The sequence below is a fragment of the Chiloscyllium punctatum genome, chromosome 14, assembly GCF_047496795.1.
Source record: "Chiloscyllium punctatum isolate Juve2018m chromosome 14, sChiPun1.3, whole genome shotgun sequence".
NCBI lineage: Eukaryota > Metazoa > Chordata > Chondrichthyes > Orectolobiformes > Hemiscylliidae > Chiloscyllium > Chiloscyllium punctatum.
This window is the reverse complement of record NC_092752.1, coordinates 21540235-21664115: the sequence shown is the minus strand read 5'-3', so window position 1 is coordinate 21664115 and position 123881 is coordinate 21540235. Positions and strand designations below refer to the sequence as shown.

General features: G+C 42.5%; 1 protein-coding gene across 2 annotated transcripts; it reads right to left on the bottom strand.

The window, feature by feature from the left end:
• Positions 1-38623: 38623 nt before the first annotated feature.
• On the bottom strand, positions 38624-113318 carry LOC140485667 (TBC1 domain family member 14-like). Of its 2 annotated transcripts, XM_072584065.1 has the most exons (13): positions 112593-113318; positions 94910-95033; positions 73878-73996; positions 71094-71176; positions 70386-70503; positions 68414-68520; positions 65225-65305; positions 56406-56500; positions 53894-53965; positions 49502-49630; positions 47693-47802; positions 45674-45932; positions 38624-42552 (listed from the first exon to the last, which is right to left on the bottom strand). In XM_072584065.1, the coding sequence occupies exons 1-13, from the start codon at positions 113198-113200 to the stop codon at positions 42487-42489; spliced, it is 1971 nt and encodes a 656-aa protein (XP_072440166.1). In that variant the 5' UTR covers positions 113201-113318; the 3' UTR covers positions 38624-42486. The 2 variants fall into 2 exon arrangements, with proteins under 2 accessions (XP_072440166.1, XP_072440167.1); XM_072584066.1 differs by lacking the exons at positions 94910-95033; positions 112593-113318 and adding an exon at positions 79400-79615.
• Positions 113319-123881: the final 10563 nt, after the last annotated feature.

Sequence of the window (123881 nt, the reverse complement as noted above, 5' to 3'; positions counted from 1 at the left end):
CATGTTGTTTGGAGAGTAATTATGACGTCGGACAGTGAAGATCCACAAAAGAAACAGAAAAGACTGGAACTACTCACAATGTCTGGAAACTGAAATGTCCCCTTAGGCTAAAGGTTCTGGCACCACTACTGGGTCACCCCTTTACCTGCTACAAGCCAGGGGTCACACTCCCATAACATGAAGTGAACCATTCTGGACTGAGATGACTATTCTTTTCCCTCAAAGGCAATGGAATTCTCCACCAGAGAAGGCTATACAGACGGAGGTACCTAATATATTCAAGCAGGAGATAAATATTTTTATTTTCAAAGCATCAAGGGGAATAGCAGAAATATGGCATTGTGATAGAAGATCAGCCATGACCATATTGAATGTTAGAAGTGGCTCAAAGGGCCATATGGCCGATTCCTGCTCCTAGTTTCCATTATGCCAACATTCTACAGGCCCGTAAGGAGAGAGAGGACAGAATGGGACTAACGCTGTGTCGTGGACCTGGGAACGTTACTGGGTTTGAATGTCCCCTGATCAGCCTTCATGTTAATACAGGAGTGGCCCAGAATTTGACAGGCCACCTTGAACCCTTGTTTGAGAGACTAACTACAGTGTTACATCTACAGATGGAAAAAATAAATACAGAGCCCAGTGGGTTTGTCCGCGAGGCTTTCTGCCTCAAAGTTATCACATCATAAGGAGTCACAAAAAGAACTTTGTTTTTATTCCAAATAATAGTGCGAATGGAACACTTCTCAGTCAATAAGAAATGTTGAATAGAGGATACAGTGGGCCCACAGTCCGCTGGTCCATAACCAGAGAAAGAAACACGTCCATTCAGCTCAGTGTCACTTTGTCATTTCATCTTGCTGTTTGTGAGGCCCTTTTTGAGCTATTTCAGCATGTTCGGGACCAGCTCCCTCCTCAGGGGAGAACCCCCTACTCCTCTGTCTTATCCCTCAGTTCTGAAGAAGGGTCACTGGACCTGAAATGTTAACTCTGATTTCTCTCCACAAGTGCAGCCAGATCTGTCTTGAGATCTTCTAGTAATTTCTGTTTTTGTATCTTTTTAATCAAACTGTTCAGACTTTTTATGACACACCTCCATGTCAAGTGGGACCTGAACCTGGACCTTCTGTACCACAGATAGGGACACTACCACTGTGACTCAAGAACCCCGAGCCCGGATGATCAGCTAACACTGTAACAATTGAGGGCGGCTCAAGCTGAGCATCCCATCCACAGACTCCTCATCAATAGCGGCCTCTTCGGATGTCATGTGCCAGCTGGGAATGAAGGTAACTCAGGGGAAGACGTGCCAGGTGTCCTTGGACATGTTGACCATTATAGAACACAGAACATAGAACATTACAGTGCAGTACAGGCCCTTCAGCCCTCGATGTTGTGCCAAACTGTCATACCAATCTGAAACCCATCTAACCTATACTATTCCATGTACACCCATATGCTTGTCCAATGACGACTTAAATGTACTTAAAGTTGGCGAATCTACGACCGTTGCAGGCAAAGCATTCCATACCCTTACTACTCTCTGAGTAAAGAAACTACCTCTGACATCTGTCCTATATCTATCACTATTGAAGCTATGCCCCCTTGTGCTTGCCATCACCATACCTGGAAAAAGGCTCTCCCTATCCACTCTATCTAACCCTCTGATTACCTTATATGTCTCTATTAAGTCACCTCTCACCCTTCTTCTCTCCAACGAAAACAGCCTCAAGTCCCTCAGCCTTTCCTCATAAGACCTTCCCTCCATACCAGGCAACATCCCAGTAAATCTCCTCTGCCCCCTTTCCAAAGCTTCCACATCCTTCTTATAATGCGGTGACCAGAACTGTACACAATACTCCAAGTGCGGCCGCACCAGAGTTTTGTACAGCTGTAGCATAACCTCATGGTTCCAGAACTCGATCCCTCTATTAATAAAAGCTAAAACACTGTATGCCTTCTTATCAACTCTGTCAACCTGGGTGGCAACTTTCAAGGATCGGTGTACCTGAACACCGAGATCTCTCTGCTCATCTACACGACCAAGAATCTTTCCATTAGCCCAGTACTTTGCATTCCTATTACTCTGACCAAAGTGAATCACCTCATACTTGTCCGCATTAAACTCCATTTGCCACCTCTCAGCCCAGCTCTGCAGCTTATCTATGTCTTTCTGTGACCTACAACATCCTTTGTCACTATCCACAGCTCCACCGACCTTAGTGTCATCTGCAAATTTACTAACCCACCCTTCTACGCCCTCATCCTGATCATTTATAAATATGACGAACCGTAGTGGACCCAACACCGACCCTTGCGGTACACCACCAGTAACTGGATGAACATTTCCCATCAATCACCACCCTCTGTCTTCGTTCTGCAAGCCAATTACTGATCCAAACTGCTATATCTCCTACAACCCCATTCCTCCGCATTTTGTACAAAAGCCTACTGTGGGGAACCTTATCGAATGCCTTGCTGAAATCCATATACACCACATTAACCGGTTTACTCTCATCTACCTGTTTGGTCACCTTCTCAAAGAACTCAATAAGGTTTGTGAGGCACGACCTACCCTTCACAAAACTGTACTGACTATCCCTAATCAAATTATTCTTTTCTAGATGATTATAAATCCTATCTCTTATAACCCTTTCCAACACTTTACCAACAACTGAAGTAAGGCTCACTGGTCTATAATTACCAGGGTTGTCTCTACTCCCTTCTTGAACAGGGGAACCACATTTGCTATCGTCCAGTCTTCTGGCACTATCCCTGTAGACAATGACGATTTAAAGGCTCGTCAATCTCCTCCCTGGCTTCCCAGAGGATCCTAGGAAAAATCTCAGCCGGCCCAGGGGACATCTATTTTCACACTCTGCAGGATTTCTAATACCTCTTCCTTGTGAACCTCAATCCCACCGAGTCTAGTAGCCTGTATCTCAGTAATCTCCTCAACAACATTGTTGTTTTCTAGAGTAAATACTGTCGAAAAATATTCATTTAGTGCTTCCCCTATCTCCTCTGACTCTACACACAACTTCCCACTACTATCCTTAATTGGCCCTAATCTTACTCTCGTCATTCTTTTATTCCTTAAATACCTACCGGAAGCCTTAGGGTTTACCCTGATCCTATCCGCCAACAAATTCTCATGTCTCCTCCTGGCTCTTCTGAGCTCTCTCTCTTGGCCTTTGCTGGCTACCTTGTAACCCTCAAGCGCCCTAACTGAGCCTTCACATCTCATCCGAACATATCCACTTCCTTCGTAAACCACGGCTTCTGTGCTCTACAGCTTCTTCCCTGCCTGTCAGGTACATACTTATCCAGGACACTCAGGAGCTTTTCCTTGAATAAGCTCCACATTTCTAATGTGCCCATCCCCTGCAGTTTCCTTCCCCATCCTATGCTTCCTAAATCTTGCCTAATCGCATCATAATTGCCTTTCCCCCAGCTGTAACGCTTGCCTAGTGGTATACACCTATCCCTTTCTATCATTAAATTAAACATATTAGAATTGTGATCAATATCACCAAAGTGCTCACCTACCTCCAAGTCTAACACCTGGCCTGGTTCATTACCCAGTACCAAATCTAATGTGGCTTCGCCCCTTGTAGGCCTGTCTACATACTGTGTCAGGAAGCCCTCCTGCACACACTGGACAAAAACTGACCCATCTATAGTACTCGTACTGTAGTGTTCCCAGTCCATATTTGGAAAGGTGAAGTCCCCCATGACAACTACCCTGTATCTCTCACTCCTTTCGAGAATCATCTTTGCTATTCTTTCCTCTACATCTCTGGAACTATTTGGAGGTCTATAGAAAACTCCCAACAGGGTGACCTCTCCTTTCCTGTTTCTAACCTCAGCCCATACTACCTCAGTTGACAAGTCCCCAAACATCCTTTTTGCAATTGTAATACTGTCCTTGACCAACAATGCCACACCTCCCCCTCTTTTACCATCTTCTCTGTTCTTACTGAAACATCTAACTCCTGGAACCTGCAACAACCATTCCTGTCCCTGCTCTAACCATGTATCTGAAATGGCCACAACATCAAAGTCCCAGGTACCAACCCATGCTGCAAGTTCACTCATCTTATTCCGGATGCTCCTAGCGTTGAAGTAGACACACTTCAAACCAACTTCTTGCTTGCTGGTGCCATCTTGCGTCCCTGAAACTTGATTTTGGACCTCCCTACTCTCAACCTTTTCTATACTCGAACTACAATTTTGGATCCCATCCCCCTGCTGGATTAGTTTAAACCCACCCCAATAGCCTTTAGCGAATCTCCCCCCCAGGATATTGGTATCCCTCTGGTTCAGATGAAGACCATCCTGCTTGTAGAGGTCCCACCTACCCCAGAAAGAGCCCCAATTATCCAAGAATCCAAAACCCTCACACCTGCACCATCCCTGTAGCCACGTGTTCATCTGCTCTCTCTCCCTATTCCTCGCCTCACTAGCACGTGGCATGGGCAACAAACCATCCTTGAAGAAGTCAGTGTGCATGCGACTTTATATCAAAAGACCATAAAAATTAGGAACAGGAGTAGGCCATTTGGCCCCTCGAGCCTGCTCCACCATTCAATAGGATCATGGCTGACCTGACATTCTTCATGTCCACTTTCTTCCCTTTTCCCCACAACCCTTGATTCCCCAGCTAATCAAGAATCTATCTCAGCCTTAAGTATACACAAGGACTCTTCCCCCACAGCTCTCTGTGGCAAGGAGTTCCAAAGACTGATAACTCTCTGAGAGAAAAAAATTCCTTCTCATCTTAGTTTTACGTTAGTATCCCTTTATCCTGAGACTAAACCCCTCTGGTCTGATACTCTTCCATGAGGGGAAATTCTTTTCAGCATTTTCACTGTCACACCTCTTAAGAATTCTGTATACTTCAATGAGATCTCATTCTTTGAAACTTCAGTGAATAGAGTCCCCACCTGTTTAACCTTTGCCCGTAAGACAATCCCTCCATACCAGGCATCAGCCAAGTGAACTTTCTCTGCATTGTCTCCAATGAAATATTATCTTTCCTGAAATAAGGGGATCAAAACAGCACATATTACTGCAGATGTGGTCTCACCAGCACCTTGTACAGTTGATGTAGGGTGTCCCTACTCTTATACTCCAACCTCCTTGAAATAAGGGCCAACATTCCATTTCACTTCCAAATTACCTGCTCTACTGTGTGCTGGCTTTCGGTGTTTTCATTAGATTAGATTAGATTACTTACAGTGTGGAAACAGGCCCTTCGGCCCAACAAGTCCACACCGTCCCGCTGAAGCGTAACCCACCCATACCCCTACATGTACATCTACATCTTACCTAACACTACGGGCAATTTAGCATGGCCAATTCACCTGACCTGCACATCTTTAGACTGTGGGAGGAAACCGGAGCACCCGGAGGAAACCCACGCAGACACGGGGAGAACATGCAAACTCCACACAGTCAGTCACCTGAGGCGGGAATTGAACCCGGGTCTCCAGCGCTGTGAGGCAGCAGTGCTAACCACTGTGCCACCGTTACTTCCAGATTCCTTTGTGATGCAGCATTCTGCAGATCCCATTTCAACAATAGATTTTTTTTGTTCTCCCTTCCAAAATGAACTGCTTTAACCTTTCCCACATTATACATCATTTGCCAACTTGTTGCCCATCCTTAAGCATCTTTAAACATTGTTTAAAGCCTTAGCCCTGTACAAGACCAGATAGCAAGTACCTACCCTGAGGTCTAGGAAGAATTGATTCTAGCCAGATACATAATGGCTTTTCACTGCCAGATTTCTCACTTGGGTAGATGTTAATTGGGAAGATGAAATTAATTCCAGTGAGTAGTGGAAATAATGAGATGCAAATATATGCAGTCTGGCTTCTTGTCAGCTGTTGGTGAGGTAGGTGGCCTGCGACCAGACAGAGAAATCTTAAAGACTGAAGTTTTCTTCAATAGTCAGGGTCTGATTTGTGACTTCTCATCTGATTACGTTCACTTACTACTCTGCTCACTAATGTGGAGACTGTAACTCCCACCCAGTATTTCAGGTCAATGATCTTTCATCAGTTCTGACAAAGCCTCACTGATCTCAAACAGTGCAACGTATTGAAATTTACCATCCACTTGGAGTCGGGATTGGACACTGAGCACCGGGAGGGATTTGTGGGGCGACAAGGCGTGATGGTGGCAGTGGGGAAATTGGAACAGATCCCTAATCCATTCCCTTCTCCAGGGGCTATTTTTCCAGGGATCGGCTTGGAACTGGGTTGACTGCCCACTCCACCAAGGTGGTCAGTAAATTAGGACAACTGAGCTAACGTGGGAGCCATTTCCAATATCAGAGCAGTCAACTCCTGCCATACCTGAGGCTGCATGCTGAGAATAAAGCTATATAAGTTATGTAAGCAGTCAATTCCTCCCATGGTTTTTCTTCCTTGTTTAATGAACCACTTGTCTTCTGTGCATACGATCAGGGATGTTTTAATTGATTTCAGTGAAACTGTTACATCAGGCATCTTTTCTATTCTTAATGCCCTCTCAATGTTAGCATGAAGTAGACAAAGCTGAGACACTGTGCATTGACGTGAATGGTAGCATGGTTTCCTATTTACATCTCTGTCATCATTTAGTCTAGTTTAATAGAACAATCTCCAACTGTAAATGCAAAAAGTTGGACCCTGGACTAAAGCTTGTTTACTCAGGACTTTGTTTCTTTGAGAATAAAAATGTATTACTAAACTTTAACTGAATCGGTTCGCTTAACATTAATGACCTAATGACCTTTATACATGGAATAGCTTCAAAATCTGCAGATGGCATAAAGCTTGGAAGTGTTATCACTGTGAGAAAGATGGTGATAGATTTCAATGGGATGAACAGAGCTTGGCCTGCAGATTAAATTTAATGCAGAGAATTGTGCAAGAACAAATTTTGGAGGGCAGACCACATAAACTGCGGTATTCCCTGGGTTACAAACAGGTTCTATTCCTGAGTACACTCATAAGTTGATTTGTAGGCAAGCTGGAACACAATACAGCACAGTGTAAGATATCTGTTTGTAAGTATGATGAACATTGACTTTAAATCCTTAAAATTAATAGTAATATGGGATCTTGCCTATGAGTGCTCATAATTTGGACATTCCTAAGTTGGAAACCATCTGTAAATGAAACAATTCCAAAGACCCTGAGAGAGTTGGGGATATATGGTGAGACCAGGTGTGGAGTTCCATATATGTTAATGGTCTCCATGCCTGAGGAAGGATGTAAATACTTTGGAAGCAGTTCAGAGAAGGGTTACAGATAGATTGGACAGGCTATATCCACTGGAGTTTAGAAAATTAAGAGACAACTTTATTGAAACATATAAGATGTAAAGGGGTCTTGAATGACTATTTGTGGAAAAAGTTGTTTTCTCATGAGGGACAATCTAAGTCTCGAGGGACACTGTTTCAAAATAAGGCTCACTCGTTAATGACAGAGATAAGTGAACATTTCTTCATGCAGCCTCAGTTTTCAGAACTCATTTCCACAAAAGGCAGTGGAAACAGAGTCTTTATACATTTTTCAGACCGGGGTAGATAAATCTTTAATTAGCAAAGGGTGGAAGGTTATTGGGTTAGGTAGGAATGTGGAGTAATTAGATCAGCCATGATCATATTGAAAGTGGAGCAGGCCCAAAGGGCTGAGTGGCCTCCTGCTGTATGTTCATAGAAAGGCAGAGTTTCTTCTGTCAGCCTTACAAAATTGAAATTTGAAATCAGTGCATATAGGCTGTAAACAAATGGGGCATGACTGACTTAAAAGTGAAAATCAGATGCAACTAGTAACACCAAAATATTATCTGTGTTGTGCAGCATTGATCTAACTTTTCTTCAGCAACAATTCAAAGTAAATATGCCAGACTTAACATGACATGAAGTACCAATAGCTTTCCAGCCAGGATTGTGGTCAATTGTATTACATCCTAAGGCTTTACTCACCAGGGAAATCCATTTTTTTTGTATGTTCGTACACTGAGTAAAAGGCTACCATTGACTACAGGATTGGTGAACTCAAAGATAATCTAAAGTTATGGATGTCAACTGAAAATATGAAATGTAGGCAGAATTGTATACCAGACCATCAGAGGAGTGGTAGAAGAGAACGCTAATGGAGGTTTTAGAAAATGATTGAATTCATGTGAGTAAATGAGATCCAGAATCACAGTGGGAAACTCAGTGGGAAGGAGGGAAATGTAGAGGAGAATGTTTTCTCCTGTGCTATGTATTTAAAACATTTCAATGTTCCTAAGTTTCCTTAATGAATTCAAGATCCCTCTTTGTTTATCAATTCTTAACCCTGTATAGAATAGAATGAAACTATTGCGTTCATTGATCTCACTCAGTGCGGTGGATAATGGGAGTCCCTGACAAGACCAGCCTTTATTGACCAGCCATACTGATCCTCCAGAGAATTGCAGTGAACCACTTTCTTGAACAGTTGCAGTCTTTAGACTGTAGTTACACCCCCATTGCTCAGCCAGAGGACTTGAGGATTTTGGCTCAGCAATAATGAAGAGAAGATAATATATTGCAAAGCCAAGGATTGTGTGTGGCTTTGAGGGGATTTTAGGTGGTGCTGTTCATTGGTGTATGCTGTCCATGTCCTTCCGAGTGTTAGATATCACTGATTTGGAAATTGCTGCCTGGCGGGTTGCTGTGGTGTAACTTGTTGCTGGTATACATGAATAAATCTTTGAAGCGTTTAGAAGTATTGCCATTATAAGTGGACACAGTGCTGATGGGCTGGGAGGGGAGCTATCAGTCAGGGATTAGAAACCAGGGACTAGAAACTGAAACTGCATCTGCATAAAAATAATATGTCTACAAGAGCAGAAAAGAGGCTAGGAATACAGCTCCTGTATTTCCAAAGACTGTTAACCACATATAAGGCACAAGCCAGGAATCTGATAGGTTCACTTGCCTGCATGGGTGAAGCTTGACATCTTCCAGGTCAAAGCAAACCTGTTTGATTGGCACTGCATCCACCACCAACACTGTTCTCTCCCTTCATCACTGACAAAACAGTGGTAGCAGAGTGACCATCTTTTTGGCAAGCTGCACTAGCTCACCAAGACTCCTTCAACAGTACCTTCCAAATCCATGACCTCTACTTTCTCGAAAGATAAGAGCAGCAGATAAATGGAAACGCTACCACCTGCAAGATAAGTAATCCTGACTTGGAACTAAATCACTGTTCATTCAATGTCACTGGGTACACCCTTCCGAACAAAACTGCAAGTGCTCCTACACCCAAGGACTGCAATGGTTTGAAGGCAATTCTCCAACACTTTCTTTAGCGTAATGAGGGTTGGACATTGAAAGATGGAATAACCAGCGATGCCCACATCCCTTGAATGAATTTTAAGAAGATACATTTGTAATCTCGGGATGTTTACTGTAAGTCTTGCGTGTCAGCGGTAAATAGCAAAGTGGAAGGGAACTGACTGTGACACCCTAATTGTCAAATAACTTGTTGCCTTTCAATACCTGGGATCACAGGTTAAGTAACTGAGGATGGTTTATTCATGTGAAACCAAACTTCTTCATTAATTGGTGGTTGCAAAAATAAAGGAAGTGATTGAAAAGAAATCTTGTAGGGGATTGGTACAATGGATTTACTCATTCGCACAGAGTCAGGACAGCACAGGAGGCAGCTTTGTGTCTATGTGCTTCCTTGTTGAGGGGAATTTTCTTTGTTTGTTCTTGGCAGAGAAATAGTAATTGAGTTCCCTGTTCTTACATTTACAATAGCGTGCAGAAGATAATTCTCCCCACAACTGGGTTATTAAAGGATTTGACAAAAGTTCAATACTATGTTAATGCCATGAGAGGAATTCATTTGTTTTCTATTGGTAGAAACTGTCGCTCAGATCTGCAACTTCATGACAAGAGGCCCTTCTTCTTAATGGTAGGAATCACCAAGCAGAATGCTCTAAACTGTCCATACTCATCTTTTAAGACCAGGTTTATGGGTATTGTACCATATTTTAACAGAGTAGTAATGCAGAGGCCTCCACTAACAATCTAGGTTGCTGACTTCACCCCACCAGGGTTGTGGAGAAATTAAACTTAAATAATGAAATTTAACTGAATAAATGGCTTCTAATAATAGCTATGACTGTGAGACTACCAGACTGTCATAGAACCTCAACCAAGGCTGTATTCTGAAAACTGTGTACAATTCTGGTCACCCTGCTATAGGAAGAAAGTTTTTAAAGTGGAAAGCGTGCAAAAACAATTTACTGAAAGTGGAGGATTTGAATTAAAAGGACAGGTTAGAAAGGCTGGGATGTGTTGCCCTGGACCGTAGGAGATTGAGGGCGACCGTTGTAGAAGTTTGTAAAATCATGAGAGGCACAGATAAGGTAAATAGCCAAAGCATTTTTTTCCCCCCAGGGTAGGGGAGTCCAAAACTAGAGGGCATTGGTTTAAGGTGGGCGGGGAAAGATTTAAAAGGAATCTGAGGGGCAACAGAGGGTGGTGCATGTATGGAATGAGCTGCCAGAGGAAGTGGCGAAAGCGAGTATAATTACAACATTTGCAAGACATTTGGACAGGGACATGGATAGGAAAGGTTTAAAGTGATATGGGCCAAATACAGGCAAGTGGTACTAGATCAATTTAGGAAACCTGGTCAGCATGGACGAGTTGGGCCCAAGGTTCTGCTTCTGTGCTGTAAGACTCTCTGATTCACCATTGCTGTCTAAGGAAGGAAACCTGCTGTCCTTACCCGGTCTGGCCTTTGTTTGGCCCAGACCTACAGAAGTGTAATTTATTCTTAAATCTCCTTCCATTGACTCAGCAAGCCATTCAGCTTATATCAGAACTGCTGCAAAAACGATAATTCGCATGGACTTCAACAGTTTGAGAGGGTGACTCACCACGATCATGTCAAGGCAATAGATGTTGACCTACCATTGACCCCCACATCCTGTGCATGAATAATATATATTAAACAGAGCAGATTACTCTTTCAGCTACATTATAGGTGAAAATGCAGAAAACAACCAAACAAATACAGATAATGTTTGCTTTAGAGTTTGAAATAAAACGCCTATGGGCTCTATAAATCAGTAAACCCACAAGTAATTTTAAAATAGCTACTCAATACTCTGTTAGTGCCCTCAGGGGACTTCCTTTGTTTACTATTTGTGAAGAAACCATAAGCTGTAGCTGTATAATTCACCACAAGGTGGCACACCATTGAATTTTTTTTCTAATTTAGATGGTGGCTGCGGCTCACTCTGAGTAAAAATGGATTTAAAAACACATTCTGGATTAGTGGTGCTGGAAGAGCACAGCAGTTCAGGCAGCATCCAAGTAGCTTCGAAATCGACGTTTCGGGCAAAAGCCCTTCATCAGGAATAAAGGCAGTGAGCCTGAAGCGTGGAGGGATAAGCTAGAGGAGGGTGGGGGTGGGGAGAAAGTAGCATAGAGTACAATGGGTGAGTGGGGGAGGGGATGAAGGTGATAGGTCAAGGAGGAGAGGGTGGAGTGGATAGGTGGAAAAGAAGATAGGCAGGTCGGACAAGTCCGGACAAGTAATGGGGACAGTTACTGAGCTGGAAGTTTAGAACTAGGGTGAGGTGGGGGAAGGGGAAATGAGGAAACTGTTGAAGTCCACATTGATGCCCTGGGGTTGAAGTGTTCCGAGGCGGAAGATGAGGCGTTCTTCCTCCAGGCGTCTGGTGGTGAGGGAGTGGCGGTGAAGGAGGCCCAGGACCTCCATGTCCTCGGCAGAGTGGGAGGGGGAGTTGAAATGTTGGGCCACGGGGCGGTGTGGTTGATTGGTGCGGGTGTCCCGGAGATGTTCCCTAAAGCGCTCTGCTAGGAGGCGCCCAGTCTCCCCAATGTAGAGGAGACCGCATCGGGAGCAACGGATACAATAAATGATATTAGTGGATGTGCAGGTAAAACTTTGATGGATGTGGAAGGCTCCTTTAGGGCCTTGGATAGAGGTGAGGAAGGAGGTGTGGGCGCAGGTTTTACAGTTCCTGCGGTGGCAGGGGAAAGTGCCAGGATTGGAGGGTGGGTCGTAGGGGGGTGTGGAAACATATGCCAGGCATTATTACTGTACTCTCTAAATGGACCACTTCCTGTTTGTTAGAAACACTGACATTGCTTTCTTATATTTCAACAGTAACAGAGTCATCAAATACACAGAGTAGAGTTTCAGCTGGATTACCCCAGTATGTAAATGTTTAACAATGCTGCTTCTTTTCCGATCTGTCCCTAAGCCTGGTTGCAATTTTGCTGGTTTCAGTTTACTGAGAAACACAAGGCCATTCACCACCTCAAACTGGAAATACTTTTCCCTTAAAATAATATCTCGTGATTCCAAGATGGCAGCAGAACAGGACTACTCAACTGGAGCTGGTTCGCTCCGCCCATTTGTTTTCATTCTCTTTTTCTCTTTGCTTTCCCCTTTTGTGTGTTTCTTTCTTCTTGGCGATGTCCTGAACTCTGGGCCTCAGCGTGGACTCAGACTTCCGGCCTCAGTGTGGACTCAGATTAGATTAGATTGCTTACAGTGTGGAAACAGGCCCTTCGGCCCAACAAGTCCACACCGCCCCCGCCGAAGCGCAACCCACCCATACCCCTACATCTACCCCTTACCTAACACTACAGGCAATTTAGCATGGCCAATTCACCTGACCTGCACATCTTTGGACTGTGGGAGGAAACCAGAGCACCCGGAAGAAACCCACGAAGTCACGGGGAGAATGTGCAAACTCCACACAGTCAGTCGCCTGAGGTGGGAATTGAACCCGGATCTCTGGCACTGTGAGGCAGCAGTGCTAACCACTGTGCCACTGTGCCACCGTGATGCCCACAAGACTCCCGGCCTCAGCACAGACGCAGACACCCGGCCTCAGTGTGGACTCAGACTCCCGGCCTCAGTGTGGACTCAGACTCCCGGCCTCAGTTGGACACAGACCCCTGGCCTCAGTGTGGACTCAGACTCCCGGCCTCAGTGGAGACTCAGACTCCCGAACTCAGTATGGACTCAGACTCCCGGCCTTAGTGTGGACTGGAATCCCGGCCTCAGTGTGGACTCAGACTCCCAGCCTCAGCGTGAACTCAGTGTCCCGGACTCAGTGTGGACTCAGACACCCGGCCTCAGTGTGGACTCAGACCCCCGGGCTCAGTGTGGAATCTGACTCCCGGCCTCAGCACAGACTCAGACTCCAGGCCGCAGAGTGGATCAGTTACCCGGCCGCAGTGTGGACTCAGACTTCCGTTCTCAGTGTGAACACCGACTCCCCACCTCAGTGTGCACTCAGACACCCAGCCTCAACACAGGCTCAGACTCCCGGCCTCAGTGTGGACTCAGAATCTCAGCCGCAGTGTGGACTCAGACTCCCGGCCTCAGTATGGACTCAGACTCTAGGCCTCAGTGAGGACACAGACTCCTGACCTCAGTGTGGACTCAGACTCCCGGCCTCAGTGTGGACTCAGACTCCCGGCCTCAGTATGGACTCAGACTCCGAGCCTCAGTACGGACACAGACTCCCGGCCTCAGTGTGGAGTCAGAGTCCCGTTCTCAGTGTGAACACAGACTCCTGGCCTCAGTATGGACTCAGACTCCTAGCCTCAGTGTGGATCAGACTCTGGGCCTCAGTGTGGACTCAGACACCCGTGCTCAGTGTGGAGTCAGAGTCCCGTTCTCAGTGTGAACACAGGCTCATGGCCTCAGTGTGGACTCAGATCCCCAGCCGCTCGGCACAGAATGAGACTACCAGCCCCAGTGTGGATCACACTCCCGGCCTCAGTGTGGACTCAGATCCCCGTTCTCAGTGTGAACACCGACTTCCCACCTCAATGTGGACTCAGACACCTAGCCTCAGCACAGACTCAAACTCCCTGCCTCAGTGTGGACTCAAACTCCCTGCCTCAGTGTGGACTCAGACTCCCGGCCTCAGCACAGACACAGACTCCCGGCCTCAATGTGGACTCAGATTCTCGGCTGCAGTGTGGACTCAGACTCCCGGCCTCAGCACAGACACAGCCTCCCGGCCTCAGTGTGGACTCAGACTCCTGACTTCAGTGTGGTCACAGATTCCTGGCTTCAGTGTGGAATCTGAATCCCAGCCTCAGCACAGACTCAGACTCCCAGCCGCAGTGTGGACTCAGACTTCCGTTCTCAGTGTGAACACAGACTCCCTGCCTCAGTGTGGACTCAGACACCCAGCCTCAGCACAAACTCAGACACCCAGCCTCAGCACAAACTCAGACTCCCGGCCTCAGTGTGGACTCAGATTCTCGGCCGCAGTGTGGACTCAGACTTCCTGGCCTCGGTGTGGACTCAGACTCCAAGCCTCAGTGAGGACACAGACTCCTGACCGCATTGTGGACTCAGACTCCCAGCCTCAGTGTGGACTCAGACTCCCAGCCTCAGTATGGACTCAGACTCCTAGCCTCAGTGTGGATCAGACTCTGGGCCTCAGTGTGGACTCAGACACCCGTGCTCAGTGTGGAGTCAGAGTCCCGTTCTCAGTGTGAACACAGGCTCATGGCCTCAGTGTGGACTCAGATCCCCAGCCGCTCGGCACAGAATGAGACTACCAGCCCCAGTGTGGATCACACTCCCGGCCTCAGTGTGGACTCAGATCCCCGTTCTCAGTGTGAACACCGACTTCCCACCTCAATGTGGACTCAGACACCTAGCCTCAGCACAGACTCAAACTCCCTGCCTCAGTGTGGACTCAAACTCCCTGCCTCAGTGTGGACTCAGACTCCCGGCCTCAGCACAGACACAGACTCCCGGCCTCAATGTGGACTCAGATTCTCGGCTGCAGTGTGGACTCAGACTCCCGGCCTCAGCACAGACACAGCCTCCCGGCCTCAGTGTGGACTCAGACTCCTGACTTCAGTGTGGTCACAGATTCCTGGCTTCAGTGTGGAATCTGAATCCCAGCCTCAGCACAGACTCAGACTCCCAGCCGCAGTGTGGACTCAGACTTCCGTTCTCAGTGTGAACACAGACTCCCTGCCTCAGTGTGGACTCAGACACCCAGCCTCAGCACAAACTCAGACACCCAGCCTCAGCACAAACTCAGACTCCCGGCCTCAGTGTGGACTCAGATTCTCGGCCGCAGTGTGGACTCAGACTTCCTGGCCTCGGTGTGGACTCAGACTCCAAGCCTCAGTGAGGACACAGACTCCTGACCGCATTGTGGACTCAGACTCCCAGCCTCAGTGTGGACTCAGACTCCCAGCCTCAGTATGGACTCAGACTCCTGGCCTCAGTGCGGACACAGACTCCCGGCCTCAGTGTGGAGTCAGAGTCCCGTTCTCAGTGTGAACACAGGCGCCTGGCCTCAGTGTGGACTCAGACTACCGGCCTCGGTATGGACTCAGACCCCAGCCTCAGCACAGCCTCAGACTCTCGGCCACAGTGTGGATCAGACTCCCGGCCTCAATATGGACACAGACTCCCAGCCTCAGTGTGGACTCAGACCCCCGTTCTCAGTGTGAACACCGACTCCCCGCCTCAGTGTGGTCTCAGACACCCAGCCTCAGCACAGACCCAGACTCCCGGCCTCAGTGTGGACTCAGATTCTTGGCCGCAGTGTGGACTCAGACTCCTGACCTCAGCACAGACTCAGACTACCGGCCTGAGTGTGGACACAGACTCCCGGCCTGAGTGTGGACTCAGACGCCCAGCCTCAGTGTGAACTCAGACTCCTGGCCTCAGTGTGGACTCAGACTCCCGGCCTCAGTGTGGACACAAACTCCCGGCCTCAGTTTTGACAGATACTCCTGGCCTCAGTGTGGAGTCAGAGTCCCGTTCTCAGTGCGGACTCAGATCCCCAGCCGCTCAGCATAGACTGAGACTACCAGCCCCAGTGTGGATCACACTCCAGGCCTCAGTATGGACACAGACTCCCGGCCTCAGTGTGGACACAGATTCCCGGCCTCAGTGTGGACTCAGACTCCCGGCCTCAGTGTGGACACAAACTCCCGGCCTCAGTGTTATCAGATACTCCTGGCCTCAGTGTGGACTCAGAGTCCCGTTCTCAGTGTGAACACCGACTCCCCGCCACAGTGTGGACACAAACACCCAGCCTGAGCACAGACTCAGACTCCCTGCCTCAGTGTGGACTCAGACTCCCGGCCTCAGTGTGGATTCAGACACCCAGCCTCAGCACAGACTGAGACTCCCGGCCTCAGTGTGGATCAGACTCCCGGCCTCAGTATGAACTCAGACTCCCGGCCACAGTGTGGATTCAGACTCCTGGCCTCAGTGTGGACTCAGACCCCCGTTCTCAGTGTGAACACCAACTCCCCGCCTCAGTGTGGACACAAACACCCAGCCTGAGCACAGACTCAGACTCCCGGCCTCAGTGTGGACACAAACTCCCGGCCTCAGTGTTGACAGATACTCCCAGCCTCAGTGTGGACTCAGATTCCTGGCTGAAGTGTGGATTCAGACTCCTGGCCTCAGTGTGGACTCAAACTCCCGTTCTCAGGGTGAACACTGACTCCCCGCCTCAGTGTGGACTCAGACTCCCGGCCTCAGCACAGACCACGACTCCCGGCCTCAGTGTGAACTCAGATTCCCGGCCGCAGTGTGGACTCAGACTCCCAGCCTCAGTGTGGACTCAGAATGCCAGCCTCAGTGTGGCGTCAGCATCCCGGCCTCAGTGTGGACTCAGACTCCCGGCTTTAGTGTGGACTCAGACTCCTGGCCTCAGTGTGGACTCAGACTCCTGGCCTCAGAACAGACTCAGACTCACGGCCTCAGTGTGGATCAGATTCCAATCTCTGCGTGGACTCAGACTCGCCGCCTCAGTGTGGATCAGATTCCTGGCACAGTGTGGACTCAGACTCCTAGCCTCAGTCTGGACTCAGACACCCGTTCTCATGTGAACACCGACTCCCCCCGTCAGTGTGGATCAGATTCCCAGCCTCAGTGTGGATCAGATTCCCGGCATCAGTGTGGACTCAGACTCCCGGCACCAGTGAGGACACAGACCCCTGGCCTCAGTGTGAACACAGTCTCCCGGCCTCAGTGTGGATCAGTTACCTGGCCTCTGTGTGGACTCAGAACCCCGTTCTCAATGTGAACACTGACTCCCCTCCTCAATGTGGACCGAGACACCTGGCCTCAGTGTGGACTCAGACCCCCGTTCACAGTGTGAACACCGACTCCCCACCTCAGTGTGGACTCAGACACTCAGCCTCAGCATAGACTCAGATTCCCGGCCTCAGTGTGGACTCAGGTTCTCGGCAGCAGTGTGGACTCAGACTCCCGGCCTCAGCACAGACACAGACTCCTGACCTCAGTGTGGACTCAGACTCCCGGCCTCAGTATGGACTCAGACTCCTGGCCTCAGTGTGAACACAGACTCATGGCCTCAGTGTGAACACAGACTCATGGCCTCAGTGTGGACTCAGACTCATGGCCTCAGTGTGAACACAGACTCATGGCCTCAGTGTGAACACAGACTCATGGCCTCAGTGTGGACTCAGACTCATGGCCTCAGTGTGGACTCAGACTCATGGCCTCAGTGTGGACTCAGACTCATGGCCTCAGCACAGACTCAGACTCCCGTTCTCAGTGTGAACACTGACTCCCCGCCTCAGTGTGCATCAGATTCCCGGCCGCAGTGTGGACTCAGACTCCTGGCCTCAGGTTGGCTCAGACCCCCAGCCTCAGCACAGACTCAAACTCCTGGCCTCACTATGGATTCATTTCCTGGCCACAGTGTGGACTCAGACTCCTGGCCTCAGGTTGGCTCAGACCCCCAGCATCAGCACAGACTCAAACTCCCGGCCTCACTGTGGATTAGTTTCCTGGTCTCAGTGTGGACTCAGACCCCCGTTCTCAGTGTGAAAACTGACTCCCCGCCTCAATGTGGACTCAGACCCACAGCCTCAGCACAGAGACAGACTCCCTGCCCCAGTGTGGACTCAGATTCACGGCTGCAGTGTGGACTTAGACTCACAGCCTCAGTGTGGACTCAGATTCCCAGCCTCAGCACAGACACAGACTTCTGACCTCAGTGTAGACTCAGACTCCCAGCCTTAGTGTGGACTCAGACTACTGGCCTCAGTGTGGACTCAGACTCATGGCCTCAGCACAGACTGAGATTCACGGCCTCAGTGTGGACTCAGACTCATGGCCTCAGTGTGGACTCAGACTCATGGCCTCACCACAGACTTAGATTCACGGCCTCAGTGTGGACATAGACTCCCGGCCTCAGCTTGGACTCAGACTCCCGGCCTCAATGTGAACTCAGACTCCCTGCCTCCATATGGACTCAGATTCCCAGCACAGTGTGGACTCAGACTCCCAGCCTCAGCCTGGACTCAGACCCCCAGCCTCAGCCTGGACTCAGACTCCCGTTCTCAGTGTGAACACCAACTCCCCGCCTCAGAGTGGATCAGATTCCCGGCACAGTGTGTACTCAGACTCCTGGCCTCAGCGTGGACTCAGACACCACGCCTCAGTGTGGACCTAGATTCCTAGCCTCAGTGTGGACTCAGACCCTCGTTCTCAGTGTGAACACCGACTCCCCGCCTCAATGTGGACTCAGACCCCCAGCCTCAGCACAGAGACAGAGTCCCTGCCCCAGTGTGGACTCAGATTCTCGGCCGCAGTGTGGACTCAGACTCCCGGCCTCAGCACAGACTCAGACTCCCAGCCTCAGTGTGGACTCAGATTCTCGGCCGCAGTGTGGACTCAGACTCCCAGCCTCAGCGTGAACTCAGTGTCCCAGACTCAGTGTGGACTCAGACACCCGGCCTCATTGTGGACTCAGACCCCCGGGCTCAGTGTGGAATCTGACTCCCCGCCTCAGCACAGACTCAGACTCCAGGCCGCAGTGTGGATCAGTTACCCGGCCGCAGTGTGGACTCAGACCCCCGTTCTCAGTGTGATACCGACTCCCCGCCTCAATGTGGACTCAGACCCCCAGACTCAGCACAGAGACAGACTCCCTGCCCCAGTGTGGACTCAGATTCTCGGCCGCAGTGTGGACTCAGTCTCATGCCCTCAGTGTGGACTCAGACTCCTGGCCTCAGTGTGGACTCAGATTCCCACCTGCAGTGTGGACTCAGAACCCCGGCCTCAGTGTGGAGTCAGCATCCGGCCTCAGCACAGACTCAGACTCCCGGCCGCAGAGTGGATCAGTTACCTGGTCGCAGTGTGGACTCAGACGTCCGTTCTCAGTGTGAACACCGACTCCCCGCAGACAATGAGGCCGGGAGTCTGAATCTACACTGAGGCTGGGAGTCTGAGTCCACACTGAGGTCAGGAGTCTGAGTCCACACTGAGGCCGGTAGTCTGAGTCCACACTGAGGTCAGGAGTCTGAGTCCACACTGAGGCCGGGAGTCTAAGTCTGTGCTGAGGCCAGGAGTCTGAGTTCATAATGAGGCTGGGAGTCTGAGACTATGCTGAAGCCGAGTGTCTGAGTCCACACTGCGGCCGGGAATCTGATCTACACCGAGGCGGGGAGTCTGAGTCCACAATGCGGCCGAGAATTTGAGTCCACACTGAGGCCGGGAGTCTGAGTCCACACTGAGGCCAGGAGTCTGAGTTCATACTGAGGCTGGGAGTTTGAGACGTGCTGAGGCCGGGGGTCTGAGTCCACGCTGAGGCCAGGAGTCTCGGTCTACACTGAGGCGGGGAGTCGATGTTCACACTGAGAACGGGGGTCTGAGTCCACACTGCGGCCAGGTAACTGATCCACACTACGGCCGGGAGTCTGAGTCTGTGCTGAAGCCGGGATGCTCACTCCCCACTGAGGCCGTGGTTCTGAGTCTGTGCTGAGGCTGTAGGTCTGAGTCAACACTGAGGCCGAGAGTCTGAGTCCACGCTGAGGCCGGGAGTTAGAGTGTACAATAAGGCCTGGAGTCTGAGTTCACACTGAAGCTGGGAGTCTGAGTCCACACTGAGGCCAGGAGTCTGTGTCTGCGCTGAGGCCGGGAGATGAGTTCATACTGAGGTCAGGAGTCTGTGTCTGCGCTGAGGCCGGGAGTCTGAGTCCACACTGAGGCCAGGAGTCTGTGTCTGCGCTGAGGCCGGGAGTCTGAGTCCACACTGCGGCCGGGAGTCTGAGTCTATGCTGAGGCCGGGAGTCTGAGTCCATACTGAGGTCAGGAGTCTGTGTCTGCGCTGAGGCCGAGAGTCTGAGTCCACACTGCGGCCGGGAGTCTGAGTCTATGCTGAGGCTGGGTGTTTGAGTCCACACGGAGGTGGGGTGTCGGTGTTCACACTGAGAACGGGGGTCTGAGTCCACACAGAGGCCAGGAGTCTCGGTCCACACTGAGGTGGGAAGTCGGTGTTAACACTGAGAACGGGGGTCTGAGTCCACACAGAGGCCAGGAGTCTCGGTCCACACTGAGGCGGGGAGTCGGTGTTAACACTGAGAACGGACGTCTGAGTCCACACTGCGGCCGGGAGTCTGAGTCTGTGCTGAGGCCGGATGCTGACTCCACACTGAGGCCGGGATCTGAGTCCACACTACAGACAGGAATCTGAGTCCACACTGAGGCCGGGAATCTGAGTCCACACTGAGGCCGGAAGTCTGAGTCCACACTGAAGCCGGGAGTCAGGGTCCACACTGAGGCCGGGAATCTGAGTCCATACGGAGGCAGAGAGTCTGAGTTCACATTGAGGCCGGGAGTCTGAGTCCACGCTGAGGCCGTGAGTCTAAGTCTGTGCTGAGGCCATGAGTCTGAGTCCACACTGAGGCCAGGAGTCTGAGTCTGTGCTGAGTCCACGCTGAGGCCGGGAGTCAGAGTCTGTGCTGAGGCTGGGTGTCAGATTCCACACTGAGCCCGGGGGTCTGAGTCCACACTGAGGCAGAGAGTCTGAGTTCACATTGAGGCCGGGAGTCTGAGTCCACGCTGAGGCCGTGAGTCTAAGTCTGTGCTGAGGCCATGAGTCTGAGTCCACACTGAGGCCAGGAGTCTGAGTCTGTGCTGAGTCCACGCTGAGGCCGGGAGTCAGAGTCTGTGCTGAGGCTGGGTGTCAGATTCCACACTGAGCCCGGGGGTCTGAGTCCACACTGAGGCGGGGAGTCGGTGTTCACACTGAGAACGGGGGTCTGAGTCCACACTGTGGCCGGGTAACTGATCCACACTGCGGTCTGGAGTCAGAGTCTGAGTCTGTGCTGAGGCGGGGAGTCAGATTCCACACTGAGCCCGGGGGTCTGAGTCCACATTGAGCCCGGGGGTCTGAGTCCACACTGAGTCTGGGACACTGAGTCCACACTGAGGCGGGGAGTCGGTGTCCACACTGAGAACGGGAGTCTAAGTCTGTGCTGAGGCTGAGCCTCAGATTCCTGGTGTCAGCACAGTCTCAGACTCCCGGCCTCAGTGTGGACACAGACACCCGGCCTAAGTGTGGACTCACGCTCCCGGCCTCAGTGTTGGCTCAGATTCCTGTCTGCAGTGTGGACTCAGAACCCTGGCCTCAGTGTGGAGTGAGCATCCTGGCCTCAGCACAGACTCAGTCCCTCGGCCATAGTGTGGATCAGTTACCCGGCCGCAGTGTGGACTCAGACCCCCTTTCTCAGTGTGAACACCGACTCCCCGCCTCAGTGTAGACCGAGACTCCTGGCCTCAGTGTGGACTCAGACTCCCGTTCTCAGTGTGACCCATGACTCCCTGCCTCAGTGTGGACTCAGACTCCCGTTCTCAGTGTGACCCCTGTTCCCTGCCTCAGTGTGGACTCAGACACCCAGCCTCAGCACAGACTCAGACTCCCGGCCTCAGCGTGGACTCAGATTCTCAGCCGCATTGTGGACTCAGACTCCCGGCCTCAGCACAGACTCAGACTCCCGGCCTTAGTGTGGACTCAGACTCATGGCCTCAGCACAGACTCAGACTCACGACCTCAGTGTGGACTCAGACTCCTGGCCTCAGTGTGGACTCAGACTCCTTGCCTCAGTGTGGACTCAGACTCCCTGCCTCAGTGTGGACTCAGATTCCCGGTCTCAGCGTGGACTCAGACCCCCAGCCTCAGCACAGTCTCAAACTTCCAGCCTCAGTATGCACTCAGACTCCCGGCCTCAGTGTGGACTCAAATTCTCGGTCGCATTGTGGACTCAGACTCATGGCCTCAGCACAGACTCAGACTCACGGCCTGTGTGTGGACTCAGACTCCTGGCCTCAGTGTGGACTCAGACTCCTGGCTTCAGCGTGGACTCAGATTCCCTGCCTCAGTGTGGACTCAGACTCCCGGCTTCAGTGTGGCCTCAGATTTCCAGTCTCAGCGTGGACTCAGACTCCCGGTTCAGCACAGACTTAGACTCCTGGCCTCAGTGTGGACAACGACTCCCGACCTCAGTGTGGACTCAGACTCCCATCCTCAGTGTGGACTCAGACTCCCAGCCTCAGTGTGGATTCAGACTCCCGGCCTCATTGTGGACACAGACACTTGGCCTCATTGTGGACACAGACACTTGGCCTCAGTGTGGACTCACGCTCCCGGCTTCAGTGTTGGCTCAGATTCCTGTCTGCAGTGTGGACTCAGAACCCCGTCCTCAGTATGGAGTGAGCATCCTGGCCTCAGCACAGACTCAGACCCCCGGCCGTAGTGTGGATCAGTTACCTGGCCGCAGTGTGGACTCAGACCCCCGTTCTCAGTGTGAACACCGACTCCCCGCCTCAGTGTAGACCGAGACTCCTGGCCTCAGTGTGGACTCAGACTCCTGTTCTCAGTGTGACCCCTGACTCCCTGCCTCAGTGTGGACTCAGACTCCCTGCCTCAGTGTGGACTCAGATTCCCGGTCTCAGCGTGGACTCAGACCCCCAGCCTCAGCACAGTCTCAAACTTCCAGCCTCAGTATGCACTCAGACTCCCGGCCTCAGTGTGGACTCAAATTCTCGGTCGCATTGTGGACTCAGACACCCGGCCTCAGCCCAGACTCAGACTCCTGGCCTCAGTGTGGACTCAGACTCCTGGCCTCAGCACAGACTCAGACTCACGGCCTCAGTGTGGACTCAGACTCCCGGCTTCAGCGTGGACTCAGATTCCCGGTCTCAGCGTGGACTCAGACTCCCAGCCTCAGTATGAACTCAGACTCCCGGCCTCAGTGTGGACTCAGACTCCTGACCTCAGTGTAGACTTAGACTCCTGACCTCAGTGTGGACTCAGACTCCCAGCCTCAGTGTGGATTCAGATTCCCGACCTCATTGTGGACACAGACACCCGGCCTCAGTGATGGCTCAGATTCCTGTCTGCAGTGTGGACTCAGAACCCCGTCCTCAGTATGGAGTGAGCATCCTGGCCTCAGCACAGACTCAGACCCACGGCCGTAGTGTGGATCAGTTACCCAGCCGCAGTGTGGACTCAGACCCCCGTTCTCAGTGTGAACACCGACTCCCCGCCTCAGTGTAGACCGAGACTCCTGGCCTCAGTGTGGACTCAGCCACCCAGCCTCAGCACAGACTCAGACTCCCGGCCTCAGTGTGGACTCAGATTCTCGGCCGCATTGTGGACTCAGACTCCCGGCCTCAGCACAGACTCAGACTCCCGGCCTGTGTGTGGACTCAGACTCATGGCCTCAGCACAGACTCAGACTCACGGCCTCAGTGTAGACTCAGATTCCCGGCCGCAGTGTGGACTCAGACCCCCAGCCTCAGTGTGGACTCAGATTCCCGGTCTCAGCGTGGACTCAGACACCCGGGCCTCAGCACAGTCTCAGACTTCCAGCCTCAGTATGAACTCAGACTCCTGGCCTCAGTGTGGACTCAGACCCCCAGCCTCAGCACAGTCTCAGACTTCCAGCCTCAGTGTGGACTCAGATCGCTGGCCTCAGTGTGGACTCAGACGCCCAGCCTCAGTGTGGACTCAGACTCCCGGCCTCAGTGTGGACTAGACACAGACTCCCGGCCTCAGTGTGGACCTGACATGGTGCACTCTCAAACCATTGTGGCGGCCTCCTGGTCCATCATGGTGGTCTCTCGGCACCGTGTGGCCTCAGTGTTGATGTCTGGCCCTAAGATGATTCCGGAACAGTCTCCTGATTGCAAGACCCACAAGGTGAAGATCAGCACAGTCTGAAGTCAAGTTTCAGTGCTGACTTGAGGGTAGATGCTTGGTTGGATTGAGTTGGAAGGACAGTTATTCTGAACTTTTTATTTCTTTATTCTTCTAATTATATTTTTTCCCTACAATTTGTACTGAAGATTTTGTACTTAATTACCTTTGTACCTGAGATTGTGCCATAAATAGCGATTTGTAATCTTTTCATTGTACTCATTTGAATACATGTGACAATAAAGCCATTTCTAATTTTAATATTGAAGCCTTGGTTGCCAATGGCAACATTTGCAGTCAAGAAAAATTATATTTTATTACAATTCTAACAATAACAACAAATTATATTTGTATAGCACATTTAAATAATGAAACCTCCCAAGATGCTTCACAGGAGTATGACTGAACAAAATACCCAGCATGTTGGATCTTCTGAATACTGGTGGCTTATGGTTGAAGTAGTTTGTTGCTCCCAATGTTCCTTTCCATAATGAGTCTAAATCTCTGTCTATTATCAGTGACAGAGGATGGACCACTATAGAGTCTTAACAAGAAGAGGCACTTATCGAACAATATATATATACTTCAGGAATGCAATAGGAATAATTAATTAGTTTGGCAATAATTATAACTATCAGGAGCCACGTGTTTCACATCTCTCTCTATCGGGAATTTGCGCAAGGCTAACTCCTTCTTCAGCCAAAGTTGTGTGACCTCATCAGGCTGGATGGAATTAATGCATTCTCAGTGTTCACGCTTCCCGAACCATTACCTCATATAACGACACTGAAGCAGGAGATATTAAGTCAGTTTTACAGACTGGTCGCAGGCATGTTTTAAGAAGTGCGTTAAAGGAGAATAGTGTGGTGGAGGGTGAGAAAAGTGTGGGGAAGGAATTCCAGAGCTTGAGTCGAAGCAACTGAAGTCACAGCCACCAATTCGGAACAATGATAACAGAGAGTGCGCAAGAGGCTAGTTCAAAAATCTGCAAGTTTACTTTGTTGTCAGAGTTAAACTGCAGCTCCCATTTAAAATTAAGGACTTCACTTATGGAGTCAAGGTTCAGGCAGATATTCCTCCCATTAACTATAAACTTCATGATTTTTGACAACACAGCTCAACATTCTAGGGCACAGAGGTTTCAGGCATGGCAGAGGAGGATGTATGTGGGGGCATTGGATTGTTGGTAAAGGAAACCATTACTTCAGTAATGAGGGAAAATGTCCGAGAAGGATCTTCATATGAGATCACCTGAGTAGAGCTTGGAAGTAAAAAAGGGGAAGTTATTTTGCTAGAATTATACGACAAGCCTCTCAACACCCAGCGGGAGAAAGAGGAGCACATATGTAAGCAATCCACAGAAAAGTGTGAGAGAAATTGGGTTATAGTTTTGGGGAATTGACTTTGCAAAAGTTCACTAAAATCACCTTAGTGTGAAACGATTGGGGCGGGGGTGTGTGTTTGTGTGTGTGTGTGGGGGGGGAGGTGGGGGTGTACGAGTAGTGGTGGAAGTTTTACAGTCCATCCAGGAGACCTTTTCATGTCAATATATAGTTAGTCCTCCAAGAGATGTGGTAGTATTGGACATATTGCACGGAATGAAGCAGGTCAAGTGACTGAAGTTTCAGTGGGCGAACACTTTAGGGATTGTGACCATAACTCTCTAAATTTCAAAGTCATTATGGAAAGGGATAAGGATAGTGCACAAGTCATGTCAAAATTAGGGGACAGTCAATTTCAATAGCATGAGACAGCATCTGGCATACATAAACTGGGAGCAGCTTGAAGGTAAGTCTGGAAAGTGGGAGTCTTTTAAAACTAATATAGTGAGAATTCAGGGCCAGTGTGTTCCTCGCAGGGCAAGACAGCAAGTCCAGGAAACTTTGGATGTCAAGAGATATCAACAGTTTCATAAATAAAAAGGAAGCATATGTCAGGTACAGCACTTTAAAAACATGGGGGAAGCTCTTCAAACGTATAGAGAATGTAGGAGATAATTTTTAAAAAATAGGAGGGCAAAGAGGGGGCACAAAATATCTTTGGCAGAGAGAGACACCAAGGAAAGCCCCAAACCTTTTGATGAGTATATTAAGAATAAGAGGAATACCAGGGAAATAGTGGGATTGATTAGAGACCAATGAGGCGACCTGGGCAGGGAGCCAGAGAATGTGGGTGATGTATCTGTATTAACAGAGGAGAAAGACATTGTAGCTGGAGATATCAGTTGGGAAGATCAGGTTCTAGAACACATTAAAATTAATAAGGACAAGATATAGGATTTGTTAGAAGGGAATAAAGGTGTATAATTCCTGATTGAGATGTATACCAGGCTGCTATGGGAGACAAGGAAGAATATTGCTGGGGCCCCAGTGGAGATATTTAATACCTCACTAGCCTAGGAGAAGTGCTAGATGACTGGATGCTAGCTAATGTGATTCCATTATTCAAGAAGGCCAATGGGTAAGGCCAAGTAATTGTAGAGCAATTCTGGTAGGAAAAATATTGGAAAAAATTCTGAGGGACAGAATTAATCAACACTTGGAATTTGTCAGGGATTTGTCAGAGGGAGGTCCTGTCTGATTAATTTAAGTGAGTCTTTTTTTAAAAAGGTGACTAAATATATTGATCAGGGCAGTACAGCTAATGTAATTTATATGGAGTCCAGAGAGTGGGGCTGGAAAAGTACAGCAGGTCAGACAGCATCCAAGGAGCAGCACTCTCCCTGATGAAGGGCTTATGCCTGAAATGTCGATTCTCCTGCACCTCAGATGCTGCCTGACCTGCTGTGCTTTTCCAGCACCACACTCTCGACTCTGATCTCTAGCATCTGCAGTCCTCTTTCTCCAAGTGGACTTCAGTAAGTCCTTTGACAAGGGTCCTACTTGGAAGGCTGGTCCAAAAGGTAAGAACCCATGGAAGTCAAGGCAAGTTGGCAAACTGGATCCAAAATCGGAGGCAAACAGTGATAATGAAAGGGTGTTTTTGTGACTGGAAGCCTGTGACCACAGGGATCGGTGCTGGGATCCTTACTGGTTTGTTATGTACATTAACAACCTGGCTGTCAATGTAGATGATGGAATCAGTAGATTTGCAGATGACTTGAATAGTGGGAGTGTTGTTGATAATGAGAAGGATTATCGCAGGCTACAGTCTGATATTGATCAGCTGGTAAATTGGGCTGAGCAATGGTTTATCGAATTTAATTCTGACAGGTGTAAATTGATGCATTTTGGGAGGTTTAATGAGAGAAGGATATACACAATGAATAGCAGGTTCCTAAGGGAGTACTGAGGAACAAAGGTACCTTGATGTACAAGTCTCTGGACCCCTGAAGGTGTCAGCTCCGAAAGCTAGTGTGCTTCCAATTAAACCTGTTGGACTATAACCTGATGTTGTGTGATTTTTAACTCAGCACAGTTTGACAGAGTAGTGAAGAAGGCATATTAAATGTTTGTCTTCATTTGACAGGCATAGAATATAGGAGCAGGGAAGTCTTGTTACAACTTTATGCAACATTGGTTAGGACATAGATGAAATACTGTGTTTAATTCTGGTCACCACACTATTGGAAGGACATGATTGCACTAGAGAGGTTGCAGACAAGATTCACCAGGAAGTTGCCTGGGATGAAACGTCTCAGTTATGAGGAGTGACCGGATAGGGTTGGGTTTGTTTTCCTTGGTGCTGAGGGGTGATCTGACTGAGGTATAAAAAATTATGTGAGGCAAAGACAGGGCAGATTCTAAGAATCTCTTCCCCATGGCAGATAGGCTTAAGATCAGAGGACACAAACTTAAGGTGAGGAGTGAGTGGTTTAGAAGAGACCTGAAGAGGAAAGAAACTTTTACCTAGAGGGTGGTAGCAATATAGAAGGTGCTACCTGAGAGGCTGATGGAGGCAGGTAATTTTACAACATTTAAGAACCAACTGGGTGAGCCCTTAAAAAGAGCATAGGAGGCTATGGACCAAGTGCAACTTAATGGGATTAATATAGTTTGGTATTTGTCGGCATAGACATGGTGGGCCGAACAGCCTGTTTCTATGCATTATGACGCTATGAAATCCACTCTACTTACAGTTAGTGCGGTTTCTCTGGAACAATTCAGGAAAGTGACAGAAAAGCAGCTGGCTACCTCAAATGCACTATGTATTTTTCTTTGGTTTATCTGAACAGGAATATCAGTTTGATCCGCGTTGACTTTGTTTGCGACCTGGCAGCTTGTGTGAGTGTTCTCAGAGGTCATAATGAGGCTCACAGACTTATGGATCAAAGTTTCAGTGCAGCTTGGATGTAGAGTGGAAAAAATAAATTAAAAAGTTGCTCAATTTCTAACCTCTGACTCACCAGTGAAAGATGGAAGAAGGAAGGAGGGCTGACCATGCATTTATACAGTGCTAACACATTCTGAATGCATCCCAAAGCACTTCACAACTACTTGCTCATTTTGAAATGTTGTCACTCTTATTCTATTAGTTAACATTGCAGCCAACTTACAAACAGCAAGGTGCCACAAAAGTAATGAGTTAAAGGGTCAATGAACCTAATATGTTGGTGCTGAAATAACATTTTCTGCTGATGTTGGAACAATGTGAAAGGGATCGTTAGCAAGCAAATGAAGAATTGTAAAAGTTTGATGGGCCCTATATATTAATTACCACATCAAAAGACAATACTTTCAATAATGTAGTTTTCCCTCAGTATCACACTGGAGTGACAGCGTCAATTATGTGTATATGGAATGAGGCTTGAGCCCACAGGCTTCTGTTATGACATGGGATAAACCCCTCTGCTAATTTAAACTAGCAACACAGAAAAGATTCATCTCCTGCTGCAATCTGTTAAGATTCGAGAGGCATAGAACTATCCCAAAAGTCACTAAGTAAGAACTAACAACTTTATTTTTTAAAATCTAACAGAGAATCATTAAGTGACAACTATTTACAACTCCTTTCTTGAAACCTATCTTTTATCTTCCCCTCTACAATACTGGTCCAATAAAACCCCCGACTAAGATTTACAAAAAAAACTCAAATTTCAAAACCAGCCAGCTGTCGAAACTTTTCTTTGTATCTTCCTCTGTAGGTTTTCTCTCCAGGTCAGCGTTGATGCTATTTCTGTGCAAACTCCTTCGGGCTTTTGCCCGAAACATTGATTTTCCTGCTCCTCGGATGCTGCCTGACCGGCTGTGCTTTTCCAGCCCCACATTCTTGGCTCTAATCTCCACGATATGCAGTTACGCCACAGAAGCAGAAATAGACCATTTGGTGAATCGATTGCGCTCTACCATTCATGAGATCATGGCTGATCTGATCAACCTCAATGCCACTTTCCTCCCTTATCCATGAACCTTGATTCCCTTACTGATTAAAAATCTATCCACCTCACCCTTGAACCCTGCCTCGACAGTTTTCCATGGTAAACAACTCCAGCAATTCACTATTCTCTATTCCTCAACATCTGTTTTAAATGAGCAACCGTTTAATCTGAGATTATGTCCTCTGGTCCTAGACTCTCCCACAAAGGCAAACAAACTCTCTACATCGACCATGTCAAGCCACTAAGAATCCTGTATGTTTCAATATGTCACCGCTCATTCTTACAAACTCCAGTGAATAAAAGATCAAGCTGTTCAACCTCTCCTCATTTAAAGAAAAATCCCTTTGTACCAGGATGAACCTTGTGAAACGTCTCTGGTCAAATGCTTATGTATCTCTCCTTAGATAAACGGATTAAAACTGTTCATACTAGTACAGGTGTGGCGTAAATAATACCTTATATAGTTTTAGCAAGATTTTCCAACTTTTATTCACTATTGTTTGAGAGCCTGTGTGGGAGAGTTCACAGCATTTGTGCAGATAAGTCTTAAAGTATAACCTTGCTGGCTTTTTTCAATAATGAGTTGAGTGGGTTCTTTTTGGTTATATGTTTTATTGAGACCTGTTTCTTAATTAAAATTTTAAAATTAAAACATAGGTACTAAGTTAGGATGGAGCAGTGATTTTTACAGCAATAAGACTGTGCTATCTTCTGTAGATTGTTAAAGTGCGAAAGTGACTTTTAGTAGAATTATGTGCTTTTCCTGTTGGATATGGGAGATTAAGGAGAATCTCCACGTTGCTGATGATTATGTCTGCAATATGTTTGGTTACAAATCCTCTCAGATCACATGGATCGGTTGGAGCAGCAGTTAGAAGCAATCAGAGATTTACAAGAGCTAGAGGGTGTGATAGATGGCAGTTATGGGAAGGGTGAAAAACTGCAGATACAGTCAGGTAGATGGGTTACCACCAGGAAAGGTAAGTGAGGGAGGCAGGTAGTGCAGGAGTCTCCTGTAACTATCCCCTTCTCAAACAAATGTGCAGTTTTGGAAAAGGTAGGGGGTGATAGACTCTCAGGGGAATGTCGTACAAACAGCCAAGTTTCCAGTACCAAGACTGGCTCTAATGTAACAAGGTCAGGTTCCAAGCGATTGATTGTGATAGGGTACACTCTATGATTTATCCACCTTTATGTGTTTTAAGTCATCCAGCACAACCTTCTCTGGAATATGGACATTTTTCAAGATGTCACATTTTATTTCCCCACATTCTATATCTTCCATACCCTGTTCCCTGATGCAAAATATTCATTTAGTATCGCTCCCTCCCCCGCCCACCTCAGTATATTAATCCCCTTCCAATTCAGGTGCTATCTATCCCAGGAGTAATTCCAACGACCCAAAAATGTGAACCCTTCGCCCCTGCACCAGCTCCTCTGTTCTATCCTCCTATTCCTACCCTCACTAACTTGTACCACTGGGAGCAATCCAGATATTACTACCCTTGAGGACTTTCTTTTTAAATTCCTGCCTAACATCCTATATTCTCCCTTCAGAATCTCATCCTTTTTCCTTCCTATGTTGCTAATGCGTACAATGACCGCCTGCTGGTCCCACTCCCTTTGAGAATTTTCTGCACTGTCTCCAAGATAGTCTTGATTCTGGCACCAGTGAGGTCACACCATTGGGAGGTTATGTTGTGGCTGTGCAGGACATTGGTTAGGTCACTTTTGGAATATTGTGTGCAATTCTGGTCTCCCTTCTACAGGAAGGGTGTTATGAAACTTGGAAGGGTTCAGAAAAGATTTACAAGAATATTGCCAGCATTGGAGGGTTTGGACTATATGGAGAGACTAAATAGACTAGGGCTGCTTTTCCCTGGGGCATTGGAGACTGAGGGGTGATCTTGTAGAGGTTTATAAAATCATGAGGGGCATGGATAAAGTAAACAGACAAGGTCTTTTCCCTGAGTTGGGTGGATCTATAACTAGAGGGCATAGGCTTACAGTGAAAGGGGAAAGATTTAAAGGAGACCTGAGGGGCAACTTTTTCGTGCAAAGGGTGGTGCATGTATGGTATGAGCTGCTGGGGAAAGTGGAGGAGGCTGGTAGAATTACAGCATTTAAAAGGCATCTGGATAGGTATACAATAGGAAGGGTTTAGAGGTATATGAGCCAAATGCTGGCAAATTGGACCACATTAATTTAGGATATTTGTGGGCGGCACGGTGGCACAGTGGTTAGCACTGCTGCCTCACAGCGCCAGAGACCTGGGTTCAATTCCTGCCTCAGGCGACTGACTGTGTGGAGTTTGCATGTTCTCCCCGTGTCTGCGTGGGTTTCCTCCGGGTGCTCCGGTTTCCTCCCACAGTCCAAAGATGTGCAGGTCAGGTGAATTGGTCATGCTAAATTGCTCGTAGTGTTAGGTTAGGGGTATGGGTGGGTTACGCATTGGCGGGGCGGTGTGGACTTGTTGGGCCGAAGGGCCTGTTTCCACACTGTAAGTAATCTAATAACTTCTCTCTGTGTCTGGTCAGCATGCACCAGTTGGACCGAAGAGTCTGTTTCTATGCTGTACATTTCTATTGCTGGGTTTGACATTCATCATCTATTATGGTAAAGCTTATTATTCCATTAACCTTTGTAAGTGCTTTATCCACCAGCTAGCTAGCTTTCATAACCTGTGTGCGTGGATCCCTACAGTACTTTGAAAGATCAGTTCATTCCTCTAAAACTCTTTAGAAATAATAGTTGTTTCCAAATTGGAATTATAAGTAATGAGCAAATGATCAACCATCAGTTTCAAGTGGACTTCAACTTCTGCTTCTATTGGATAACTTAAGTTGGCTGCATACAATGGATGCCAGGGAAATAAGATGAATCATGCATGCTGAGATTAGTACACTATAATCAGCTTATTAGCGTTTGTCTTGGCTCAGTTGTCACACTTGCAGTTCTGAATTAAAAGGTCATAGGTTAAAGCTTCTGTACAGGGCTTCAAGCACCTTATAATGCACTACGAAGGGAGCACTGTTGTCAGAGCCAGTGGGTTGGTTGAAATGCTAAACCAATGCCCTCCTCCTTCTGACAATAGATGAGAAGGATCCTATAGTAGTGTATGAAGAATGGATTTTCCAAATCTCTTGGCAAGTATTTATCGATCACACCCACCACCAAAACAGATTAACTGGTCCTTCACTTCCTTACTGTTTGTGAGATCTTCTGTCCAAACTGGCTGCTGCAGTTGCCTGTTTGGCACAGACTGTACTCAATGGCACTTTTGAATGCCCTACAACATGAAGATGAACATATAAAGGCAAGTTTGTTTCCACTTTCCAGCAATTTTAATGTAAAGAAGGGTTTTGTTTGTGTCCTCATTTGAGGAATATATCTCAGAGGAAATCAAAATCAAAAGTTTATTCACGCTTCGACAAATAACTCAGTGCATTACACTTAAGGTTTACACTGCCTGGTTCAGTTGTACTAGTATCAATTCCCCGGTTATAGGTTCAATGCCTACTCACGAGTACAGAATCTAGACATTCATGTCAATGCAGTATCGTCCTTATTCATTTGTCCGAGGTTCTATAGCAACATTGATACAGGATTAGCTCCTAGCGTTTGTTCCACCAATTAAATTACCAAACTCTTATTTATCCTATTAGCCCACCAGAATTCTATTTGTCTTAGCCAGAGATCCTCAATTCCCTGATCTAACAACAACCTAGCCATCTCGGTCTTCAAATCTCCAAATGTCAGCTAGCACCCACAGACTTTTTGGGAAGAGAATCCCAGATTTCTACAATTTATGAAAAATGCTTCCTGATTTTCCTCCGCAAATCTAAATTCTACATCCATCCCAGTTTTAAGTTCCTCAGAGAAAATCTCTCAAACTACCCTGATCAATATTTACCATTGATCACGGGGGGACAAGTCAACTCTTGAAACTTGAAAACATCTTTCCACAGACTGTGGTGCTGTTGGGTGGGCAAAGTATAAAATGTGAACGATAAGTGTGGATACTGGAGGACCCATTTGTTCGATGCCCCACTTTGTCTGCTGTTTGTGTTTTAAAAGCCATATATCTTTTGGTAGCATGGCCTACGCAATCGCCTGCACTGACTTACAGGTGCATAGAATCCTTACAGTGTAACAAGCCCTTCAGCCCAACAAGTCCACACAGACCTTCCGCAGAGTAACCCACTCAAACCCATTCTCCTACCCTATTAGCCTGTTTTTACCCCAGACTAATGTACCTAACCTACATACCCCATGAACACTACAGGCAATTGCCCAGAGCCGATTCACCTAACCTGCATATCTTTGCAAACTCTAAATGTGTATATGAGCAGCAAAATGGAGCCCAAATGCAAAGCTTTTATCATACAATTATTCACTGAAAAGTGGAGAATAGTCAATTTATATGCTGCAGTCTATAATATCTATAGAAATGATTTAAATCTGAATAGTAAATCAGATTTCCCAATGAAAAGCCCCATGAAAATTTCAGCCCAACATTAATAGTCCTCTTTGTTTGAATTATTAATGTCTGATTGCAAGTGTGAAAATGCTTATCCTAAACGATGGGACACATTGATAGCAAGACTGATGTAAACCTACCAAGTAAATAGAACGTGATTTGAAGAGACAGAGTAAAATTAAAAGGGACAACATAAAGCAAAATTTGAACTGGTCAACAGTTCAGTTTACAGAATTAGAAAAAGAAACTAATGCAACTTGATCTGTAATAAAATGCAAATGATCGAGAATCAAATTCACCATGTAGAACAGAGTCTAAGAAATGGAAGTTTACAATATAGTATGTTTGGGACCATAGCAATTGCATGAGGAATCCAAAGGATGTGGATGAAGTTCTCCAATGAGCAGCCTCTACAGGTAACGTGGTAAAAACGATGACTGCAGATGCTGGAAACCAGATTCTGGATTAGTGGTGCTGGAAGAGCACAGCAGTTCAGGCAGCATCCAAGTAATTTCGAAGCTACTTCGATGCTGCCTGAACTGCTGTGCTCTTCCAGCACCACTAATCCAGAATCTACAGGTAACGTGTCAGAGTTTCCAATCCAACGGACAGGTACTGTGATGCATCTATAGAAGAATTGTGCCATCCATGTGTGTGGGGGAGGGCAGGGGCAGGGCAGGGAGTGGGCAAAGAGCAAAACTGCAACATTCTTCTTTGAGTATTACAATCACCTTGATACAAGGCCAAAGTTTTCAACTGTGTTCTCATGACAGGAAAACATGCTGTTACTATTCCCCTAGCTCGGCTCCACAACCTCCTTGTTTACCTGACAGTCAAGTGCCACATTGTGTTTACTGTTACACTGCAGCTAGTACTCTGGGGACAGATACCCAGAGAAAAATAAGAGAGATCAGCAATGATGCCTTAAATCAAGATTTCTGTAATAAATATGAAAGCTTTGATTCTGTCCAGTCAAAAGAGGGGAACTCCCACGTGCACTGGAATTAAATTAAATGCAAACTGTGGAAAAAACTCCAAATGCTGTTCCTTGCCCCTGCATGTGAAAGTTATGTGGGATGTGTTCCTCCAGAAATGGAATTCATTTTTGAGAAACATGCTGCATTTTTGCTGACTTATTTTTAGCCATTTAATGTAAAATATAAACAGAAGCTGTAAATGGTTGCTTTGCTTCACTACTTCATTCCTGGTTTAAACTCAGCTTGGCAAGGGAATTCTGAATATAACTGCGTCACAAAGAAATCTCATTAGCAGCACTGGGTGAGGTTTCACAATGAAACAACCAGATCAGGTATTGGCAAGAATGGGAGAAAAAAAATTCACAGTTTTAACCATTGGGGACACTGGCATAAACAAACTTGTGTTTCCATTCATCTCTCTTTTGGCCCTAAATTTTCTTCAATTTCCATTCAGGTCATCCCTGATCAGAGTTGACCTGACAATCAATACCTTTTGCTCATGCAATATAAACTTCCCTCGGAATTTGGCACTCTTGCATGTAGTCTGATGACAAAGACTAAACGTTTTGACAGCAAGCCTTCAATCAAAGATCACATCCTGACTATCAAGAAACTGTCTGCGCCTGAAATCTGCTCATCTAGCTTATTCCTCCACTGCAGTAGTTCTCCAGGTACACCACAGTTAGTCCTATCAGATGGTAAATTATACATGGACACAATACAAAGGATTTTGTGAAAGCTGTTCTGGCATGATCCCACTGTCATTCTTCACATCCATCGTCTGCTCGAGCAACGACTCTATATGTGGATTGTAATCATACAACTGATAGGCATTGGGGTGAAGGAGGGAGCATTGCAGATTGTTTTACAACTGCATCCATACCTTGATATCCATCACATGCTTCAGTACTGCCAGTACTGAAACGACTACCATCCAATGGTGGTCCACACTGTGGCAGTTGTATTATAAAAATGCAATTGTCCTCAAACAGTTGCCAGAGTGCATAGAAAAGTGATAGTGTTGGCAAGAAAGGGAATTTCTATCTGAACCAAGAATGAGGTAAGAGAAGGCATGTGTGATTAGAAACAAATTTGTAGTGTGTTTTCAGAGCTGCCAGGCTTCAACATGCCACTTCTATGCCTGTCCTTACACCAGTACAGGATAATGGAACTACTGATTGAACCATGGCCAATACCTTGAGGGTGCTCCGAAACTCAAAGTAAACATGATGGAATGGGTGGTTAAGGTTTGATAGAATTTGATGGCTTTCATTAACAATGAATGGTCAAGAGTGAAAAGCGACAAAACTTACAAAAAGACATCCTTGCATTTGAAATAGATTTTAGATCGACCAAATTCTCCAAATTGGATAGCATGTAACCTTCTGGTTCTACAAGGCTCGAAAGGTTGCCAAATGTCAAAGGGTCACAGATGTTAAATAGCTTAATCTGCACCTTGACTAGCAAAACTCATGTCATGTCTCAATCTGGTCCAGATGCTGGCAGATTCTTGCCACAGCTCGAACATGCACTGTACAATTCTTTGGTAGTGTAAAGTAGGTTGTCACATCATGTCATTTGGGTTGTCACGTCATTCAAACAGCCAACTTTTAGATAAAATACATCAGAAACAATTGTAGCCATGTTACCACAATGTACTCAGGTGACTGAATCGAGCATATGACCAGCACACAACTTGGCAACTGTATTCAAACTTTACAGGAGAACTGAGTTATTGTGCAATTTAAAAAAAAATCACATCACTTCTTAGTGTTACCTGAAATGAAAACAAAATGTACAAAACACATGACTTGGAATCATATTGAAAGCATTAAAAGGAATGTTCAGAAAGGGAATTTGAGATACGAGAAATAATTTGTTGGGTCATGAGGTAAGCGCAGGGTAGTTGGACAAACTGGATAGCTATTCAAAAAAGTCAGAAAACTGAATTGACCAAATAGCTTCTTTCTGTGGCTTAGGATTGTGCAAAATTATGTGACAACTGAACAAAATTTCCACTGAACTGAAGACCAATTAAGTTCTATTTTGTCCAGAAAAGAATGAGGTTAGTGACAAGTGAAAATAGTCACTGTGCTGGAATCTCACCCACTATACATCCTTTCTCCTCCTCTAAGCAAAAATATGAGCATAGGTACATGCATGTACCCAGAACTGCAGTGCTGCAAGGCCACTTAATATAGGGTGTAGGTTTGCTCGCTGAGCTGTCGGTTTGATATCCAGACGTTTCATTACCTGGCTAGGTAACATCATCAGTGACGACCTCCAAGTGAAGTGAAGCTGTTGTCTCCTGCTTTCTATTTATATGTTTGTCCTGGATGGGGTTCCTAGGGTTTGTGGTGATGTCATTTCCTGTTCGCTTCACTTGGAAGTCACCACTGATGATGTTACCTAGCAAGGTAATGAAACATCTGGATATCAAACCTACAGCTCAGGAGCAAACCTACACACTAAACCTCAACCTGAGCTACAAACCTTGCCACTTAATTACTAAATATAAATGACTATATCAAAGACAAGTAAACATAAAGTGGCTAATGTTGAGCAGCACCTTCCACACAGCAGTTAGACACACGACTAGATTATTCTGTTTCTCAGTGATGTTTGTTGAGGAATAAATGTTGGTTAAGGATAAAGTCGCCTTCACCTTTCATTCTTTAATCCATCAATGTTATAAATGGGCAGATAAAGCCTTGGTTTAGTGTCTCATGAAAATGAAAGTGCATCCAGGGAATGACACCACCTAGTATTGCACTGAAATATCAGTAAGTCACAGCAAAATGTACATCCTGGCTTGAAACACCGGGCTGACAATAATAGGCCAAAGGCAGAATTCTCATTTGTAATTTAACTACCATCTTTGAATCACAGTGACATTGGATCACTGAAGGTGGCTGGGGTTTGTCCTGCAAATAGAAACAATGAAGTGAAGCTCCCGGGTTGAGCTGATATAGGCAGAAATTAAATTAGCTTCTTGCAGCTTGATTTTAAAAAAGATACTTAAAATTGTAGTAAATTTTATACTGTTTTATTATAAATTAATATTGTTTTAATATTGTAGTAAAAGTGAAAACTTAAGAGGTATAGTTTAATTTGAGGTTTTCCCTAAAGTAATAAGGCAGACCAGCTGTCATATATTCACTCTGAAAATTCTCTTCTGAATAGTTAAGGTCAGATGCCAAATTCTATCCAGTTATCTACATTATGCTTTGAGAAGATGAGAGACTTAAAAGGTAAAGAAAAATCAAACGATGAATCTACAATCATTGTAACGTGCTGTGGAAAGACAGAAGAGAAAATGGGCAAATTGATTTTTCAATGACTTCCACTCGAATGCTTTTTGTAATGATTAATTTGCCCTCAGACCAAGGAAACTGAATTCCATTGTAGAATATGACAAGGAATTTTATCACCAGACAGGCATTTAATTAAAACTAAGCTTCAGACTTTTACACTGCAATTTTAACATTTACTTCAGTGCAGCAATATTTTAAACAGAAAAGGTAAAGTAATGCTATGAAAATTCAAGTAGACGATATAGCAGGAGACTGAAAAGAATGTTATGCTGCATTTGGCCAGTCATATGGTGATGTTTTAAGTTCAAGCTTCCAAAACCTTGCTGAAGGCAGTGTCATGATATTTGATTCGATATTTAAAAGTCAAGTTCTGCCCTGATGTTATGGATATGGGCATATTGATGAGCTCCTTTCTGAACAGTATCTCAACTTGATAATATGAAAATGTAGTCACAGTCATGGAGCTGCCAAATCAGATCAAAAACGTACAATGTCAAGCATTTCACTATGTCTTTATTTAGAGATCTTGTGGAAAACATCTTATTTACATTTGAAGGAAAACTTTATATTCTGTAATTACTTTAGCTTATTTCACAATTGGCTGAACAAACACTCTCCAGTCTCAATTTACAAACAAAGAATAATAGGGTATGTACCATTATTAAAAATGGCAGGTGTGCCTTTTTAAATATTAGTTCATAAAGTTGAAACAATGTCAATTACATTCCAGTGATTATACAATTAAAGCAGTTAAAATGTGTGAAAATCACTTCCAGTGTTAAAATTGCAGAAACGACAAAATCCAAAAATCAGGAGTGTCACCCATCCCAAACAAAAGTGTAAGAAATAAATCACACTGCTGGGAAAAAGAAAAAGTACTGTGCATGGTCATCCAAAACATATGAACAAACGTAGACTTTAAACATTTCAATCTGTACAACTTGAAACAATTAATTTGATTGAGATTTATAGATTTATATACACATCACAATTGCATTGTTTTGTCATTAAGTACCTCAAATCTAATCAAATTAAAGAAAATGTTATTCTCAATAGCACCCCAAATGAGGGATATTTCATGATAAATTCTCTCAAAAAGAAACTGTGCAAATATTTACTTATTGCAGCATTTAACTCTTCATACTACTACAATAAATCTTCATTTATGTGATGACTCACATCTATGCACAAAAACTGAAAAAATTAGCTTAACAAGTTAGACAAACTCTGTAACATACTACACAAGTGCAAATAAGTTACCTTCTGCTAACTGGCTTTCAATATCATTCCATTCAAATCTCTTACTGCAGTCAGTGGGAAAGTAGTGGCTAAGTTTATAGCTCACTGTTACCTTTTCTATGGGGATAACGGTACTGTTTGCAACACTGTATCTTCAATTTTTCAAATAACTTTTAATCCAGATAAATAATTAACTTTGACCTAGCTGATTTTGCACATTACTCAATAATACAGGAATATGATTTATTTTGGGTAATGTCACATACATTTTGTTTCAGTTACGTTTTAAATCTGCAAAACATATAATCTCTTGCTGTATTTGGTTACAAGCAGAGTTTTCAAGTATAGGATCAGTTTTGGATTTTCTTTTTTCAATTTGGGAATGATTTAGTGCTGCCTCATCTCTGCTGATTAAAGTTCTGATACACATGAATTCACTGAGTAGTTTGCATAATAATCACATAAAATGTAAAACAGTTGATAGTGACATCTACATTCCTCAAAAGGAAATCTTAGGTCACATGTACAACAACTAAAATGACATTGAGACTCCGAGGTCATCACATCTTTCTGTTCATAAACCAGAGTTTCCTTATCTTTAGAGATGCAAATAATGATGTTAAGTTTAAACACATACACATCCTTGATTGCATATTGACTATAAAGCATTTTTAAGGTGAAATATAAGCAGTGTTTGAGGTTAATTGAGAATGCAATAATTTGGAAGCATTTTAGCAGAAGTTGACCTGATAACTGCAAATATATTAACCTGACAGCATGGAACACAAGTCCAGTGATGCAACTAAATGTTGCCGTTTTAAACTTTTGGTGTTAGCTCACACTCAATGTTACTGGGCATTTTGTTGGTCAGCGACTGTCCTGATGAACAAGTTACACATTCCTGTTAATTCAGTAACTCATCCCAACATGTATCGTAACAAATCTCAATAACAAAAAAAAAAGCAATTAGATTTCACTTCAGAACTGGGCTGGTTAACTTCGCATGTCAAAACTATCAGAGGTACCTTGGTGTTTGTTTATGCTAAACAGACATTAAAGGTTGCAGGTTCTACTTTCATTCCTTTCTGCAAGTCAGCTGTTTGCAACTTACAGATGGTGGGCTACTACAATTCGATACAGAATTCATATCTCATAGCTGATGAGAGAAAACAATGGTCAATGGTCATTGTCAATATTAAATTATTTCTGCTGGAATGTACCTGTTGAGAGGGAGCAGGGTGAACAGCAATTATGATACGGTGTTCAAAATGCTTACCATCAGTCACTGTTTAAGCTCAAACTGCACTTGAGCCACATGGCTGTGCTACCATAAATCTACTCAAACAAGTTACCTTCAGAAGAACAGACAAAAGCCACGGACGGACTGATCACTTCATGCAGAAATGATCAGAAATACTAATGCGCATACATTTTGAAAATTATCGTATTCATGGCGTTTGCTACTTCAAATTATAATACATTTCCAACAGCTAACAATTACAAAGTGATAATTTAATTCAGTGATATAATGAACTGAATGAGTAGCTAAGTTAGGAACATGCTTGGAATGCCAAACTGCAGTCAGTGTTTTCCTCAAGGCTTTCAGCTCCTCATCTCTCGAAGGTGTCAACTAAATTGCATCACAGGTACTGTGTTGCCTTAGAGACCAACCATTTTATTTCTACCAGATGTTCATATATGTGGACCTTCAATGGAAATCATGTATAGCAATTAGGAACTGGGACTTGGTATGAATTTCTAATCCCAAATAGGAGGTAAGTTGCTATGGACAGTCTGAGGATCAGACCAGACTACTATTGGTCATTATGGGTTAGACAAATCTGTCTTTTTCATAAAGTCACTAGAACCAAGTGAATGATTTATGATGGGAACCAGAATCCAACTGTTTTTTTCCACATTCATACTTTCAATATATTAAAAGGATAATATCAAGCTACTGGTACAATTTAGTAATGATAAATGAGACTGTTTCTAACTGTTTTGAACAGCTGTTAAAAAACCCTGCTAATTAACTCCCCTTTTTAACATTGTGGTATACATCAAGACACTTATTGTTTGATCACAAAACCCAGCCTTGAGTTGGATATTGACAAGCAGTTCGCCACACATTTGATTGCACAAGCACCAAAGGCATCTCACTGTACCATGAAATAACATTAAACTCAATTACACGTGGAAGCTAATTTCTCTTTTACTAATTGCAATGGATACAGTAAGTGATTGTAGCAATGGTCACAAATGAATATGTAAGTTTTATAACAATGGCTGGTGGAGAAACTATTAGTGTGTGTAGCGTGCAAAAAGAAACACTGCTCCTGAAGTCACATTTTTGTACATTATTCAATATGTTTAACATTACGCTGATACTTATTTGTCTAAGCAGTGAAATGACAATTGCATTCCAACGAAAAGATTCAGTGGTATGATAAACAGCAATGATACAGCCACAGTTAGCCACCTTCTTGAACTCAAAGTGAGACAAGGTTTGTGTAAAATGATTAGGAATGCAGGTACCCATTTAAAAAACTAGTATTAAAAAAGTGGGAAGATGAAGTACCAACATCTTTGAAATGGAGCGGAAGTCTGATGCTTCCAACTACAAAACCCTATAAAATAATTGGAAACATGGATTTGTGGTCTAAGTTCAACATTACTAAGATGCTGTGTGAAATAAGAGCAGCTAAAATGAAAGGGAAACCATGCTATCAAATTTATGACTCCATTCCATTACATGTTATGAGAGATTGGACCCATGCATTTGTTAGATCACATCCTGATCAGATTTATGACTCACAGGCAGTGGTATGAAAATAAAATGCTTTATGCAAAAGTTGATCAAAAGCAACCAAATTTAGTACTTCTGTTGCACTATGAAATTTAAAATTGTTCAACTAAAAGTCATATGATACACTGGGTGCAGCTATTCAAAATTCTGAAAGTTACATCCATGATTTCAATTATACACATATATTCTTTTAAGGCTAACCTCCATGTATCAGGTAACTTGAGCATAATCATAAAGACAGTAAGAACCCCAATTCTGCAATTCACAAAATCTGATCTGCTTTGAATATAACACCAAACGCACCATGATGCCAATCATCGTTTCAGGGCTGGGCTTCCTTTATCCACTTCCTTTGTATCTTTCTGCAGTGCTGATAATACCTGAGTGTGAAAAATGTTTTGAAAATTAAAGAATCCTGAAACCACTGCAACATTTTAGATTATTACTTGGAGTTAAATCTTGATAAATGGGGTTGCTTCAGATAGAAAACTGAGCACACCATGTGGTGCAGACAGCCAATCAACTGGGAATAGTAAAACGGTATGCAGCTGTACTAAGGGATGGCAGAGATTTGGATACTTGCTATTCTCTACAACATGTAGCAAGTCCCAAAGGCTGTACTGCCTACCCAGTACAAGAATCCATGATCTCTCCTCTGGGCTGGAGGGGAAAGTAGAGGAGAAGAACATGGCAATGGAGGAGAAGAATCCAGTTGGCAAGGTTCACCAGAGTATTAACAACATAGGTAGGGCCAAGGAGGAGAGTCTCAAGGGAGTCTTAGCAACTAGGATCTGAAATAAATACCAGAATCACAAAAGGAAACATCTAACCTCTGGAATACTACCTGAGTTACACGCAAACTGGCCTTGGGAACATTAAGGTCAGAAGTTATAATACAAGACTCCAGGAATGATGTGGCTGGTGGAGAGAAATGTATTTTCATCCATGGGCTATTGGCACCAATATGGAGGAAACTGAGAGTATGGAATGGTCAGGTCAGATTTCAGCAAAACACCACTGCAACCAGTGTCTTGATCAATCATTACAAAGCTGTGGAGACGGTTTTAAACTGAATGGTGGACATGGAAGGCTCACATCATATGGGGAAATTTGGCAAATTAAAGACCAAGAACAAGCAAAGACCGCAGACATGGTGACCAGTGAGTGTCCATAAGACACAGGTGTACAGACATTAGTGCATCAATAAATAGGGCCAGGATAGAGGAATATTGTTTCAAACTAATGGATGGAGAGGAAGGCTCAGGTGATTAGAGATCTAGATATCCAAAGAAAAATGTTGATGCAATAGAAAAGTATATTGATATGAGCAAAGACAAGCTGAGTTGGATAGAAAGGGCAGAGTTTAAAAGTAACAGAGTAACGTTTATGCAGGGAATGATAGTATAAAAAAAGTCACTTCACGTGAACGTGCAGAGCATTTGAAATAAAGTTGATAAACTAATGGCACAAATAAAGAAGCCCAGCTTCACTGCCAAAAACATGGCAATAAGGTTACCAAGATACACAAGAAACGTTCCAGGGTACAGAACATTTTGAAAAGACAAGCAGAAATGGTAGTCCTGACAATAAGGGATGACGTAAGGACATAATGTGAAAGGACAATAATGATGAAGGATTTTTGCCACAAATATTTGGAAGAATAAAATAGCAAGCATCATCAACCAAATGCTTACAGTAGTTTATAAGTTACTTGATATTAATTATACCATTGGGCAAAACCTAAAAACAAGAAATTATTGAAGGTTATGACAAAGGCAATACAACAGTCCCATTGATGAGCTGAATCATCATGTAGACTATACTAAATAAATTGGCAAAGGTGAGTTGGAAGACGAATTTATAGAATAGTATTGGAATTGTGTCCGAGAGCAAGGTACTGTGGAACCAACTAGCATTACAACAATTTTCCATCTAATGGTATGTAATGAGGCAGGATTAATCAGTAATGTGTTAGTAAAAGATTTACAAGGAAATATGAATCACAAAACAACTGAATTTGTTGTTTGTAAACAACATACTTCATACAATATTAAAAATCTTCAACTTAATGCCAATAAGAGAGATAGGAAATTACAACTGCCTACAGCTGAATGGAAAATATAGGAATGTCAGTAATATATAGCAGGAAACATTTTTAAAAATTCAAAATGTTGAACCTAAGTATAGATTAGAAGGAGCAGCTTACAATGTTTCAAATTGTGGTAAGTTTGAGTACTGAGATGTGCTGAAATTCTGCAAAAGGTTATTAAAAATTTAATAGAAAGGAAGAAAGTAGAATGAAACTAAACTAGCCAAGAATATGATAATAAAACTGTTAAGGTAACGCTTTTACAAGCATCCAAAAAGGAAGAAAGTAGCTAATGTTGATCTTTTGGAATTAGAGGCAAGAATTAGCAGATACATGAATAAATATTTTCGGCCTGTATTCACAACGCCAACATTTATACAAGAAATAAAGTATAAAACAGGGATTGATAAGAGTGAGGAATTGGAAGTAACTAACACCAGGAAAGAAAAAGTACTGGAGAAAATCAAGGGACTAAAATCTGAAATCCCCAGGACACGATGGCCTACATCGTAGAGTTATAGAAGAGATGGCTACAGAAATAGTGGTTGTACTGACAATGATTTTCCAAAATTCCCTAGATTCTGGAATGATCACAGGTGTTTGGAAACTGGTAAATGTAACATCGGTATTCAAGAAAGGTTAAATATAGAAAACAAGAACTACAGGACAATTAGTCGGAAATCCATATTTAGAACAGCATGACATAATTGAAACAAATCAACATGATTCACATCAGGAGAAATGTCGTCTGATAAAATCATTAGAAATTATTGAATTATTGAGGATGCAACAAGGATGGTAGTAGAGGAACCAGATGAAATATATTTGGTTTCCAGAAGTGATTTGAAAGATACCTACCTGATGAAAGAGCATCACTCTAAAAACTGTTGGACTATAACCTGGTATTGTGTGATTTTTAACTTGGTCCACCTCAGTCCAACACCAGCTCCTCCACATCATAGCAACAAAATAACAGTGGTTCAAGAACACATTTTCTGCTGGAAGGATAAGTACTCGATGGGATACCTGTCTCAGGGACTTAACTGGTTGTAGTGTGTTACATTTTTTACAAGTGGGAAAATTCACATCACAGAACAGAGATCTCCATGGTTTACATTCACAGATTAATGAGATAAATACTGGAACAAGCTAGTGTCGGAAATATCTCTGATCGACAGTAGAAATTACAAGCAGGCTGGCCCGGGGATGGATCGACAAGCAAAATTGTCAAGTCAGCTGCATATGTTCCAAAAACCACAATAAAATTCAGCCCAGTTCTACAATTTAAATCATAAATTTGACTGATGGAAGTTAATCACAATTAGCTTTGATTTTTTGCAAAAATTTAAATATTGAACAAAATCAATACACTGCAGTACCTTTCTCCCATAAGAGATTTATGCCATTCTTACCTGAGCCCACTTTTTATTTCTACTCTGCAAATTAATGGCTCCAATGGCTCCAAAAAGGTCCTCCGATGACATGTCTTCAGGAAGTTTGGTCAGAAATTGTGCCATGTGGATAAAATCCAACTGGGTCAAAACATCCTCATATAATTTTAGGATTCCCAAAGCAGTTCTAAAGAGAAACTCCTCTCCATCACGGCAGAACACATCCCAGACACGGCATGCAAGGTCCAGAGGGAAAGATTTACTGTACAGAGTAAAGATCCTGAAGGGAATTAAACGCAACCATTGTGCCTTGAGTATAACTGAAGAATTACAATAGCAATGAAATATATTTACTTCAAAAATAACAAACACCTGACAACCAAGATCTATAGAAAATGACTTTACTATTAAAAACATATTGTTCAAGTCAATCCAGATGGGGATCTTGCTATTTAGAGTCAGGATTACAGAGCTTGGAAACAGACCTCTCGTTCCGGCTTGTCCATGCCAACCAGATATCCTAAACTGATTTGGTCCTCTTTGCCAGCAGTTGGCCTGTAGCCCTTGAAACCCTTCCTATCCATATGCCAATCCAAATGCCTTGTAAATGGTGTAACTGTATCCACCTCCACTACATCCTCTGGCAGCTCATTTCAGACACGCAGCATGTAGTAAATTCATGGTAGTTTAAAAATATTTCTTGTAAATACAAAACTCTAATGGGAGGAAGCCCTATTCCAACTGAAGGACCAAACTTGAACAGGGGGGAATTTCAGCTCCTTGTAAGTTTAATGGACCTATTTATACAAGTTATAAGCAAAGCCATATACTTTAAAGAAATACAGCTTTGTTTTATTTTAAAATCTGAAATACAAACATGCATCTTTCATTTTACCAGGACTCCCTAGCTAGGAAAGACTAGCATTTGCCCTGGGCAATACCTGACACTTCACCTTGTAATCTTTATAAATCTATGATAAATTAATAATAAGCATATTACCAATGTTTCATAACAGTACAGAATACAAATGTGTGAAGCAATCTGCTTGTGCTATTAGTGTTACATTTCTGTGTACCATACATTAATCTTTTCCGTAAAAACTGTTAACGTCCATATTTAGACCAGAAAGTGCCTGCAGAAAATGTCATACTGTAATTACATCCTTCCCTCCGTGAATTTGTAGTACAACTATCAGCCAAACAATATAATTATAGTATAGCAAATATAAATCTCCTTGCTCATTTATATCATGTATATTGGTGTTCATGGGGTTTGCTTGTAACACATGATGGATACTAGAAGTAATAAGAACTTCTGTTCCACAAAAAACAGAAAATTTCACTTAGAGTTGTAAGCATTTGTACCCAGAATATCATTAAAATATGAAGAGTTCATTGAAACTGTGTGAAGACCAGAGTTTGGATAAAATCAACACAGCCTATAGATTGTTACCTAAGGGGCAATCACTTCCTTGCTACAATTATTGCTACAAGTGGCAGCTTCAGAATGGACTTTTATGGGGCTAGAAAATGGTTAGCATCAGTTAGCTCTATAGACAACTTATTGTACAAGGCATTAACAGTGCATGTGATGCAGGTAGCTTCCATATTAATATAAACATTTATTAGAGAAATCTAAAAACAAAAACAGAACAACACAATACATATTGATGTATGTTAGTCTAGCTATTTGATATTCTTGAATGCCACTTTATCTTGACTTTGTAGTTATCAAGCAATTTCAACCATGATGGGAAACAAAATCAAAGTGTGCTAAATATTGAGCTAGAGTTTCCATTGATTTAAATAAACAAATGTTACAGAACATTTTTTTTTGGCTTATGAAAATGGAGGTTTCCCATTATCTTTTCCCACTCTCAGTGAGGAAATACACTAATGGGAAAGATGTTCAATTATACTTCGCCTTCCAACACTGTGCGAGAATATTAGTAATAACTGGCTCTCGGATTAATAAATTAGTTAAAAGTCAAAAACTTCATGACACCACGCAAATATAGACAACAGTAGAACATTGCTTACCAGTCAATTAAATAAATATCTGGGGTAAGGTTGTTTCTCTTGAAATGTGCAAATAACCTTGGTAGGTTTTCCTCAAAGAATACCTCAAAGGCTGCAAAATATTTCAACATCTATAGAGGGGGAGAAAGTGCGCATCAATATATAACACAATAACAAATAACCAAGTCCTTTTTTCTATTAGTTACAATAAAAAAAACTAACAATACTTAGCTTACAACGATTTTACTTCACAATTTCAGATTACGAAGCAGTGGTTATAAAACTTACGATAATTATTTAAAGTCTTTTAAGACCATAAGACATAAGAGTTGAATTAGACCATTCAGCCCAATGGGTCTGCTCTGCTATTTCACAATGGCTGATATATTTCTCAAACCCATTCTCGTACCTCCTCTTCGTACCTTTTAAAATGAACTTAACAATAAAATTCTTTTCATATAAACACTATATAGGAACAACAGTGCACTGGTACGAAACTCATTTGTCTGCCACATGCAAACACCATTATAACAAGCTGCAGACTTTCTAACCATTAATATTTTGATGCAAGTTCCCATGCGCATTTTATTAATTTAGGTTTTTTGAATATACTTGCTGTCATCTATAAAGTTTCAGCGAGACGTTTTGATCCAATAAACCATCCATGACTTTTTTGAAAAGCTTGGCAAATTCAGCTTTCAAGAGTATGTAGTGCTCATGTGGTCACCAGACTTTTGCTCATTTTACCCCATCTTTGACCCTCTGGAGGAGTAAAATAAGCAGAGCTAGATCTCTCTTCCTCCTCACACCCCTCTGACCCCATAAACTTAATATACTTTTGGAATAGTCTCTTTGAAATGAACCTCATTGCAAAAGGATAAAAACTGTTGCTTTTAGTTAAGTGCAAATGGCTGTCCAATTTAAACACAGGTGCTTCAAGTTGCAGTTCTTTAACAAACTTAATTGTGCAACATTAGCAAAAAGGCAAGATATTTCTGTTAGAATAGATTAAGATTCACAACAATCTGTGCCTTGATATTTAATATTTTTATGAAAAACAACAGCACAATGCACTTAGCTTCAAAATAATTGCTACAATCACTTGAATTTCAGCAAGTTTACCCAATGAAAAGTTTTATACACCAGAAGGAGCCTTGGTTTAATCCTGCAAACATGATAAATTAACTGACCTTCAGTCACTGCTGTTAGAGTAGGTACAAGGTTTACTTGAAGCAATTTAGTACATTAAGCAGAAACTTGACAATGGCGTAAAAAAGTGATGTTTTAATGCTTTACATTATTGAAACAAATTCTTTTATACCAAGCAATTCAGCAATTCAAGTGGTAAAATTATCGATGCAATATTCCCATTTCTATTTACAAGTGACTACTAAAATGTTTTCTTAATCTGTTGCATCATTTCTCTCTGATACAAACTAATATTACCAAAAATGCTTTCACTTTGCTAGTGTTTGCAGATCAGGTAGGACTTCTGCTCAACAGTACCAGTCTGCATTACAGACAAAGTCTCAACAGAACTAAATACAGAGGAAGTTATCCTTTCCTCTACTTTCCCACTCTTAGTTTTAAAAAGACTAGCTGAGAATGAGGAAAAAAAAATGTTTTTTGTTCATGGGTCGAGGATGTCAGGGGCAAAGCTAGCATTTCACGGCCATCAGAAAGTGGGGATGAGCTGCCTTCTCTGTGCAAAATATTACTTAAATTCTAGTTCTGTCATTTCATTAAACGATGGAAATTCATGAACATTTAATTTTTCCTCTACACCAAGGAATATTCATAATGACAAAACTAAGACATGAAAATACTCACAAGGCCATGGTCCACACGGAAAAATGCCATTTGACATGGTTTGTTCAATAAGTTAGCAAAGGCAATGAAGGCATCAGCAGTATCCAGATTTAGAATTAACACAGCTGCAATGAATGACATTCCCTGCACCTTTTGAGAGAGAAAATTCAGAGTGAATATAAAGTGGATAAAATTTAATCAACTGAATAGCTTTCATCCACAAACATTATAGATGTCAGCCAAATCAGATGATGATTTCAAAACTAAACACAAAGTTACAAAATGCACTCAAAACCCAAAGATAGAACTAACCTGAACTCGTTAGCACCCCGTTCAGAGAATAATTTTTGGGTCACTCTCACTGCAAATGTTTTTATTGTTACCTTACACTTGAATGCTAATAGTTCAAATGTATATATTTCAGAATACTGTCCTATATTTTAACTTCACACTAAAAGGCAACTATTAAAACAATACAGCATTAAAACATCATATTCTCCACCTATTACCAGCACCAGAAAATTACAGCTTGAGCCTTCCTTACACATATTGCAGAACTGCTGAAATTACAGAGCAGGTAAAGCACATTTTTGATCTAATTATTCAATATTTGGTGAGACTACGCTAATAAAGGAGTAAGACGAACTCTCACATAAGCCAACATTATGGCCCAGAAACCAATGTTAGTCAAGATGCAAAGGAGTGTAAGTGCAGCCTTCAGATGAGTTAATTCGAAGTTACACTGCAACATTATACAGTGAGATGGTACAGTTAAGTCACCATAGTTCCAGAGAGAATGGTAACTGGTGTTGTGTCTAACATCAGGGTCACCACACCTCAAGCAAGGGGCAAGGTTGAGAAGGAGACACCTTCATTGTAACTCCAGCTGGTGAGGAAATTGAACCGGAGCTGTTGCTATTACACTGCATCAAAAACCAGCTGTAAAGTCAACTGAGCTAACTGACCCCCAACAATGAGGTAAATACACGCAATGAGTACTCCAATTCACTCCATTCTGGAGTGCTTACAGTGCACAGGAAAGTCATGAAATATGCACTCAGATAGGTTTATGGCACAAATGGCAAGAAACATTTCAACATTTGAAGATAAGCATCACATCCCTGTACTAACCCATTGGTTACTACAGATGTGTGATGATAAACTTCAAATGTTGAAAGTTTAACCCATTGGTTAGTACAATTAAAGATGACAAGATTTAATCACAGCTATTTTGGTGTTTCTAATATACTTGGGGAATAAAACTTATAGCACAATTAAAAGCATTACTGCAGGACATAGGAAAATAGTGCATTACTGTACAATTTGACAAGAGAAACAAGATTTCTCATGCCAGTCTTGTCACTTCTGAAAAATTTTATAATCAAAATATTAATTGATGCTGTTGTGGTTCTGTTCAGAGAGTTGGGAATTTGTGTTGCAGACATTTCGTCCCCTGTCTAGGTGACATCCTCAGTGCTTGGGAGCCTCCCGTGAAACGCTTCTGTGATGTTTCCTCCGGCATTTAGATTAGATTACTTACAGTGTGGAAACAGGCCCTTCGGCCCAACAAGTCCACACCGCCCCGCCGAAGCGTAACCCACCCATACCCCTACATCTACATCTACCCCTTACCTAACATTTATAGTGGTTTGAATCTGCAGCTTCCGGTTGTCAGTTCCAGCTGTCCGCTGCAATGACTGGTATATTGGGTCCAGGTCAATGTGCTTATTGATTGAATCTGTGGATGAGTGCCATGCCTCTAGGAATTCCCTGGCTGTTCTCTGTTTGGCTTGACCTATAATAGTAGTGTTGTCCCAGTCAAATTCATGTTGTTTGTCATCTGAGTGTGTGGCTACTAAGGATAGCTGGTCATGTCGTTTCGTGGCTAGTTGGTGTTCATGGATGCGGATCGTTAGCGGTCTTCCTGTTTGTCCTATGTAGTGTTTTGTGTAGTCCTTGCATGGGATTTTGTACACTACATTGGTTTTGCTCATGCTGGGTATCGGATCCTTCGTCCTGGTGAGTTGTTGTCTGAGAGTGGCAGTTGGTTTGTGTGCTGTTATGAGTCCTAGTGGTCGCAGTAGTCTGGCTGTCAGTTCAGAAATGTTTTTGATGTATGGTAGTGTGGCTAGTCCTTTGGGTTGTGGCATGTCCTCATTCTGTTGTCTTTCCCTTAGGCATCTGTTGATGAAGTTGCACGGGTATCCGTTTTTGGCGATACATTGTATAGGTGTTCTTCTTCCTCTTTTTGCAGTTCTGGTGTACTGCAGTGTGTTGTGGCCCTTTTGAATAGTGTTTTGATGCAACTTCTTTTGTGTGTGTTGGTGTGGTTGCTTTCGTAGTTTAGGACTTGGTCTGTGTGTGTGGCTTTCCTGTATACCTTTGTGGTGAATTCTCCGTACGGTGTTCTCTGTACCATCACGTCTAGGAATGGGAGTTGGTTGTCCTTTTCTTCCTCTCTCGTGAATCGGATTCCTGCGAGTGTGGTGTTGATGATCCAGTGTGTGCTCTCTATTTCTGTGTTTTTAATGATTACAAAGGTATCATCTACATATCTGACCCAGAGTTTGGGTTGAATTTGCAGTAAGACTGTTTGCTCTAACCTTTGCATTACCACTTCTGCTAGGAGTCCAGAGATGGCTGAGCCCATGGGTGTGCCATTGATTTGTTCATATATATTTGGTTGTTGAATGTGAAGTGTGTTATGAGGCACAAATCCAGTAGTTTGAGTATGCAGTCTTTGTTGAAAGGTTCAACATCCTGTTGTCTGTTCTGCATGTCCAGCAGGTTGGCTATTGTTTCTTTGGCTAGGGTTTTGTCGATAGAGGTGAACAGTGCCGTTACATCGAATGAGACCATAGTTTCTTCCTTGTCTAGGTGTATATTTCTGATGATGTCCAAGAATTCCTGTGTTGATTGTATAGAACGTCTGGATCCGCTGATCAGGTGTTTCAGTTTCTGCTGTAGTTCTTTAGCCAGTTTGTGTGATGGTGTCCCTGGTAGTGGTAGCACACAAACGAACAGCTACTCTCAGACAACAACTCACAGGACGAAGGACCCGATACCCAGCATGAGCAAAACCAATGTAGTGTACAAAATACCATGCAAGGACTGCACAAAACACTATGTAAGACAAACAGGAAGACAGCTAACGATCCGTATCCACGAACACCAACTAGCCACGAAACGACACGCCCAGCTATCCTTAGTAGCCACACACTCAGATGACAAGCAACAGGAGTTCGACTGGGACAACACTAGGACAAGCCAAACAGAGAACAGCCAAGGAATTCCTAGAGGCATGGCACTCATCCACAGATCCAATCAATAAGCACATCGACCTGGACCCAATATACCAGTCATTGCAGCGAACAGCTGGAACTGACAACCGGAAGCTGCAGATTCAAACCACTATAAATGCCGGAGGAAACATCACAGAAGCGTTTCACGGGAGGCTCCCAAGCACTGAGGATGTCACCTAGACAGGGGATGGAATGTCTGCAACACAAATTTCCAGCTCGGCGAACAGAACCACAACAACGAGCACCCAAGCTACAAATCTTCTCCCAAACTTTGAATTAATTGATGCTTTGTCTCATCAACAAGTCTTTGTGAATTTTCAGCAGCTGTGGTTTACTTCAGTTTGAGCATTTGTAGTTTTTCTGATGTAAGCAACATGCTGTTACTCCATTCTCTCCACATTTTCCTAGCTGCTGATTTCTTTACCATGATCCTTCCAAATTAGAGAGATCAATTGGGTAACCCTACAGTCAGAGCACTGTCAATGTCACAAGGACAAATGAATGAATTACATTGATTGACTGGTTCTTTATTCAATTTCTCCTTGTCCTACAGTGTCTCTGATTCAACATGGAATTCAACGATGTTACCACGTGAAAGCACTCTCATCCTTCTTCCAGAGTTAATGCGTATATTTCTAAGTTCATTAAAATCATAAGGAGAAATCTCTTAATCATTGTAGTTCATTTACTTATAACTCAACTTCCAATTATATAGTTGTTGGCAAAACTATTCAAATGCACTTGACAGCTTGTTATCATCGAGGAGAAAGTGAGGACTGCAGATGCTGGAGATCAGAGCTGAAAATATGTTGCTGGAAAAGCGCAGGTCAGGCAGCATCCAAGGAACAGGAGGATCGACGTTTCGGGCATAAGCCCTTCTTCAGGAATGAAGAAGGGCTTATGCCCGAAATGTCGATCCTCCTGTTCCTTGGATGCTGCCTGACCTGCTGCGCTTTTCCAGCAACACATTTTCAGCTTGTTATCATCATCAAACAAAACTTAACGCTGAAGGGAGTTAAAATATTTGGTAAGAGGTAGGTTTTAAGTCATGTCTTAAAAATTGAAGGAAGTAGGAAAGAGCTGGAAACATGACAAATATGCAAAAACTTACATATCCTACATCAGGTCTGTAACAGGTATATGCACCTAGAATGCTGTGCAGTATATCATAATAAGGACCTCCCTGTGAAAATAAGGAATTATCAGTTTTACGCTAGTGCAAATTTTAAACTCAATACTCAGAAAATGATAATACAAATGTAACAGTGAATAAACCCTGCTGTGACAGGACTAACTTCAAACTGCTATGAAGTTTCCAAAATATACTATTTTAAAAACCAGAATCTGCTTTCAAGCAGCAATAGACTCTACAAAAGTATTCATCATGCTTCTAATTTGAATACAAAATGACAACCATTGAAATGACACAGAAAGAGTCAAGGAAAATTTGTTATTTTGTTAAAATGTCTGCAGAATCCTATTGTTTATAAGAATACCATATATACTTGAGTAAAAGCTAATCCTCTATTTGTGACCAAAAATCTGGAATTTTGCATATATCTCAAAAATCAGCCCTAGTTCTTCACAGATAATAGATCAACATTTGAGAGTCAAGGTGTTATCCTGTACATAAATGTTATGATAAGGAAATGAATTTTGTTTGGTCCTATTATATGTTTTGATGTACAATTCACACCAATGTTAGGCTACGGATTTCTCAAGTTCATTATCTAACAAGCACTACAATTAGTATAATCAGCATGATAGAAAGTTTACCACACCATTTCCAACACAAGATAGGCCTATATGCATTTATTTCACTATAATTACCATGTAACTGTTGACAATTTCTCACAGTTACAATGACTGGTGAAACTGTATGAGAGTCAAAACTTTGGTAACATTTTCCAATCTGAAATAAAAACTAAAAACTTTAGATTGAAAAACTAAAACAACAGTAGACAAGAGAAAACGGAGGGAAATGGAAGAATTTGGTGCAAATGTTTAAGATGCATCAGGTCAGAGTCAGGTGACAATCTCCCTTTGTCTGCAGCTCAGCTGAGCTCAGCTCCCCTGTAGCATTCATTGTATTACCGTAATTCGCTGTGCATGAATTTCAGACCCTCAATAGTAGTATCCATGTAATAGTCGACCCCATTAATTTAACCCTAACAAATGTCTACAAAATTTGACTTTTACACTAGTATATATGGTATTTGTAAATAAACTTTAACCATTTGAATCAATTGTAAAAGGATTAATAGTACTATCCTAGCATAATAAGAAATAAGTGCCCATTTCACTGAACAATCTATGACCTGGAAGCATCACTAACAGGAAGGAAATTAAGTGTCACCAGACTGTAAATGAGAGCTGCAAAGCAGATGAAGTTGAAAGTAATGACCCAGAGGCAGACACACAGAAAACATAGACAGAGAAACAAAAAGAAATATAATGAATTCTTGCACAAGTAGCAAATCACTCTCAGGAAGGGTCAGTTTTTTCTGTGTGGCAGAAAAGGAGATTGAAGCTCTTGAAGATACAATAAAAGCTGGTTAAAAGAGATCTAAAACCCAAAAAGCAGTGGGAATAACCTGGAGATGTAAAAGAGACATTTTCTCAGAAACAGTCATATCTTGAACAAGATGTTGTTGGTTGAAAAGGAATTCCAAAGCTACAAATTAGGAGTATTGTGATCAGACGGAGAATGGCTTCATTGAAGTCTGCCTCATTATTAATAATCAGGACCACAAAATTTAGGGATGAAAGCTGTAGTGGAAAACCTGACTTCCCCTGCATTAATTTAAAAATAAAAGGCATGTTGTATTACTGCCTAACTACATTATATGTGCTATAGGAGAGTTTTGCAGCTATCCAAGATCTTTATTGTATTAATCATTTCAGTGAAATTTACCTTTTTATTTAAAGTAACTAACTCGTGTGTTGATTTCAATTCATGCTGAAGTTATAAAAAAATGAAATCTTGTTGGTAAAAATTTTCTCGTGGTTGATGAGTAAATTTGTTTATATTAATTAATTAGTTTATATTAATTAATTAGTTCCCTTCAGGGATCATAGCAGATGACAATTATTGACTGGTCTTAAAGAACTGGACAACAGCATTGCAAATGTTAAAACTTCAGTTTATTAGAATTCAGTAGAATTGAAAGCCTCTTAAAGATATACGTTTTATTCAAGCTAACAATAACTGCCAGCACTTATTCAAGTCTAAGTTTTCTTTCCCACTTGGTAATTCTGTATTGATAGAAAACTAGCTTTATTAGATGAAAAGTTGCCATAGTGAATTTTGTTGATTGGAAATTGGGAACGTTTTTATTTCAATCCTGAAAATCATGATCTTCGTTATTTTAGGGGTAGGGAGGTTGAGGTGGAACTACTTGTGTGAAACACAAGTTGAAAATCAAGCTGACAAGTTCAGCTGCCAGTGTACTTTACAACTGGACAGTTATTTGGACATATCGTGATTCACTACAGATACTTTCAGAATCAATCCATTGCACAGACAAACTACTTTGCAGTACATTGTGTGTGCATATTTTCCATGAGACTTCTGACCAATTGTATACAAAAGTTTCACAGATCAAAAGGCTCAAAACATTTACCTGCTGAAATATACAAAGGTTAGGAAAGGTGCGAGATATGTCCAACTTTATAAGCTCCAGACTGGCTTCTCGGTCTGCAACAGATAATTCTAGATCTGGAATGTAACAAAATATGCAATCATTCTGAGTCTCATAACATATTGGTCACCAGCTTGTTTTATGGTGCTACAAAATGAGAATCTTCAATAAGCAGTCAAATATCAAACTTTTGAATTATCAAAATGGATAACCTTTTAATAACTCATTCATCAATAACATGATACTGAATATATATAAAGATGATCAAGCACAATTTTGGACTATATTTCCCTATTTGGAAAATAGGAGTATTTAAATATCAGAGTTTGATTTTTGAAGAGGAAATTGAGCAACTGCACTCCAGTTTTCAGGTTGTTAAGTCATAAAAATGGATCCATCGATTTTGAACTGACAGCAACTTTTCTTTTTATAAAACAGCTTTCCCTTTCATGGATTCAAATGATTTTAAAAACATAAACACACAAATTTACAATGGCTACAGCGAACACCTGATCATGCTAAGCCAGGTTAGTGAAACCACCAAACAAGTAACAATCTGAACTGAAATCAAAACTGTTGCAAGTCAGATTTGTCTCCCCTTTTCACACCCTTTTGGAAGTTTCATGTAATGGGGATGCAAGTTACCTGATTATCCAGCTTATCCATCATTGAGAAAACAATGATGCCAGACATGGGAATACATACAAGTTGTATGTAAGGCAAACAGCTTTTGGGCAGGAGAGAAGGAAATTGGATTGGAAACAGAACAGGAAGGTTCTCTCTCTCCCTGTTCCTTTCAGTCTCACAGAAACAACATCCATTGTAAAACCAATTTGGTAAATCAACCAGTGAGAACTCAAAGAGAAGGTGGCAGTCAGAAATTACAAAGGAGGATTCTGGGAGAAGTTGCTTCACTCACCACAAATGAGAAGGGAATTGCTGAGGACCCACTGTCAAAGAATGACATTGTCAGAAAAGTGGCTCAAGCCAGAACAGGACTGGATATTTAAAATTGCAGATAAGGTTTTAGTAAAAACAGGGTGGGCAAAAAGGAAGGTGATCATAGATTGGTCACAGCAGCCTTGGGGTAGAGTGTGTGGTGTTGGAAAAGCACAGGTCAGGGCAACACCCAAGGAACAGGAGAATCAATGTTTCGGGCATAAGCCCTTCATCATCCTGTTGAAGGGCTTATGCCCGAACCGTTGATTCTCCTGCTCCTCGGTCACTGCCTGACCCGCCATGCTTTTCCAGCACCACACTCTCAACTCTGATCCCCAGTACCTGCAGTCCTCATTTTCTACACAGCAGCCTTGGTTAAAGATTGATCACAGCTCTTGAATGAGATGTAGTTCCTAAATCAGAATCTACATGGTTGGAGGTGAGGAACAATATTGGGTATTTATTATAGACCTCCAAATAGTGGGGAGGAAGTAGAAGATAGCATTCATAGGCAGATTGTGGAAACCTACAGGACAAGCAGGGCTGTGGCAGTTGGTGATTTCAATTACTCTAGGGTAGATTGCAAAAAAGATACAATGTGCGAGGGAAGGGGGAGAAATGCCTGCAATGCATTTAGAAGACCTTTCTGGAACAGTACCTTTCCAGTCATACCAGGGAGGAAGCGGAGCTGGATCTGGTCCTAGGCCTTCTCCCAGGCCAAGTGGAGAATGTCAAAGGAGGGGAGCATTTGGGGAAGTGATTACGATATAAGGTTCAATACAAAGTTGGAAGGGGATAAAAATGAAGTCAAGGATTAAGATCTCTGATTGGAAAAGGACAGATTTTAAGGGTCTAAAAATTGAACTGGAGCAGGCTGAGTGGAAATGAATGTTGGTGGATATAGCGGTGGATGAAAAATGGGAGACTTTCAAAAAAAAAAGAGATGACAGGGCATGGTTAGGAACATGGGACTGGGATAATCATAGCAATTACAGAAACATGGCTCAAAGATGGGGAGGACTGGCAGCTTAATGTTCCAGGATACAAATGCTACAGGAAGGATAGAAAGGGAGGCAAGAGAGGAGGGGGAAATGGCGTTTTTGATAAGGGATTGCATTACAGCTGTGCTGAGGGAGGATATTCCTGGAAATACATTCCGGGAAGTTATTTCAGTGGAACTGAGAAAGAAGAAGGGGATGATCACCTTATTGGGATTGTATTATAGATCCCCTAATAGTCAGAGGAAAATTGAGAAACAAACTTGGAAGGAGATCTCAGCTATTTGCAAGAATAATAGTGTGGTTATGGTAGGGGTTTTAACTTTCCAAACATAGACTGGGACTGCCACAGTGTTACGGGTTTAGATGGAGAGGAATTTGTTAAGTGTGTACAAGAAAATTTTCTGATTCAGTTTGTGGATGTACCTACTAGACAAGGTGCAAAACTTGACCTACTCTTGGGGAATAAGGCAGGGCAGGTGACTGAAGTGTCAGTGGGGGAGGACTTTGGGGCCAGCGACCATAATTCTATTAGATTTAAAATAGTGTTGGGAAAGGATAGACCAGATCTAAAAGTTGAAGTTCTAAATTAGAGAAAGGCAAGAACTTTCAAAAGCTGATTGGGGGCAGATGTTCGCAGGTAAAGGGATAGCTGGAAAATGGGAAGCCTTCAGAAATGAAATAACGAGAATCCAGAGAAAGTATATTCCTGTCAGGGTGAAAGGGAAGGCTGGTAGGTATAGGTTATGCTGGATGACTAAAGAAATTGAGGGTTTTGTTAAGAAAAAGAAGTATATGTCAGGTATAGACAGGATAGATCGAGTGAATCCTAAGAGTATGAAGACAGTAGGAGTATATTTAAGAGGGAAATCAGGAAGACAAAAAGGGGACATGAGATAGCTTTGGCAAATAGAGTTAAGGAGAATCCAAAGGGTTTTTACAAATACATTAAGGACAAACGATAACTGGGGAGAGAACAGGGCCCCTCAAAGATCAGTAAGGCAGCTTTTGTGTGGAGCACAGGAGATGGGGGAGACACTAAACGAGTATTTTGCATCAGAATTTACTGTGGAAAAGATATAGACTAGGGAAATAGATGGCAGCACCTTGCAAAATGCCCATATTACAGAGGAGGAAGTGCTGGATATCTTGAAATGCATAAAGGTGAATAAATCCCCAGAACCTGATCAGGTGTACCCGAGAATTCTGTGGGAAGCTAGAGAAGTGATTGCTGGGCCCCTTGCTGAGATATTTGTATCATCGATAGTCACAGGTGAGGTGCCGGAAGACTGGAGATTGGCTAATGTGGTACCACTGTTTAAGAAGGGTAGTAAGGACAAGCTTGGGAATTATAGACCAGTGAACCTGACGTCAGTGTGGGCAAGTTGTTGGAGGGAATCCTGAGGGAAAGGCAAGGACTGATTAGGGATAGTCAACATGGTTTTGTGCGTGGGAAATCATGTTTCAAACTTGATTGAGTTTTTTGAAGTAGTAACAAAGAGGATTGATGAGGGCAGAACGGTCAATGTGATCTATAGGGACTCCAATAAGGTGTTCGACAAGGTTCCCCATGGGAGACTGGTCAGCAAGGTTAGATCTCACTGAATACAGGGAGAACTAGCCATTTGGATATAGAACTGGTTCGAAGGTAGAAGACAGAGGGTGGTAGTGGGAGGGTTGTTTTTCAGACTGGAGGCCTGTGACCAGTGGAGTGCCACAAGGATCAGTACTGGGCCCTCTACTTTGGTCATTTACATAAATGATTTGGATGTGAGCATAAGAGGTACAGTTAGTAAGTTTGCAGATGACACCGAAATTGGAGGTGTCGTGTACAGTGAACAAGGTTACCTCAGATTACAGCAGGATATTGACCAGATGGGCCGAGAAGTGGCAGATGGAGTTTAATTCAGATAAATGTGAGGTGCTGCATTTTGGGAAAGCAAATCTTAGCAGGACTTATACACTTTATGGGAAGGTCCTAAGGAGTGTTGCTGAACAAAGAGACCTTGGAGGGCAAGTTCATAGCTCCTTGAAAGTGGAGTCGCAGGTAAATAGGATAGTGAAGGAGTTTGTTATGCTTTCTTTTATTGGTCAGAGTATTGAGTACAGGAATTGGGACGTCATTTTGCAGTTGTACAGGACATTGGTTAGGCCACTGTTGGAATATTGCGTGCAATTCTGGTCTCCTTCCTATCGAAAAGATGTTGTGAAACTTGAAAGGGTTCAGAAAAGATTTACATGCATGTTGCCAGAGTTGGAGGATTTGAGCTATGGGGAGAGGCTGAACAGGCTGGGGTTGTTTTCCCTAGTGTGTCAGAGGCTGAGGTGTGACCTTATAGAGGTTTATAAAATCATGAGGGACACGGAGTGGATAAATAGGCAAAGTCTTTTCCCTGGGATTGGGGGCAAGTCCTGAACTAGAGGACATAGGTTTAGGGTGAGAGGGGAAAGATCTAAAAGAGACCTAAGGGGCAACTTTTTCAGGCAGAGGTTAGTATGTGGATGGAATGAGCTACCAGAGGAAATGGTGGCGGTTGGTACAATTGCAATATTTAAGAGGCATTTGGATGGGTATATGAATAGGAAGGGTTTGGAGGGATATGGGCCGGGTGCTGGCAGGTGGGACTAGATTGGGTTGGGATATCTGGTCGGCATGGACGGGTTGGACGGAAGGGTCTGTTTCCATGCTGTACATCTCTATGACTCTGACTGTAATAGGATGCAAGCTAGATAAATACTCATTAAAAATAAATTCATGATGTCTAAAAGCTAGAGTACCCTGGATAAACTAAAAGATATTGATGAGAAAATAAGGAAGGAAAAGAAGGCATATGATTTATACCAGAATAATAATAACAATAGAAATCAGGATGCAGAAGAGGAGCCAACACTAGAATAAAGACGACTAAGAGGAATCATTAGGATAGGATGACAGGCTGCACTAAAACAGTGAAATGTTCTTCAAACATACCAATCATGAAAGATAAGTGAAAGATAGAGTGCAGCCCATTAGGAACAAGCGGGGTAAGGTGCTCAAAGAAGCAAAGGGTACAGCAGAAGTACAAAATGAGTACTTTGCTAGTCTTTACCAAATTAGAAAATGCCGCCAAATGGCAAGATTAAAAACATGGGTGTTGAGCAATTGAACAGTATAGTGATAGATATAGTGGTGTTAAAAAGGTTTGCAGCACTTCAGGTCAACAAGTCATCAGGATGGTATACATCCTCGATTGCCGACAGAGATAAGGTAGCAAATTGCAGAGCCATTGACGGAATTTATCCAGGCCTCTATGTACACAGGATTCATCCTGGAGGACTGCAAATGTGACACCGCTCTTTAAGAAAGTGTACATAGGATAATATAGGCCTGTCATCTCGACAATAGAGGGAAAATTGATGAAGGCATAATATGTGATCAGGTAAATATACACTTACAGAAAAATAAGACAGTCAACATGCCTTTGTCAGGGGCAGGTCATGCCTGAAAACCTTAACTGACTTCTTTCACTATGAGGCAATGGATGATGATTGTGCTGATGTTGTATATTTGGACTTGCAGAAATTATTCAATACAGAGCCAAATGGCAGGTTGGTTAACAAATTAGTAATGCTTGGGATTGATAAAGCCTTGGTACCATGGATTAGATGTTGGCTAAAAGAAAAGAGAAGAGAGTAGGTATAGATGGGTATTTCTCAGACTGGAGACAAGTTGAAAGTGACGTTCACCAAGGATCAAAGTTGAGACCTTTGCCTTTTCTGAAGATTTGGAGATGGGTGCAGAGAGCAATATCTCAAATTTGCAGATGATACCTAGCTAAGGAGAATAGTGAATTGAGAGGATGTGGACACGTTGGCCAAATCATGATACGAAGATAGGTGGACAGGCAGGTAGTACTGAGGAAGTGAGGAGGCTGCAGAAGGATCTAGACAGTTTGGGAGAGTGGTCCAGAAAATGGCTGATGGAATTCAACGTGAACAAATGCGAGGTCTTGCACTTTGGCAAAAAGAATAAAAGCACAGACTACTTTCTAAACGGTGAGAAAATTCGTAAAGCCAAAGTACAAAGGGATCTGGGAGTGCTAGTCGAGGATTCTCTAAAAGGTCAACATGCAGGTTGAGTCTGTGATTAAGAAAGCGAATGCGATGTTGTCACTTATTTCAAGAGGGTTGGAATATAAAAACACCATTGTGCTACTGAGACTTTATAAAGCTCTGGTTAGGCCCCATTTGGAGTACTGTGTCCAGTTTTGGTCCCCACACCTCAGGAAGGACATACTGGCACTGGAACGTGTCCAGCGGAGATTCACACGGATGATCCCTGGAATGGTAGGCCTAACATATGAGGAACGGCTGAGGATCTTGGGATTTTATTCACTGGAGTTTAGAAGATTAAGGGGAGACTTAATAGAGACGTACAAGATAATACATGGCTTGGAAAGGGTGGATGCTAGGAAATTGTTTCCGTTAGGTGAGGAGACTAGGACCCGTGGACACAGCCTTAGAATTAGAGGGGGTAAATTCAGAACAGAAATGCGGAGACATTTCTTCAGCCAGAGAGTGTGGAATTCATTGCCGCAGAGTGCAGTGGAGGCCGGGACGCTAAATGTCTTCAAGGCAGAGATTGACAGATTCTTGTTGTCTCGGGGAATTAAGGGCTACGGGGAGAATGCGGGTAAGTGGAATTGAAGTGCCCAGAAGCCATGATCGAATGGCGGAGTGGACTCGATGGGCCGAATGGCCTTACTTCCACTCCTACGTCTTATGGTCTTAAATCGGCAGACACCTGAAGTTCAAATGTAGAGAAATGAGAGGCAATGCATTTTGGTAGAAGCAACACGGAGACAAAAACATAGGCTCAAATGGTGTAAATTTGACGGGAGTGCAGAAGCAGAGGGACTTTGGGGTTCAAGTGCCTAACTCTCTGAAGGTGACCAGGCAAATTGAAATAGCTATTAAGTTGGCTTATAGGATCCTTGGGTTTACAAGTAGAAGCATAGAATATAAGAGCAAAGAGGTGATATTATACCTCCGCAACTCATTGGTCAGACCATATTTGAACAATTGTGTTCAGTTCTAGGCACCTAATTTAAGAAAGGATGTTAAAGCCCTGGAAGCTGTGTAAGGGAAATTTATTAGCATAATGCCAGGAATGAGGGATTTTGAATACAAGAAAATATGAGAGAAATTTGGCTTATTCTTTAAGAGGTGACCTTATTGAGGTGTTCAAAGTGATTAACAATTTAAAAAAAAATTATTCACAGGGTGTGGTTGCCACTGGCTAGGCAAGCATTTGTTACCCATCCCTAAGTGAGAGTCAACCACATTGCTGTGGGCCTGGAATTATATTCCTGATGAAGGGCTTTTGCCCAAAACATCAATTTTCCTGCTCCTTGGATGCTGCCTGACCGGCTGTGCTTTTCCAGCACCACAGTCATGGATCTAATCTCCAGCATCTGCGGTCCTCACTTTCACCTAGAGTTTTATAAAGGCAGTTTCTTTCCCTAAAGGACACTCATGAGTCTGAAGGGTTTCTCGTGACAATCAATATTGGTTTCATGGTCATTAGAATTTTCATTCCAGATTTTGACCAAATTAAAATTCTACTATCTGCCATGACCTGGGTCCCCCAGTTTAAAATCTAGCTGTAATAGCCCTAGGTCATCACCTCCTTTTGTCAAGGCAAAGGAGTAAATTCACTGGTTTGTCAGTAACAAAGGGTTACAATATCAAGATTGTCTGCAAGAGAGCAAGGAGTGAGATAAAAAGAACTTATTTGAAATTGTAAGGATTTGGAATGCACAGAGTTGAGGTAGATTTCATGAGTTTTCAAAAGAGGGCTGGACATATATTTGCAAGTGATTGATTTACAGGGATATGGAGATCAAGCTGGAGAATGGGATTACCTGGGTAGCTCCTTTGGGAGCCAGTACAGATATGATGGGTTGAATGGCCTCCTTCTGCACTGGAAAGTTCTATGATTCTATCTATAACCTGTTGAGAATATCGGACATCAATTAAATCACCACGGTGTCAGGTAAAATCCTAATATCTCAAGGATTTGCAGGACTTTAACTCTTAAGTCCCCTTTTTTGGTACCAGATACACCCCATTTTAAACTTTACACCTGTGTTTGGTTTATTACTTTTCTTGGTGTTGGGAAATAATAAAATCTCTCTTTCACTCAAAAAAAAAACATGCAATTGGCTCCTTAATTTCAGCTAGTACCATGTTACAATTGAAATAAAATGCGTGCGTTAAAAAGAATAAAACGTCTTTGCTACAGGCATCTGGACAGCATTAAAAAGAGGGCAGTTTTCACACTACACTATGTTTAAAATACAGTTCAGCAATAAAAGTGGCAGGATACTAAATCCAATCAAACCAGAAAGCCAGAATTAGAGTTTATTGGGCGATCCTACCAGGCAGTTACAGATTTGTTACATAAAATTCTCAATTAAATCACCAAAGTATTTGAGGATAGGTAATCAGATTATCCTGGTTTCACAGCAAGATGTATATTGAAAAACTGTATGAAAAACAATGAGATTGTTAACTGACGAAGGCAAAAAAGAGCTTTGAGTGCATCACCAAGCTCTGATTATACATTGCATTCTGCCAACTAATGTCCAATTAATAATTTAAATCTACTCACTTCTCCCTCACCCATTATGAATAAAGACCTCCAATCACACATAAGAATTGATCCTTCCCTTAATATTGGCCACAAATGGAAAATGCTAAATTGACATGACTGTCAAGTGTTCGCAGAAATGCAATACTTCCAATGTTAACAAATGCAAAACTAAACCGTAAATTCTACTCAAACCCATCCACAAGCACCAGTTAAACTCTCAAAACAAGTACCTTCACTGTCAACATCAGTGTGCGCTGTACTGAGAGATCTACATTTGTCTTTAGCCCGAGTTAAGCAAATATCATAAAGTTCTGAAAGACAAAACAATTTGTAAAGTCAATGTATTATATATCTAAAGAAGAAATTCAAGTACAAAAGCTAATTCAATTCAAATTATAAAGAGTTTGTGAAGCTAATTTGTGTCAAGTAGATGAAAGTCACATCTGCTGCGAATTTCATGAACAGTGCCAAAAATTTATAATGTGCTTGATAATCAAACTGAATTGTTTTTAGTTGCTGCATCACTATACACCTCAGAGAAGCTGGCTGCCATAATGAATGGCTCTTAAAAGAACAGGAGAAATAGAAGTTACAGATGTTTCAAACATTTAAGAGTTCTAAAAGAGAAGAAACCAGTTTGATCTTTACAAGATGTACACACCAACAAAAGAAATGCCAAAGCCATGATGGTCAAGCAGCATCTTTGGTGAGAACAATAGGGTTAACATTAAAGGTCTGCTACAGACATGACATCTTAATTGTGTTTGTCTCTCCAAATACTGCTGACCCAAAATATTTACAGCCATCTATACTCGAATTTCATTCCACCAGCATTGAGTTTTCAGTTTTTTTTTGTCTTGTCCATGTCAATGCTTTTCACGATTCTAAGAATTAAACACAATTGTCATTTAAACAGCATAACTCTGTTTGCAAAGTAGACCGATGCTATAGATTGATAGAAAAAAAATTTCAGTGTTAAAAATACTGAATTCAGAACCCTGCTATAGCTAGTAGGCAGCTATCCCAATTAAAGGAGCAGTTCTGGCTTCAGTTTTTCAGAATGAAGACGGGCAGATGGTTATGATCATTATTTCAGTCAGATTTAGGTTAGATACAGAGAAGGACATGACAGACATGAAGAATTGAAAGAGGGCTCGTTTGTTAAGCTGAAATCTGATTTGACAAAAGCAGACTGGAATTCTGCTACGCATAAGCTAATTACCAGAGCAGTGAAACATTGCATATTTCCTTGAATGTTCAGAAAAAAGGAAGTGGATGGAATTCAAATCTTGAGCTCGGATTTGTCAAAGAGCTTATACAATAGGTTAAGGCAGACAAATGCACATATCATAATTTAGCACTGCTTGATCAGCTGTCCATTTATCAACATTAACCTTCAGCACCGATGCATAGTAGCAGCAGTATGTTTCTTGCACAAGATGCACTGCATCATCTCATCCTGGCTTTTAATATGGTGTGATCACTACCATCTAGATGGGCAGCAGATGCATGGCAATACCAGCATTGCAGGTTCCCCATCAAATCTCTCACTATCCAGACTTGGACCAATATCTCCATTTGTTCATTACTGTGAGGACAAAATCCAGAAACTCCCTACTGTAGAAATTCAAGACAGCAACTCAAATCAGCTTTCAGAGGATAGTTGAGAATGGACATTAAATGCTGGCCTTGGCATCATCCACAAATGAATAAAATCAAATTTACATGACATTAACAAGGATTTGACAAGATCCGACATAGCAGGTAGATCAGAAATTAAAGGAAAAGCAAGTTAGATCAAAAATTGGCTCAGCAGCAGAAAGCACAAGTGAGAGTCATCCAGTTGTTTTGAGACTGGCAGGTTGCTTCCAGTAGGGCTCTGCAGGATTCAGTTCTACTTCCCTGGCACATAAATAATTTGGACTTCAATGTAGGAAGATTATTAAGTTGGCATATAACAAAAACTAGCCTTACAGTTACAAGTGAAGTTGACAGCTGTGGACTTCAGAAGATACCAATAGACTGGCCAGGTGTAAAATGGCAAATTCAATCAAATTTCAATAAGGTAGAAGAATAACTGGTAAGATAACTGCAATATAAAAGAAGAGGGTCCAACAATTGAATGTCATCATACAGGTGGAAAAAGGTGCTTATACGGAAGTGTTCAGATAATTTCCTTTCATTTGCCAAGACCAAGAATTTAAAAGTAAGGAAGTTATAATAGAACAGCACAAGCCACCATGAAGTCAAAACTAGAAAACATTAAATCCTGGTCACTGCACTGCAGAAAATGTATAGAGATACAGAAATCACTTGAGAACATTTCCAGGAATAGAGAATTTTAGCTATTAGAATAGAATGCACAGACAAAGGATTTTTTATTGGAACAAACAGTGGAGATTTAACTGCGATACATAAAATTTAGGGACCAAGATAGAGTGGATAGCAAAGAGCTCAATAAACAGATGGTGCAGATTTAAATTAACTGGCAAATGGATCACTGGAAGTTGTGGAGAATCTTTCAGTCCATTTAAAGGCCAGAGCTTGCAACTTCACCTGAAAGCAGAGTAAAGGCAGAATCCTTCCTCAAATTTGAAAAAAAGTCACAAGCACATAGTTCAAGTTCCATAACCTCTATATACCCATAGGTCAAGAATTGGAAAGAGGGATTAAGGATAGCCCTTTGTCAGACAGCCTTCTCTCATTCTCTAAATTTGAACATAAGCCTAAAAACAAATCTTGTAACAGGATATGTAAGAAGAATAATAAACACACCACAGTTAGTAGGATTAAAAACAAAATCATAATTCTCATAAAACAATCAAAATCACATCATAGCTTATTAGTTTTGTGTATCTTGTACAACTATAATCTGATCTACAATGATGTAGTATTCCTCAGTAACTGATCTTAACTTTTAACCAATGTCAGGATTATCGCAGAACCTGCATATGCAAATGACAGATATAAAAATAGACAGCAGCTCCCTTGGACTCAACCAAGATTTGCATAATAGATCAAGTACATCACCTAAATTAACAATAAAATGCTGCGCATACTAGAAATCTGAAATAAAAACAAAGCATAAGAGAAACTCAACAGGTTAAGCAGCATTTGCAGAGTCAAACAGAGTGAATGTACTCTTTCTCTCCACTGATGCTTCCAGATCTATTGAGTTTCTTCAGCACTTTCTAGTTTTATTTAGATGCATCATCATCTTCCTCAGCCCTTCCAGCATTCTAGCACTTTTCACAAGGCTTGTCCTATCAGCAGCTATATGAAACGATGATAAAATATACATTTCTGGCTTCATTGAAGTCAAAGCAAAGAGACTACTTAATTTCTTTCACTGGAAGACAAGGAGGCACATTTAAACATTTACCAAGACAATTATAGTTCAAAGCTTATACAACACTCACCATGAGTAATGTTTAGTTCATTGCCAATTGCCAAGCTCCACACCTTCCCTCTTACGCTTGGAGGAATACCTTGCCACCAGAGATCACGAACTTTACGAGAATGATGCCTTCAGGGATTTAAAAAGTCTATTGCGATTATGGCTCATAAATCTGTTACCATAAACATACATACCTTGCCACCAGATATCACAAATTTTATAAGAATGACGCCTTCAGGAATTTTCAAGGAAAACTATTGCAATTACAGCTATAAATCTTTTTTCATAAATTTACTTACAAACTATAAAGTCTTTGATATTTTTCAAACATTCTCTCGAGCAACTTTGTTTTTAATAATCAAAGTCACTGTCATTTCGCAAAAAGAAATGCTGATATTAACCAGTTCAGGTTACCTATGGGAAACAATGGCTGAAAGAATTCCAAACTCAACAGATAAACCATTCCATTCAAGAAAATCTCGAGGTGACTGCTTTTCACTGTGTTTTTGCATCTTTCATGATTAGTTCCCACTACTTGGAGAGCAAAATTTTCTTATGAACTTTCACCTCTGTGACCAGATGAGATGGTGTTAAGACCAAATAATAGGAAAAGCAGAGACACTTTTGCACTAAGATTTTAAAAAAGCTCCAAGCCAAAGTAAGGGAAAAAAAAGAAAAGGATTGGATAAGAGGAAACTTTACATCTGCAGATTGAAACTCAAAGGATAGTCTTCAACAGTTACTAGCCTTCCACTGTACGCTATTTACTTCCACATGTTTCCATCTCAAATTAAAGGAACGAGACAAACTACAGCATTTACCTAAACCTCATATCATGGTACAATTAACAAATGTGATTAGAATGTAGAGTTTCAGTACTTTCTGTAAAGTGTATTGTACGACTCTATGGCCATTTGGCAGTGTTGAGATATGGCTCACTGTGATGCCCTCTCCCTCATTCAAATACTCAAAACATCATACAGTTTGAAGGCTTTCAATTGCAGAAGGGCCAAGTCGGGATGTTGAACCACATTAGGTTAGCACTTGAGGCAAAGTTGAGCAAGAAAATATCAGGAATGCAACACATATACTATTAAAATGGCAACTAAGACACCTAGAGAAAGCAACTGAGAGATTTCAAGTTCAGAACTATAACTCTCTCTCTCTCTCTCCCCCACCTATAATAATAATTGCAAGAGAACAAAGACTTGGAAAAATTATTTTGTCTGCCAGAACTTTGCTGGCAGACAGTCAGGATGTAGAGCCAGTGGAAGTGATTATACAAGGGAGATGCTGAGTGTAATTTCACTCTTACTACCTTTACTGAACCAGAGCAAAGTCATCTGATTTTTAAGACATGCTCTTATAAAAAAATAAGCAATTGAGGTTCAAGTTGGTGGCGGAGGAGCAGCACTGTCTTCGGTCTCCTGGTCCAGGACTTTTACGTTTCCATCTGCTTTTAAAATTTTTTTTTACTTTTGTTCATTTTCTTTTTCCACCAGTGTAAAAGCCTCTTTCGGTGTCTTCAACAAGGCGAGACTGGTCTCGATTCCTGAGTACGTAAGACAGCTACACAGGAGACTCCTCCCAGTGATTGGAGGCAGCAGTGGCTTGGTCCAGTGATTAGTAGCAGCAGCAGCAGCAGCAGCAGCAAAGGTGATTGATGGAATATGTTCCAAAAGGAGGCTGCTTGAAACTCCAGGCCAGGGCTAGGCCTGAGAGATAAAACTTTAAAATCCGGACTTTTTCTTTTGGATAAAGTCTTTAAGATCTGGACATTCTTCTTTTTCTTTTGGCTGTTTCTTTTATTTTTTTAAAATCTGGTTTTGTATTTTAAGATGGTGACTTTGTACACTTTTCACTGTACTCGAATTACATGTGACAATAAAATCTAATTCCAACTCCTATTACATGCAACAATATTAAGAATCTAGCAAATATTTGCAGAAATCATCCTAACACTGCAATGCATTTTCTTTGCTTCCCTTACTCACATAGCCTCCCAGTTGGGCAGGATTTCATGGTTCCAGGTAATGACAGCATTACCAATGCTTTCTTCAAGTTTACACCGATCTTCCAGTAGCTTCCTTCGCCTCTGAGCATCCTTTTGCTCTGGAAGGAACAATAAAAGCTTAATGTAACATTCTGTAATATGATGGCACTCTCTTACATAAACACATCAAGAACAATGACATTTAGATAAAAAATTCAGGTCTTTGTTTCAGAACAAATGTAGCAAAGAAAAATGTATCCCAACATTAATGGATGATCTGCACAAACCTGTGATCAACATGACACCCAAAACTGCCATCCATTTTTCATTCACAATCAACTGTGAATACATCTTTAACTGCACAAAATTAGCACACAACACAAGGTTTTAGGAGTAATATTAACTTAGCCCACCAAGTTGAAAATTGATAGGACTTCATCTGTTGATCATTTTGCACCCTCTTATTTAACTTTTCATTGGTCAATTGAAAGTAACATGGAGCAAGGTATAAAATGGATACAATCCCAGCATCTTCCTACAGTTCAGGTTGAAATGCAAGAGGAGTTGAATTGCAAATAAAAAAAGGTGCAAAAACCAAAACATATTGAAAAGAAACCTGAATTAAGAGTGCTGCCTCATATGATTTAATCAAAATTTTAAGCTTTCACAAAAATATACTCGTATAACTAATTAAAAACTTGCAGTTAACCTCGTTTTTTCACTTGAGCCACCATCTCCTCATACTGTTGCCTGTGCTTCTGAGCTTCTTCTGCAGGTTTTGCAGGGAGATTCCTAAGGAGGAATAACAGTCCTTAATCATTACTTGATTTTTCTCCCCCCCAACTATTGCAACAGCTCAGAATAGAAGAGAGATATAATGGGCGTCTAAGTTATAAAATGCATCTTCTGAAAAGGTACAACAAATTCAATCACTGGAGAGTATTTGCATATGATTATATGAAATTCCTCTTTACCAGACTTTCTATACGAATTAAACTTAAGTTTGAGTATTTGGAACATGCAACGTTGAACCAAAACCAGGAGGTGGTAAGAAAATTATAAAATAGCCAAAACTAAATTTCAGTTTAAGATCCTCAATAACTTAGCAAAGATACAAGACTTATATTCAACCAACAAAACAAAACATGAGGACGTGGCCTTATTGCCTGGGGTTGCGGCATGAAAACCAAATACTCACTCCCTCTTTATTGTTGTTGGTCAACTATTCAAGACCCCACACTTCCTTACTTAACTTGAAAGTAATACAGATGGATTTGAACAGCAAATGACATCTTCCTGGAATGTTCCAAGTACTTCACAGCCAGTGACAATTTTGAAGGGCAGCACTTGTGCAGGAAAATTTTCTACACAAAAGGCTCATGAATGATCACAAGATAAAACCTAATTTGGAGGCTGGTGCTAGCTGAAGAGACACGACTACAAGTCTGCTATTCTTGCAATAGTGTGATGGGATCTTTTAAATTCACTAATGGTGAATGAGCTTCATTTTATCATGTCATTCAATATGAATTCAGCAAAGCACCGCGCTCTCAGTAGACTAAAATAACAACCATGATTATCTGCTCAGCCTTTAGAGAAATGGCAAACATCTAAACAGATCAATATGGTGTGTGTCATTTGTAGTCCTGCAATCAGTTTTCCATCTAAACTACCATACTCTTTCCAAATTAAAACTGAAAGCTATAGTACTGCAGTAGTCAACAAGCAATCGTCTTGAAATGACTAGCATAAGAAACCATCTCCTTGACATATGATTCTGCAGAATTGCATCATCTGTTCATCAAGCCCCACATACATTGATAAAACTGAGAACTTTGGAATATTATTAGAGTGCTCTAATTTATTTAACACTTAGAAAGCTACGTATTTCTTTTGGTGCAATAATTGAACAAGAGGGAGGCAGGAAAGCTTCTCAATTCTACTAAACATTTGCGCTGTAAATACTTTCGATGGCATCCCTTGATTGCATTTAGAAGCTTCTGTTTCAAATTAATTCTGAATCAGTACAAAAGTATTCCACAAATGTTACTTTGTCCTAATAAGACTGAATGCAAGGAACTAATGATTTGCAAGTTACATTTGCATATCGGTCATCTTCCAGTTACCTACCTATCTTTTTTTTAAGATTAGCTTACTTACAGTGTGGAAACAGGCCCTTCGGCCCAACAAGTCCACACCGACCTGCCGAAGCGTATACCACCCAGACCCGTACTCCTACATTTACCACTTCACCCAACACTACAGACAATTTAGCATGGCCAATTCACCTGACCTGCACATTTTTGGATTGTGGGAGGAAACCGGAGCACCCGGAGGAAACCCACGCAGACACTGGGAGAATGTGCAAACTCCACACAGAGTTGCCTGAGGCGGGAATTGAACCCGGGTCTCTGGCGCTGTGAGGCAGCAGTGCTAACCACTGTGCCACCGTGCCGCCCTTCACAAAGGCATCAGTCACTGAGGCATATCGCCATAGAGAGTAGTAGCATCACAGGTACTACACCATGACACCCATTATATACTGGCATAAACAAAGCATATCAATAGGCTATTTGACCACTATAGCATCAAAGCAAGCCCAACTTCAGCCTTAAACTGCACCTATCAAAAAAAAAATGGAGTACCAAATGAGCAGCAGCAATTCTACATGTTTATTGCCTCCCACTTAAATTCAACTGCATTGAAATTATCCAGTGTCTGAACAGTGAATCAAAGTTTAGTGAACTTTGCATATAAGATGTGGTGAAATTCCATTATTCTACAGTATGGTTCTACACTATACTGACTAATGAATTACTGAGTTATTTAGAGTAACATGATAAGCACTTTGGTTTGCCATGGCTATTTCTTCTGCGTGCTTTTTTTCTTATTATTGTGTCTGGTGGTACTGACTCCTCCTGAGATATGGCTTCAAATGAAATCAATCTTAAACAAATGGCTTATCATCTGTCTGTTAGAATGACTAGATCTATATGATTAAATCAAGGGGGCATGATAGCCAATTCATTATGATTCCAAATCTATACAGTGTAATCTAAAAGCTTTGGATTATTATAATAACTGGTTTTTGCAAAGGGATTCTATCAACTCATTTTCAATAATCACTATGAACAATATAGCAAACTAGAACACTGCCACTAGTTTTGTTTATCTGTGGCAAATACTCTCTTCCATTTAATGGTTTAATAATCCAAGTTTCAACTTTGGAACTTACTGTACCTTCCTTTTCAAAAGAAGAGATCTAGAAATACTTTTGTGTCAACCCTATATTTTGCTTTTTGGCTCTTCACACATGAAAATATATAAATCGAAAGTGCACCAACCTGCCAATTTACCAATGTAGTCACGTACAAGCTCAATGTAATCATAGCTCTATCTAGCACGATTTCATAGTCACACCGCAGAAAAACAAAGTACCTTCAGATATAAAACCTTGTTACTACTGAAGTGAGATAAAAGGTTAGGGACTCACGCTGGCCTATCCTCAAGGATAAGTGCTGTTGTGGAGAGAGGTTCGAAGTCTAGGTTTTTCCTCAATCTCTGATTAGGAGAGGGGGACTTCTGGGCTCTCCTAGATCTTTCTTCATATTCCTGCACAAAGTAAGCAATTTATTTGCATCACCAAAAATAAGAATTAATATCAAAGTTTATCAGTCATAATCTAAACATGCTCTCCAGTTAACTTCTATCAATTAGTCTTCAACAGAGCCAAACAAAAGCAAAAATGCGCAGCAGACTTCAGAGTGAAACTTGCATCAGAATCACTGATGATGCCTAAAACACAAATTCTAACAATGTTTAGTAACCCATTAGGGCAAGCCAATCTTTTTTAATATATAAAAAGCATCTTCTTGGATACCAAACTTAAAATATCTGGTAGGTAGAACTTGTTGTAAGGAGATTTTCCACAGAGTGTGATTGGAAATGCCCAAATTCCTGGATGTTATAGTTCTCTATAGGTTCATCAACGTACTCACGCTCCACTGGTGTCAGCAATGGAGAAGTTTAAATGTTGCACGATTTGTTTGATTACTCAAATAATAACAGATGGGAGCAAGTGAAATGCAGATGTAGCTTGTCCAAAAATCTCGGTGGTGACCAGAATTAATGCAACATGAGAAACAAAACTAACAACTGAAAGTCATTGTGTGGTCAAGCAACTGAGATTTAGTCATTATAAAGACAATGGTATGAGAATTATCAGTACAAATTACAAAGATGATTGGTCTTAATACAGTGCCTAGATTAAATGAGAACAGTAAAACTCATAGATCAAGATCATAAGTGCAGATAGATCATATTTATAATCAAGTCAATTTACACTAAGAAACAGACTCTCCAGGAGCACGGCATTTTAGCATTTACTGCTATAAGATTAGAGTATAAAAGTAGGGTAGAGTTGCTGCAACTGTAACCAGCATTACGGAGACCACACCTGCAGTATTGCATACAATTTTGGTTTTATTATTTGAGGGATATAGTTGTACTGGAGGCAATTTGATTCTAGAGATGATGGGTTTGTCTTATGAGCAGTTCAGGCCTATACTTGCAGTGATAGATATAGGACAGATGTCAGAGGCAGATTCTTTACTTACAGTAGTAAGGGTATGGAATGCTTTGCCTGCAACGCTAGTAGATTCACCAACTTTAAGTACATTTAAGTCATCATTGGACAAGCATATGGACATACATGTAATAGTGTAGGTTAGATGGGCTTCAGATTGGTATGACAGGTCAGCGCAACATCGAGGGCCAAAGGGCCTGTACTGCACTGTAATGTTCGAAGTTTAGAAGAATGAGGGGAGATTTAATTAAGATTTGGAAGGTACTAGAAGGGATTGACAAAATAGACACAGAAAGGATATTCCCTCATTTGCAGCGATCTAGAATGAGAAGAAATTGTTTAAGGAAATTATTTCTCTAAATGGATCACAAATCTGTGGAATTCACTATGTCAAAATGCTGCAGATGCTGATATATTGAGTAAATTTGAGGATTTTAAAATTAGAAATGGGTTTAAGGGTTATGGAGCTGTGCAGGAAAAGAGTTGAAGCAGAGATGAGATCGACCATGATCAAATCAAATGGTGGAACAGGCTCGAAGGGCTGAGTTGCCTAATCCAGCTTCTAGTTATGCTTTTATATATCTCACACAGTTGAATAGACATGAAACCATTAGGTAGTGTAAAGGGACGAAGCAGAGTATGTTAGGATGAACTATTCACATCAGCTCTGAAACTTAAACTTTGAGCTTCAGTTGACAGCATGATCATTTTCATCCTTCTAAATAACTTCTAGCCCAGTTTTCTTGCATCCTCTTAAACTCAGACTTTGGTCTTCTCCTGTAATGCTATGTGACATCATGGCAAAGACTGCTTAAATCTGTATGCAACAAATCCAGTGCATTTAGCTCACGTACAATATCTGTAATTTTTCCATGAAATTCTATTAGCCAAGGAGGGTTGTTCTAGGTGTGTGATAGCTAAACTATTTTTCTTTTATCTAGGGTGGTACGGTGGCTCAGTGTTTAGCAGTGCAGCCTCACAACGCCAGTGACCTGCACTTGATTCCAGCCTCCGGCAACTGTCTGTTGAGTTTGCACATTCTCCCAGTGTCTGCCTGAGTGTGGTCGAGTTTCGTCCCAAATCCAAAGACGTACATGTTAGGTGAATTGGCCATGCTAAATTGTCCATAGTGTTCAGGATGTGTAGGTTAGGCGATAGAGTATTGGGTAGGGGAATGGGTCTGGGAGGATTACTCTTCAGAGGGTCAGTGTGGACTTGTATGGCCAAATGGCCTGTCTCCTTACTGTAGGGATTCTTCTTCTGATATGTGCTAAGTGCAGCCTTAAAGTCTCTAAAAGTGCTCTCAATATCAAGCCCGAAATTAGTTAGATTACTCCTAACTTCCTTTTAAAAACAGGTACTATTTTGTTTACTTGTCATTCAGATATCTAAACCCAACTGTATCTTGAAATACAATTTCTAAAAATTCATGCATGAACTGCTTCAAGATCCCACATCATCTTGTTCAGGTATTTTGTTATCCCTTACACAAACTAAGACAACTGAAATTTATCCTTAATGCTTCACAATATTAATCACCTCAGCAATAACTACTTCAAGGTCTTCTTTCTGATATCCCATTTTCCAGAAAAAGATGGATGCAAAGTATTAAATATCTCTGCTAATTATTAATTTTTCCATCTAGGTCCTACTGACAAATTGATTGTTTGATTTCAAAAAATTAATTAGAATTAATTGAGAAACAGTTAAATCCATTGTATCCACCTCACAATGAAATACAATATAAATAGGAGTGATGCCTACCTAAGCATGGTTGATCTGCCCTGGGCCTCAATACCATTTTTGGGCCAGCTTCTCCTATTTCTCTAACTCCTTGATAATTCAAAACTCTACCTAAATACTTTCAATGCTCTAGCCACCACAACTGTCTGGGGAGCAAACTCCAAACATGCACTACCATCAGAAAAAAATTCCTTTGCATCTCAATTTTAAATGAGTATCCTCTTACTTCTCTGGCTCAAGACTCATCCCCATAAGAAACACCTTCTCAACATCTACTTGTTAAGACCCCTCAGAAACTTGTATGTTTTACTAAGATCACCCCTCATTCTACTAACTTCCAATATATAAAGGCCTAAACAATTTCACCAGTCTTGATAGATCAACCTCTATCTCAGAAATCAGAACCAAACTTTATACAATACTCCCGATGTGGCCTCGCCAACAACCTCTCAATAAAGGCCAAAATTCCATTCATCCTATTTGCAATGCTTGCATGCTAATCTTGCTTAGGCTGAATATATCAACATATTTACAGTCAAATATGTATACAGAATTAGCAAAGTGGTCATTTTACCAGTAATTTAAATTATTCCCACCTAAAATAAGTGGTTGTATCTTCAGATTGCAGCTGATTACATATTTCATGAGAGATGAATAACTTTTGCTATGTAGATCTTAACGTTAGCAAATTTGAACAGAATTTAAATCATTTTTTAGATAATGATTCACAATTTACATCTAAATGTTTAAATTTAAATGTTAATTTTTTTAGCTAAAGCAGAAATGTGGACTTTAGCAAGGGACAGCAATTCATACTACACCAAAAGATTCCATGTGATAATGCTCGGTGCTTAACTGCTTATTAATAACATTTAAAAAAGGATGTAGCAAGGTGAACTCCAATACTGAAGCTGTTTCCAGTCTTACAAATTAGGAAAATTCCTATAACAGTACCAGTGGTCTGAACGTTGAGCAATTACGCGTTGAGAGCACAAAGCCGAAGCCCAAAAGACAAAAGTGCAATGGGCCAAATGCCTCCTACCTCGGTTACAATTCAGAGATTATAAGGAGCTGAAACCCAAATTGAATTTTACTTTTCTTTAACTCGGGTGATAATGAAGACAATTGTGCTGCCATCATTGCCTGGTCAAGGATATTCAAGTGAACACAAGAATCTAGAATTTTCTACGTCTCATTACACGATGAGCTGCTGACTGAACTGTATAGGCAGATAAACTGCCATTCTCCAGCCTTCCTGATACTTAAAGCAAAGAAACTCAAAACAGAAAATGCCTGTGTTGATCATGTTTCCTTCAAAACCTTCAAATGTTCACATTTCACTAGCGCTATCCAAGTAGTTTTGAAGTAGTCAGTAGATACAGCCAACTTTTATTCTCCTGTTCCTAATTTTAATACCTTTCTGGCATGGCTAATCAAATTAGGCACAGTCTTTTCATTTCTAAAATTGTTCCCAAGACACCAACTGAGTCATTAAAGCAAAACCTAACAATCACAGCCAATGTTTTAAAAGCTGAAATTATCCTAGACAGTTTGCAAAATAAGAAATTAATCCAATGTTGTCTACTCAGCATAACCAAAAGTACTAGTCCAAATAAAATCTGTGCTAATTAAATAATAATGCACTTGGATCAGAATTAGCTAAATTAAATATCAAGATTTCAATGTAACCTTGGCATTTTGCTTTACTCAATTACTTTTCTCGTCACAAACATTAAGTCTAATGTACACTTTCTTAATAGATGTATTGCGTTCAATAGTTTTAAAGTCGAACAGTTTTAAGACAAAGTGTACTTTCTTAATACATGCACTAGCTGCAAATGTAATTAAAATGCATTCAGTATTCACCTGCACAGTGCTCCATTATTTACAATGGCACCTAAGAAACAAATCTATTAATTCTGTAAATGTGATTCTGAGCCTTATTTAAGGTGTATTAATTTCCATAAATAACTGTATCCTATTGTATTATAACTCTTTACACTCACGTCTATGCAAGACTGCATACAGTTAGCAAACAGTGCATGTTAGCAGTACCAGTAGATTGATCAGATTTCCCTTTTAATTAGACTTCAAACTTTTCACATACTGAAGCATGGAAATATAAACAAATTATTAAACTATGGTCATTATACAGATTTGATATATACCTAGCACACAAACCAACTAATTTTAGAGCTTGTCCCTTTGCAGCTGTTCGAAGAAAAACGCAAATTTAATTTGAAAATACAGTACTAAATAAGTATTGAACAAGTGAACACATACTTCAAATCATTCGGCACCAAATCCATCTTAAAGAAAATACATCACGTACTCTGCTAATAAATTCAAACATTAATACTTAAGAAATTTGATGAAATAATTATCCAGCTCATGAATTTTTGTTACACATTCTAGCAGTGCCATTCTATCAGCATCACAAAGACTCCCGCCCCAAAGCAGGCAGGAAGAGGAGATCTTTATAAAATGAAGCTGAAAGCACAGCGCCAACTACAGAATGATTCATCAGCATTGTTCCGATATGTGCACAGCAGATCTGGAAGAAAACTAGTGTCAAAAAGAAGTTATTGCTAATCAATTTAACAACTACACAGATTGTAACTAAAGATAGTCTTTCATTTTTTTAAAAAAGGCACTCTAATGTCACAGCTTTAAAGGTGCGTACTTACCATGAAAGCTGGCCTCAAAACAATCCAGGGGAAAGCAACAATGAAAAGCCTTCATTATGTGCCTTCAAGCTCTAACTTCTTTTTTTGCAAAGGACTCTACAGCATATCAGGCTAGTTAACTCATCTGTTGTGACCTTCTCTCCCCAAGTTCATCTAACTGCAAACATAAAATCACTGAGGTCTGCAGTTAACCTCCGTCAGTGAGGAAAAAGGCTGCAGCCATATTAATCATCTGCAGAGAGGAAGCATCCAATCAGTTCTCTCAGATTTCTACTCTAATGCCTTAGTCTTGTATCAGTGATGTGAGTCAGAAAGCGTTCAGGTCTCCGATGCTTAACGGCATTTACTGATGTACCATTGCAGCATATCAGAAGATTAAACTAAAATCCTGACTGCAGAGTCATTACAGCCGATTTCAGACAGAAAATACTTAAACAATCAACGTAAATGTCTCCTTGAAAAACTAAAGACTAAACCATACGGTGTAGTTAACTAAATCAAAAAGAGGAGTCCCAAACTTGCTCATTAAATTTCAACCAAGCACCTATACACGTGCAATTTCTAATCAAATTTATGCCTTTAACGGACAACACAGAATTGTACAAGGTACTTTAAGATAAATCACAAAAAGCTGGAAAGCCCTGTACATGCTAACATTGGCTCAGATGGCAGTCATAGAGCTGCATAGACTGGAGTTACTTGCAAGGATCCTGCAGAATCTCAGATGTAATGCACTTTGTGGGAACAACCCAAGAAACTGAAGACTGATAGATCATATCCCTGGATCTGGACCCTTCTTATAAAAACCCTTAATGTCAGAGAATTTAGAGGGCCCTGCTTCCATTAGGTAAATAGTTACCCAGGAAAGGTTAGACAATTAAAAACTTAATTAATCTCCCAGCTAGCCATTAAGCTGAACCCACCAATCTGCCAACTCAAATCCATCAGATGCTGCACTTCGTTCCATCCTGTATATCTGATAACTTTACAACCCAGAATAATTCCAACATCACCTCTCTTCTCCACTCATACCCAACCGTGACTGAGCCCCAAGATCTGACTCTCCCCAACCCACCTGAATCAAAAGAACAACATCCTCCACTCCACTGGCCCTAGCTACCCTCAAACCTCCATCACCCACCTGGCATATTTAAGCAACTGGCATATTAACATTGTACTTACTCATTTATAGTTTCACAACAGCTGTCAAAGTTAGTGAGTTTTGAGAAGATCCGTAGCTCAGGTTGAGGTTCTGTTCGCCGAGCTGGGAATTTGTCTTGCAAACGTTTCGTCCCCTGTCTAGGTGACATCCTCAGTGCTTGGGAGCCTCCTGCGAAGCGCTTCTGTGCTGTTTCCTCTGGCATTTATAGTGGCCTGTCTCTGCCGCTTCTGGTTGTCAGTTCGAGCTGTCTGCTGTAGTGGCCGGTATATTGGGTCCAGGTCGATGTGTTTGTTCACAGTCTGTGGATGAGTGCCATGCCTCTAGGAATTCCCTGGCTGTTCTGTTTGGCTTGCCCTATAATGGTAGTGTTGTCCCAGTCGAATTCATGTTGCTTGTCGTCTGTGTGTGTGGCTACTAAGGATAGCTGGTCGTGTCGTTTCGTGGCTAGTTGGTGTTCGTGTATACGGATCATTAACTCTCTTCCTGTTTGTCCGATGTAGTGTTTTCTGCAGTCCTTGCATGGGATTTTGTACACTACATTAGTTTTGATCATGTTGGGTATCGGAAGACAGTTAACGATCCGTATACACGAACACCAACTAGCCACGAAACGACACGACCAGCTATCCTTAGTAGCCACACACACAGACGACAAGCAACATGAATTTGAGTGGGACAACACTACCGTTATAGGGCAAGCCAAACGGAGAACAGCCAGGGAATTCCGAGAGGCATGGCACTCATCCACAGATTCTATCAACAAACACATCGACCTGGACCCAATATACCGGCCACTGCAGTGGACAGCTTGAACTGACGACCGGAAGCGGCAGAGACAGGCCACTATAAATGCCAGAAGAAACAGCACAGAAGCGCTTCACAGGAGGCTCCCTAGCACTGAGGATGTCACCTAGACAGGGGACGAAACATTTGCAAGACAAATTCCCAGCTCGGCAAACAGAACCACAACAACGAGCACCCGAGCTACAAATCTTCTACCAAACTTTGTTCTGGATGTAGGTTTGCTCGCTGAACTGGAAAGTTTGTTTTCAGACGTTTCTTCACCATACTAGGTAACAAAGAGTGAGCCACTGGAGGAAGCACTGGTGTTATGGCCTGCTTTCTATTTCTGTGTTTAGGTTTCCGTGAGCTGGTGATTTCATTTGGTGTGATGATGTAATTTCCTGTTCTTTTTCTCAGGGGATGGTAAATGGGATCCAAGTCAATGTGTTTGTTGAGCGTGTTCCAGTTGAAGTGCCATGCTTTTAGGATTTCTCGTGCGTGTCTCTGTTTGGCTTCTCCTAGAATGGATGTGTTATCCCAGTCGAAGTGATGCCCTTTGTCATCTGTATATCAGGATACTAGTGAGAGTGGGTTATGTCTTTTTGTGGCTAATTGATGTTCATATATCCCAGTGGCTAGTTTTCTACCTTGCAAAAACTGTAACAAACACTACATTGGACAAACAGGCAGAAAACTAGCCACCAGGATAAATGAACATCAACTAGCCATAAAAAAAAGACATGACTCACTCTCACTAGTATCCTTACATACAGATGAGGTGGGACATCACTTCGACTGGGATAACACATCCATCCTAGGAGAAGCCAAACAGAGACACGCACGAGAAATCCTAAAAGCATGGCACTTCAACCGGAACACACTCAACAAATACATTGACTTGGATCCCATTTACCACCCCCTAAGAAAAAGAACAGGAAATTACATCATCACAGAAAATGACATCACCAGCCCACAGAAAGCTAAACACAAATAGAAAGCAGTCCATACCATCAGTGCTTCTCCAGTGGCTACTGTTTATGTTACCTAGTATGGTAAAGAAACATCTGAAAACAAACCTTCCAGCTCAGCGAGCAAACCTACAAGCAGAGCTGTCAAAGTGTATGGCTGTCCTGGGTACACTCTGCATTTCTGAAACTGGAATCACAATTGTCAGCTAGAAATGCTGAACTCAGCAGTTACATAAAATAGTAAGTGGTGCAGCCACTGACTGATTGTCAATCCTTAGAATACCTGGGCCAATGCAGATAAAGAAAGCTAAACTGATAGCAATGTTACTAATCTGCTGGAGACGAAATGTCATCTCATTTGTCAGAGACAGGGAGAAAGAATAGTTAGTGGATGGGGAAAGGGTATCATCTTGATTTATACAGTATATAGATGACTATAGTAATCCGAAACATTAAACTGAAATTATGAATAGATAAGACCAAAACTCCACCACTCAAGCCAACCATCAAGAAACCAGCTCAAGATGAAGCATCAGCAGACCATAAACCATGGACCAACTTTTGGGTAGAGCACAAGAACAACAAATATTTAACTCATCACATGAGAGAAATAGTTACTGCATTAAAATTAAAACTGAGCCCTGAACAGCAGCGTGATCATAAACTTGAATGCATGTTTGGTGTTCATGTTTGCATTTGCAATTATTTTGGATTCCTACTTGTACATTGAAATTATCCATAAGTTTTCTCAATGTATCTCATATTCAAGTGGATGTTTGTGACTGAATCCTGGATTTCAAAAATTTTCATTGGATTGAGAGGCATCGGCTCACTCACCAATGGTTGTAATGCATAAAAAAGTTAAATTTGCCAGAACTATATCAACTTTTTATCTCTATCCTAAAGTGCATTCAAACCAGCAGTTTCTTTAACTGATCATACAAATATCTGACCAAAAAGGCAATGAAACTAAAATTGTATTTTCATTTGCAGTTTCACCTTTGTATTATACCATGATTTCCTTTCAACAGAAAGGTGCCATGTGAAAGAGAAATGAAAGAAAAAAAAAGTGTTCCTTCAAGAAAAATTTAGCCACTTAAGGTAATTTCATTATTAATTGCACAAAATAGATGAAATTTCTTGTTAAATTTAATTGGGCACTTAGCAATTAGGCTCATGGAATATGGAACAAATTTAAAATTAATAAACAGATAGTAGACATGCATTTTTGGTTAGTAGGCTGTAACTAGCTGGGTATTGAAATGCTTCAGTTATTTATAATCTGTATCAATCACTCAAATGAGGGAACTAAGTGAATGTATCAAATTTTGTCTACAATCAAAAATTAGATGAAAAGAAAGCAGCAAGGAGGATGCAAAGAGATATAGTCAGATTTGGGGAGTGGGCAAGAACATGACAGGTGGATTATATAATGTGGAAGAATGTGAATTCATTCACTTTCATTGGAAAAGATAGAAAGTTAGATTTTTTTTAAATGGTAGGAGACTAAAAAATTATTGTTTAGGATTTCAGGGCACGTTGCATATAAATCTCAAAAGTTAACAAGCAGACAAATACAAGTAGTATTTTAGCCTTCATGACAAAGGAATTGGGGCACAATGAAGATATTTACTAAAATTACAGTATATAGGACCATGTTGAGACCACAAAAGAAATATTCTGTACAGTTCAGGTTTCCTTCCACAAGGAAGAGTCCACTAGTTTTCCTGGGTATACAATAAAAGACCACAACATTATCTTCTGGGCTTGGAAGATTGCCTTGTCTGGAGAGATTGAGTAGGTTGAGCCTATTTTTCCTAAGCTTAAGATACTGTGAAGTAATGCATTTAAAGCACAGCGTTCCTTAGAGGTTCAGCACATTAAAATAATAGAAGGTCTTTCAATGCCACAGAACTGGGTTCACAGTCTCAAAGTAGGTGCGAATGATCTAGGTCTGAAACAAAAATTTCTTCATTCAGAGGATTGTCTCTCTCGAATTTATTATTAGAGGTACGAATGCTTGATCATTAAGGCAGGCACCCCAAAGACACAGAATAAATATAATTTTGGATATTAAAAGAATTCAAGATCTGTGGATAAGGTGAAGGAAGGTGTAATTGACTTATAAAATCAACTGAGATCTTACTAAAATAGATTCAAAAGGCTAAACAGTCTGAACTTACTTCCATTCATGTTCTTATGCATAGTCAAAAAGTGTGGCGATGGAAAAGCACAGGTCAGGTGGCAGTAGAGGAGAAGAGTTGATGTATCAGGCATAAGCCCTTCATCAGGAATGCTTATGCCTGAAATGTCGACTCTCCTGCTCCTCAGCTGCTGCCTGACCTGCTGTGCTTTTCTCGTGCCACACTTTTCGACTCTTGACTCTCCAGCATCAGCAGTCATCACTTTCTCTCTTGTTCTTATGCATATTGATTTTTCCAGAAGAAGAGAATGTATCTTGAGATTTTCTGGGCCAGGGAAAGTACAGCAGGAAAAACTAATTGTCCAAAATGCGAAGATATATCTGCCACAGATTTAGAAGTCTACTGTGTAAAATTATGATTGATAGCTTATGATCCGCACCCGGTAATATAGCTTCTTTGGAATTAAGAGTCAAAATATAGTCCAGTTTGGCACGGTAATTTATTCCCGAGGGGAAGCTTCAGCCTTGTGCCTCATTCCAACAATTAACTTCTGAAAATGAATTTCAATAATGAAAAATTATGAAAAAGCTCTACATTTATCATTATAGATCTATTTCAGTGAAAAAGATGATAATGAAACTGATGGTACACTGTGCTTGTTCTACACTTTGCACAGGGCATGTACTGGAAGAAATGCACATAATGTTAATCATGGTTCACAATGTAATACATATGAATACACAGATTGGAAGGAGTAGACCAATAGAGCCCATGAGCCTTGTCCACCACTCAATAAGATCACGATTAATCTATTTGTGGCCTCAAACCCACCTCTTATTTTGAGCGTACTACTGAAACTTCAAGATAGGTTTAGTAAAATTCCAATAACACGCCATAATTGTATTCAGTATTTCAGTCATGACACAATCAATAACTTTCAGTAATTTGGCATCACCGCATTAAGCACCAAGTTAGCACTTTCTCGTTTCTAACCTCTCCTTATCGAGGTTTGCCTTTGAATTTTAGATCACTCTCACAGAAGTCACAAATCTCAAGCTTTAAGAGTGTACTTTCATTTTCAGCTTCTTAAAATTATCCTGAACCTTAAGCAGATTTCTCTCCAAATTTTAGAATAGCTTACCACTCCCTGGGCTTAAAGAAGTGTTGCTTTTTAAGTCTATCTTCATCTGTGACTTTTCCACATTCTTTTTATATACTCTTAACTTTGCACACTGTGCCCAGCACAAAAGTAAAACAGAAAATGTGATCTGACCACACTAACGAGGGAAAGTAGGGATTCTATTAGATCCATGAAGCGGGCAGACAAATTGGCCATGCAAAAAAAAAAGCAGACACAAGAACAAGAACCAGGAGGAAGAAAAAAGGAATAGTAAGGGAAAAACACAATGAGTGTAAGCTTGCAAAAACAAACTAAATGATAAAAACTTGTATAAGTGTGTGAAGAGAAAATGGATTAGTGAAATTGAACGCAGGTCTCTTTTAGTCAGAAATAAAGGAAGAAAGAAATGGCAGACTTATTTGTTCTATTTTCACAAATGAGGATACAAATAACATCCCAAAAATGTTGGGTAAACCAGGAAGTACAGACTGGTTAGCCTGATATCGGTAGTGGGGAAAATACTAAAAGATTTAATAGCACATTACATGGAAAACAGTGACACAGTTATCATGGATTTATGAAAGGGAAATTATGCTTGAACAAATCTGAAATTTTGATGATTCTAACGAAGCGAATTGAAGAAGGGGAGCCAGTGGATGCAGTCTATTTAGACGTTCAGAAAGCTTTTGATAACGTCCCACAAAAAATATTAGCATGAAAAATTAAAGTGCATGGGATTGGGGGTAGTGTACGGATATTGATAGAGAACAGGTTGGCAGACAGGAAACAGTATATAGAAGGTGGGTCTTTTTCTGACTGGCAGTTAATGTCTAGTGGGTTACCACAGGGATCATTGCTTGGATTTCATAGTCACAATTTATATTCATGATTTAAATGAGGGAACTAATTGTAATGCCTACAAGTTTGCAGATACCCTAAAGATAGGTGGGAGGGTGAGGAAGATGTGGAGAAACCTCAGTGATTTGAACAGGTTGAGTAAGTGGCAAATGGATATCAGTTCAAAGATAATGTGAATAAATGAGAGATTGCCCACACAAAGCAAAAACAGAAGTCAGAATACCTGAATGGCTATAGATTGGGAGAGGGGGAGGTGCAACAAGACCTGGGTGCCCTTGTACACCAGTCTTTGAAATTATATATCCAGGTGCAACAGGCAGTGAAGGACAGATTATGTTGGTCTTCATATTGAGTGGATTCATACAAGAGCAGGAATGTCTTGCTGCAATTATACAGGGTCTTCAGGAGACCATAACTGGTGTACTGTTTGCAGTTTCAGTCTCCTTATCGGAGGGTGAATGTTCTGGAGGTGGTGCGACAACGATTTATCAGAATGATTCATGGAAATGTAGGACTGATGCACGATCAATTAGAATCGTATTCACTGGAGTTTAGAAGAATGGGCTTGAGGGAATGTTGGGGAGACAGGTATTGTAGAAGCCTATAAAATTCCAACAGTAGCAAAGATGTTCCCAATGACCCGGGAATCCAGGCCCAGGGTCATAGTTTAAGGATATGGGGGATGGGGTGGGGCATTTAGGACCATGATGAGGAGAAATTTCTTCACCAGAGTCACGAGCCTGTACATTGCTTTGCCTGAAAGTGGTTGATAACAAAACATCAATTTTAAGGAATTAGATATAGTTCCCAGAGTTAATGAGATTGAAGGGTATGGGTAAAAAGCAAGGACAGGATACTGAAAAGGGTAATCAGCCATGATCTCACTGGCTCCAGGTGCTGAATCGTGTGGCCTGTTTTTGGTACTTCTACAGGTTTGTTACCCCTTACTTTCTGAGAAGGGGTTAACATATCAGTTTTTGAATGCTTGACTAAAAAGAAAGTATTTTCAGCCAACGAACGATTGCTGCACTTTCTAGAAAGCGCATTCTATATTTTTCAAGGATGGGAATTGGACAAAGAGAGAGAAGGGGGCCATCAAAACTTTCTGCCCTGCTTGGTACTTGGCATGATTTCTGCAGGAGTTAGAAGACATTACCAAACAGTTGAAATGCCAGAATCAACTTGCAGTGCATACAGCTAAGCAACTCCCACTCATCTCATTATTTCAGACACAACCATCGAAAGATCTTGGACAAGAGGAAGAGAAACAACAGCAGCAGGATCGAATGATTGTGAATCATTTCAAATATTACAGAAGCTCAATCAATCTACTAGAAATATTTTCAAATGTTCAGAAATGCTTTGAAATTTTTTTAAAACGTTCTGTAACAAACAAGCCCCACCGCAGGTAATGAAAAGACAAAGTTCACACGCATTCACCAATGCATTTCATTTGTACATTTTCAGAAATGGAAGCACATTTCTTCATTAAATAAAATTTTACAGGGACTAGCATTACTTTTCACTTTACCTAGTCTTGTTTCTCAGATTGTTTGAGCTTCCCATTTCTGTGAAGAGTATGGGCAACTGCATTTACCGAATTCGACTTCAGTAAAATACGAGGACCTTCTGCAAATTGCAATCAAGGCTGCATTATGCTGCTTCATTTCACTGATTTCTCTTTTTAGCTGGAGAATATGGAAACCGAAAAAAGGACAACTTTAACCTGCACCCTCCTACTTTTTGTATGCTAGGGTCAATGCCAGAACAAGTTCCCTATTGTAGACACTTAAAATTGGAGCCATTTAAACCCAATACAAAAAAAAGTTAAAATTATGATAATGAATTTATAGGTGTTTGACCTACATGATTAGATTCAAAGGCTGTCCAAATAGCTACAGAAGAAAAAAAAACTCTGCCATGCCATATAACCCAGACACACCACCATTTACTGATTACTGGCAAACTTTCTGATCAAGGAATGACTAAGAATGCATTAAGGCAATGCAAAAAGTATTTTAAAAGTGTGTTTTGGAACTATTGCATTTGTTGCATCCGTTAATGACAATTTAATTCTGTTTTTCACAATACAATATTATTTTTGTTTATTAAGGCATACCAATGACAAGTAAACTTTAAAATTGATTAATGGCTCATGGTTTGAAAGCATATGCATTAGCTTTCTGGAATAATGTTTCCTGAGATAAAGGGACAAGAAATTAAGAACAATACGCCGATTAACCAATCCTGGGAAAAAGGAGCTGAAGCAATATAAACAAAGGGTTATAACAAGTGCCTTGTGACAAATGGGCAATTAAGATTCTCTACATGAAAATTTCAAGAGTTAATGGTGTAACAGAGTACATTTCACACAAATAATGAACATTGAATGTAACAAGAAACAGAAGTTGCTCCTGATGAGAAAGCAAGCTACAGACTTGATGATTTCAGAAGTGTCATAAATCATGTCACACCACATGCTTAATCAATACAAAACCTTACAAGAATTAGTCTTCCAGACTCTTCAGCAGAACCTCAAAGTATCATGCTGCACGAGGATTGAACCCCAGACAACCAGAGACACATGCTATTGGTTGGAAGCGTAGCTAAAGTCCACCATTAATCAGGAAATAGCCAAGTTGACTTGTGAGGCTTTTTATTTGGTTGTTATGTGCAAACTTTAATTGTTTTAGTAATTGATTGTCTGTGAAATTTCTGAACAAGTGGCAAAATTAAAGGTAGCTTGGGGCAATTCACACACGACAACTGATATCCTTGTGTTGGCCTTCAGGAAGTGACCCTACATTCCTCTAAACAGAACCCACCAGACTTGTATTCAAAATATCAACCTTGAGCCTGATTAAGAAGACAGCTGCCCCACGTGTCAGCCAGGATTCAAGTGGATGGATGAAGATACAGGCAACAATTGGTCCTAATTCCAGGGATGCCAACATCTTTCAGATTTCATCAGAATTTTTGTAATCTTGAATTTGGCATTGAAACTTGGTTGTGAAGTCATGACAAACAAATCGACCTGAATGGGAGGTTAAGGAATATTTGAAAGAGAAATCTAAGTGGATAGAGTATTCTGAAGTTTGTGACATTATGTGTCCTCGTGCACCAAACTGTTGCTAGTGTCAATGAGCAAGCCCTTGGAAAAGCATGCAGCCAAAGAACACAGGCTGATGGAAATTTCATGTTCTTATGCAGAGATTTGGAATGTAAAAAATGTATATGTTATTCTACAAATAACCAAACCACGAGGGACTGGCAGCACTCTGAAACATTTGCACGCACAATTTCATACACTCTGCATACATTATGCAAGTCAAGACCATTTTTCCCTAACGATGTTCACAGAACTTCAGATCACTCAGAATTATATCGTAACAGACTGAAACCCCTAGAGAGAGTCATATAGGAAACAAAAGGACCCATAGATTGGATTGTGAAGTGAAGCACGGGTAAAATATTATATGAAGATATCCAACATTAATTGGTATCAGTAATGCTCAATCTCTCAGGTATTCAGTTTTCAATATGGCACCCAAAACATCTACCCAACAGTTAAAAGGAACTGGTCAAGGTGCTGTATAATCAAGATGGTTATAAAATTAAGAGAAAGAACAGGAGGCATTGAGGTTTAATAGGAGATGCTACAGGCATTTATGGTTCAGGAGTTTCTACACTTCATAGCCTAGACATCAATGCTGTAAGTGATCAATTATTTTCTCAAGTTGAAGGTATACTAGATGCAATAAATAATGACCTAAACTAAGTAGTCAGGCAGGAACTAAGTAAAATCAAGCTGATTAACAAAACCGTTGATTAGTGATATATGCAAGAGAGGGAGCAGAATAAATTCATGGGTTAAGGATACTGGCTATGTTCGAAGATAAAAAAATCGTTAAATGTTACAGTAGTTCAAAATATTGCAGTGATCCAAACACTACATGAATAAGAGTTAAGGAGGTTCTATTTTATGCAATAGAAAAGGGAGGGAAGATTTAAGGGTCAGAGTCGTAGAGACTTACAGCACAGAAATATACCCTTCGGTCCAACTCCTCCATGCTGACCAGATATCCTAACCTAATCTAGTCCCATTTGCCAGCACTTGGCCCATATCCCTCTAAACCCTTCCTATTCATATATCCATCCAGATGCCTTTTAAATGCTATAATTGTATCAGCCTCCACCACTTCCTCTGGCAGCTTATTCCAAACACGTACCACGATCTGTATGAAGTGGTCCCTTTTAAATTTTTCCGACTTGCAGGGACAACACTTAAGGAATGCAAATGATTGATAAAACTATTGTTCATCCTTACCCCATCTACACAACTGAACAAGCCACATGTGGTTTTGATTCCAGTGGTAATAAAACAGTGAACTGCACGCCTGAAATTTTAAGCACCACTCCGGAAAACATAATCAGTGTTGGATATGCACGTGGAGGAGAATATTGTATCACAAAGTCCCTGAAAGATCATAACCTGTCTTATCTCATCATTGATTCGACACATTGCATTGAAGCTCAAACGTTCATGCACGTAGGAACAATGGAATTGGTTACTATCTGCAAGAGAAAATCTATGACTCTTCATGTGTCAGAGAAATGGCTATGTCTTATTAGCAAAATATGAGATCCACTTTGCCTTGCAAAAGGAACATCTGGAAGAAATTAAAAAGGGATTTTGAGAAAGGCACACAGGTTTGATATTAAGGTCCAGCAAAATAATCAGAATAAAGACATTACAAACATTAAATAGCACACTTCAAGGGAGAATATCTAAATTGAGGGGTTATATATACACGGCTGATTGGGGGTTGCATTACTTCACACCTTGTTATTCTGATGTATTTGGATATATGTTACTTTTGTTACTATTATGATTTGCTATTGGTGTCAGCAACAAATGCAGCAGCTGAAAATAGACAATATGATTTCTTTATCTTCCAGTAATCAAATGTGTTATGCATTTTTTGACAATGCAAAGCTAGGCATGACTAGGTAAAAATGTAGTTTGTCCCTATAATGTCATCTGGCACTATGTTAATACAAGGCCAAAATCTTTTAAACAGACAACTTGCTTACAAAGTGTATTAGCATGGCAGAATTTTATTGTTAACTTTGAAATCCACATTTAAATCAAGTCAATCCTGAAAGAGTATATGCATGGTTTACTTCACGCCATAAAAAGACCGAATTGTTTATCAAAAGACGTTTGAATGCAATAGAAACAGTTCAGTCCAAAGGCGGTAAGGGAGAGTGACATCCATACAAATTAGTAAACGTAAAATCACAAAATTTTACCTTATCTTCTAGTAACACGATACAATAACAGAATGTAGACTAACAGCCATAGTTGATCAATCCACATTGGACCCAGACACAATGCCAGTTTGAGAAACAGCAAAAATTACCTACTCCTGCAAAAGCTTGCTACTCCTCATGTTTGACATGTCTGAAACAGCAAAATGTTTCTGAAATATTCTATTTAATTCATATTTGAATAAAACAGTACAACTGTTTCCAGTACCTTTCTGACAAGTCTATTCCATAGTTAAACTGTTAATTGTAATATTATTTCTGCAGATTAGCTTGAAATTCACCTACCCTTGAGGGCCTTACGTTAGGTGGTTTTACTGATCCAGACAAGATAAAATAGATTCTCACAAATTATATAACCAAATCCATTCAGAACTTAAAAAGGCCGTTCATACCAACTCCCAAGTATTTCTATACCCATTGAGAATATGCCAGTTTACATAAATGCTCTTTATAATCCAAAATCTACCCTTCAGCCTCCTGGTTACTATCTTCACTGGGTCAGATATTCTAAAGGAGGCAATTCCAACCCAGCCCTTAATTTTTACGAAACAAGGGAGCTCTACAATAAGTGAGAAGACTCTGCTCAGGATTTCCTCAGAAATGCAGGGCCGTTCTTCCATATTGACAGTTCTTTCATGGTCCAAAACTGTCAGGTCCAGGAGCTGTTGACTGAACTGTGATGAACTTTGTCTGAATTCTTAAAAATTGTGAATGACTTCTGACTTAAAATAGGTGTTGTGGTCAGGCAACATAAAACTTTTCACTATATTTTTCATGTATCAGTACACATGACAATAAATTTCTATGCTATTCTATTCAGCAGTCTTCTATTAACTGCAAAAATCCTGTGTGGCTTTGCACTGTCCCAGAATTTTTTGTCAAGTTCAAATCTCTAGCTACAAAAGTTGGTCCCTTACCAAGAACCATTCTGACCTCATTGCATAATTGCAAATCAAGGTTTTCATCCATTCGGGATAGTTTTGTTAAGAAAATATCCTGACTGCAGTACAAAGTCATTGAATTGATCAAAATATAGTTTGCATCTGACCATTAGGTTTAATATTGAAACGTGTTCCATTTTTCAGAACTGGTTCGAGTTGTTAGCAATGTATTCACTTTATTTTAAAAAGAAACTTGCATTTTACAAGAAAATTTTATTTTAAAGTTTGCCATCAACTACTTTATGATTTTCCCTTCCCTTGAAATGAAAACTACAACACAAAGCGAGAGAATGGAAATTTGATGCCTATCCTTGCATTATTTGCTTTGTTTAAACATATATATGCATATTATTCACATTTCAAATATTGCTGTTTAATTTACCTCCGTACCACAGGGTGCAATCAGTTGCTTTCAATTATGTAAACAACATTCCGTAAAAATAAATGTTAGCAGGTCAGTGGTTGGTAACCTCAATTTCTGCTTGTACTTTGTAGTAATTTACTTAATAATCCATCTCAAGAGTCCGAACATTTCATCATGAGGCACTAGCCAACAAATACCAAAGACAATTCTCTGGGTCAATCTAAAATTTGCACTCAAAGGCTGATCCTTCCCCTCCCCAACTAAAACATTTTACTTGTGTTTAAAGTCCATTTCTTCTTGCAAGAAGAAAAACTACCAACTCTAAACAGGGACACAAAACAAAAAGTACATCTTCATTTTTCCTCCTCTTCATTCCTTCATATCACTTCAGGCACACTGTACAAAATGTCTGAGCTCAAAACTGCTGTTGTCAATTTTAAAAATTCAAGTTTCTAAAATATAAAAATATATTGGTTTATTTTTTTTTAAATTGCTCTACTCTTCAACTTAGCAACATGTGCTCCTTGCAGGATGAGCAGACTTTAACCATTTTATGCCCAGTTCATAATTCTTACTTTCCAGGAAACAAACTCAAACTTTATTGTTTGAGTGAACGTTACGAGGAGAGAAATAAACTGCATTCCTAGAATTTTTTGTAATAATTATCCCATTTTAAAACTTATATTTTTAAACCTATGCACATAGAAGAGACAATCATGACCAAAAAATGGCTATTTTATGTTTAAAACTAAATACCAACAATTTTTAGTAATCTCTATGGTGAAAGTACTTATGAGAGCTTAAGTGTAGACTTAGCTCGGTTGAGCTCAAACTATTTTTTCCCCTTTTTCTTCTACACAGGAAGAGTAAATTACACATTTTCAGTGGAAACATATTGACATAACACTACAAAACTCATTTACGTTAGCAGACTTGATTTTAATTCCTTTTAATCATGTACAGTTTACCAAAGGAGCTCTCAAGGTCTGGAAAGGGACTACAAAATAAATAATGGGCATGATGACTGAAGAAAAGTAAAGTACTCTCAGTGGGTAACACCTCCATCAAAATCTTCAAATCTTCAAACATTTACGATAAGATTTCCAAGCTTAATGCATACTTACAACCTCCTTTGGAATCTGAGTTCTCTTTCAGCAAGTCAGAGTCAGATTATAAAACAGACTCAAAAATCTACAGTGCTTATACTGGTAGTATGGTTTCCAGAAAAAACTTATAAAGTCACTGTTTGAGCAATTTTGATTTGCCCCATTACACAGTATTATTATAAGCAGATTACAGATTAATTTATTTTAAGGCGCACATACAACAATAGGAAATTGGGCTTGAAATTTAAAACTGTCAATGAATATAATTTTGAAACAGTACTTAGTCCAGGTAGAATTAAAACTTCATTAAGTTTGTTAAAACTTAAAATAACTATTGGGTCAATTTCACTACAGAACTGGCTTCATACTCCAAAAACAAACTTCTGTGGTAGCTAGTTATGCTCTTATCAGTCTCTTATTTATGTTTGTTGACATTTACACTACTTAAGAGTTACAGAAGGCAGGCAAACTTTGCTGTCATTTCATTAGAATTTAAGATTCCTCCCTCCAGAACGAAAAGTTCTTTCCACCGCACCATAACGTAGATTACTCTTTGCTCTTGTAAGCAAGTTGGCGTATTACAATTAACACACATGACCAAAATTAGGATATGCTTTGTTTAGAACTGTCTTTCTAAAAGATGATCTTTCTTACTGATGACTAATAGCATTTTGAAGTACAATTTACTTTAAAAAAGGCAAGCAAGTTTAGTTTTGTGTATTACACTATCTACCTGTTGAACTTTCTTGGACTCTTTAAGAGGGCTTTCCTTGGCAGGCATCCTCCCAAATAATTTCCAACCTTGAACATTCTGCTCTAATGGTATGGAATCTTTAAGCTTCTTTGTAAACAAACTCCTGTAAAATGGGAGCAAACAGATATTAGTTAGAATTATCCAATTTGCAAATTGATGACTCTTTTCTGAACAGCAACATAAAATAAACAAATATTTATATTTGCATTACACTTAACTTCAACAGTGTAAGACGCAATAAAAACTTTGATGCATTTGAAAACCAATTCAAAAGACAGTTTCCCTGCTTGGTCTATGACACAAATGCTGCAAATACGTGTGAATAAGCATAACAGAATTCCTACAGTGCAGATAGAGGCCATTCAGCCCACTGAGTCTGGACCAACCCTCCCATAACCCCTAAACCCCATCTCTATAACCCTGCATTTTCCATGGCTAGTCCACGAAGCCTACACATCCCTGAACACTATGGGGTAATTCACAATGGCCAATCCGCTTAACCTTCACATCTCTGGACTGCAAATGATGAAAAGCTAAAAGCAATAGTCAGAATGTGTCAGTCATACACAACAGGTTCCCCAATTGGTAAAGAGGAGACAAATTAAACCATGATGTGAAGAGAAGCAGAACACCAATTTGGAAGATTCTAAGAGAAGAAACTTCAATTGCTGAAATTCTACTTGGCCTTTTCGGTGCTACTGACTGTTCTATTGCACAGGCTGTGGGTAGACAAGGCAGTCCAGTGTGCCTGTACTAACTCTATACATTTTCTAACCAGTGTAGACCTTTTTCTAAACATCAAGAAAGGTTCACAATCAGAACTAATACATTGAATTTACACACAAACAAACAAACAAACAAACTCTTCTGCTGTGCACGCTCTGGAACTAATCTCACTACAAAATAAATACTGTAGATTTGAAAGCAGTGTACTAACATGACAGAACAGGTCTGGCTTTACAATGAGGACTTTTGTACTTTTTATACAGGCTGACATCTTACATCCATCTCAAGTCACATCTGAACAAAGAACAGATCACTGATTACAATAACCTTTTCACAGCTCAGTGAAATTTTATGATTTATTGGAAACACCTTTGAGAACTGTTCCATAACTATTAGTGAAGACAAAGATAGTTAAATTGAAAGACTCAAATTATCATAACACACCAACATTTTTAAAGTGTTGAAATATTGACTGCAACTGTTTTTTACATTGAGAAATGTTACGATTGTAGTTGCAACATATTGTTAGTAAAAACAAGTTAATAAAAAAAGTAAATGCTCCATTGATCCAAGTAACAATTTGAGTCCAGTAAAGCAGTATTCAAATGAAGACGCATGGTTTTTATAAACCTCCACCTCTAATTCAAACTGCTACTGATAGCTATACTAATTAGAGATTGTTCAAAACAGTGAATTGTGACTGCATGACATCATCTTACACAAATTATATGAAGGGTAGGCCAATATATAAGTTATACAAATCCACAATCTACAATGCATTTTTACCTATAGATTGAAAAAATACTTACACACACACACCCACCCAAGCACAAAGTAAAACCATTACAGTCTAAAACATTTCAAGATTATATATAATGCAGGAACTATAATAGCCAACTCGGATCCCAGAACCAGCAATGTGAGAACTGGTAGGCAATATATCTAAGTCAGACTGAAATCATATAAGTGTTGACCTGAACACCAGCAAGAAAACCCTTCTCAATAGTTTCGTGGTACTTTTTCGATCCACTGAAGGGCAGATCAGTCCCCCGTTTCATACCTTATTCAAAAGAAAGCACTCTGATAGAGTTTCCAGTATAATATAGGAGCGTCAGCACAGAATTTGCACTCCAGTTTCCGGAATGGGATTTAAACCTAGACTCTTCTGAACCAGAAGGGATTTACAGCTAACTACCAAAAACTTGGTATTCAGCTGCCTTCTTAAGGTCCCACAAAAATTGGTCTTTTTGGTGTAATTTCATCAGTTTGGAGCATTCACATTAAATGTTGCACCCAATACCAATCCAGGTTAAAAAATATTCAAATTAAGTGTCAGTCTCAACACAAGTCTATGTTGGCCTCATGGCTTCTGGGCAAGATTCTCACCATTATCTGTGGTCTCCGCTGCAAGTAAATGCTTGGCTCTGCAAAGCAAGAAAAATTCTCACCATTCCATAATAGTAAAAACCGAGCTATATCATATGGCTGTTTGAGTGAAGCACTAGAAGACTTGTAGTCTGTGGAATTATGTCAATGTATATGTGTTGCATTACAAGCTATTCATAAGGGCATACATTTCAAGGCTGGACTATCAAGCTAGGAGATTTATAAGAGGAAAATAAATTTAAACTTGAAATAATGCAAACAAATGTTAGCTGACATTGCAAACTAACAATCTGATGTGTGGAATAGAGAAGCGACAGATTGTATGTTCCCATGACCTTTTTTTTGGAAGATGTGGTGATGGTGGTTGAGTCACAAGAGGATGGGTATAGACTCGTACAAAGTCAGAGATGAGAAACAGACCCTTTGGTCTGACTCATCCATGTCGACCAGACGTCCCAGTCTAATTTCGTGCCATTTGCCAGCACTTGGCCCATGTCCCTCTAAACCCTTCCTATTCATGTACCCGTCCAGGTACCTTTTAAATGTTGTAATTGTACCAGCTTCCAACACTTGCAGCTCATCCCATACACACACATCACCCTCTGTATGCAAAGGTTACCCCTTAGGTCCCTTTTAAATTTTCCCCCTCACCCTAAACCAGCCTATTCTGCCTCTCCCCCTAGCTAAAATCACCCAAGCTTGGCAACATCTTTGTAAATCTTTTCTGAACACTTTCAAGTTTCACAACATCCTTGTGATAGGACGGAGACCAGAATTATGTGCAATATTACAAAAAGTGGCCAATCGAATGTCTGTACAGCCACAACATGACTTCCCAACTCTAATACTCAATGCACTGACCAATAAAGGATAGCATACCAAACATCTCCTTCACTATTCTTTCTACCTGTGACTCCACTTTCAAGAAATGAACTTAGCACTCCAAGGTCCCTTAGTTCAGCAACACTCCCCAAAACCAGACCATTAGATGTATAGATTCTGCTCTAATTTGCGTCAAAAGCTTAGTCAACACTTGCAAAAACATTCAATCAATTTTGCCAGTGGGTCTGAAAATGGACACAGCAATCTAATTTCAACTTTGAACTGAGGTTCATACTGAATTTAAGTGATTTCCATTAACACTGTTAAGATCAGGTGAAGAGGAGTGAATCAGATCCTCTCTTCTATCTTTGGTTCGCCACAACATTTTGATTTTCCTCAACATACAGCTATATACCACTCCAACAAAAATGTGGTTTGTCAGTTGACCGGAATCAAATCAGGAGTCGAAAGGCTCGAGTGAAAGAAAGAGCAATTTTATTACTTGCTAACCCAGTGACAAATTATAAAGACACATCCAACACAGATGTAAAAGTTTTAAAAAAGTGCATGCCCAGAACAAAACGTAAGATAAAGGCAATGTACGGCTTAAATTTACCCTTTAGAGGGCTACTACTGAAGTAAAACTGATGTGCTAGTTTCTTTTTTATACGTCCCTATTCATTAAATCCAATTTTTTTATTGCTTTGACTATTTTACACAATTTGTTCTCAAATTTGAATTTTTGGATCTTAAAAACTGCTGAGTATTATACTAAGGTTATTGAAAAATTATAGATATCAAAGATAAGATTATTTCATTTTTCAAAGAAATTAAGCAACTCATGTTCAGGTTACAACTGAAATCTTACTACAAATTCTGTTGGATTTGGGTATTGCTAGAATTTTTGTTTTTATTATAATGATTCAAGTCATGCAAAGAATCCAAAACCAGTAATTGTTCAGTAATCCATTGGGCCCATTTATCCTACATGGTTAAGAGCTATAAATGTTTTTTTTTAAAAACTGAACTCAAATTCCAGCATTTGCTGTGGCAGGTTTTAGACCGGTGTCTCCAGGTAACAATAGCACTACGACACCACCTTAATTTTCATTGAAACTACCTATATTGAAATACTTATCTCCTATGCTAACATTTGTGCAATAATAAAAAAACAAAATTAGTTTGGAGAAACTCAACTCCAGAATTCGCAAACATTAATTTATATCGTTCGTTACTAGAACCATACCTACTGCGCTTGTATCAGATCCAATGACACAATTTAGGTCATGCATTAACAAACGGACTCAAACTCAAGAATGCATAGGGTATTATACATCCACGGAGACTTTGTACCTTTCAATTCGTAAGAGTAGAGAAAATGCAGCCAAGTTTTTGTTCGTAAAATCAATCCTGTTCATTGTTATCATTCTCCTAAATATTTTGTATGGAAAACTGTAGAATCTCAGCCCACTGGTGATCTAGTACATATTCATGAACTCCAATATAGAAAATAATATTAAGCTTAGTCAATACCTTCAAAGCAGCCAGCGCTGTCATTTAAGACAGGGCAAAATTGTATCATGCCTTTGGGTGTGGCTAATTGTAATACAATTCCACTGAAACTCATTTTCAAATGAAGCTGTTCACAGGTGTCAGATTACAATCAATGATTCTGCATTTATCCAGAAACCTTCAACACTTAGTCAGTTTCAAGAAGAATGGAGAGACAGCATTCTTGAACGACTGATTGTAGGGAAATTTAGATATACTGCAGACCAAAACATTTTCAAATCCTTGGGTATAAAGATGGGGGTGGCAGATACCTGCCAAAACAAGCCCTGAATGAGGAAGTTTTATATTAAACTATCTTCCTGATAATTCTGAACCATGATACTGCAATCATATAAAGAGTAAAATTTCCCTAAAGATCAGCTAAACAAAGGAAAGCAAGAGTAACTTGTAATGACCCAGTGAGCCTTCAGGGACAACATGTTGAGGAAGCCCTGAAGAAAAAAGCCTGAAAACAGTTCTCGTTGAGGCAACTGCCTGAGGTACAGAGATTCTAGCATTGTTTTTGTTTCAGATGTCAGCAGTTACAATATAATTACGTTTAACCAGTTTTGCATATTCTTCTTCTCATCTTTGAAAAGGCTACCTCTTCTTACCAATATCTGCTATGAGGAAATGCAAAATCTCAGATTGGGAGTCATGGGGAGAGGGGCTGTGGTGGGAATACAAGACTATAATATGTTTAACAGTTTAAACACTATTCAAGGATGTGACATTGTAGATATGTGGACAGATGCTTAGAATGTAATGTCACATCCATAAAGATTATACACAAAAGATTTAGGACAGAACAGTAGGGTTTTTTTCTGCCACCAAGAAAGACACTCTTGATCTTGAGAAATTAACTTCCAAGGTTGGGACTGTTACAAAAACTGTGCCAGCATTCATGATTAGAATACTTTGGTGAAAGGAAAAATGGAATAAAATAGTACAAGAATTATGTAGAAAAATAAAATCTGCTTGCTCAGGTAGATGGTAAACTAGAGGGAATGCACTGCTTCTATGTTTTAATTTCCAGAGTCTAACACAAATTTGGCAATCTTCAACCACAAAGTTCAATAACTCTAGATTTTGCCTTGGAGAACCGTCTTCCCTGAAAGTCCAAATGAAAACAGAATGAATTGGGAACTTGAACCATGTCCTCAGGATATTTCAGAATGCTGCACGCAAATAAATTACTTTTGAAGTTCAATCACAATTCTACATAACAAGAACCTGCAGACAAAATATTTGATCTGCTTATCATTATGTGGCAAGATGAATGTTGGCTAGAATACATAAAACTTCCTTCTTTATGGCAATTAAGTACTTTATGTAGCAAAGAACAAACTGCAATTTCTTCACTGGCTTTTAATGACAAGAAAAGTTTAAGTTTACTCACAGATCAGTTCAGGCATAACATTACTTTCTTGACAATCATTACCAAAGCAGTTAAACTAACTTTACAGTTAATATTTTGTGCCTTGTAAGTATTTGTACAGATCTGTCAGAGTAGCTTGAGCCAGGGATCTTCGAAATTTGTAATCTGTAACCAGAGATGACATGGAGCTGAATGTTAAACATGGAGGATGGGGAAAGGAAAGAGCTAACAGTTGTCTCGTTATAATATTTAATGTTGTTACATAAGTCTCATGTTATTGTTTCCTTATTAAAGATGGTCTAATAAAAAAACTTGCATTGAAATTAAAATAATGCAGCAGCGCATTGATAATTTACCAGGGACCCATGGTAACTTATTTATAGTGCAACAAACTGGCTATGGACCCCTTTTCCATTTGAAAAAATACAATGGAAAGAGTTGGGAAGACAACTTACTCAGTTGTAATTGTGCTTTTGATTTGCTAAGAAAATCTTGTTTTGGAGCACACTGCCAGACACATCTTTCAGCGTTACTTTCTTGCTAATGTTGTGATTAGAAATATAGATGGAGTATCCACAGTATGATGGACTCTTATGGTGCAGTGGTAGTATCCTCTGGTCCAGGATGCTTGTGTTCAAGTCCCATCTGCTCCTCAGATATTTAACAACATCACTGGACAGGTTGATTAAAAAATATCTGCAATGTGTGAAGACATTATAATCCCTTTTAATCAGATGCTGACATTTCCATTTAGTACCATGGTGGCACTGCAATTTAATGGAAAGTGAAAAAAAACCACACATGCCGTAAATCAGAGACAAAAGGATCAGTTGCTGAAAAAGCTCAGTAGGTCTGGCAGCATCTGTGAAGAGAAACTACAGTTAACCTTTCAGGTCCGGTGACCTTCCTCAAAACGGGTTCCAAGGAAGGGTCATGGGATCCAGAATGTGAACTTTGATTTCTCTGCACAGATGCTGCTGAGTTTTTCCAGCAACTTGTTTTTGTTTCTGCAGTTAATTGGATTTGGGACAGCTCAAAAGACTCAAGGGGAAAAAGTAGGTTCTGGTTTCACTGAAAATAAGTCTGTTAGACTTCCAAGTATACACGAATGCAGGAACAGGAGAAGGTCTTTTAGCCTATCAAATCAGTTCCACTACTTAATCATAGTCATAGAAATGTACATCACTGGTTGATCAAACCCTTTTACTTTCACTATCGCCTCAATCCTTTTTGCCATTGTAATAAGAAAACAACCTCTACTTTAAATAAACTAAACTTCCACAGCTCTCTGGCATAGAGAATTTCAAAGATCCACCGCCCTCTGATTCGAAAGGACTCATCTTGGTCCGCTTTGCTTTTACATAATGCCCACACGTGCAAGACTCCAAGACGGGGAAACGCGCTCTCTGCATTTTATCCTATCTCTCCCTAAAAGGTATTTTACAGCTTTGAATGAGATCACTTTCATTCATCATAACTTTAAAAATACAGGTCCAATTTGTCCAATCTTTCTTCATAGAACAGTCCTGCCATTCTGGAAACAATCTGATAAACACTCATTGTACTCCCTCCATGGCAAAAATATCTTTCTTGATGCATAATGACCAAACTGCACACAGTATTCTAAATGCATGCTAACTAAGCTCCAAACTTTAGCTAACTAAACTATACAATTGGAGTATGACTCACTACTCCTGTAGTCAAATTCTCTTGTGATATCGGTTAATATTCCATATGCCTAATAGCTTGCTATATCTGCATGTTAGCCTTCAGTGACTTATTGACTTAAGTACACCTTTGTACATCTATACTTTTCCAACCTCTCACCATTTAAAAATACTCTGCACATCTGTTCTTCATACCAAAGAGGAAAAACTCTTATTTTACATCATTTATCATATCCATGCCTAATCACTATGCCTACCCAAATTCTCTACAAAAAGTTTTACATCTTCCTCACAACATTAATTTCTGTTAATTAGATATATTACATTTGGTCCCTAATGTACATTGATCTATATTGTGAACAGCTGCGATAACCCAATAGTTACGGTTTGTCAATGTGACATTGACTCATTCGTTCCTGTTGTTTTCTATAGGGTAACCACTCCTTACTCCAATTACGTTATCACCTTGAGCATTTTTAAAAATTCTGATAATCAACCTCCAGTGGGGAACCTTAACAAAAGCCTTCTGAATATATTACATCTAATGCCCCCATCTTTGTCAATTTTGTTAGTAACATCCTAAAAACTCAAGTTTGTTACAACATGATTTTACAATTCACAAATCAAGCTATATCCAATTTTGTTCAAATGTCCATTTGCCATGTTCTTTTTAACAAATCTAGTATTTTCCCTCCTTTAGATCTACGGCTGTAGGGTCACATCACAGTTTTTTTCCTTTCTTGTTCTTAAATAAACAGGTGTCATTTGCACACATCCAACGTGCTGGAATCATTCCAGAATCTATGGAATTTTGGAATATGATTACCATTGCACTGATCATCTCCATTGCCACGTCCTTCAAGTGTCTGGGTTGTATATATTAGATCCTGAGGACTCATCAAGTTTCAGTTCTATTAGTTTCTCCAGTACAACTTTCTTCCTGATACCAACTTCCTTCAAATATTGGTTCTCCTGAGTCACTTAGATTTCTAATTCTGGGAGCTGTAGCTGGCTCAGTAAAAGCAAATAAGTCACCATTTAGGTTCTCTTATTTCTAATTCACTTCATAAATTCTCCTTGCTCTGTGCTTTTAATTGATCCTCATTCACCTTCAATTTTTTTCCCCTGCCTGTAAAGGCTTTTAAATTCCATGACCCCATTTGCTAGGTTGCATGTTCCTCCTTATCAGTTTCTTGGCCCTCTTTTGCTTATTATAACATCTTTACAACCCTTAGATTTATTATTAATCTGGTCATTTTGTAAGGTTTTACTTTTAATCTTATAAAATCCTTCACTTCCTCTGTCAGCAATGGTTGACGGACCTTTGGGCTTTTGCACATTGAAGGAAATGTGTAATTGCTGTAAGCCATGTAATAGTACTTTAAATGACTGTCCATTACTTATATGCAGTACCGTGATTTAATATAATTGCCCAATCCAGCTCAGCCAACTTGTGCTTCAGACTTTAATTATTTCCCTTATTCAAATTGAACGACCTCATTTTCAAATTCAATGTACAATTCCAACATGGTGGTTTCAAATAAACCTGTTGGTCTATAAGCAGTGTTTTGACTTTGCCCAGCCCAATCCAGCACCAGCACCTCCACTACATATTGTGGTCATACATCTCCAAAGGTGAAAAATGTAATGTGCATGATTAAATATAAATAATTCGCCCTTTTTTCATCACATAATACTGGATTCAAAAAAGCCTGCCCTCTAGAAAGCATTTCAACTTGCTGGTCTAGAAAACAGTAAGACAGCTCCTCAAACACATCCTTCACAGCTTTTCTGCTTAAATGATTTCCCCAGCCCAATACAGATTGCCGTCAGAATCATAGGGATGTACAGCACAGAAACAGACTGTTCAGTCCAATTTGTCCATGCCAATCAGATATCCTAACCTAATCTAGTCCCGTTTGCCAGCACTTGGCCCACAGCCCTCTAAACCCTTCCTGTTCATATACCCATCCAGATGCCTTCCACCACTTCCTCTGGCAGCTCATTCCATACCTGCACCACCCTCTGGAAAAGTTGCCCCTTTGGCACCTTGTAGATATCTTTCCCCCCCTCACCCTAAACCTACGCCCTCTAGTTCTGGACTCCCCCACCCCAGAGAAAAGATTGTCTATTTATCCTATCCATACCCCTCATGATTTTATAAACCACTATAACGTCACCCTTTCACCTTCGATGCTCCAGAGAAAACAGCCCCAGCCTATTCAGCATCTCCTTCTAGCTCAAATCCTTCAAACCTGGCAACATCCTTGTAAATCCTTTTGAATGCTTTCAAGTTTCATAACATCATTCCGATAGGAAGGAGACCAGAAGTACACGCAATATTCCAACACTGGCCTAACCAATGCACTGTACAGCTGCAACTTGGCCTGTTTCATGCTGTGGAGTTGAGACTAGAGCTGAAAATATGTTGCTGGAAAAGCACAGCAGGTCAGGCAGCATCCAAGGAACAGGAGAATCGACATTTCAGGCATGAGCCCTTCTTCAGGAATGAGGAAAGTGTGTCCAGCAGGCTAAGATAAAAGGTAGGGAGGAGGGACTTGGGGGAGGGGCGTTGGAAATGCGATAGGTGGAAGGAGGTCAAAGTGAGGGTGATAGGCTGGAGTGGGGATGGGGGCGGAGAGGTCAGGAAGAAGATTGCAGGTTAGGAAGGTGGTGCTGAGTTCTGATCTCCAGCATCTGCAGTCCTCACTTTCTCCTCAAAGAGTTGAGACTGGAGACATGGATGCATGGAATTCTGCAATAGGCAGGTCATCTCATCTATGCCTGCACATATTTCTTCTGTTATGCTCAAATATTTAATATTGAAAGCAGACAGGTCTGGCGTGTAATTTTTTTCTTTCTAAAATTACAAACAAGAGTTACTTGGCAGTCTGTTTCCGTGGTGTACATCTCTATGACTTTAAAATCCATTTGGAAGTTTTTTGTAAACATAAAGGTGGTTTTATTTCCATCACAATAGCCCAGGTTTGAGGCAGAAAGTGAAAAAAAGAACAAAGAATTGGAAGAAATACTATTTTCAATGATACTCAAGCATTTTTACTCAATGTCTTTACTGAGTTCCTGAACAAACATGTGCAGTCAAGGGAGGCTATACAGTTAGGAAAGAGGTCTTGAGGTACTTCTGCACCCTCTTCAGGATGGCTTGAGTGTTTATTCTAAGTGTAGATCACCTATTTTCATATACGGAGGGATTTAATTTCCAGTGCAGGTTAACACATCAGAAATATTCTTTACATTGCTGAACAGATGTTTAAAAGCAATTTAAACTGAACTTAACACTTTCTTAAAATAGTCTGTGATCATGCATAAATCTGTCGAAAATTAAACTCCTAATGTTGCAATCAATCCTGAGTTCCCACGAGAGACAAGCAATTGTAGATATTACTCAAATGTTGTTGATATTTTCCTCAGACAAAGATTTTTTCAAAAGCTGTATAAACATATCAGAAGTAAAAATCAAGATTTCTCATAACCTTGATGCACACTTCTGGACTCTGATGCATCAATGTGATTAAAGTACGTATTTTAATTCCTTCAACGAAGAGAAGGCTTTTGTCAAAGTTCCTAATGCATAAGAAACATGCAAAGCTATCTGACTGGTTGCCAGAAGTCATTAATTTTGCATATATTAAAAACTGGATGTGGCTTCCTGTTGCTAATGTCACATTTTCTTTTCACTTATTCATGGGACATAAAACAATGGTGGGCTTTCTTTTTGAACTGTTGCAGCAATTTTGATGGTACAATTTACATAATAATGCCAGGATTCTAACCCAGCAATGATGGAATGAACTTGCATGTTCAAGTTATGATGGAATAGAACTGATCATTTTCGCACACTACATTTTTGTAAAATTGATTCATTGCAATCTGAATACTGACAAGTCCAGCAAGTAAATTTGATGAGACAGGCAGACTTTTAGAAATGGGTTGAGTGTGGCCAGGAAAGGAGTTGAGGCCAAGAGGAGATCAGCCGTGATCATATCAAATGCGGAGAAGACTCAAGAGGCTGAACTGCACATACCTGGTCTTGGTCTTACGCTCTTAAATATTTTTGAGGTGGTGGGGAGCCATCTTGAAATGGTGCAGTCCATGCAGTGAAGGTACTCCTACTCTGTTGTTTGGGAGGGTATTTTATGATTGACACTGCAACAATGAAGGAATAATAGTACAATACAGAGATGTGCAAGTTAGGTGGACTGGCCATGCTAAACTGTCCCGTAGTGTCTAGAGATGTGCAGGTTACGTGGATCAGCCAGGCTAAATGCGGGATTACAGGGATAGGAAGGGAGAGATCTGAGTTAGGTGCTTTGGGGGGATTGGGGATCGGGGATCAGACTTAAATGGGCCGAATAGCCCCTATCTACACTGCAAGAATTTTATGATTATTTCCCAGTCACAATGTTGTGCGACTTGAAGGGGGACCTTGCAGGTGATTTTATGCCCATGCATCTGCTACCTTTCTCCTACCAGTGGTAAAGGCCCCAAGTTTGGGAGATGCTGTTCAGAATCCTTGGTGAATTGTTACAGTGCATCAGATGGTACAGTGCAGGCAGGGGGCACCAATGGTAGACAGGGTGAATCTTTAAAGATAGATGGGATCTCAATCAATTTCTGGATGATGAGCAGCTTGAGTATTGTTGGAATGGAAGAGAATATTTCCCTGACTTGAACCTCAGATATTGCAACAGTTTTGAAAGGCAGACGGATGACTTGTTTGTGATGGTAGATTGTTGAAGTAACCCTAGCATATTGTTACAATGCCATTGGTCCCATCAGTCTTTCACTTTCTCTATTCCCAATGGCCACAATGATACAACTAAGCCTCTTTTTCAGTTTAGAATACTGGTTCTTAGGGTCTGCAGAACATTCAAAATCTAATACTTTAGTTGATTAAATTAAACTTTATCAGATTCTATTTTCACAATAATGAACATTGCACTTACTGCAGCCACACTAGTCCAGTGACTGGGCTATTTATCAACTTCTTGATCATGGTTAACATTAAACCTCAAGCATTGCTCGTTAGATTTATACAGGGTGAGCATTCATCACAATTCTGAATTGGGACTTTTAGGTGAGATAGGAACTGATGGACGTATGCTAATTAGACAAAAGATTCAAGAGGTAACTTGTCAAAATCCCTTTGAAACTCTACCTTCAAATGACCAGAAACATTACTGAGGTTTCCTTAACGTCATGGTGAGTTCTTCAATCAAATAATACGCAAGAACGAAGTTTTCTTGAAACCACATTGAAATGTCCTACTCTATCAAATGAGTCATAAATGCCATCCATCATTATTTCCTTAGGTGACTCCTTTAATGCTAACTTCAATCTAATCAGTACGGGAGTTATCTGGATCAGTTACGTATTTTAAAAACAAAACAATGGATAGTGCATTAATCTCCTTTCAGTTTAAAGGGAAACCTCCTAGAAAAGGTTGGGAGGTTATGTTGTAGGACATTGGTTAGGTCACTTGAAATACTGGATTTAATTCTGGTCTCTCTCTTATCAGATCGATGTTGTGAAACTTGAAAGCGTTCAAAAAAGATTTACAAGAATGTTGCTAAGGTTGGAGGATTTTAGCTATAGGGAGAGGCAGAAGCTGTTTTCCCTGGACCATTGGAAGCTGAAGCGTGACCTGATAGGTTTATAAAATCATGAGGGACATGGATATTGTAAAGAAACAAGGCATTTTCCCTGGGTTTGAGGGGGGGGGGGGGTGTGGAGTTGGAGTCCAGAACTAGTGAGCATCGGTTTAGGCTGAGGAGGGAAACATTTAAAAGGGACTCAAGGGGCAACTTTTTAACGTAGAGGATGAGTGTATGGAATGAGCTGCCAGAAGTAGTGATGGAGGCTGGTACAATTACAGCATTTAAAAGCCATCTGGATAGGTATATGAATAGGAAGGGTTTAGAGGGATATGGGCTATGTGCTGGCAAATAGGACTAGATAAGGTTAGGATATCTGGTCAGCATGGATGAATTGGACCAAAGGGTCTGTTTCCGTGCTTTACACCTCACCGATGCTCCAAACAGCATACCACCCAGACCTACGCAACTACCCTATCTCTGTAACCCTGTATCCCCCACAGCTAACCCACCTAGCCTGCACACCATCAACAATTTAGCATGCCCAATCCACCTAACCTGCACATTTCTGGACTGAGGGGGGAAACTAGAGCACCTGGAGGCAGACATGGAGAATGTGCAAAATTCACACAATCGTCGAAGGCTGGAAGCAAACCCTGTTCCCTGGCATGATGAGGCAGCAGTACTAACCACTGAGACACCATGCAGTCCAAGGACCCTACAGTCGATATTATCAAGAGACATGGTGCTGTTGATTTTAAGGTTTCTAATTTTTAAAAAAATCATTCATGGGAAGTGGACTTTGCTGGCTGGGCCATGGTTTTTTTTTTCTCCCCTTACCCATGAGAAGGTAGTGGCTGTCATTTCAAACCACTGCAGTGTATTTGGTGTAGATACACCCACAATGCTGTTAGGGAGGAAGTTCCTGGATAATGAAATTTAAAGTTATATTTTGACAAAGCAACATTCAGGTTCTCTAGTCAAAATTACATGAAAATATTCAGCTGAAAACAGCCTTATTTGGAGGGAAAGTAAATAAAACGGAGGAATGGCGAATAATTACCACGAACAACACTATTTGATAATGATACAAATTAACCAACCACATCTCAGATCTCTATGTAAATCTAACCACACCTGCATTTGACAGTACAGTAAACAATACAGATGATACCTGACAAACAAAGCACAAGTAGTGACCTCATACCTTTATGCTTAAGTCCTCATTTTAGGTTAAGTTCAAAACACTTCCACAAATATGCCAACTTTTGCAGTGCACAGATATTTGCCAGCAGTTTAATAAGGTGCAGCAGGATAAACATGTGCATAAAGCATTGGCATTTCAGGCGAACTATTTCAATTCAAGCCAGAAATAAACTTAGCACAGTACCATGATAGTCCAAGAGGATTCCTTATGAACTTCAGCTTCCACTTCCATTACTACCTACTTAGATGGACCTGAAACACGTCTGGCTCAAACAATGTTTCGAAAAGAACCTGTAGCTGCAGATAAGACTTTCTAAGCTCCATGAGACAAGACCACATCTGAAATATTACTCCATGTAATGCACACACTTGTTAATGCACTACTTGATATGTGGTTGCTTTTAGAATAGCAGTTGAATCAGCAAATTTAGCTGCAAATAAAATATCCAACCACCAAAATATCCTTTGACTCTCGTTTTATCAGGAGGAAAAAATAAAATTCCTTTTTATGAAGTATCATGAACAGACTGACCCTAAATTTGGGGATGAAAGAAGGATAAATTGCATTAGAAAAGACATTGCATTTATTAGATTAGATTAAATTATTTAGTGTGGAAACAGGCCCTTCAGCCCAACAAGTCCACACCGACCCACCGAAGAGCAACCCACCAAGACCCATTCCCCTACATTTACCCCTTCACCTAACACTACGGGCAATTTAGCATGGACAATTCACCTAACCTGCACATTTTTGGATAACTTATCACAATACTAAGAAATGCCCCAAGTATTTCAAACTATTATGCAGTTACTGCTTTGTGATGAGATACGGTAACCATATTGCATCAATGGTATCTCTTATAATGCAGCAAAAACACAGCATGAGAGATTTGAACCTAAAACCTCTTGGATCAGGAGATGAATTTGCACAAGTTGTGCAATGCAAACATTTTGCAACTTCAAAGTTGCTAAGCAGCATGCTGGTTTAGACCATAGAAAGTAAGAGCAGAATTGGGTCATTTGGCCCATCAAATCATGGAACAGATTCAATCAATGTTTCTCAGCTACATTCCCGTGCCTTCCCTCCATAACCTTATACTCTTCTTAAATCAAGAATCTATGCCTTAAATAGACTCAATGACTTGGCATCCACAACCTTCTGAGTTCCATGGATTTGCCATCCTCTGGTTGAAGAAATTCCTCATCTCAGTTCTAAAGGGTTGTCCCTTCACTGAGTTGTTCCCTTCAGTCATAGTTTCCTACTCGTGGAAACATCTTCTCGCATCCACTTTGTCCAGGCCTCTCAGTATCCTCAGGGTTTCAATGAGAAATCGCTCATCCTTCTAAATTCCATTGAGTACAGACCCAAAGCCCTGAACCTTTCCTCACATGACATGCCCTTCATTCCCAGGATCATTCGTGAACCTCCTATGGGCCTCTTCAAGTTCAGCACATCTTCCTCAGATGCAGAATCCAAATTTGCTCACAATATTCCAAATGTGGTCTGGCCAGAGTTTTATACAGCCTCAGCCTTGCTCTTGAGTTCTAGAACCTAAAATGAATGCTAAAATTCTACTATTTATGGGGTATGCTACTAACTGCAAGCACTGGAACAACATTATACTTAATACAATTAATACAAAAACAATTGAGAATGTGTATAGGGTATGAGCAGGTAGGGAAAGAATTAAGTTCTGAGTTTTGTGAAACAAGAGGTTCAGCTGAGCATGACTCAGATCAGATAAGAACTAGCAGGTTATAATGGTGTGCTGGAGGCAAGGGTAATAGGTTAACAAGGTGGAAAAGCATTAATTATGTAGAGCCATTTAACAATATTGGAAGCATTCAGTATGTAAGGTCAGTTTAACTAGGTGAAAAGTATTATGTGAACCAGTTAAAATTAAGAACATTCATTGGGTAACTGCAGATGGTTTAATCTTTGCTATTGACACTCGCTGATTGTAATAGTCACCCAATCAATATATATGTTGCCTTATCTGGATGCTCCTCCCTGTAAATGAATTCATTAAGAAAGCAGCATGCTCTAGGTACATCGCCCCAGAGTTCAAAATTGAAAATTCTTAAGTACTCAGCAAACACCAAGAGATGTCTTTGCTATCGGTGCTCTGGAACTTGGGGTCTTGGATAAAGGGGTCAATGACTCCTTCAAGACTAAGACAAGGAGAGATTTCTTGACTTAAAGTGCTGTAAACCTTTGGAATTCATGTCATGTCTCACAAAATTGCAATTTTTGGAAATCAATGATATTAGCCCTAGAACAATGCTGTGGGAGCTCCTTCGAACAGTGCTCTGGGACCAAATGAATTCCCAATAAACTTTTCTGCAACATAAGGTCAAAAGGGGAATTATATTTGATCACGAGAACAGAACACTACACAGTTGTAATTCCTTAAATAATGAAACAGTTTGTGCCAACAGAAAGACTTAGTCTGACAAAAGGAAGTTACATTTACCATTACTTTTACAAACAATTAGGAGTAGGAATTGGTCATTTGACCCCTCAAGCCTTCAATAAGATAATGGCTGATCTGTTTATGTTTTTAATTCTAGTTAGGCAACCAGTTAGCAATGTGGTGTGAAACAGAGTGGGTTCAATTCCTGCACCTGTTGAAGTCATCATGAAGAACACACCTTCTCAACTTTTCCCCTCACGGAGACATGGTGACTTTCAGGTTAAACCACCACCAGTTATCTTTCCCTAATGAGACACGCAGCATCTCACCCACCATTTAAATATTCACTCTATCCACTATCAATATCATATACAAAATGAACTGCAGCAATTTGCCAACCTTGGCTTTAAACAGCACCTTTCAAATCCACCACCTTTATCACACAGAAGAACAAGGGTACTAAATTCATGGGAACACCACTTCAGTTCTCCTTCACGTTGTACACTATTGTAATTTGGAACTACATTGTTATCCCTTCATTCTGTCAAAAACATGGAATTCTCTTCCTAATACCACATTGACTGCAGTGGTTAAAAGGAGGAAATGTACTACCATCTTCTCAAGGAATGAGCCAGTAACACCCATATCCCACAAAAAGAACAAAAACAAAACAAATACAGAAATATTATGCATATTAACAAAGAATAAAAATAGAGCTTTGTGGGCATACTTCCATTACAGAGACTGCAGTAGCTCAAGAAGAAAAGCCATTACCCTTCTCCTGGCAACTTTGTTAACAAAAATATATCAACAGCAAACACACCAGCCCCACCCCTCCTTCTGTTTCCAGAAAAGAAGAAAAGGTTCAAAAATATACTTGATTGGAACACACGATACCTGGTAAAAAAGTTGGCAAGTGTGCCCAGTCTTTTATATTTGGTCTCTTGTTCCAAAGGACTGTCAGCTTGATTGTAGCTGTCTCTGGAAGAATTTAAACTGATGTCAGTGAACTGTGCCTCATCAGTTTCCAGATTTACAATTGCACTTGAGTCACTGGTAACCAAACTATCTAGAATATCCTCATTGCTAACAGACAGAGTTGTGGACAGTTCCGTGCTCAAGCTTGAAACACTGCTTACAGATATCTCATCCGCCTTGTTTGCTCCTCTGTTTGAAAGACTGCAAAGCTTCACAGTATCATAACCAGATCGCGGAAATGTTGAAGATTTTCGCAATGCGGTGTCAGTCTCAAGACGTACAGCCGGTGAACACATGCCAGGCGGTAGACTTCCTGAACCTTGTCCAAGTTTGTCAGGTGCCAATCCAGATGTCTGGGATGAATCAGCATGGTTTGTTCTAACATTCAATACACCACAATGGATGGGTTCCGGATTTCCAATTTCTAACGTGGGAATGCCAGAGTCTTCAGAATTAAGGCTATTACTGTCTTCATACCTAGAGCAGTGCAAATTGTGCTTGTATTTTGGTACAGATAAAGACCACATTGCCTTTACATCACAGTTCTGGAAATTCACAACTTCACAATTGTTGACACACTGTCCAGCAGGGGTCGTGAAGTCCGTGCAAATTCTTCCTTCCAGTATCCTAGGTGGGTTTCTATAAGTTCCTAGAAAAATAAATAATATTTTGAATTATAAAGAGTACCATAGATATGAAAGAAGTCAAAAGAATTAAAGGCAATGCGAAAATGTACACAATTAACTCCTCTGGTAATCCTCCAAGGGCTGCAAAAAATATCTTTAAAGCAAATTAAAAATAGCTATTGCAAAGCAGCTGCTTTCCTTTTGTCTTGCTAAACTGCAAAAATGTTTGGCATACTTCCCTTCCAAATATATAATTAGGAAACAAATATTAACAAACATCAAAACAACATTCACTGCAGATCAGCAAGGAATTCCTATCATTTTTGACAGTAATTAAATTAGAAAAAGAAAGACATTTGATTTGAAATAAGCTGAGCAAGACTATATGATAACACAATATGCCAGTTCTTTCAGATCCAGTCCAGATTAATGGAAAAAAGCAAACTGAACAATGACAATTATAGATGGAGCCTGCTGGAAATATCTGAATGCAGTGTTTACAAGATGCAGTCCAAGTGTAAAATTGCCAAAATTTAAATGAATTTGGTAAAGTTTTGGAAAACAAAAATGCTCACAGTAGTATTGAAAAGAATAGAAAGTGAGGACACTTTGCATCAGGCCAAGAATACTGAAGCAGAAATTGTCCCATTTGCCCAGTAATATTCTTGAAGAGTGTGATGACGAACAAAGTATACTTTCTCAGAAATCCTCCTTTTAAACAAATAGTTGATGCAAACATGGTTTTTGCTCAAATCTGTTTCAAAGTTAACCCTGGTCTGAGCTCCTGTTCATCAGTGCCAATTCAACAACTAGAATTTTTCACTCAATTTCAAAAGTTACAAAAATGTTATTTTCTAAACAGATTCTTCTCCAACTCCTTTTCCTGTACAGTGGGTCACAACTGCAAACTACATCCTCCATTATCTTATCTGTCAATGAGGAAGTTAAACTTGTGATCAGCACTTCCCATCTCCCCCAATAAGAACTGCACTTCATGTACAAGAAACAGTACGATTCAGGTTTCAAATATCTGCTTTTCACCAATCTTCCCCGATCCTGTCCTTGGATGCTATATACTCAAATTTAGACCCTTAATTTTTGTAAATATGGATGCAGATATAACCTTAGACAGAAGATGAGGAAATTCTAATTTGTCAGATCTGCAAATTGAACTCTTTATTCATTTAACAGTTTAATGATGTCACAAGAGCTTCTTTTCATAGACTGATAAGATGTTAATACAACAATAGCCAAAAATGGCAACACATCAAATTTATAGAATCAAACTTGCCTTGAGCAATAGGAAAACTGTTTGATAACATGAAAAGAAAATTTGAAACAGCTCGATAACTACCTGGTAATATGAGAGGCTTTTAGATTCTCAGTATGAATGAGTGGTCTCCTCCATTAATAAAGTTAATTTTGTTTGGAAGAAACTAAGAATAAAAGTAGCCAATTAGCAGAACACATATGGATTTTTCAAAATGTCTCACACTGAAGTCGAACTTACACAGATAGAACTCTCTGCGATTGAAGGACAAAAGCTGGTGTGGATATGAAAATGGCTGCAGTTATTGTTGATACACATATCTAAGAGGGAATTTTTCTTCTGGGAGGAACAGCATAACTAGAGCTATGAATATATGATAGGTATCAAAAAATTTGGGGAAGCATGGTGACACAATGGTTAGTACTGTTCCCTCATAGTGCCAGGGACAGAGGTTCAATGCCAGGGACAGAGGTTCGGACGACTGTGTGGAATTTGCACTTTCTCCCCATGCCTGTGTGGGTTCCCTCCGGATGCTCCGGTTTCCTCTCACAATCCAAAGATGTGCAGGTCAGGTGAATGGGCCATGCTAACTTGCCAGGTATTAGGGGCATGTATCGGATTGGGGAATGAGTCTGAGTGGGTTACTCTTTGGAGGGTCAGTGTGGACTTGTGCAGTAATAGGGAATCTAATCTAAAAATTCAAATCTGTTACCACAGAGTTTTTGAAATAAATAGTGAATATGCATTTAAGGGGAAGCTATCAAGCATGAGGGATGAATAAAAAGAGATATAATTGTAGACTTAAATGATAAAAGATTAAGGATGCTCAATTGGAGCATAGACACTGGCACATACTAGTTTTTATAGCACAAAATTTGAATCAGGATGTCATAGGGTAAGAAGAACCACAGAAGTCAGTCACTTGACCAATTTTACATTAGCCATCTCTCTGAAAGAATTACAAATCTGTCCTGGCCCCCAGAACTTACTTCGTAGACTCCAAATATTTACTTTCAAATATAGTAGATAAGATTATTTTTGGAAAGTCACATGGAAACTATATCCAGCATCCTTTCAGGCAATGTATCTAGATCATAACTGGCTGAATTAAAAGAAAACCTTTTATCTTTCCATACCCCCTTCAAACCTTGGCTACAATGCCAATCCTCAGATTAATGATCCATCTGGCAGTGCAAACAGTTTTGCCCTAAGAACTCTCTTGAAACACCTCAATTTTAAGCATAGATATTAAATCACCTTTATTTGAAGGAGAACTTCTTGAAGGGCATAACCTGAGGTGATTACAAAACTAGCTGCAGGTTTTATTGATAGACAACCATAAGAGGAAATATTTTCTCCAGCATAACTGGGGTCTTACTTCTCCCATCTCTCCATTTAGCTACTCCATGCCATTGAGATAATTTGGTTAAAACATCCTCTGAAATTTCTAATGCAGAATTGATGAGAAAATTGTAAGTCTTTAGTACAACTTCCTTGCATTCTACAGCTTTATAAACACCAAGGGATATGTTATACTTAAAATAAAAAAGTTCTTAAGCTTTTGTTGTCTGTCTCATCACATTTCAACATTTGTGTTTCTAAGCTGCTCATGTGCCTGTTCCCATATTTTAAAAAGTTGATCATTGTTTTGTACTGCTTTTCCTCATTGCCATTCCCAATTATGTCACTTTACACCTCTATTAAATTGTTGTTATTTGTCACATTATCTGTCCTTTAACCAGTCAATAACTCATGCTATCTAATTTATTGTTGATTTATTTTTCAAACTGTAAACCATTTGCAGACTTTTAAATTATATACTTCACACCCAAGTCCATATCATGCATATAATACTGATTCTTGGCAGACAGTTAGTGGTTAAGTGTCAAACTGGCATGAACTTTATACTCTGTGTCAGCGAACTTTCACATCTATATAGTCACTGGTCCTTGAATATCAACTTTTCCAGATTTTTTTAAACAGCCATTTTAAATTCATCACTTAACAAAGATTTCAGGATAATCAGTAAAACCTCAAGAAGGAATTTCTCAATAATTAAGGAATTTGGATTTATTTTTTTTAAAGTTATAAATTATAGCAGTAAATGTGGACTATCAAATTTTAATTTAAATCATCCGATTATAATACCAAAAATTTTTAGTGGGCAAATATTTTTAAAATGATACATACTGACCTAAAGTGGTTTCTATGATCACGGACTGAGGCAAGTTCAAGAGACCAGGTAACTCATCAGCATCAAGAAATTCACATCATGTAATAATCAATTTAATGAGATAAGTGCATGTACAAGACAAAGGCTGCCCACAACAGTTCAACTTGTGAAAACAATTGAACCATACTTGGAAATATCATAATTTACATTTTTCTGAGCAACAGCACAGAAATAAAGAAAGAATTTGCAAAAAGAACTGAAAGTCTCTCTCAGCCTCTCAGAAGAAATGCAAATTGGGGAAACAACCATTTGACAAGACTTCAAAGACATCTGCAAATTTTGCCACAACTGAGGATGAGTTAACAATTCAACAACTGCGGTGTAAGATTAAAAATCTAACCCCTCAAGAATTCTAAGGATCTTCAATTTTCCCATCTATACCCAGTCTCTCTTTTAAATTTATTACCTAAGTCTGCACATATGTATAATGTTGAGGTTTACCATTAAGTCCAGTCAGCAGATAATAACATCCCACTTGCTTTAATTCTAGAAAACTTTATAATTGGCTCTTTAATTTTGACTAATGCTACTTTTTAAATGAAGTGCAGGAGCTGTGTGAAAAAGTATTTGTTGTCACTGACCAAAGACCTTAAAAAGAGAGCCTAATTATTTTGGCTTCACCCAGTCATAACACTTGTCACACACTGACACGATTGACAAATAACAGAATCGATATATTCTCCAATAAGTTTTAGAGCATATTTACACAAATTTAACATTAAAATAACATTCACACTGAAGCAGAACACTGCCCAACTTCCTCTTTTAGGTGGTTATCAAGAATTAATTTACATTTTGCAGATAAATATTTGCCACTGCCATTCGCATACATGCATCTAAACTTGCAACACAGTAAATTCACTCACTAAGGCTTACTGGTCAAATATGGACGAGAGGAAGGTGGAAAAGATCGGTTGGGGGGGGGGGGGGGTGGAGAAGAGGTGGGAAGAGAAGAGGTGGAAAGGATACAAGGGCAGAGGTGCCAAGCACAATGGGGTGGGGTGAAGGCAGCAAAGGTGGTTGGGGCAAGTTATTAGGGTAGCACAACACAGAAGTGCTGCGGGGAGAGGGGGGGGGGACGACAGGAGGGGGAGGGGGGGCGACAGGAGGGGGAGGGGGGGGGCGACAGGAGGGGGAGGGGGGGGGGCGACAGGAGGGGGAGGGGGGGGGCGACAGGAGGGGGAGGGGGGGGGCGACAGGAGGGGGAGGGGGGGGCGACAGGAGGGGGAGGGGGGGGGGGCGACAGGAGGGGGGGGGGCGACAGGAGGGGGGGGGGGCGACAGGAGGGGGGGGGGGCGACAGGAGGGGGGGGGGCGACAGGAGGGGGGGGGGGACGACAGGAGGGGGAGGGGGAGGACGACAGGAGGGGGAGGGACGACAGGAGGGGGGGACACGACAGGAGGGGGACGGGGGGGGCGACAGGAGGGGGACGGGGGAGGGGGGGGACAGGAGGGGGAGGGGGAGGGGGGGGACAGGAGGGGGAGGGGGAGGGGGGGGGACAGGAGGGGGAGGGGGGGGGACAGGAGGGGGAGGGGGGGGACAGGAGGGGGGGGACGACGGGAGGGGGAGGGGGGGGAGGGGGGGGGGGAGGGGGAGGGGGAGGGGGAGGGGGAGGGGGAGGGGGAGGGGGAGGGGGAGGGGGAGGGAGGGGAGGGGGAGGGGGAGGGACAGGGACAGGGACAGGGACAGGGACAGGGACAGGGACAGGGACAGGGACAGGGACAGGGGAACAGGAGGGACAGGGACAGGGGAACAGGAGGGACAGGGGGAGGGGAACAGGAGGGGGAGGGGGAGGGGAACAGGAGGGGGAGGGGGAGGGGAACAGGAGGGGGAGGGGGAGGGGAACAGGAGGGGGAGGGGGAGGGGAACAGGAGGGGGAGGGGGAGGGGAACAGGAGGGGGAGGGGGAGGGGAACAGGAGGGGGAGGGGGAGGGGGAGGGACGGGGAACAGGAGGGGGAGGGGGAGGGACGGGGAACAGGAGGGGGAGGGGGAGGGACGGGGAACAGGAGGGGGAGGGGGAGGGACGGGGAACAGGAGGAGGAGGGGGAGGGACGGGGAACAGGAGGAGGAGGGGGAGGGACGCAACAGGAGGAGGAGGGGGAGGGACGGAACAGGAGGAGGGGGAGGGACGGAACAGGAGGAGGAGGAGGGACGGAACAGGAGGGGGAGGGACGGAACAGGAGGAGGAGGGGGAGGGGGAGGGACGGAACAGGAGGAGGAGGGGGAGGAGGAGGAGGAGGAGGAGGGGGAGGGGGAGGGGGAGGGGGAGGGGGAGGGGGAGGGGGAGGGGGAGGGGGAGGGGGAGGGACGGAACAGGAGGAGGAGGGGGAGGGGGAGGGACGGAACAGGAGGAGGAGGAGGGGGAGGGGGGGAACAGGAGGAGGAGGAGGAGGGGGAGGGGGGGAACAGGAGGAGGAGGAGGAGGGGGAGGGGGGGAACAGGAGGAGGAGGAGGAGGGGGAGGGGGGGAACAGGAGGAGGAGGAGGAGGGGGAGGGGGGGAACAGGAGGAGGAGGAGGAGGGGGAGGGGGGGAACAGGAGGAGGAGGAGGAGGGGGAGGGGGGGAACAGGAGGAGGAGGAGGAGGGGGAGGGGGGGAACAGGAGGAGGAGGGGGAGGGGGGGAACAGGAGGAGGAGGGGGAGGGGGGGAACAGGAGGAGGAGGGGGAGGGGGGGAGGGGGGGAGGGGGGGAGGGGGGGAGGGGGAGGGGGGGAGGAGGAGGAGGGGGAGGGGGGGAACAGGAGGGGGAGGGGGGGAGGAGGAGGAGGAGGAGGGGGAGGGGGGGAACAGGAGGAGGGGGAGGGGGGGAACAGGAGGGGAGGGGGGGAGGAGGAGGAGGAGGAGGGGGAGGGGGGGAACAGGAGGAGGAGGAGGAGGAGGGGGAGGGGGGGGGAACAGGAGGAGGAGGGGGAGGGGGGGAACAGGAGGAGGAGGAGGAGGAGGGGGAGGGGGGGAACAGGAGGAGGAGGAGGGGGAGGGGGGGAGGAGGAGGAGGAGGAGGGGGGGAACAGGAGGAGGAGGGGGAGGGGGGGAACAGGAGGAGGAGGGGGAGGGGGGGAACAGGAGGAGGAGGGGGAGGGGGGGAACAGGAGGAGGAGGGGGAGGGGGGGAACAGGAGGAGGAGGAGGAGGGGGAGGGGGGGAACAGGAGGAGGAGGAGGAGGGGGAGGGGGGGGAACAGGAGGAGGAGGAGGAGGGGGAGGGGGGGGGAACAGGAGGAGGAGGGGGAGGGGGGGGAACAGGAGGAGGAGGGGGAGGGGGGGAACAGGAGGAGGAGGGGGAGGGGGGGGAACAGGAGAGGAGGGGGAGGGGGGGAACAGGAGGAGGAGGGGGAGGGGGGGGGAACAGGAGGAGGAGGGGGAGGGGGGGGAACAGGAGGAGGAGGGGGAGGGGGGGGAACAGGAGGAGGAGGGGGAGGGGGGGGAACAGGAGGAGGAGGGGGAGGGGGGGAACAGGAGGAGGAGGGGGAGGGGGGGGGAACAGGAGGAGGAGGGGGAGGGGGGGGAACAGGAGGAGGAGGGGGAGGGGGGGGAACAGGAGGAGGAGGGGGGAGGGGGGGAACAGGAGGAGGAGGGGGGAGGGGGGGGAACAGGAGGAGGAGGGGGAGGGGGGGAACAGGAGGAGGAGGGGGAGGGGGGGGAACAGGAGGAGGAGGGGGAGGGGGGGGAACAGGAGGAGGAGGGGGAGGGGGGGGAACAGGAGGAGGAGGGGGAGGGGGGGGAACAGGAGGAGGAGGGGGAGGGGGGGGAACAGGAGGAGGAGGGGGAGGGGGGGAACAGGAGGAGGAGGGGGAGGGGGGGGAACAGGAGGAGGAGGGGGAGGGGGGGGGAACAGGAGGAGGAGGGGGAGGGGGGGGAACAGGAGGAGGAGGGGGAGGGGGGGGGAACAGGAGGAGGAGGGGGAGGGGGGGGAACAGGAGGAGGAGGGGGAGGGGGGGGGAACAGGAGGAGGAGGGGGAGGGGGGGGAACAGGAGGAGGAGGGGGAGGGGGGGGAACAGGAGGAGGAGGAGGAGGGGGAGGGGGGGGAACAGGAGGAGGAGGGGGAGGGGGGGGAGGAGGAGGGGAGGGGGGGGAGGAGGAGGGGGAGGGGGGGAGGAGGAGGGGGGAGGGGGGGGAGGAGGAGGGGGGGGAACAGGAGGAGGAGGAGGAGGGGGAGGGGGGGGGAACAGGAGGAGGAGGAGGAGGGGGGAGGGGGGGGAACAGGAGGAGGAGGGGGAGGGGGGGGAACAGGAGGAGGAGGGGGAGGGGGGGGGAACAGGAGGAGGAGGGGGAGGGGGGGGAACAGGAGGAGGAGGGGGAGGGGGGGGAACAGGAGGAGGAGGGGGAGGGGGGGAACAGGAGGAGGAGGGGGAGGGGGGGGAACAGGAGGAGGAGGGGGAGGGGGGGGAACAGGAGGAGGAGGGGGAGGGGGGGGAACAGGAGGAGGAGGGGGAGGGGGGGGAACAGGAGGAGGAGGGGGGAGGGGGGGGAACAGGAGGAGGAGGGGGAGGGGGGGGAACAGGAGGAGGAGGGGGAGGGGGGGGAACAGGAGGAGGAGGGGGAGGGGGGGGAACAGGAGGAGGAGGGGGAGGGGGGGGAACAGGAGGAGGAGGGGGAGGGGGGGGAACAGGAGGAGGAGGGGGAGGGGGGGGAACAGGAGGAGGAGGGGGAGGGGGGGGAGGAGGAGGGGGAGGGGGGGGAGGAGGAGGGGGAGGGGGGGGGAGGAGGAGGGGGGGGGAGGAGGAGGGGGAGGGGGGGAGGAGGAGGGGAGGGGGGGGAACAGGAGGGGGAGGGGGAGGGGGAGGGGGGGGAACAGGAGGGGGAGGGGGAGGGGGAGGGGGGGGAACAGGAGGGGGAGGGGGAGGGGGGGGAACAGGAGGGGAGGGGGAGGGGGGGGGAACAGGAGGGGGAGGGGGAGGGGGGGGAACAGGAGGGGGAGGGGGAGGGGGGGAACGGGAGGGGGAGGGGGGGAACAGGAGGGGGAGGGGGGGAACAGGAGGGGGAGGGGGGGAACAGGAGGGGGAGGGGGGGAACAGGAGGGGGAGGGGGGGAAAGGAGGGGGAGGGGGGGGGAACAGGAGGGGGAGGGGGGGGAACAGGAGGGGGAGGGGGGGGGAACAGGAGGGGGAGGGGGGGGGAACAGGAGGGGGAGGGGGGGGAACAGGAGGGGGAGGGGGGGGAACAGGAGGGGGGAGGGGGGGGAACAGGAGGGGGAGGGGGGGGAACAGGAGGGGGAGGGGGGGGGAACAGGAGGGGGAGGGGGGGAACAGGAGGGGGAGGGGGGGGAACAGGAGGGGGAGGGGGGGAACAGGAGGGGGAGGGGGGGGGAACAGGAGGGGGAGGGGGGGGAACAGGAGGGGGAGGGGGGGGAACAGGAGGGGGAGGGGGAGGGGGAGGGGGGGGAACAGGAGGGGGAGGGGGAGGGGGAGGGGGAGGGGGAGGGGGGGGAACAGGAGGGGGAGGGGGAGGGGGAGGGGGAGGGGGAGGGGGAGGGGGAGGGGGAGGGGGAGGGGGGGGAACAGGAGGGGGAGGGGGAGGGGGAGGGGGAGGGGGGGGAACAGGAGGGGGAGGGGGAGGGGGGGAACAGGAGGGGGAGGGGGGGGGGGGACGGGAGGGGGGGGGGCAGGAGGGGGAAGGGGGGGGACGGGGAGGGGGGGGGGACAGGAGGGGGGGGACAGGAGGGGGGGGACAGGAGGGGGGGGACAGGAGGGGGAAGGGGGGGGACAGGAGGGGGAAGGGGGGGGACAGGAGGGGGAAGGGGGGGGACAGGAGGGGGAAGGGGGGGGACAGGAGGGGAAGGGGGGGGACAGGAGGGGGAAGGGGGGGACAGGAGGGGGAAGGGGGGGGACAGGAGGGGGAAGGGGGGGACAGGAGGGGGAAGGGGGGGGAACAGGAGGGGGAAGGGGGGGGAACAGGAGGGGGAGGGGGGAACAGGAGGGGGAGGGGGGGGAACAGGAGGGGGAGGGGGGGGAACAGGAGGGGGAGGGGGGGGAACAGGAGGGGGAGGGGGGGGAACAGGAGGGGGGAGGGGGGGGAACAGGAGGGGGAGGGGGAGGGGGAGGGGGAGGGGAGGGGGAGGGGGAGGGGGGGGAACAGGAGGGGGAGGGGGAGGGGGGGGGGAACAGGAGGGGGAGGGGGAGGGGGGGGAACAGGAGGGGGAGGGGGAGGGGGGGGAACAGGAGGGGGAGGGGGAGGGGGGGGAACAGGAGGGGGAGGGGGAGGGGGGGGAACAGGAGGGGGAGGGGGAGGGGGAGGGGGGGAACAGGAGGGGGAGGGGGAGGGGGAGGGGGAGGGGGGGGAACAGGAGGGGGGGGAGGGGGAGGGGGAGGGGGAGGGGGAGGGGGAGGGGGAGGGGGAGGGGGAGGGGGAGGGGGAGGGGGAGGGGGAGGGGGAGGGGGAGGGGGAGGGGACGACAGGAGGGGGAGGGGGAGGGGGAGGGGGAGGGGGAGGGGGAGGGGGGGGGGAACAGGAGGGGGAGGGAGAGGGGGGGGAACAGGAGGGGGAGAGGGGGGGGAACAGGAGGGGGAGAGGGGGGGGAACAGGAGGGGGAGGGGGGGGGACGGGAGGGGGGGGGGACAGGAGGGGGAAGGGGGGGGACGGGAGGGGGGGGACGGGAGGGGGGGGACGGAGGGGGGGGGACAGGAGGGGGGGGACAGGAGGGGGAAGGGGGGGGACAAAGGAGGGGGAAGGGGGGGACAAAGGAGGGGGAAGGGGGGGGACAAAGGAGGGGGAAGGGGGGGGACAAAGGAGGGGGAAGGGGGGGGACAAAGGAGGGGGAAGGGGGGGGACAAAGGAGGGGGAAGGGGGGGGACAAAGGAGGGGGAAGGGGGGGGACAAAGGAGGGGGAAGGGGGGGGACAAAGGAGGGGGAAGGGGGGGGACAAAGGAGGGGGAAGGGGGGGGACAAAGGAGGGGGAAGGGGGGGGACAAAGGAGGGGGGAAGGGGGGGGACAAAGGAGGGGGAAGGGGGGGGACAAAGGAGGGGGAAGGGGGGGGGACAAAGGAGGGGGAAGGGGGGGGGACAAAGGAGGGGGAAGGGGGGGGGACAAAGGAGGGGGAAGGGGGGGGACAAAGGAGGGGGAAGGGGGGGGACAAAGGAGGGG

Coding starts and splice junctions, on each gene's coding strand:
- LOC140485667 (XM_072584065.1), bottom strand. CDS start 113,200: ATGTGGTCTTTATCTGTACCAAAATACAAGCACAATTTGCACTGCTCT. Junction 95,034..112,592: donor CTTGCCAACTTTTTTACCAG/GTATCGTGTGTT, acceptor CCCATTTTACAG/GAGTTTGTTTACAAAGAAGC. Junction 70,504..71,093: donor GGCTCAAGTGAAAAAACGAG/GTTAACTGCAAG, acceptor TGTTCCTTCCAG/AGCAAAAGGATGCTCAGAGG.